At 50.6% G+C, this 142,526-nt stretch overlaps 3 protein-coding genes across 5 annotated transcripts; 1 reads left to right on the top strand and 2 right to left on the bottom strand.

Moving 5' to 3' along the window:
- Positions 1-20,455: 20,455 nt before the first annotated feature.
- CPZ (carboxypeptidase Z) lies at positions 20,456-34,525 on the bottom strand (the record flags this gene model as incomplete). The annotated part of the gene is made up of 9 exons (XM_080923472.1): positions 20,456-20,802; positions 21,734-21,833; positions 24,821-24,960; positions 26,261-26,396; positions 29,113-29,271; positions 29,768-29,929; positions 30,497-30,693; positions 32,194-32,406; positions 34,441-34,525. 9 exons carry the CDS (start codon positions 34,523-34,525, stop codon positions 20,456-20,458), a joined length of 1,539 nt encoding a protein of 512 aa, XP_080779598.1.
- Positions 34,526-63,841: 29,316 nt separating this feature from the next.
- Positions 63,842-81,415, bottom strand: TRMT44 (tRNA methyltransferase 44 homolog). 2 transcript variants are annotated; one of them, XM_080934121.1, is made up of 11 exons: positions 80,937-81,415; positions 80,464-80,578; positions 79,116-79,335; positions 77,212-77,280; positions 76,179-76,286; positions 75,494-75,565; positions 73,839-73,945; positions 72,706-72,889; positions 70,987-71,419; positions 69,098-69,214; positions 63,842-64,667 (listed from the first exon to the last, which is right to left on the bottom strand). In XM_080934121.1, the coding sequence occupies exons 1-11, from the start codon at positions 81,412-81,414 to the stop codon at positions 64,438-64,440; spliced, it is 2,133 nt and encodes a 710-aa protein (XP_080790247.1). In that variant the 5' UTR covers position 81,415; the 3' UTR covers positions 63,842-64,437. The 2 variants fall into 2 exon arrangements, with proteins under 2 accessions (XP_080790247.1, XP_080790248.1); XM_080934122.1 differs by lacking the exon at positions 69,098-69,214.
- A 10,267-nt stretch (positions 81,416-91,682) lies between these two features.
- Positions 91,683-120,534, top strand: ACOX3 (acyl-CoA oxidase 3, pristanoyl). 2 transcript variants are annotated; one of them, XM_080936192.1, is made up of 18 exons: positions 91,683-91,793; positions 96,872-97,026; positions 97,364-97,597; positions 97,929-98,003; positions 98,446-98,535; positions 99,086-99,229; positions 101,491-101,579; positions 104,877-104,973; positions 106,496-106,678; positions 107,981-108,103; positions 109,391-109,511; positions 111,639-111,761; positions 112,211-112,324; positions 114,032-114,147; positions 115,133-115,307; positions 115,899-115,966; positions 116,630-116,716; positions 118,783-120,534. In XM_080936192.1, the coding sequence occupies exons 2-18, from the start codon at positions 96,883-96,885 to the stop codon at positions 118,900-118,902; spliced, it is 2,103 nt and encodes a 700-aa protein (XP_080792318.1). In that variant the 5' UTR covers positions 91,683-91,793; positions 96,872-96,882; the 3' UTR covers positions 118,903-120,534. The 2 variants fall into 2 exon arrangements, with proteins under 2 accessions (XP_080792318.1, XP_080792319.1); XM_080936193.1 differs by having other exon boundaries at positions 91,751-91,851.
- Positions 120,535-142,526: the final 21,992 nt, after the last annotated feature.

Raw genomic sequence — 142,526 nt, 5'->3', positions numbered from 1 at the left:
TAATTGAGGAAGACATCTGACTTTAACCCCAGGTCTTCTATACACACACACACACACACACACACACACACACACGCCTGTGTGTACACGTGCACCTACGTACATTTAGACACTCATGCGTGTGTGCATGCACGCACACACAACATGCGCACACAACACGCACACACAGACACTAACAGACACATACACACACACACACACATACACACACACACACACACACACACGCACACTAGTAGCCAGACATGGTGGCACAATCTCAGCACTTGGGAATTTGAGGCAGAAAAATATTAAGTTGAAGGCCAACCTACCTATCTATATATAACCTCAAACAAATCCAGATATCAACCAGTAATGTCACCTTGCTCTCCAGTGGTCCAGTGGCAAAAGCTTCCTGAGACACAGTGGATATGTGGAAGAGGATGGAGGGAGGGTAGTCAGAAGACTGCCATGCCCGAGCTCTGAGCTCTGTCTCAGCAGACCCTGGTGACAGGAGTTCCTGGAAGGTAGGACAAATCTCATTCATTTCTACTCTTCACACTCCCCATGGACCACAGCAGTAGCTGTCGTGGGAAATGAGGATGGCAGCCTCTGTGAGGGGTGGAGCAGAGACCCAGCAAGACCAAGGACCAGAGAGGACAGGACCGTGCAGAAGGAGGAGCATGGCTGGCTCAGCACCCAGGACAGCTCCTGTCCCTCAGCAGGGACCCATGAAGGCCTGAGCTTGGTACAGTAGAAACTCTGTGAGGCAGAGAGCCTCCTGACACTGAGGTGACTCAGATCAGCATCAGTAAGACCAGTGGGGACCAGTCAGGGCTCTGGAAGTCACAGCACACCTCCACTTAACCCTGGCTCTCTGCAGCTGTGACCCAGTCATTTTTTTTTGCTTTCCTCCCCTGGCCAGCCACCTCCAAAAGCAGATGGAGACTCAGAACAAGAGAGAGAGAGAGAGAGAGAGAGAGAGAGAGAGAGAGAGAGAGAGAGAGAGAGAGAGAGAGAGAGAGAAGGTTTCAACTCTCTGAGTAGGCTTACTCAGCCACAAAGTGAGCCCAACCACACCCAAGTCACCCTGTCGCCATGAGGAGGCTTCAAGCTACTCTCTTCCCGTATTCCTCACCTCTGTCTCCTGGCTGTTACCCCGGAAGATCCCAACAGAAGGACAATACCTGCCTCCATCCTCCCTGTTCATCCTAGCATGGGCCTCAGCACTTGTCTCAGGGTCGACCATGTGGGAGGAGTCTGTGCCTGAATGTGTGCCCTTCTCAGGCCCCTGACTGTCATGCTGTCCTTTTCCCAGAAAAGCTTCTAGGTTTAAGCAACGCCTCTTCTCAATGACAAGCCAGGGACTGCCAGTAAGAGACGTTCAGTGCATGCAGTGAGCACTCAGGTAGGGGCCAAGTGTGGCTGCTCCAGCCCTCACAGTCAATTGATCGCTAGCAGGTTGTTCCTGGAATCGGGGGCACAAAGAGTTCTTTTAAACTAGCTCCTTGTCTGTCCCTGCTCACAGCCCACGCAGCTGCCTGTTGCACCTCTCTCTCTCTCTCTCTCTCTCTCTCTCTCTCTCTCTCTCTCTCTCTCTCTCTCTCTCTCTCTTTCTCTCTCTCCTCTCTCTCTTTGTCTCTGTCTGTCTCTGTCTCTCTGTCTCTCATGCATGCCCACACACACACACACACACACACACACACACAGAGAGAGAGAGAGAGAGAGAGAGAGAGAGATGTGAGAGAGAGAGAGAGATGTGTGTGTGAGAGAGAGATGTGTGTGTGTGTGAGAGAGAGAGAGAGAAGAGAGAGAGAGATGTGTGAGAGAGTGAGATGTGTGTGTGTGTGTGTGTGTGTGAGAGAGAGAGAGAGAGAGAGAGAGAGAGAGAGAGAGAGAGAGAGAGAGAGAAGGCCCAAGTCTTCCTCACAGCCCACCACCATCAGCAGAAACTTTGAAGTAGAAAGTTTATTTCTGGCCTAGCCACCCAAGATGCCCACTTTCTAATGGAATTGGGATTGTGTCATGTGACATTTATATCCTCATAAAGTGCTGAAAGACACCCAGTTACTGCTGATGCCACTGAGGCTCAGGTGGGCCACTGCAGAGCCAGGTAAATCCAGACCTCTTTAGCAAACACATGCTGGGTCACAGGCCTGCAGAGGCCTCAGGGATGCTGGGAGCCATCAGAAGGGCTCGAGCAGGGGAGGTATGGACCTGATGAGTCAATCATGGCTGTGTTTCTTCCTATGCAATCTTCACGTGTTATCTAATGGTTAGCATCTCTAGCTCCAAGTGAATGAGGTTGTGATGGGAGGCATCTGTCCTGACCCCATTTCAAAGAGATTTCTTTGACTGGCCAGCATTCTATGTGATGGTTGCCAGTTATAAATAGTTCATTTTTAGCCCTGGTTGACAATATGGTGGTATGAGGCTTAGCTTTGACTGTCAACTTGACACCCGGCTAGAGTCTCAGTGAGAGATGGTCTACACTGAGTTGTCCTGTGGGTTATATCTGTGTGTGGGGATGAGACTGTCTTAACTAAGTTAATTCATGTGGGAAGACCAGACCATTGTGGGTGGTACCATTCCCTAGGCAAAGGGGCCCTTTACTGTATAAGAATGAAGCAACTGAGCTGAGCATAAGCAAGCAAGCAAACACACGGGCATGCATTCACTTCACCCTTTCCTAGGCTATGGATGTATTGTGACCATGTCTCTCAAACAGCCACCACCTTGGTTTTTCCCATAATGATGGGCTATATTCTGGAATTGTGAGGTGAATTAAATCCTTTCTACCCCAAGTTGTTTGTCGCAGGAATATTTCATTACAACAGTAGAAATAAAGCCTGTCACCCTCCGCTTCCACTCCAGTGTCCCTGGGCGAGTTACCCGCATTGGCTGACTTTCACATTAAGGTCCTCCTTTTTCCTCTCAAAACACTTTCAGTGTTGTCAAACAATATTGGAGTAGTTTGTTCTCCGAGTGTTTGTGTTAGCGGTCAGGACACTGGCTCCTGTCTCTGGGTAGAGAGGAAGTCATGATTCCCTTTCTGTGACACAAGACCATCAAGGTTCCTACTGCATCCAACACAGTGGCACGGGGCCTTTCTCTGGAACCCCCCCCCCAGCCTGCCTCTCCTTTTCCGTTTTGAGCTATGGGAAGTTCACACACTCACACACTGCTTTCAGCCCCAGCCTGGTGACATACATTTTGGAGTCTGCTATCCCCTTCCTTCTAGCTTCCTGCGTGCCACACTCAGGTGAAGCCTTTCCCCATCTTTCTTTCCTAACATTCTCTAAGTTTGCTAATACCTCGTCTGACTTAGGAGCTAATTATCCGTGCACGTCTGATGTTTTATTGATGTTAATTTACTTGCACTGTGGCTAGAGAGTGTGTGGTCTTTCTGATAGCCGCCCTTGACATTTATTGAAGCTTATGTTATTTATGACCTGGTATGACTTTTAATACAGGCTCCGTGGGTGTTTGAAAACTGTGTGGGCCCTCCGGCCATTGAGGGCAGCTCTCTGTGCTTGCTTGTTAGGCAAAGCTTGTTAATTGTATCTAGAATGCTCTCTGTGCCAGTGGGGTAATTTGTTTTTTTGTCTCCTTCCTCCATCAGTCACTACAAAATGTGTTTTTAAATATGCCTGTATGATAAGAGGTGCCCAGATTCCTTTGCGGTTCTCTCTGTAGCCTGAGAAAGTTTGCTTTATGGATTTTGAAATTGTTATTGGGTGTGAACAGTACAGTAGACACTTCTGTTCCAATTTCTCTGCTCTCGGTCTGTCTCCAAGCTTTCCCTCAATCTCCATTAGTCACCTCAGCAACAGTGTTTGGTTTGGTTTTACGACAGTGTTTCCTGGGGTGTCTTCAGCATTGTCTCACGTCCTAGTTACTGTGCTACAAACCTCTTTCACAGACAATAGATGTTGGGTTTGTTGTTGTTGTTGTTGCTGTTGTTTTTAAAGATTTGTTTATTTCATGTATATGAATCTTGTATATAGCTGTCTTCAGACACACCAGAAGAGGGCATCAAATCTCATTGCAGATGGTTGTGAGCCACCATGTGGTTGCTGGGAATTGAACTCAGGACCTCTGGAAGAGCAGCTGGTGTTCTTAACCACTAAGCTATCTCTCCAGCCCTAGAATTTGCTCTTAATCCCATCTCCTCTTCACTTTCGAGTCCAATCATTTCTGCCACACCTGTCACCGTGGGTATGTTCCACCCCGACTCCTCTCCCTGTGTTCTGGATCACTGCTCTTGCTTGTGGTTCCCATGAGACTTCCTCATGTCTCTTCCCACTTCGTGCTGGTTCTCTATCTGCCTTTGCTCTACAGGCAAGCGTCCGAGTTTAGCTTTGACATTTTTCATGTCTGGTTCTCAGACCACATGGTGAAGGTGGGTAGCTCCTTCCTGAGATTGCTGTGTCACATTTCAAGTCTCCAAGGCCACAAGGCATATGTATTAATCATCGGATGATTCTACCAGTGCCGTCTTTGGCATCTAATCCCATGGTTTCCAGCAATAAGCCTGTAGCAAAGTTCTAAGGAGGATCACAAGTTGCTGTATGGGACATTTTAAGGCCACTGTTTGCTAGTGACTCAGACAGGGTTTTTTCTCCCTGTGATAAACGCTGTGACTAAAGGCAGCTTGTGAATAAAGGGTTTATTTCATCTTGCAGCTTCTAGTCCATCATCCAGGGAAGTCAGGGCAGGAACTCAAGGCAGGAACCTGGAGGCAAGAACTGAATTAGAGTCCATGGAAGAATGTTAGGTACTGGTTTGCTCCCCATGGCTTGCTCAGTCTGCTTTCTTAAATACCCCAGGACCACCAAAAGCCGATCCCCCCACCACCACATCAATCAAAACACTGCAGATTTGTCTACAAGCCAAAACTAGGGGTGCAGTCTCTTGGTTTTGATCCCTTCTTCCCAGGTGACCCTGGCTTGTGCCCAGTTGACATAAAAACCTACCCAGAACACCTGTGACCTGCAGTCCATTTAGCCTAGCCGAGGGTTCCTACCCACTAAAGATGTAGATTCACAAGCTTCATGTAGCTGTAGCTTCATGCCACCTCCACTTCAACCCCAGGCTAAGGGAACCAGGAGGCCCACACTACTCCAGCCTCACTTCAGGTAGCCAAAGCCACCGGCTCCCATGAGGCCCTTGGTGGGATGATGTCAACTTTCATCTTCACAGGTGAAGCAAGGCCCAGGCCCTGGCAGAGTTTGCCCATCTGTCCTGAGAGTGTTGCTGACTTTAAGGTCTTGAGTGGAAAGGCTTCTGTCTTTCTTAAAAGGAGAAAAGGACAGTGGCCCTGTAGCCCCTGGAAACTGAATTATTCTCCAGTTGCAGCCTCTTCTACTTAAAGTGATTTATTAAGAGTGTTAAGAGTGGCTATAACTCTTCTTGTTAAGAGTGGCTGGAACTGAACGGGCATAAAGTCATGGCCAACAGTGAAAGAGACAACTGTATCCCACTGAGCACGGGCCAATACTGAAGGTTAGGTTACTCAGCCAGGAACATCATTTGGACGCAAAGCATACAGGTGGGCCGAAAACAGGTCTCTGCTTCAGAAATTTGGACACCAACCCAATATCAACCTTGAATGGCTCCTCGGAGTTGACCTTGAGCCTGGGTTTTTGTCCTTGCTACAGAAATGAGGCTCTTGTCAGGGCTAGCCAGGGAGGCCGTGTGAGGTAATGTGTGTGCCCCAACCACAGAGACTACCTGTATACATCCTGCTGAAGCTGGCTGTGGTAAGGCTGCTACATCAGAGACCTGGTGGTTACCGGCCACGATTAGTACAACTGAGGCGGAAAGAGGAAAAGAACCACCGGGGCCTCCCTGCCTCCTGCCAGTAGCTGCTGCAGGAGGGAGAGAAAAGCCAATGGCCCTGTGGGCCGCCGGGGCCGGCTCCAGCTTAGTTAAACTGTTTTTATCTCCCATAAATCCTCTTGAGCAGCTCTGAGGCTCGGTAGAGCCCTGGATCGCCAGTTAAGTGTTTTCTCTGCACTGACTGCCTCTGTTAAATTGCCTGGCGTTTATGTGTCTAGACTCCGTAGTTTGGGTATCGATTCGGACAGCGCCCGAGGAGCAAGGCAGCTACCCTGGACAACAACGGGCATCTTTCTGATGCAGGCTGCTTTCTTGCTTCCCAGCGTTGTCATACAGGGTTCCGGTGTGAAGCCACTTGGGGCTCAGAAGAACTTACACCCCATCTTTCTCTTATGTGCAGCCTTTCATGTCCCTGCAGTTTGTCTGCGCTGGCACGGTGTCCTCTTGTTGCCATCTTGCAACTTCCCCAGCTTTCCGATGATGATGGAGAAATGAAGACACCCGGGGGCTCTCAGAAGCATCTGTCCTTGCCAGGATGTAGATGAAAAGGGTCATGTGACCTGCTCAAGATCACCAGCAAGCCTGAATTGTCATTGGGTGTACGAGGAGGCTGAAGAGTTCCCAGCCCAACCTTGTCTCTTCTGTGCCTTCTGTGCCCTGGCTTACACTAGGTGGTGGCAATTCAGTGACTCTTGCAACTATGAGCCATGGTGAGTCTTGGTCTGTGAGGGTGAGGGAAGCCCAGTGCCTCTTCGGCCCCCTTCTACCTTTGCTCTCAAGACTGTTGTTCCTTACCCTCTTGTGCTTCTTTGGGGAAAAGCACAAAGGAAAAATATCTTCCCAGGTTGCTAGCTCCTGGAGTCACACAGTCATGTCTTAGGATATTTGTGATGAAGGCAGGGTAGTCACAGGCTCTGCTGGTCTCCTGTTTGCCACGTGAAGACACACCCAGCCCACAGATGAGCTCCACAATGGTCACTCTTCCAACCTATACACACTGTGTTGTAAAGAACCTGCCAACATCCCAGGACACACATCTAAAATTCTATATAAAAATGAAGTAGCACCTCGCTGGTGTGCTGGTGTTACACTGTGTGAGTATCTTTCCTTGACTCTGCCTGGCAGAAATACTGGTTCTTCTTAATGTTTTGGCATACTCAGCACAGCTGAACAAGTCAGGGTCTCTCAGCGTGAGACTGTGTTGTCACCCCCACCAGACAGCTGATTTCTGGGCGTGACTTAAGCCAGTGGTGCAGGGCCACTCTACCTGTTCATTTAGTCCTCTGACCACACCCATTTCCTACTTCCCAACCTACAGCTTCAATCCTCGCTCCTCGGCAAGTCTTGGTTTTCCACAAAGAGTGCTTCTAATCAGTTGCTGGGTTTAACGCGCGAATTATTCATCTAAGATGTGTCTGTTGCAGGGTGGAAGGGCTCATCTGTAACCACAGCATCAATGAGGCAGGGACAGGAGGATATGAGTTCAAAGCCAGTGTGGGCTACAAAGTGAAACCAAAGCTCTGCATAGTACACACACCGCCTTTACCCTGATGCCACGCACGCTTCTAGGGGGCCCCTGAGAGTTCATGCTCTGCCCCTCACAGTGGCCACCCCTCTTGCTTCTAGGGCGGCAGCTCTGCCTATTGCGCAGACTCCTTTCATATGTGTATTATCTTCCAGGGCAGTGGGCTCTTCTATTCCTTCCTCAGAAGAGGGGCTAAGGCTGACTCAGCGTGGACTTTTTGTCAATATGCATAAGGCCCTGGGCTCAATCGCCCAGTACAGCGAACACATAGTCAATCTGATGACATGTTATTCCTAAAAGCAAACCAAGCTTTTTCTCCTCATTTTCCCAACAGTAACCTCATGGATCTGTGTGTGTTTTTTTTTCTTCCACTCTCTGAGTCACCAAGGCATCCAGTGTCCCCTCCCCTCCTTTGCCCTTGTGGCTGTGGTATCCAGCAGCCCCTCTCCTTTGTGGTATCATTTCTCCTCCACCTTCTCTCTCTTCTCAAGAATTCTGGGTGGAGCTTGACTATTTTCAAAGAATAAGGGCTGATTTAGATTTGGCTGATATCTTTCTTTTCTTTTATTGCTCTTTGTGGTCAGACAGAGCCAGACAGTAATGGCAGCTCCTGGATTATGAGGGTCTGGCTTAGACGGTTTTGATTTTACCAAATGCAAAAGTAGCAGGGTGTTCAGTAGAGACCACACTTCGAGTTTGGAGTCCGGATATCTTCCCATGCAGGAACACAAGGTACGATCTTTTCTTTCTTTCTAAGATTTGTTTGCTTTTGATTTATGCTTGTGAGGGTTTTGCCTGAAGTTATGTTCATGTCCCACATGTGTGCCTGTGGAGACCAGGAGAGGACATCAGATCCCTTGGCATTAGAGTTGCAGACAGTTGTGAGCTGTCATGTGTGCGCTGGGAATTGAACTCCGGTTGTCTACAAGAGCAGTTAGTGCTTTTAACTGCTGAGCTACCTTTCTTGTCTTGGGCAATCTTATCTTTTGCTGCTGAGCATCAGGATGGGAGAACTCCTGACAGCCGGCTGGTCACCTTCCAGGGTACCTGTAACTTGGAACAGGTTTATCAGGACCTAAACTAAACCTATGGGTAAAACCTGCTCAAGCTTTGTAACCTTTGGCAGACAGCTTAACCTCTCTGTGCGAATGAGAACGTTCCCACTCCACCGATCAGGTGAAGAGAAACATCAGTGTAGGTAGACTTGCCACAACTCCGAGCATGTAAACCAATGAGAAACAAGTCTAAGAGAGAATTTCCTTAGCTGATTGCAAGAATCCCCCAACCCTGGGCAAGTAGCATGCTAGAAGTTGATCTGCCTAACAACGTTTGTTCTTTGGCTCCAAGCACAGGCCAGGATGCCTCCTCTCCCCGCCTCCTAGGTGAGCTTGACAGGCCCAGTTTGCTGAGCATGAGAGAAGGAGTCTGTTAAGACCCAGAACAGGACTCCAAGTTGCCCTTGGTATCAAACTGTAGAGCCTGGTTAAGATATGTGGGAGATAAGCAAATTACAACACTCTTATCAGCAGGTTCTCAAAGGCAGAACCAGGGCAGGTGAGATAGCTCAGCAGGTAAAGGGGCTTGCTGCCAAGCCTCAGGACCAGAATTTGATCCCCAGAACCCACATGATTGAAGACTCAATTCCCATGAGTTTTTATCCTACCTCCACACACAATGGTGTTATACATGCATCCCCCCCCCAACATATACAATGAATAAATACATGTAATTTCTAAAGAAATAAAGGGCTGGAGAGATGGCTCAGTGGTTAAGAGCAATGACTGCTTTTCCGGAGGTCCTGAGTTCAAATCCCAGCAACCATATGGTGGCCCACAACCATCTGTAGTGAGATCTGATGCCCTCTTCTGGTGTGTCTGAAGACAGCTATAGTGTACTTATGTATAATAAATAAGTAAATTTTTAAAAAAACTTTTTAAAAAAGAAAGAAAAGCAGGTCAAACTCCACTAATCAGCACAATAGCAACAGCAAAGTCAAAGCAGCCAGAGATAAATCTCATGACAGTCTCCCATGGGCAGGGCCTTAGGAGCATGTCAGATACCAGGAGACCACAATAAATGTGGGAGGCAGGCTCCTGAGAACAAAGATGCCTGTCCTCTTCAGATTGATGGATGGCTCCCTCCACATGTAGTAGACAGCACATCCCTGCAGCTCCAACATCTAATATTCCTGGGACATGGCTCAGGGATGGAGAGCCTGCCCAGCCCACCAGACCCTCAGCTCAGCACCAGGACTGGAAAAGGTAAGGTTTAACAGTAAATTCGAAATGTCAGAGAGAAACAGACATCTGAATATCCTCGGCACCCTTGAAGGCACATTGGGATGGCTGGCAATGACAACTGTATCTCCTCTTCTGAGGCACTCAGGAGAGGGCAGGGGCTGAGTGATGTGGTCACAAGCCAATGGGCATAAGCAGTCTTGAGAAGCTGCAAGAGGAGTAGCTCCAGGCTGGCCTTGCAGTGCAGAGGGTATCGGGGAAGCCCTGGGATGCTGCTTCTCCAAGTGGCAGCCTTTTGACATCCTGTGCCTTAATTTCTTCATTCTTACCCAGCCCCTGATGCTGCCTCTGGCATCTGAGTATGGCCCTGCAGACAAGGACGTCATCTAGTAAGCACAGCCAACCCTCCCCCCCCCCCCGCCCGGCAGCCAGAATCCCGAGCCCCTGCTGTGATCTTCATGGGGTGGGAATGGTGGAGGGCTGACCCTGTGGGTGAAATTGACCCTGGACTAGTTCCCACTGATGCCAAGAAGAAGCCGGCACTGTTGGCTAGAACGTTGATCAGCTTGCCGGTTGATTCGTCACGTACTGCAGAGTGCAGGCTGTCACACAAGACTCAGCCTCCAAGACCCCAAGGACCTCAAGCCCAACCTCACAAGGAAGGAGGTGCAAGACACCACCACACCTGTCAAAATGCCTGGTCCTTGGGCAGCAGAGGACACCTTTGCCTGGTCTGCCGGCTCCAGAGCGTCCCTCTTCAGCCCTCCTTTAGGGGCTCAGAACATAGTCTACCCATCAGACTTGGGTCCTGCTGACACCACCTTCCAATAATCTTTCCCACGCCCATAAATCCCTCCCCATAAATGCTTATAATGAGAGAGCAGGGAGACTCCTGGGTGAACCTGTGTCTTCGGCCCATCGATCACTTTGGCTAGCGTTGGCTGTGCACTTATTCAGCAGAAGGCCTGACCCGAGTAGGAGGTGAGGATCCCCGTTAGAGTGAAGCATGCCCGTGTGCAAGTGTGAGTAAGAGCTGCTGCTCCCATATGCTATGGCTCCAGTGGAGAAGTGAACATCGATCAGTCTGCACAGAAAGCTCATGGAGCCTGGCTAGAAGTGTTGGCCCACTGGGCTTTGAAGGATGTATAGAAGTTCATTAAGTTACTGATTTAGGAAGGAAACAAATGAGCGAAGGTAGGAGATGGTATGACTTCTCCTACAAGCTCCCATGGCTGCTGCCACAAATAGGCTCAAAGGACACAGATGAGGCCTCTACAGTTCTGACCAGAGATCTGAAACGACTCTCACGGAGCTGATAGCGAGGAATCAGAAGAGCTGGCTCTTGATGGAGACTCCGGAGGCATCTATCTAATCCTGCTCTCTTGCAGCTAGCTCCTCGCGGCTGCTGATTTCTGTTGGCTTATGGCCACATCCCTCAGCACCCACCCTTTCCTGTGTGCCCCAGAAGCCACGTACGCAGAAAGAAGGCACAACTATCGCTGGCAGCCATGCCCCATGCCTTACTGGGGCCCACACCTCACCATGCTGTGTGTGAGTAACCAAGATGAAGACAGAGGAGGCTGACTGCAGAAGTGGGAAAGCTCAGCTCCTCCCCACCTCCAGGCTCTCCCAAAAGCCCTTGCAGGAAAGGAAGCAGGTGCTTCTCTGGCCCTGTCTTCTAGGGGCAGCCTCTTTCCCCCCAACTTCTTGGTTTGGAGTCCCCGATACGAGAAAGCAGAATCTGCTTCCCATTTGGGCCCTGTGAGAGGGGCCAGAAGTAGAGGGCCATTCTGGTCAGTGGGCAGGAGGTATTTGCTCAGCCCTACAGGCAGATGCTTTGATGTTTCTGGGTAGGCATGAGGGCAGGCTCCAGCAGGGCAGAGACCCCAGGCCAGGATTTTTAGAGTGGACATCCAGCTGTGAATCTTGCCTCTTGCCCTTACCGGCCTCACCAGGCCAAACTCCACAACTATCTTATACAGACAGAGCCTGGCCCGTCTCCTGAGCCCATTCTCTTACCCTGGCCTTGCTCACGGATCCTTATATACCTCCTTACTTCAGGGATCAGCTGGAGAAGCTGGGAGAAGTCAGTACCTGGGGCCCTGCCCTTGGCCAAGATAGGCTCATATGGGTTGACACTTATCTCTGCCTCTGCTTTAGCCTCTTCTTCGGAAGGGATCAGAAGGGGCTGGAGAGTGAGGAATACAGTCTGTGGTTCCCCTATGCCTGCTGCATCTGTGAGGGTGCCGAGCAGCCTGAGAAGGCACAAGGGGTACAGTTTCTTGGGTTCCTGCTCCAGGGGATGTGTTCTGCCTTCCCAGTAAGTGACACCAGACATTGACAAGATGGGCAAGGAGCCATGTGTCACAGAAACACGCTTCCCTGACCTCCTTCCTCACCTCCTGCCCTAGATTCCCTGCAGACCGAAGAAGGTTGGCATCAGATACCCTATGCCAGCCACATCAACGTGCTCCTGCCTCTTTCCTACTGCTTCCTAAGAAGAGCTTAAACAGAACAAAGCCGACTCAGGAAGATGGGGGCCAGTGCCATATGTTCATACAACTGAGGCTAAAGTAGTCCTGGGGGTCCAGCTGTATCCCAGGCCATGTAGCAAAGTTAGATCTTCCTATGGCTTTAGCATGCCTACCCTGCCCTTCTTCACTGGCTCCCTGGCTTCAAAACAGGACCCCAAGGCTTGGCCATGTCCCTGGACATAGAATGAGGACAGAGACCCAACCTGGGGCCGGCTCCTATCCTGGTACTTAACTATACTGTAGTAAGAACTAAAGCCCACCAAACCCTAACAGCTCATACACAGTTTGGGACCCCCAAAATACCCTGAAAAGGGCCCTGTTTAGGAGCGTATCCCTGGGGATCCTAGTCCTCCCTGCCTGCTGATCAATCCCTTACCAAAACCCCATCCCTTCCCTGAGGCCACAGCAGGTTGGAGGCTGGAGATGTAGGGCCAGGGCAGCTAGGGCCAGGGGGAGGGGTTTGCTGATGCTGATGGACTCAGGCAGCCGAGAGTGGCAGCTGTTTTCATGGCCTTTCCTGAGCAATCAGTCTACCCTGGCTGGTCCCTACCCCCACCCAGCCAGAGACCTGCTGGGAGAGGCTCAGCCAGCCCTCTGTGGGTCAGTCTAGGCTGCAGACAACTGACCTTATCCCTCTGAACCTTTTCTCACACCTCAAGAGCAGACCTCTGACCTGCTGGTGACTGTGACGCAGCCCTCCAGGCTCTGTTTATCTTGCACATTAATTCTGCAGCATGGGCTTGACCCTGAGACCCTGGCCTGGCTGGGGCGTTTATAACCGCAGGCTTTGTGTGCACAGACGCTGGGCTTCGGGCTTTCTCTGTGCATGCTATCTTCTCACATCTTCTTGGATCGGCAAGTACAATAATACACTTGTACTTATGCGCTGTGGGCAGTGTATGAGAATGAGCAACATGTGGACACAAAGCTCTGTCCCCAGCCACACCGGCCCACCCATGAGCCATGTCCCTTGTCCATAGCCTACACATTCCATCCACAGCCCACGACCCCTATTCTTACCCCATCCTCAGCCACCACCCAGCTGCCGGCACACATCCTGAGGCAAATACAGAGCAAATAGACACACACTAAAGATTTGCCAAAACAGTGCTGAAGCACTCCTTGCCCCTTCCACCTCTTCCCTGACCAAGATGAGGTCATCTTCTTCCTCTGTGTGATCAAGGCCCATGTCCTGCATGCAGTAACCGGGTTACATCGCCACCCCTTAGTGTGAAGCCTAGTCTTTACGCAGGCCTGTGTGGGGCTCTGACTAGTGCTTTTGTGTGTTTCCCTGACCCTGATTTTATATTTTTTTCTGACCAAATAACTATGAATTCTATCTGACCTTGCCATGGTGTCCCTATGAGCTGGCTCAAGCCACTTGAAATGCAGGCCCAGACATTCCTAAAACCTCATAAGTCCCTATATCCCATGATGATAAACCTGGGGTAAGCGATAAAGAAACATGAAACAAGGCTGTGGAATTGTCCCACTTTGGCCCCAAGATGCCCCTTTCTGCCAGTCGGTGACATCAGATTCCATCTGGCATAGCCAAGGATGCTTCTGCAGTCTCATGAATTATAAGCCAACCGCAGTTGCCAGGTTTGAGGAACCTAAGGTAATGGGGCCCTCAAGAAACCTCATCTAAGTACTGCTTCTCAGGCACACCTAAGGGTCAAAGGGCTCAGCCTGTAACGTGCAAGAAAGGAGAATGGGTTTAGGAAAACCTCTGAGCGCAGGGAGCATCCCCACCCCCAGTCTGTTCTGTGCAAGCTGTCTGCTCCAGTAGGTAGGAGGGCAGAGTGTCCCTCTAGCCTCAGAGTCCAAGTGCCAGCGGCTCAATGGTGTGAGCGTAATATGTTTGCTTTGCGATTCTCTCCACTCAGTGGAGACAAATTGACTTAACTGTGGAAATGGGCTGCCGCTGAGAGGCAGCTAGCTCCTCGGGAACAGCTTTGTGGGGGTTCACAACAGTGGTCCTAGCAGGCGGCACAGGCCACAGCCAGGCTGCTGAGACCCTCTCCTGCAGAGTTGGCACCGTCTTTGAGGCTCTCCCTAAGCATTTTCATTAGGAACTTGGTGATGCTGTCCTTGGGATGAGGAAGAGGGGCTACGGTCTTGAGCAGTGGCTTCCCTTCATTCCAATAAAGAAACAGGGTCACAGGGAGGACACATCAGTCACTAAACAATCAGAAAATAGCAGAACAAACAAACAAAATGATCCTCTCAATTTTGACTCCAAGGACAGCACAGAACAGCCATTGGCAACTGTGAATGTGTGGCTTTTATCTGGTGAACATTACGTTTAGAGGATAATATTTGTGGTGACAAATGAGTCCTGGAAAACAAAGGTTGCTGCCATTAAAAAGAAGTTGGCCAGGCTTGGTGGTGCACATATTTAATCCCAGAACCTGGGAGGCAGAGGCAAGTGGATCTCTGTGAGTTTGAGGCCAGCCTCTGACAGAGTGAGTTCCAGGACAACCAGGGCTACACAGAGAAACCCTGTGCTAAAGGAGGAGGAGGAGGAGGAGACTGAATGGTGAGTACTCAGGCAAGACGCAGGAGATCCCTGGTTTACTCTGTGGGACACACTGTAAGTCCTGGGGCTGGAGTTTCAGTCCATTTTTCTGAGGACAGATCCCACTCCATCAAGGTCCATGAACACGGTGGTCTGCAGGGGAGTCTCTCAGGAGCTCTGCCCATGTCCTGGTATGGGGTCCTCTGACCTTCACCTCCCTCTAGGAGTAAAGTGGTTGACAGAAGTTCACTGTCCCCGCAGAAGGCAGAACAGCACCCTGTGTTCACTTGCTATCACAGGTTTGCTCCTCAGCTACAGCCCAGGAGGACAAAGAAAGAAACACTCCCCCTTATGTGAGCAGAGAAGGGAGTGGTCTGCAAGGAACAGAAACAGAGGGACAGCAAGAGGGGGAGCCTTTGTTGGGCCACACAACACCTTCAGAATGTGCTGCTCAAAACCGTGTCACAGAGCTCCAAGAAGACCTTTCTCATCATGGTCCTGATGTCTACAGTCTGCACAGATGCCGAAGGCTGCAGTCCAGGTCTCAGCAGACAGGGCACTGTCTAAGGCAGGCCAGAGGAACTAGGACATGCACTCTCCTGCTGCCAGCTAATCACAGTCTCTGGGGGACACAGTGAAGAGGCTGGGGCAGCCATCAGGACATGGTGTTAAACAGGGGCCTCTTCTGGTATGGAGGCAAGTGTAGGTTCTGGAACTTGCCTTGCAGCCACCCTAGGGCCTCTGATGTGTTTACCTGTCTATTGTTGATGCCCCAGCCTGACCTGCCCATACTGCACGGAATTCTAGCATTAGATACCTCAGTCAGCGGGACACAGTCTCCAAGGGCTGCAGTCACCAAGGACCACAGAGGGCACCACAAAGGACACCTGTCCCTCATAGTGCACAAGGTCACATAGCTGACAGGCTCTGATGCCTACCTGAATCCATTTGTGATCTTTGTCCTCAAGGGGTGAGGACAGAAAGAGAAGGTCCTCAAGTGTATCTTTTTCTGAAACCCCAATCTCCTCATGAAGGCCCCCCTTGCCTCATCTGAACCTAATCGCCTTTGAAAGTTCTAGCATCACAAGATTGGTATAGAAGAATGTGAGTGGAGGTCCTGCCGAGCCAATGTTATCCAGGTCTTGCAACTTACCCATCCCATCCCTGACTCCATCAGGTGAATCTTTTAATAGCCACCGCCCCTCCCCCCTTTTTTTCATCTGCATGCAAGAGCTGCCACCTCCCTCTTTGGTGAGGGGCCTAGCTGAGATGGGTGTCTAGAAAAGGACTTAGAAAGCAGACCGGCCTTTTCACGCTCTGCCTGTTGGGAGGCCCAGGAGCCAGCGTCCTGCAGGCTGGCTTTATAGAAAAGGATGGTGGATGAGAAGCTTCGGGAGCCCTAGCTAAAGAGCGTCTGCCTTGCTCCATGAAGGAAGGGACGCTTCTGTTCCAAAATCCTCATCCTGCCGTACACTCCCATGATGCTGTTGGTAAGCCAGGAACCCCATTAAGTGGGATGACACTCCCCAGCCTACCACACTGCCCAGCCTACCACACTGCCCAGCCTACCACACTGCCCAGCCACCCTACTGCCCACCCACTATGGCATCCAACCACCACACTACCCAGATGCCACATGCCTAACCAGTTTGCAGGCACATCAGCATAGAGAGGGGTCCAGCCCAAGAGCTGGAGCCTGTGCAGAGAGGCCTCACTAGAAATATTCTTTGCATCACTGCCATCTTGGAGAAACATCTTGGGTTTGTTTCAGCCAAAGAGAAATGTAGTCTGGACGAAGCCAGCTCTGACTCTCGTTATTAAATTGGACGATACTGTATTTATGGAGCTCAACTTTCTGATGACAAAAAAAAATTATCTGCACAGGCAAATAAAGACAAACGGAGCTCAGAGGCAGCTCAGGAGGCAATTTCGGCCACTAATCCCCCCCGTCAAGGGTGGCTTATCGCACCCTGGGATGGTGTCATCAGTAGGGCTGGGACATAAAGTGCCCTTTTGGGTTTTTCTTAAGCTAACATTAGCAAATTGTATATAAATTCAATCTCAGCTAAAAAGCCGAGACAGTCCACAGCCAAGGGCAAGGCCACCCTCTGGGGGCAATTGCTGTGCTTTCTGTCCAATCAAACGCAGGCTAAGAGGGGAAATGTGGTTCTCTTAACTAATCAATTACATTTGAGTAATTGATCGTATATTATTATTGATGAAAGCCTGTAATATTGTGAGTTAGAATGAGTTAGAAGGGAGTGGGGCTCTCAAAAGATTAGATTTGTATACGAAAATGGAAGGGAAAAAAATGACCTTCATAAAGTCTTTGGAGAATGGTTCATGATCTAGTGTCGGGGCAGAGTGAGGCCGTGTGGTTACTGTCCTCTGCCTGCACATCGTCTGTTGAGGGGGCAGGGGTCATGGACCTCTGAAGAGAATGTGAGGTCACAGGATCAGCTCAGGGTGGCCGAAAGACAGCCAGAGGAAAGGGAGAGGGCAGGGTAGCCCACCTTAGAAGGAGGCACGCCACAGAAAGTCTAAAAGAGCAAAGAGGCCTTGAAGGACGTGTCTCTCACAAGAAGAGCATCACAGCAAGCAGCATGCCCAGCCTGTAGCTACACACGGACTGTATTCTGACGCTGGCTGTAGTGCAATAATCAGCCTCGAATTGCATTGGGGAACTTCCCAGCCACATCAAGAACTGTTTGTGGCAAATGTCAGTCATTTAATTTCTAAAAAAAAGTCAGTAAAACGTCATAAAACCATAGAGGAGGGAGGGAAAGTATTAGACAGCAACAACAGCTTCTCTTCTGGGGCATGACCCCCATTCCTGTCCTTAGGTCGTAAGCAGAGTTAGACCAGCTTGTACTGGGTAGGAGAGAAGACTGTAGTTGGTAGACATGTCTGTAAGTGGCCGTCTAGATTCCTCCAGAATCAATAATATTCCAAGGTTCTCTCCAGTCCCCAGGTCAGCACTAAGGCAGCTGCAAAGGTGGTAAATAATGGCAGCAGGTACACCTTACCATGGCCGTGGCCATCACCCCCCCATCATGTTGATGCGGCTCAGTCCCCACTCACTCCCAGGGGACCCTGAAGTCCCTTTCTCCATACTAGCAAAAGACAGTTACCGCTCCACAAGCAAACTGACTGAGTGTGGCCACCAGGGGGCTCCACATACTGTCCTCCTATAACTGGCACTCAGGGGGCTGCCCTCCCCAAGCCCCTGCAGGTCAGACCCCTTCCCCAGCCTTCTCCCCCTACCGCCTTGGAAAGCACTTGACTTCAAATCACTCTGCACCTGAGGATGACCTTGAAGTCCGGGATCTCCTGTGTGCAGGGGCGATCAGCGTGGCCCCACCCTGAGCTTTATTTCTGCTTTAAAATGCTTCCTTACCATGGCCATGAATCCCTTCACCATGGGCCTTGGTTTTCATGTGTTTGAGGCTTCTCAGTGAAAATCCAGCTATTCCTCAGGCTATAAAACCCACAGAAGCCCTTCCCCTCACACGGGCACTGTCAGGTGCCCTACTGAGACCTTGTTCTTTTTTGACTCTCTAGTTAACAGACTCCCGGGTCCCAGGATTGCCTAGGAGGTGCGTTTACATCAAAGAAAGTATTGATGGCCACACACCCCTCTTTTCCTGCTCACTGCCAGAGAGAATCAGCAAGCCTGGCTGCAGGGGTGTGCTGGGGAAAACCTTCCCTTTCTCAGAAGGATCTAATGAAGATACCCCACTTCAGCCACATGGGGCCTGAATGCCTCTCCTCAGAGCCTGCCCCATGTTTCTGTCTCTGGTCCTAGAACCTGAAGTCTCCTCAAAGCCTCACAATGGCTTATCTCTGTGGAGCTACAGTATTAATAACTTCTAATCACTGCTTGCTCCTCAGTAACTGGTCTCAGCGTCTCTCCTGAATGCCCAGCTGGAACCTTTCAGGATTTCCCTTTTCAGGCCATCCTCTGAATCCAGTCTTCTTTCCTTTGAACCTTGTTCACAAGGCCTGATTCACCCTGAACCTCTTTCTCTCCTGCGTTTGAAGTCTCAGGTTTTCTCAGACCGCCTCAGGCATTTTGCAGCTAAACCGGAAAGAAGCTTTTTGCTTCTTCACCTGTTGGGAACTCAATCTGGACATACACAAGCATCACTCTTCCGGTGTGCCACTGGGAGCTTTGTGTCCCTTGGATCTCAGCCTAGATACTCCAGTACCTCCCAGGTATCTCCCTATAACCTTCCTGCCAACAAGGCCCAGGGTGGGGAGCAGCTTGGAAGCAAGAAGCACACACAGAGTGCTGGGAGGGGGGGACAGGATTCTAGAGGATGTCATCAAGGATGGCCAGGACTCCATTGGCAGCCACCAAAGGACATAGTAGAGCATATGAACACTGGTAATAAAGCAGGGTTGGTCCGGATGTCACAGCCTCATCACCCCCGACTGGCCACTACCCACCCTGCATAGCTTTTCTGAGACTCTTTGTCCATCTCCCATCAGGCCTGTCATCAGGGCCCAACACTGGACTCGGGCATGACTGGGACTGTTAGTTCTCACTGAGCTCTGCTCTTCCAGGCTATGTGAACAGGTCAGGGGAAATTCTAGGGAAGCCCCACGTGTGTGTGTGTGTGTGTGTGTGTGTGTGTGTGTGTGTGTGTGTCCTGCCAAAGGGACCTAGCTGCCACTAGCACATACCAAGGACCTGGCAGTCTTGGCCAGTTCCCTCTGCTGCATTGACCAATATTGCTCTTCCTTTGGGGTCTCTGCTCCAGGGCATGCAGTGACTTCAGCATGGTGTCCTGGACACAGTGGAGCCAAATAAATGCTGGCCTGGAGACCATCAGACACCCAGAGAAACGCAGGTCACCAGGATTCCAAACTTGACAAGACTCTCAAACCAGATCATTCTTGGGGGCTCACACGCCTGGCTTGGCAGCTGCGAACTGCAGGGCCCTTGTGATGTTCTCATAGCTCAAGAAACAACCACACACCGCGAGCCGGTGAGGACAGCACGTAGGCCGTGGCCCTGAAAACTTGTGTTGGGGCCAGGCTGCCAAGAGGCCGTGGAACAAGTCAGTGCTGGTGATAGTCAAGTCATGCTCATGCTGTCATGACCCCATGCGACACAGAAAAAAGGGAGATACCTACCAGCCAAGCAGAGAAAATGCAGCCCTTCCAGGACTAGGCTATGAAGAAGAACTTGTACTGTTAAAAAAATATAAACCTGGTAAATCCCTTTAGAGTAAGAGAGCCCATGAAGACAGCCTATGGGGAATATGGGCTCATGGAAGGTCTCTGAACCTAAGCTGGTAGCAACATAAGAATGAAGAGGTCTGGGCCCCAGCATCAGACCCCATGGATCCTGTGATCACCCCAAAGGCAGATTTTAGTCAAGCTGCAGGGACCCCGGTGCTGACTCTTCTGCTTTCGAGACCTTGATCCTGCTTTGGAATCTCTCTGTTGTCTCCCTACTATTCCTATCAGGGGATTCCTGCCCACTTACCCTGCAGCAGCAGGATCCAGAGCTCAGCCTTCAAGGCCTCATGGTCTGGGGAAGGACAGCAGTCCTGTGGGCCTTGCTTAGATTGCTCCAGTACTACTCGGGGCAGGGAGAGCACCTCCTAGGGTATTTTTCACTATTACCAGTCTGAGTTGCCCTCAGTAGGTAAGGACCCAATGCCTCCCCTCTCTGCACAGAGCCTTTCGTCACAGTGGGTAAACACGCTTTAATAAGCTGCAGAGAGGCTGTGTGTGGTGTCTGTGGCTGGAAAACTCCAGACAGAAGCCCGGGCTGTGGAGGTGGACATCGAGGCCGGGCCTGAGAGGGGTTCTAGTACTTGAGCAGCCAGCGTGGCTTGTACGGGCTCAGTGATGTGAAGTAAGCCCACCACCATGGCTTGTTCCCACTAGCTGGCTGCCTACGCGCCCTGGGGGGCTCGAAATCCAGCTGTGTGGGCTCTCCCCGTGGATCCTGGGACCGGGGTAAAGCTCTGGAAGGTCCAGGAAGGACATTCTTGGCTCCTGTCCCCAGAGGCTGCAGGATGAAGTCCACCCGGCCAGCCCTCTTCATGCGCAGGGGAATGGTGACTCTCTTCATTACCTTGGAGTAGCCAGGGGCCTGAGCAATGACGATATGGGAACCTGGGGGAAGGAGTCTCCAATAGTCACCGTCAGGGGCTTCAAAGAAAATAGAAACAATTCTCAGAGGGCTTCAGGCTGAGGCAGAAGTATGGTAGTCAAGGTAAGGGGGCTGCATGGCAGATGGGGGTAAGAGGGCCTTAGCACAGGGTGGGATAAGTATTTGCCTCCACCTAGAATGTCCTCCACCTCTTCATCAGACTCCTATTCATTCCTCAAAGCCCTACTAAGGTGTCACCTCTTCCGGAAAGGCTTCACCCTGTCCCCAGGCATTTTAGTTTGCAAGTTTACCCTCTACCAGACAGTGGCCCTGCCAAGTCCCACATTATAGGCATCTATTTTTAAATTGCCTTTAAAGTGTTTTACTATATGCAGTTGAATCTTTCACCTACACGTGTCTGTACCGCATGCATGCATGGTGCCCTGAGGGGTCAGAAGAGGACTTTGGGTCCCCTGGAACTGGAATTACGGATGGCTATGAATCACCACTGTGCTGGGAATTTAACCTGGGTCCTCTGCAAGAGCCACCTCTCCAGCACCTGGGACAATATTCCAGCCGAGGAAGGCCTGAGGACAGCCAAAGCCCATGTGAGACAAAATCAACTTTCAGAGTGTTGTGGGCTCAATATGACGAGCTCCCCATATGCTCACGTGTTTGAACAATCGATGCGTAGTTAGTGGCACTGTTTTGGAAGGTTGTGGAACCTTTAGAGGGTAGAGCCTATCACCATTGTCTTCTCTACTAGGATGGGCTATGGGACTAAATGAACCCTTTTCCTCCTTAGGTTGCTTCTTGGCAGGGATTTTTGTCCCAGTAGCAAGCAAAGTAACTAAATATGCTACACACATGGTCCCAACTCCAGGGATCTGCCACCCTCCCAACCAAGCTGGTCGAGACTGGCCAGAGAACCTGGTGAGCTAGGAGCCCGGCACTGGCCTCACCCACAGATGGGTGCAGGCTGTCGCTCACCTGTGGTGACGTCATGGCGGATGCCTTTCACTAGAATCCGTGCGTTTTTGACTGGTTTTCCATATTTATCTGTCACCACGCCCTTGATGCCTCGGTGTACCTAAAGGCACCGGAGAGAAGGTACAGAGGTAATGTCTAACCCCAATGTCATCCTCACCGGTGCCCCCCAGGCTCCTCTGAGTTGGGATTCTGCTGTACAATCGAGTAAGTCGATCTGGGGACCTTGTTCCCAGTTTGAGGGGTTTCTGTCAATCTGTCTCAAACATTCTGGGTTGTTGGACTGACGCTGCAGCTCTGCCTAAGGGTCATAAGGGTCATGCTCACTTCCTTCCTGACCCACGACACTGAGGACAACCTTCGCTGTCCATTCTTAGGTGCTTCTGAGCGTCAGTACCTTCCTAACCCAGGCAGGCATTTGTGGTTCCTTCTGAGCAGAGGTTCTAGAAGGAAGGCTGGTGAGGACGCAGACCAGGGCCTCGAACCCCCAAACCACTATTTATATTTGCATGTGTCTTGTCTACACACCAGATACCCTCAGAGTAAAACCCAGGACCCAGGGAGGACACGGAGCTGGACGCACTCAGTCCTACTATGAACTGACCTGTCTGCTTCCCAGCCACACTCTGTGCCTTCCGCACTCAAGGGGGTCACCTGTCCCCAGAAAACCACTTGCTTCTTCACTTAGCTTCCTTGGCTACGGAATGGGTCCAAATGGGGCCAGAGCTGCCGATAACACCCAGGGCCCACAGTGCCTCTAAGATGAGCAAAGTCAGGAACCCAGTAATCCCAGAAGTCCCCACTGCTCAAAGCCAGTGGCTATCAGTGGCTGCCATCCTTCCTTCTGACCCCCAGTGGCACTGAGGCAGACATAACAATCTAGTCACTCGTCTCCTGCAGTTTAGAAACAAACGAAACAGTGTTGAGTGTTTGGGGAAAGAGGACGTGTTGAGCGTGGCTGGCACGGAATGGACAACTGAACTCTAATGACATGGGTACATAAGTGGCAGCTGGCCATCCCTGGACAGGTAACCACTGCCTGGATGCTCCTAAGTACCGATTGCTGTTCCGTGGAGCTGAAATCAGAAACACTATCCTGCGGAGCAAGAGGAGGGGTTGTTGTTTGAGGAAAACCTGACGGTGCAGAGGCCACGGTGCCAACCCAGATCCTCGCTTGCTCCTCCTCACTCACTGAACCCCACACACGGCACCAGCTCAGCTGACCTCGCTAAAGCTGCCCCTTGAGTCAGTGGTTATGGCTAACCTCCGGCTCCCCCACACGTGTATCCCTCTAGACCTCTGCCGACCCCCTTCCCCTGAACCTTTGCTATCTTAGGATGTTCTGGTTGTCAGTGATGACCTGTTTCTTCTCCCACCTCCCAGATACCCTCAGCCTCTAAGATGTCATTCCTGATGATCCCATAGTGCAGCTTCTCTCTCCCTACTGGGTTTTACTGGGTTTTACTGGGTGAGCATTTGTGTCTCCTCTGCTACTCAAGGAAACAGGGCCCCGTCCATGGGAGCCCCTCCTTCCAGTTGGCTAATCTCTAGTCTACACTTCAACCGAGGTTCTCTTCTGCCACCCTAGGGCCTGGAGCTGAGCAACAGGAAGAATAGGTTCTGTCTCTTCTACCCCCCACCCTCACCCTGGGCCTGCTCAGGATCACTGTGAAAGTGACCTCAATTGGCCATGACAGACCTGATCCTTATCAGGTTCCAAGCCCGTTTTCCTGGGGGTCATCTGTCTCGGAGTAAGCCAAGTGCTGCCCGACTGGCCACCAGTCAGCTTGCCATTAAATCTTCAGACACTGAGACTTCATGTGCAATATCCACCGAGCGATCCCAGTCCCACCGAAGCCCCTTCTAACCCATTTTCCCCAGGCGACCACACAACGACCTGAGCTTTCTGCCCCGAGCCCTGCCTATGGAGGGGACACACCCTGCCTGGATGACATGCCAGCTACCACAGAAAACATGGCCACATTCTGTGCCACCTGAGGGTGTCTTCTTCCCATTGCTGCTGCTCTAACAAGGCCCCGACCTGGTAGAAGGTTCCTGATCTCTCCAGGAAAAACAAAACAAAACAGGGCTCAAGAGCCAAACCTGGGGACACAAAATTTAGACTTAAGCTCCAGGCAGCTGCCATTTCACACACGTTGCATGGCCACTCCTTTTTCTCTGTCTCCCCCTCTGTCGTGGCCATGTGCCTCTGTGGTCACAGTGACCGTTCTCTCAAGCCCCATCATCTAAGGATGGGACTGCCTAGGACAGGGCCACCAACTGTGGAGCACTGTGCTCTTGCCATGGCCACCCTGCATCTGAATGCTGATTTCTCCAGGAGGCGTTAGCTCCCCATAGCTCTCCATGCTGGGTGAAGCATTGGGCTCAGGTACCTGTTTCCTCTGACCCAGCAGACCTTAGCTCAGGGATCCAATGGGGGATTCTGAGGATGTATTTTTCAGCCACCCCATCACTGCCTGCCCACCTATGTCCGCAGGACAGATGGCAGAGAGGCCGGTACGCTCAGACAGTCTACCCTTCAGCCTGGAGGCCTGTGATGTGTGAACAGGCTGTATCCCAGAATCACCTCTGAGACCCTCCCATACAAAATGGCCTCTTCAGTCCTGCAGCCACGCTCGCTGTGTCTCAGGAAGGGACCCTGTAGGTCTCCAGTGCACCACTGAGTTACCTGCAGCACTCCCTCTGCTCGGAGAGTACCTGCTCCAGCCTGGTTTTTCTTCCATAAGATTCAGCTTGATTCCCCTGCTGCTTCCTGATAACCTCCAGGGCTTGGAGGATGGCCAGCACCCTCCTCCAGGCTACCAGCCCCTCTGAAAGACTGCCAGCCCCCGAGCTCCCTTTGGCAATCACGCTTGACAGGTATAAGATTCTTACCCAATGGGCATCTACCTGACATTGCTCAGGGTGTGTGGGAAGACAGGGTTGGAAAGCCCCAGTCTTGGATGGATGGTCAGAGAAGTCACCAACAGATGCTTCCACTGAGCCCCAGATGGAGACAGGAAGATGGAGCCTAGGGGCAGAGCTGGACTCCATTCCCACCTTGGGATGCTTCTAGAGGGCAGGGCTCACCATCTCCAGGAAGTTCAGCAGGGGCTCCTTATTGTGTTGCCACAGGCCATAGAGCGCTTCTTCGGGCGGGAACTTCACACAGCCCAGCTCCACCATTATCTCAAAGCAGTTGGTGTGTAGGTAGTTGAAGTCAGACATCCCTGTGGGGTGGGCAGCTGGGTGTCAAGGGCAGAGAGCTGCAGGCGCAAGACTCCAGGCCCAGCACCACTTTGCATGTAGAGCTGATTTACTCAGCCACTGTTCTCCCGTGCACAACCCCAAGGTCAGGAGTAGAAGGATCAGGCCACAGAGGTAAACTTTGATTTCAGACAGGTAGATAGCAGAGTCCGTGGGATTAAAATTTTGTTCTCCCAGAGAAACTAACCAGGATACCAAATGGGTTTCTGTGTCCCAGCTGTCGGGCCTATGGCCCCCAAGGATTCTGACAATGACCACAGCACACAGTTGTCCAGACTTAACAGCAGCTCAGGGAGACCTGATCATTTCCCAGGAGAGTAAGTCGGGGGGGGGGGGGGGCTGTGACAACAACGGCCCCCCTCCCTTGGTTCTAAGGACTTTTGAGTTGTTGTAGGTATCACTGCCACGGTCCATCTGCCCTGCGGACCTACCAGCTGCTGGAAGGAAGCCTACTGGTCTCTCCAGTTCAGCCTTGACAGTAGGACCCTGCCTGGCATCTGGGGACCCAATGTACCTGAAGCCTGGGAAGAAGAGAATGTGCTAGAAGTGGCATGGGCTAGTTCCTGGTAGCTCAAAAGGGCCAAATAGTAGTGTTGGAACACATGAGAAAGGCAGCCATCGGCCACCTGAGCAGGATTGTTGGGAGACAGAGTTGCAAGGTGAGAAAGCCCCGGCCTTGCTAACAGGGGTCTTATGAATCTGTCTCTTGCCCGTTGCAGAATGGTCCAAGGGACACAGAAGGAACCAGATGAAGGGTGGTTGTTGCTGCGGGAGGGGGGACCTTCAGTAGTTGCTCCAAGGTGTACATAGCATGTGTCTCCCACAGTGCACCTGTGACACCTTTACCCAGCCAGCACACAGCAGCCAGTGAGGACTCAGAGGCCCGGTGAGTGCTGAGCTTGGGAAAACCCGGAAGCCTTAGAGAATAAGCACGCAGTATCTTACTCAGTAAATATATCCATATCTCAACCATTAGGATCTGTTACACAGAAGCAAAAAGTCCTCTGTGGTCCTGAAATGTCAGCTTCTCTGGGGCTCTGCCACTGCACGGAGCAGCCCTGTTCAACCCCTAACAAGCAGCCAGGGTTGGATCACCAGTGGAATCACCACATGGCTGATTATAAAATAAATTCAGCGGTAGCTGCCAAAGTCACAGGACCATCCCAGTTCCCCCTTCTCCAGGAAGAAGGTGACTAAAACTCAGACGGACTCTGCATAGATTGGCTGAGGGAGGCCCTGCCCACCCGCCTGCTCAGGCCGCACCTCCAGTGAAGCTGTACCAGTCTGCCCCGTTGATGATGCTCCCCCGCTTCAGGAAGTTGCCCCCACACCTGTTCTCCGACCTGTCCATCATCATGGGGTGGACATCAGCATAGGCTCTGGCCAGCAGCTTGAACATCTGAAGATGAAGTTGGAGAAGATGAGGTTGGTGTTCTGCAGACCTCTCCCAGCTATCTAAACAGGGGCTTGGCTCCAAGGTTAGGCCCAGCACCTAGACTGTCTAATCTCACTCTTCCTTCTAATCCCTGCCTTGGAGCTATCCTCACATGTTCCTCCATGGTTCTGTGGGTGGAGGCTGGAAGGAGGCTATAGCCATCGTCCCCAAAATCCTGGGCACATGAGCCTCATGTCTGGCTTGGAGCAGGGATGTACAGAGGCGCGGCCTATCTGCAGGATATGTGAGCAGGCGGGGTGCAGACATGAGGAGTGTAGATGACGTATTGCAGCAGAAGCCAGGCGTGGTGGCACACGATTTTAATCCTAACATTCAGGCGGCAGAGGCAGGTGGATCTCTGAGTTTGAGGCCAGCCTGGTCTACAGAGTGAGTTCAGGGCAGCCAGGGCTACACAGAGAAACTATGTGTCAAAAAAACAGAAAGGAATGAAGGAAAGAAAGAAGGCAGGAACAAAGGGAGGAAGGAAGTAAGGGAGGGAGGGAGGAAGAAAGGGAGGGAGGGAAGGAGGAAGGGAGGGAGGGAAGGAGGAAGGGAGGGAGGGAGGGAGGGAGGAAGAAAGGAAGGAAGAAAGGGAGGGAGGGAGGGAGGGAGGGAGGAAGAAAGGAAGTAAGGGAGGGAGGGAGGGAGGGAGGAAGAAAGGAAGGGAGGGAGGGAGAAAGAAAGGGAGGGAGGGAGGGAGGGAGGAAGGGAGGGAGGGAGGAATGGGGAAGGGGCAGCACCACTACAGAGACCTAGGAACAAGCTCACTGAGCACAGTACCCTGACAGCTGCAGCTGTTGACTCCTAGGGCTGTGGCAAGTAGGAAGTACTGAGAGCTATGAGTGTGGATCCCAGGACTCTCCCTGGCAGGATGGAACACTGGCAAAGATGTCTCCTGGGACACCCAGCCAGCTCCTTCCCTCACACACTCTCCCCACCTCTCCTGAGACTGTGGTTTCCACAGAGCCTGCCACTGGCTGCAGGCTGCACCGTTATTGATTGAGGATTGATGTCTGGGGAGCAGGTTCATTTCTTCTGACTCTAGTGGGACCCATTGAGGTGAACCTCCCCGCTACAGACATCCCCAGGCACTGAGGCTAAGAGGCTGGCCTGGAGGGGCTCCTGCTGCTCAGAGCATACCTGCCCGCCCAGGGGGTGCATTCACTCTAAGGAGGCACATGATCTGAGAACCCCCCCCCACACACACACACTGAAGGAGTGTGCACATGCGTGTAGCAATGAGTATAAATGAGTGAATGAATGAGTGAAGGTTTGAATGAATGAAGTGGGGAGAGAGTGGGTACATGAATGAGTGAATGGGTGAATGAGTGAATGAGCAAGTGTGTGAGCTGATGGACAGGCTCAATCGGGGCTGAGAAGCCGGGCGTTGCTGGCACAGCCCTTGCAGCTGACAAGGATGAGGCACTGATCCCGGTCTGGCTGCATAAATGTCTGACAGCCTGAAGTACCCTTCCATACTTGGGGGGGTCCACCTCATCCTCACCCTTGTTCTCCACTAAGTCTAGGCCAGCCTGGGGTTCCTCTACTGACACACATGGGAACACAGGCAGATACACACGCTCCCGATGATAAGGAAACACAAACATGAGTGCAAACTCACCCACATTCACACACGTCTGCATACACTGTAGCCCCAGCCTCTGGGGCTCCTCACGGAGGCTGGCTGTCTTGTCCTAGCTTGTTTTGTTGTTAGTGCTGTTGTTCTGTTTTTATTTGTTTGATTGATTGATTTGTCTTCCTCCCTGGACTAAGTAGGAGGGAGAAGTTCCCTCTTTGTTGTGACCCGGGAACCTGGAAGGTTCTAGGTAAGAGCAGTTTGATTTTTTTACAAGGGTCCAAAAGGGCTCAGGGGCAGCTGTTCCCCTGGACAGGTTACTGAGAGATCAGGGACCCTGGTGTCTGGCCCTTGTCCATCCTGATGGTCCCTACCTCCAGGTCCCTTCCCCTAGGTTTGAAATGAAAACTACCCTTGAAGGTACGCCAGGCTCTCCGCACCTATCTGACTCCCGCAGGAGATCTGACTGGAGACCGAGCCTAGCTCAGACCTGCACAGGCCCACCCGAAACAGGAGCTTGCAGCCTCCAGCAATACAAGAGGGAATGGAGGGTTAGCCCCAGACTTGGGAGACACCAGGAACTGCTGAGCCCTCCCCTCCCTCCACCAGCTTTCACATCCACAAGAGGGAAGATCAGCCAGGCTGGGAGGCAGAGCAAGGTAGCTTTAAGGGCGAGAATTCCTGGAAGGGTCCCAGTGTCATTTGGTCTCGTGATCTCACATACAGTGAAGAAAACAATCCTAAGAAGTCAGGGGCCTTACCCAAGGACCCCATGAGCAGCAGCACAGCCAGAGCCCCGCCCCTATCCTCTGAACCTAAGCTGGAGCCCAGTTCAGAGTCCACTGGACACCATGTATGTGGTAGCACTGCCCCCTGCTGGTCGCATTTGGAACAACATGAGAGACACAACACAGGACCAGAGTTCGTCCCTGAAGTTGAGGACACTGAGAAGGAAGACTGCTCTTGGCTTGACAGGGCATTTCCTGGATGTGAAGGAAGCAAGCAAAGAGGCTCCTGGTGGTTCAGCAATGCCTGTGAGCTAGAACAGAAATGACCGTGCCAGCAGAAGACCTGCTCAGCCTCTGCGTGGTGTCTGTCTCTCACCTTCTCATCAGGAGTGGGAGAAAACATCTTCTCCTCATGCGGGTGCTTGGAGAAGTCGAAGGGGTAAGATACCACCAGATCGCCTCCGTGCAGGCTGGCTGAGAGGACGAAGGGAATGGTCTGTATCCACTTCATGATGGCCTTGGTCTCGGGGGCCACCTGCCGGGGTTGGGGCACTGCTTTCAAGATTCTACCTTCCCGGCTAGCCGCCCAACATCTGCCTTTCCCACCCACCCCAGATCCAGTAGAACTCCTGTCCAGCCACTACAGTTCCCTCTGGTCACGGCAGAGTGTGTGCTGATCTTTCACCCTGGGGTGCACTTCACTCATCCCTCCCCTGCAGCTCCTGACCGTCCAGGGCCTGTGTTGAGTAAGCCCCACTGACTTCAGCAGTGGTCCAGACATGCAGCGGGTTGCACTAGCTACAGAGGAGAGGGCTCCAGTCAAGCCCATTCTTGAGGGAGAACACGGGGCTTCTGGGAAAGTGTCTGGGTCCTGAGCGCTCCAGCAGGGTGCAGACTCACATCATCTGTGCTGAACACTCAGGCTTTCAACACATTGCTGCTGCCCCAGCAAGGGACGGGGCCTACCTTACAGGCCAAACATTGAGGCTCCGAGGGGCCAGTGCCCTAGGGAGGGGCCACACAGCTCCTACCTTACCCCACCAGTAGTACTGCGAGATGGGAATGTGGTCTGTGCGCACACCACGCGTGGAGGCCAGCCGGTAGTACTCTGATGTGAGGTCAGGGAAGTTGCGGTTCAGATCCAGGTTCTGGGCATTCTGCCTCCCACTGGTCCAACCGTTGTAGCCAGCACCCTGGACACAAGGACCCAGTCAAGGGTCAGCATCTCCCAACCCCCACATCCTCCAGCTCAGGATTCAGCTGGACCGAGGTTTGAGCAGGACTGTGGCTTCTGTGCCTTTGCCCTTCCTCCCACCTTCTATGCCTCCACGTAGCCTTGGCCTTACCCCTAGCATCATGGCCCGGAAGTATTCTCCCATACATGGCACACCTGTCCCCTCCATAGCCTCTTGCCTCCATTGGCTCTTGCCCATGTCACTCTGTTCCTCCTAGTCAGCATTCCCAATCCTCCATCAGCACACTCTCCCCTTGGGACTCTTTTTCTTATCTTGCATGTTTGGCAAGTAAGTGACCTACCACTGAGCTACATCCTCAGCCCTGTTCTAAAAACAACACCCAACAGCTCTGCTCCTTCAGTACCCTGCCTGCCCCTCGGGCAGAATGCTGCAGGACCACTGCTTTTGCTCAGCCCTGGTCATCTGGAGAGATGGCTGCAAATAGACCCTCAACAATGAGGAGTAAGGTCAAAGGTTAAGAGTGCCAAGGGAAGCAGCCCTTCTGCAGGCAGCGGGAGCTCCCACCTCTGCAGCTGCCACCTCATAGCCATCAGGGTTCATGGACGGCAGCAGGTGGACGCGGGTGCTGTTCAGCAGGCGCTGGATGCGGGGGTTGCCCAGCAGGTACTCCGAGCACAGGTACTGGGCCAAGTAGATGAGCATTTCCCGTCCTGCCACCTCGTTGCCATGGATGTTTCCAATGAGCTTCACCTCAGGCTCCACTGCAGGGAGAAACTGTGATATAGGGTGTTGTCTCACCGACAGGGTTTAGCAAGGGCGTATTAGGTATACTGGGACCGATTCCTGCTTGCTTTGACTCAAAAGTCTCTGGGTGTGATGAGCTGTCTAGACTCTCACTTCTTGAGCTCATTTCTTCTGTTTGGCCACAGTTGTTAGCATAAGTAAAGGATGCTATGATAATACATGGTGCCGCTGATGTGTGTGACTTCTGTTGACATCTATTGCTTGGATTTGTGCAAAAAGTCAAATGCATCAGTGCTCAGTAGGTAAAACGGCTGTCGCTGGAAAGGAGGGATGAAAAGATGTATGAATGAGCTGATGAGTGAGTAGATGGGTGGATGGATAGACAGATAGATGAGTGGATGGATAGATGGATGAGCAGATGGATGGATGGATAGACAGATAGATGAGTGGATGGATAGATGGATGGATGGGTGCATAGATGAATAGATGATGAATGAGTAGATATATAAAGATAGATAGGTAGGTAGGTAGATAGGTAGGTAGATAGATGGATGAGTCGATGGATGGATGGATGGATGGATGGATGGATGGATGGATGGATAGGTAGATGGATGGATGGATGGATAGATAGATTGATGAATGGATAGATGGATGAATGGGTGGGTGGATGAGTGGATGGGTGGGTGGATGAATCTGAGCCATCTAGCATTTTCCAAAACTGAACGTAGGCCTCCACACCTAACATCACTGGACCTTGATATGAAAAACCCACTGTGTCCACACCACCAGCCTAGCAAACTGTGCTTCAGAAGAGGAGCAGAACAGAGAGAAAGGAACCAGGATCCAGACCTGCACAGGTCCAGGACTCATAAGACTTCAGGGCCACAGTGATGGTGATGGTGATGGTGACATATTCCACATTAAGGGTCTAGGACTGAAGCTCTGGCAGCTACCGCCCATTGACCCAGTGTCCCTTCCAAAACCTGCCCTAGTCCCTCTAGCCTTCAACCCCTCAGAAAATTTTTGCACTCTCCCTGAAAACAGAGTCTCTATACTGTCATCAGTTCAGGTAATATATTCCCTTGCTATATTACTCAGTCTCCTCAGAGAAGTATCTGTTAGGATGAAACCAACTCGTTCCCATGCACCCAAACTCAAGTGATACGGTTTTCCGGAGAAGTCTTCTTTTTTTTTCCTCCCCAAAACAGGGTCTCTATGTAGTCCTGGCTGTCCTAGAACTCACGTAGACAAGTCTGGCCTCGGACTCACACAGATCCTCCTGCCTTTGCCTCCCAAGTACAGAGATTAAAGGTGTATGCCACCATACCAGGCTTGAAGAAATCCTTTTCCATAATGCCCTTGTGGGCTGTGGTCACTCACCAGTCATGCCCAGGTGATCGTGGATGGGTAAGTAGAGGACACTAGACAGTCACTCCCAGCTTCCTCACCCCAAGGCTAATGGCCTGCATCCTTTTCCCAGGGGCAGAGTCATACCTGGGGATCACATGGTCACTTACTCAGTTCATGCTGGCCTGGGCGGCTTGAGAACTCGATGACTACCAGGTCTTTGCCTTCGAAGCTGCGCCCAATGCTGTATGTCTTGGCTACCTGAGAACAGCGGGCTGCTGTCCTCTTCAGCACCCGGACCATCTGAGCATAGGAGTGGTGGGCAAAGCGAATGAAGGTAGGTGGCAGGCCGGAGGGCAGAGCCTCCTCCACATCAGGCTCTCCTGGGGAAGGAATTGGAACTGTGGCTGGGGTGTGCACTGAATACTTGTTCATGGCACAGACAGCTCACCAACCTGACCTCACACCCTCACCCCAAATCCCACTTCACTGCTGTACAAATGGAGTGTGGGAGTAACACACAGGCCTCCTGGGGGACACTGCCACAAGCCAGCTAGTGACGGTGCCCGGGAGACGCATATGGACCATGTCTTCACTCCAGTATAAAGGTGACAGCATGCTGTGGGTGCCTACCTGGGGGTGGGGCTTTCAAATATGAGCAGAGGTCAAGAGAAGGTGCACCTAGGAATCCTTGAGCTACAGAAATCAACGAGAGGCTGCCTTCTGCCTCTAAGCCGTAGTTGTCCAACATAACCCTGACGTGGGGCCTAACTCAGCTCTGCATCCCCCTGTTCTTACTGGTACAGTGGCCTATGCTGTGTCAACACTCACGTGAGCCAGGCAGCATAGGTAGGAGTGGTTCCCCACAGTCTGTAGTCTGCTGAGATTGCTCCCAAATGTTTCTGTGACAGAAAGACCCCCACAAAGAAGAAGAGGGGGCTGGGACTTCCCCTCCCCCATTTCCCTGTTCCTCTCTAGAGAAGAAGCCCAGTGGCTAGCAACCTGGGGTTCCTCGTCAGCCCGGATGGCTGAAGAAACTTGAGGCAGGTCCCTGCAGGCTGTCCGGGGCCGCAAAGAGTTAATGTTGTCTCTACTTGTGGTTTTCTTTTTGCTCAAAATGGTCGCTGAGGAGAAAGAGCAGATGAACCCAGCAATTTGGTGGTTGCAAAATAATCCCTCTCCAGTGCCTGGGCTCTCTTGAGGCAGGAGGCTCAGCTAGAGCAGGTTGGCTTTCTTTCTCCTCGCCAGCCTTGCTTGCCACCTCCACACCTTAGCCCAGTGTGGACACAACTCCTGCTGCCCAGTACCCGCTGCGCCTGCCCTTGAGCCCAACCTGCTTTCTCCAGGCTCCAAGACCAGGCTCAGCATGGCACCTCCTAGCAGCCACTCACACATGCCTTGCTGGGCCTGCACCTTCCCCACAGCCTTTATGTCCCAGTACACAGAAGGTACTCAGAAGATGAGGCTGTACACACAAGCCCATACACCAACGGCTGGCCAGGGTGAGTCCAATGGAAGCCCTTGTTCTATCTGCTTCTCCAGGCCTCCATTTCTCAACGGCAACAGAAGGCTTGCAAAGCAGGATGAAAGCATTGCTGGTGACTCCCGCCCAGGACAGTATGGAAGACTTGTGTCTGTCCCACAGAAAGCTCCATGGCCCATGGTGGCACAGTGATCCCCTCTGTGTATGGTGGATCCATCCCCTCAGGTGAAGAGGTGCAGACAGGGACAGAAAGAGCCACGCTTACTAAGGCACTGAGTCAAGCAGCCCTCAGTCTCCACACATACACCTCCCGAGGTGAACGGCTCACTCTAGCATCCAGTGTAACCCACTCCTCCGTCACGGGCTAGCCCTAGAGAAGAACAAGCCCTTCTCCATGCAGCTTGCATCATATCCCCCCCCACCCCCGCCGCTGTCCAGCAGACTGTGCCTGAAGAGAGACTCGGATCACATAGCCTGTGTCACACGTCAGGCTCAGCTTTGTCCAGAAAGTCTGCTGAGAAGTTCCCTGTCACAGGATCATGGCCAGTGTGATGCCTGTTCTGAAGGCAGCTGTAGCTGGTCACGCTGTCTACCCTGCTCGAGTTCCATTTGTTTCCATCAATAGGATCCTTCCATGGATGGGACACTTTTCCCCTCTTGGTAAACTGCCCTTCACTCCAAGGCCCCCCTCTCTAAGTCCATAGACACGGAAGCCTTTGGTTTCTCAGCAATCCTTCCTAGGACCCTACTGGCACCCTTCTACAGGAAACAGGGTCAGCACCAGGATGTGGCTCCTCCCTCTTGCCTGTGCTATCCCAGATTCAATTCATCTGTTTGTCACATGTCCCTAGCAGGGCCCTGACACATGCCTGCCCAAACAGTAACTCCCAGAGCTAATGTGCAACCTGGAGTACCCCCCAAAGCCTTGCCTTACCCCGGAGCTGTTCCAGAGGGTCATAGCAGCCTTCCTCCTCTGATGTGAAGTATCGAGCACAGTCCAGGAAGTAGGGCCAGGCCATGTCAATGGAGTCAAAGGCCGGTTGGCATGCCTCCCTCAGGCCCTCACAGACATGCCGGCAGGGCCTTTGTATGTGGCCTCCTTCACATCTGGGGGCCAACACAGAGCACCCTAGCAACCTCAGGTCAGGGTTGCACTGACCCTCCAGGAGAAAGTGCAGCACACCCAACAGCATGTATTCAGGGCTGGACTCCACTGCCTCCCATGACCGGTGCTCCAGGGGTGTGGGGAACGATGTATGGTTATAGGCCACATCCGCACAGGTCCTGAGACGCAGGTCCACGCAGGTGGCTGGAGAAGGAGAGTCAGCAGGTTACATGATGACCCATGCCCAAGTAGATAACACCTAAGACCAGGGCCTGCAATGATGGAGCACCTAGTTTGTGGGAAGAGACAAAGGCAGGGCTGCTATGGAGACACAGCAAGGGGTTCTGAAGCTGGCACCCAGCTACCAACCAGGAAATGGGCCAGGATGGCAAAGGCACCAGCAGAATGAAAGCAGACAGCCTGACTGCCTGAGGTGTGTGATAAAGCCAGTGGGGTGGCAGAAGCAGGGCCCATCTCATACAGGCCCAAAGGAGAGATGTTCATGAGAGCCCTCCCTCGTGGAATATCCCGTCCTTGGGACAAGATTAAGTCCTCTCAGAATGCTCCTGGCAGGCCTGGCTATGTTTCTCCTCTTGTTAAAAGGACATTGTAGGCACAGGATAAAGGAGGCCAGCTCTTCTGATACTAGACACTTTGTGCTGGACCTACATGGGTGGTCCTACCTCCTGCAACCACCGTTTTCCAGGAAGGGCTTTCTAGACTTCTAAACACTTCTAAACAGGGAGCTGCTGTGCACAGAGTTATGGCCCTCACTCTAGTCTCTCCCTCTGCCGCCTGCCGCCTGCTCCCCCGATCAGAGACATTATGTGGTCCTGACTCAAGATCTCACCAGTTTCCCTTGCATGGGAAGAATATGGCTGCTCATGTTCACCTCTCTGCTCAAAGCATTTTAGATATGTTCATTTTGGTCTTATTTTCTGGCCTTTGGGGGGTTTGGTTTTTATTTTGGGTTTGTTCTTGTTCTTGTTGTCTGTTTGTTTGTTTCTTTGTTTGTTTGAGTTTCTCTATATAACAGCCCTGGCTGTTCTGGAACTTGCTTTGTAGACCAGGCTGGTCTTGAACTCTTAGAGATCTGCCCATCTCTGACTCTTGAGTGTTGGGATTAAAGGCATGCACCACTTGGCCTTGTTTTTTTGTTTGTTTGTTTAATTCATTTAGGTGGTTCACACCACAGCAGAAGCATAGACACCAAAGGACAACATACAGAAGTCAGTTCTTTTTCTCTATCTGAACCCCAGCGATTTAACTCAGATGGTAAACCATGGCAGCAGGTACCACTACCCACTGAGCCATCTTGTCAGCCAGCGTCTTGGTTTTTGTTTGTTTGTTTGTTTGCTTGTTTGTTTGTTTTGTGTTTTTGTTTTTCCTTTTTGGGGCAGCCCTCACTCTGTAGCCCAGGCTGGCCTAGAACTTCTACATAGCCCAAGTTGGCTCTAAACTCATGGTAATCCCTGCCTTAGCCTACTAAATGCTGAGATGACAAACATGAGCCACCAAGCTCAGCTATGGCACTGTTGTTGAGGAAATGCTCCCAGGTTTTATAAATCTCTCTATACCAGATGTGCACAGCTGGAGAGAGGTGTCTCCTCAGACTTGTCCTGAGAGCTTTGAATCATAGTTTTCAAGTCTCTAAGCAAAATGCCCTACCTCTCCTCATCTCAGGAAGGACATGTCCAAGTTTATAAACCCAATCGGGCCTTCAGGACCAGAAGCCAAGGATGGTTTCTCTGTCATGGGGTGTGGATTAGAAACACAGCCTATGAATATGATGCAGGAGGCCCTGGGCTCTATCCTAAGCATAGCATTCCCCACCAAGGAAAGGAAAAGAATCTTATAGCAAGAGACAAATGCAAGGCTGGCCTTGGAGAGACCCCTAGCATTGCCCCCGGGCGGAGCTGGGTAGGCAGGGCAGGCTACACTCTTGTTTAGTATCACTTCACAGGGTCTTCTGAGCCTGCCCTGCTGTCCACATCTGAAGCCAGCATCTCTGCTTTGACAGGACGTCAGGGGAATGTGGTGTTTCTAGGAGACAAAGCAAGGGTGGGGTGGTACCTACCACTGTGTGTGGAGGCCAGCCTCTGACATTTACCTGAGAAAAAAGACAACCCTGATTAACCACAGACACAGGTACACACCTTCCCCTCCACCGCCTCTGCTGGGTACTCACTGATGAGGAGCCCTGCTCGATCGTCTGTTAACCTTCATCCCCCTGGTTTGCACTGCTGACCTCTGAGCTCAAAGCCGCAGAGTCTGACAAATCATAGGACTGGATCTGAGAAAGTGGGTGCATCGGCACTGCTGCAGCCCAGCCTGGAACCAATCTGGTGGGCCCTGTGCCTGCATCCCCATAGCCAGCCAGGCATCAGCACCTACAGTGTCCTGAGCCATCAGCCTCAGACTGTACCCATGGCTCCCACCATCACTGTACTCAGGACTGAGCATCATTCAGAGTCATCCAAGCAGACTACCTAGTCCCAAGAACATTGAGAGAATATTGTGTCTCAGTGCTGAGTGAGTTTGGAATCCCCTTTTCAGCAATCAATCAATCAATCAATCAATCAATCAACGTAACACACAAAACGATCCTCGCAACTGTGGGGCTTCCCTGAGGGCCAGGCCTCATGGACAGTAAGATCCAGGAGGGGCCATAAAACCCCCATGAACATATTCAGTCAAGTACTGTGTCCGGTTTAAACTGGACTGGCCCTGGCGTAGGGTCGGAAAGCACTCTGATGGCTCTGCAGGGAAGAGCCAGAAGTATGGTAGAATGACCATGGCCAAAACAGGAGTCTCTGGGGAGCAGGTGCACATGCATGGGAAGAGAGATGGACCCCACTGTCAGAGGGACCATAGCAAACGCCTGTACTCCTGTGCAGATGAAACCTGGCAGTGACAGGAGCCTGGCGGGGGCACAGCACCCATAGGCTTTTCTCCAGATCTAAAGTCATGCAGCAGGTGGACACAGGAGTGAGCTATGTCTGCCGCCTATAGAGAAAACAACAAGGACTCAGCCCTACCTGGTTACCAAAACCCACTGTGCTCAGTACGCCCACTATGTGCCAGGCTTCCTCAATTTGGATCCAACTCTCTGGCTCTCCTGAGACGGGCAGCATTTGAGACACCACCTTCCCAACTACCATGGAAATATTCACATGGACTCTTACAGTGTAGGTCTGGGTGTGTACCAGCCCACAAGATACCTGCAGGACATCCTCATACTAACCATGTAGTACAGTGTAGTGTAGTCAGTGTAGTACAGAACAGAGGAGCCCAGCCTCTGGCCTGGGTTCACCTGCTCATGAAGTAGGAGCCTGGACAAGTCTCACTTTACTATTCTCATGGGTTTTTTTTTAATATGAGACTTATAATAATCACTTTTGGGATACATTATGAAAGTTCTAGAAGATGACCCACATCTAACAATGATGTGACCCAAGAACAATATTCCACAGTTAATAATATCTGTTGTCACTGTCTCTGCTCCAGGACAAACTAATACAATAGGTCAAGTCTTGTGAATGTCCTTAGCAGGTACCCCTGGGGATGTCCACAGCCTTTACCCTGATAGAAAAGACTGCAGGCACCTACACATAAAAACAAACCCACTACAACACATGTGGAATGGTCACAAGCAGGCAAAGGAGGGGTGGGTCTCGAGACCCCCTGCTGTACACGCAAGTGGCCTAAGGCTCTGATTTCCTCATGCAGGGCTCTCAAAGCACGCGGATGATCCTGCTCAGAAGACTGCTAAGCTCCGAGGTCCTAAGTGTCCCAGACATGTATCCTCACCATCCACACAGAGAGGGACAGCGAAGAGAAACTGGCCTGACCTCTGCCCAGAACGTGGTACCATCATCCACTGTCAGTGAAGCAAAGACAACCTGCAGTGTTGGGACAGGAGGCGGAATCCCAGGAGGGACCTGGTGTGACTTCCATACTGGGCAGGGTTCTGTGAACCACTGCATCCAGAGATTCTGTTCCCAGGACTCACGGTCTGGGTGTCATCTTGTTCTACACTGACTTTGGACCAAAGTGCATTCTAGAAGGAAGGCAGTCAGCTCAGGAGGATGGTTTCAGTCACCCCCCACCCCCCGCTCCTGCAGCCCCAGGCTCACACGGTACATAGCAAGGCCCACTCTGCAGGAACTTACTCCAGTGCTCAGTAAGACTGTGATGAGAAGTAAATAGAAAACTCGACTTGAACTTGGCCCTGGGTCCTCTGCCAGCCTCAGGGGAACACTTAAGGCAAGGCTACCCGGTACTGGCTGGACACAAGCTGTTCTGCAAAGCCACTGAGGACCCACTCCTGAGATCGGACCACTGTTCAGGGATCAGAAAAGGGAACCTGGTGGCTTCATATCCCTTCTATTCTCTCTGGCTCACAGATGAGGAAACGCATTCAGAGATTAACATGCCCCGTGCCCCTGTTTCCCTGTTGAACACTGAGGGAAAAACAGTAATGCTGCCTGGTAGGGCAGCTGAGGGGACGATGAGGTAACTCACGGGTGTGACAGCATGACACAGCTTGGGCACACAGTGTGTAGAGTGAGGTATACTGACCACAGTGACCTCTCAGGCAACAGCACTTGATTAGGGCTCAGAGGGATGGCCAGGGGCAAGCAACCACAAATTAATCTCCAACTGTTTCCAGTCCTCCACCACACCAAAGATGGCAGACCTGTCTGATAGAGCTGCCGTGGCGAAACACCACCAGCTAAGTGGGTTACAGCCGCACACATGTACCCCATCAAAGCTATGGATACAAAGTGCGACCAGTGAACACCTGCTAAAGGCCCACAGACTCCTGCTTGCCTCATCTAGCTCCTGAAGACGCCCAGGGTCCTTAACTTATGGCTGCCTCACTCCAATCTGTGCTTGGAGCCCTGCTTTAACCTCTATAAATGCTCATCAGCAGGTTTAGGTCACCTCCAAAAACCCTATTCCTAAGTGAGATCCATTCACAGCTCCTGGGCTTAGAACTTGAGATCTCTTCTGGTCATGCTAAAGTTGAAGCAAATGGGACAGAGGAGGGACCCAGAGTAAGGACATCTGCCTGGGGGGTCACACAGCTATCTTCCAGCTTGGTGAGTCTCTCTAGGCCTTTGATTTTCACGCACAAAGCAGAAGATGGACAGCTTACCCCGAGGCACTCCATCTTGCCATCCATTGCGTCACAGCCGTAGATGCTGTGGACCATCATTGCTGCTGGTTCACATCCTGCCCCCCACAGCCCATGCTGAGACTCTCCAGATGCCTGAACCTACAGCCCCTTAGGGCACAGAGCATCTGCTACAGGGCCTAAAGCCACCCCATCCTGATGTGGGCGTCTGGGGCCTGAGACCAGCAAGTCGAAAGATCCACGACAAAATTCAGACTTAGTGTTTTAAAAGGTGATGTGTTCTGTGCTGTTATCACTTGTTTGGTTGATCAAGTCTGCACAACCCGGAGTCACCTGGGAAGAGGGAGCCTCAACTGAGGGACTGGCTGTAGCCAAGGCTGAGGGGGCATTTTCTTGGTCAATGATTTGATGTGGAGGGTTTGGCAGTTGGGGTGGGGGTGTCACCCCTGGGCAGATGGACCTGGGGTGTATAAGAAATGATCTGAGCAAGCCATGGGAAGCAAGCCAGTAAGCAGCACACCTTTGTGGTCTCTGCATCAGTTCCTGCTTCCAGGTTCCTGCCCCGACTTTCCCTCAGGAGGTATAAGCCAAATAAATCCCAAGTTGCTTTTGGTGATGGTGTTTTATCACAGAAATAGAAAGCAACCTAGAACATACTCCAGCCATAATTTTATGCCAATGAGTCAATATTGAAGTAACATTCCAGATAATTGGATTTATTATTATTATTATTATTATTATTATTATTATTATTATCATCATCATCATCATCATTATTATTCTCTTTTCTCCTTAGCAGCCCACATGGCTGACCCACATCAACCACAAGGTGGCAGCATTTCTTCAAGGCAGGGATGGTAGCTGCCATCAGTCCGACCTTCCCTTCTCAACTGCCCTTCAAGCTCTTGGCTAGAGCCCCTCTAGCAGAGCAGTCAGAGTGCCCTGGGACAGCAGAGCAGGATGGCTGTCCCCAGTCACAGCAGAGTAAAGGAGTCAGGCCGCGAACCCAGACTCGGGCTCTGTGAAGAGCCAGAGCCCTCCATCAATGGCAAGACTGGGCAGAGAGGTGTATGCCAGGCTTGCTTGACGCCCCTGGGACGTAGAGATAGGGTGGGGGTGGGGGTGGCCACCCTTAGATGTGCAGCTTGGGTGAAAGCTACCAGACCAACCCAGAAGTTTCCAGATCTGAAAGCCTTCTAAACTTCCATGCATGTCACTATAGAGGAAGACTGGACCCGAAGAAATTACTCCCTTCCTCCAGAAATATCCCCTGATGTGGTGCCCTGCGTGTCCTGTCTTAATGAGGAAGTGGGTGTCTGTAAGGCAGCCTTGGTCTGAGGCTAGTATTCCTGGTGCAGAGAAGGCCAGGAAAGGCTTCCTGGGGCAGGTTTTGCTTCTATGCATTTCCTGGGATACCAAAAGCTCAGAGAAAGGCGCTCTACTGCAAGTTTTCACGGCGCTAGACAGGCATGGTCTGCACACAGGTCCACACATACTTGCACATGTACACGCTTGCCAACTGGCCTGTACTGTCTAATCTTCAGCAGGATGGATACAGGTCCAGGGGAGGCCAGGGGTAGGGCGAAGAAAAGAAGCATTGTGTTCCCAGCATCCACCTGGCTAGAGCAGGCAGGCTCTCAGGTGACCACAATCCTAGCTCTTAAAATTCTACATCTGATACCCTGAGCTCTGAAGACCCTGGGGGCTCCAGTTATACTCAGGTGGTTGCTATTGATAAAGACATTAAAGGATGTGAGCACATGTATCCCCACCCAAATAAGAGAAACTGGAGCATCAGAATGGAGTTCACGACTCCAGACCCATCCTCAGGACCCTCAATTGTGATCCCCGAGTATTCCTCCTTCTTCTCCCTGTCCCATCCCTGCCGAAACATTCCACCCTTCTCTGAGCCACCTGGAAATAAAAAGTTATCCACATTGCAGCCAGGAGTTTTGAAGGAAGGGTCAGGAGTCTGCTGTGGCCAGCACCTCCCCATTCCTGGAAGGACATGGGACTCAGACTGCCTCGTCCCGCGGTCCTGGCACTCTGACCCACTTTCCGATCCCACCAGTCCGGGTGCCTGCTAGGCAGTGGCTGGTGCTGGATGCCTTCCAGCTCTGCTCTCTCCCTGGGGTCTCTGGCTCGGATGCTGAGAAAGCCCAGTGCCCCGGCAAAGTTTTCTCTACTGGCTAAGGGTCACAATGTGGCACTCTTGGGACATTCTACCCAAGTGGTAGTTCTGCGACCCACAAGTAGAGAAAAATCCCCAGGTGGGTGAAGGAAGGGGTATCTAAATCTACCCAGAAGGGCAGCTGGGACCCTACCGGAGGAGGGCTCAGGTCCAGGCGAGCAGCTGGGGTGAGCGGCAACAGCCCCCGCAGCCAGAGCGGCCAGCGCAACCAGCAGCAGCAGCATGGTGGGCACAGATGCGATGCGGGAGGGCGCAGTGATGTGGCACTCCGGGGCGCGCGAGTGGCGCTGCTGGGCCCAGATGCTGGCGGGGGGGGGGGGGGGGGGGGGGGGGATGAGGAGCAGGAGTCGGGTTACAACCAGCAGCGCCAGACACTGGAGAAGGGATGCTGGCGGGAGGAGGAGGAAAGGCAGATAAAAGGCAACCTGCCCCCTAACCCTCGAGAAGCCCCTCCTCCTCAAGAAAAGGACTTGCCCTCTTGTGGGAGGCTCTGCGGAGCTCATCAATGCTTGCTGATTTGGACTAAAAAAAAAAAAAAAAAAAAAAAAAAAAAAAAAAAAAAAAAAAAAAAAAAAACAATCCTTGATTTCTGAGTGGGTAGAGACAGCACCAGAAGTGGAGGTGGGTCCTGGCCTAGAGCTGACCCCAGCTGGAATTGAGCCAGGCCTTGATCAGAGCCAGCTAAATGATGTTTGGCCAGGTCTCTAATGCCTGTGCCCTGAGTGGATTCTCTCCCACGGGGAGCCGCTTGTGGAGCAAAGGTGGTGGCTGCCTGGTGCTGACAATGCTCTGATCCTCCGTGCCGGGCTGTGTTCCAGACAAGTCCCCCGAACTTTGATCCCACCACTTGCAGGACCCAGCAGGGACCTAGCTCAGAGGATTGTGTATCTACCCGCAGAAGGTGGCCTGAAGGCAGTGTATTGAAGTGGGAGGCAACAGCAGACTGGTAAACAAACTCCAGGTTATACCTAGGGCAATGGGAGCACCTTCCTATGCAGCCAGTCCCCCTTCCCCCTCCTCCCCCTCGCCTTCCCCAATTAGAACTTCCAGGGTAGATCTCTAGGGCTGCCAGCAACCAAGAAAGGATGGAGCACTGTATGCTATCTTTTTGGGCCCCACCACTCATGCAGGACAGTCCCTGACACAGCTGTCTACCTATAGCACATGTCACAGCTTGGGGACAATACCTGCGGGACATCAAGGTGGCACATAGTAGTATTTGGCCCAGATGACTTTTAGGGGCCATATGCCTTCATAGGCATCCTTTATCAACTGTCCTGGATAGATGGAGACCATGGACAAGCCACTTAGCCTTGGGTGAGAGGCCGTAGTCTCTCTCTGGAGCAGACCCAACCCCAGGGAGCACAGGCCACTTCCATGAATTTCAAGTCAGAGCCCTTAAAGGCAGCCAGGCCATACCCATCTGGGCTCAGCCTTTCCCTTCCAGGGTCACTTGTGTCTGCCCACCAGCCTCTGGAGCCCCTACCTTTGGCCTTCCCTTTGGGGGTTCCCGGCTCAGCCCCTCATCTCTGAGTCCGACAGGCTAAATGCTGTGGAACTGCAGGTCTGCTGCTTTCCCCACCTGCCAGCAGGTCTGAGTCTCACACACAAAGCATGCAGCTATGAGACCTGTGCAGCCCTCAGTGGGGGCTAGACTTCATCCTCAACAGAACATAGGAACCCATGCAGCTTAGAGACCACAGCCCTTCAGACTTGATAAAAAATAAATAAATAAATAAATAAATAAATAAAAACAGGCTCTCTGGAGCTATCATCATCGACCTTCAGACCCCCAGACGTCCTGGGGCCAGGCTCTCCCCCTCTAATACAACCTTGGCTCATCATCTCACTAAGCTATTCCTCATGAGGAAGTCACAGACGGGGTTACACTTTCCCAATGGAGAAGGACTACATCCTTCTTTATCAACCATAAGCCCCAGACCAGAGAAGGCAGCCAGACACAACCGAGGCCTCAGGGTATGAAAGGCATCCTCTGCACCACCAAGATTGAGCTGAGTGACCAGCAGGGGCAGCTAGAACTTTCTACACAAGACTCAAATCCTAGAGCAGGAAGAGAGGCCCCACAGGCTCCTACAGAGAGCATACCCACTGTCCCCTCAGTGAAGGGACACATGTACCCCCAGCTTGGCCAGCCTGGGCACTCTCCTGACAATGACACCAACGTCCATGACATCAATGGCCTTCTCTGCCTTAAAGTGATAGGTACACCAGGTAGCAGGAGCACACAGGTGAGGGGTGTTACTCCCTAGCCCCTGGTGATGCTGGATATGTGGCTTCCAGAGTAGGTATATCAGGGTAGGTACCAAGCAAAGCACTGGGGGCAACAAGGCCTCAAATAACAGCCACCAGGTAGCAAAGAGAGTGTTGGGGCATAAGAGTCCATGACATTGCTGGCAATCTAGGCTCAGGGTTCTGAGTGGGGTTAGCTGAAGGTGTTGGGAGGGGCTTGCTAACACAGGAAGAAGGAGGTGGCTTCTTCAAAGGAGGCTAGAGCCAGAACCCCTGGGGAGGGCTGAGAAGCCCAAGCCCAGAGCTTTAGAGAAGAGCCAGGTTTGGAGTGGGCGACCGTCCATGCAGAACACAGCTCTCACTCCCCAAACAAGAAGATTACACTTGAGCCAAACTTGAGTGACTGCATCCCAGACAACACGCCTAACTAGAAACAGTTTTCATGATGTTTTTGCAATTACAGAGACCCGCCAATGAAGGTACTGGCCGAGTGCCTCCCCAGTAGGTGGGGAAGTCTCTGCTGTGGGTCTCAGCTGTTGTATGATGACATTATTAGCCCCATGGGTTGGTGAAAGCTAGTGGTCTGTCACAACATCCTAGAAGATTGCACTGCTAGCCCCAAGATTGGTAAATTGGAAACGAACAGCCATCAAGGGAGCCAAAGATAGCCCAAGATAATTTGGCTGTATATCTACAACAGTTCAACTCTGTAAAATCACTAAATTTTAATCAGCAAATCATCCTTTAAACCTTTAGCCTTTACCACAGATGTGTCCCTCACCCCCACTCCAGGAACTTCAGTTCACCAGGCAAAGTAGAAGGGCTTTCAGGCTTGGCAGCGGAGGGCACAGAGCTAAGAGCTCGAAGGTTTCCAGATCAGCTACATTAGCAGAGTATCCATGGAGGCCATCCACGTTCATCCATGAAAACCCCAGATGAGGCCCAAGGAGAGCTGGAGTGAGGCGCACAAGGAGACGGGGTGGGGTGTGCTTAATATGACCCGATAGCATGGGAGACTAGAGACAAGGAGTTACAATCATAAAAGGCTGAGACAGCTTGCACAGGAAGTGTCTGGCCCCTTAGTCCTGCTCCTGACAGGAAGACTCAGTGACAATGTCTAAACCCAGAACAACTGAGCAAGGAACCCTGTGACACCTTCCTCTTAAGCTGTATCAACCCAGCCTCTGTAGGCTGAGGCACATCAGCCTTTCCGAAAGCCACTTCTGCTGGGTACCATTCTGATGTGGCCAGATGTGAGGAAACAGAGGGACCTGGCTGCCGTACGGTCATAAGTGAGAACCCTAAGAGTCCTACATGGAGTCGTGAGACAACCACACAAGTGGCACTTCGCACAGGCTTGTCTTCAACACCTTTGGACTCTCAGACAGATCTGACCAAAGGCTCTAGGGAAAGAGGCCAGAGAGCAAAGATGGTGTCTCCCTAAACATGGATTGTCTCTGCCCTCCACCCACAGTACCCCAGTGAGTATTGAGAGATGGAGGCATGGCTTGGAGGCATGGCTAGCCCCACATTGCCTGGCTGACTCTAGAGGCATCCTGCTTTGCAAAGGACCAAGTGCTTATTCATACAGACTACACTGAGCTGTGCTCAGATCTACATCGCTAGACCGGGAGGTTTGTAATTTATGAGACTGGATATGGGGCTGGTGACAGTTCAGTCCTGTGACAAGTTACAAGACAAGTTACTTGGCCTCTCAAACATGGAGAGGAGCCTGTGGATGTCAACTTCCCTCCAGATCTTTGGATGGGAGACCCCTCGAGGCCTGTCGTCTGAGGCTGAGCCCTCTGCTGCCCTGAGGGACTCACTAAGTCACCTGTAGGGGCAAATCAGATGATGAAGGACCCCATAGAGGGGCTGTCTTCCTGTCGCTGGTTGGCGGTGTCTCTTCTACTCACTTCCAGCCACATCATGGCTGTACTGTGCATGGACGGGAGGCAGCGGTCCTTCTCTGTGGTCTGCCTCTAACTCCTAACTTCCGCTTCCACTTTGGCAGAGGGACATGCTGGGCTGCCATTCCCTGGGAAGGAGAAACTGCCCAAGATTTACGCTCCCCAAGCCCAGGCAACAAGCTGCACATACCCAAGGAGATAACAAAACAACAGTGACACCTGCTGGACAATCTGTAAAACAGGCCATGGCAGGTAGTGAGCAGATCTCCCTCACAGACCCTCCCACAGCTTGCAACCTCAAACTGGCAATGCCAGTGGGTGAACAATGGGCAGCAATGACAGGCGATCAGACCCACACCTACACATAGCAGGAAAGGAGTGGTTGACTGCCCGAGCCCTCTGGAGGACTCCTGCTGACAGAAGCCTCTGCTCCTGTCAGCTCCCCCACATATACTCCAAGAGGCCACATGGACACTGAGAAGCACTTGCCTGTCAGGTGCATGGCCACAAGCAGAGACCAGGAAAGGGTCGGCATGGAAATTCAGAGATGCTGAATGACTGGAAACACTAGAACAATGCCTACAAACTCTTGCAAGGGCCTACCAGGAGGGCTCAGTGCACAGGCACAGTCCCCAGAGTGACAGGCCACATGCAACCTTGGGTGCTGGCCCATGAGTAGTATCAGCAGTGGCTGCCCCTTCACGGTGACATTGATGTGCCTGGCAGTGACCATGCTCCCCACTCACCACACCTTGAGTGTCATGAAGCACAGCACAACCTGTGGTGACACAAATCAGGTGACAGTAAGCACAGCAGCGAGGGTGGAATAGCACAAGGCTCGGCTCCAACAGCAAGCAGGACAGGCATGGGAAAGTAGGGGACTGCAAAGGGCGGAGACTGTCCCTATGAATAGTACAGCAATAGACAACTATCAGCACAGTGACAAGTCCACAGTCAGCTCCCCAGTGCTCAGCACGGTGTTGGAGGCCAGTCAGGTGCCCAGAAAGCCAATGGTTGGGCATACAGGGCAGCCGGTGAACGCAGCCTGCCCATTACTGTGAAATGAATATCCATTCTGGACAGTAACAAGTGGCCCAGAAGTGGCAACAGGTGGCCAAGAGGCAGCCTTTCCAGAATCTAAGCTCCGTGGGCCCAGCAGAACAACCCTAGGGAACTGGACAGCAGCAACACCATCAGCACCAGCTTACCAGGAGCCGGGAGGTGGTCATGGGACTGTGCTCCTGGCTGACATCCAGGAGCTGTCCAGGGAGATCCTTGCTGTAGTGGAGACGCTGCAGTTTCCCATAGACCCAGAGTCTGGCAGCATCCAGCACAGCTTAAGCGAGGGAAAGATGGAGTCTAAGCACCCACACAGGGTATTACTTATGTCATGTGGTTGTGGGTAATTGGCACTGCAGGGAGCAGCCACAGGTAGCGGCGCTGTCCTCGGTGCTGAATGTGGTTGGTTGCCCATTTCTTTGCTCAAGGCACTGTCCCCAAAGCAAAAGCCAGTGGGTAGACAAAGGGAGACAGTTGCAGGAAAGCCTCTTTGCTTTCTGACCTTTTGACCACCTGTCTTTTTGACCCTCCTGAGACCCCTGGGAAAAGAACTCTGTGTCCCTCTGCTGTCCACCAGGCTGTCCCCCTGAATTAGTCACACCTTTTCCATCCTTGAGTTTGACGGGTTCTGAACCATATGCAGTTGAGGTGTAAGGTGATAGGAGTTGCCGTTGGAAACATCGTTCCTTCTCTCTCATTGCATACCTTGCCTTTCACCAGTTGACACCAAACTTCAGTGACCAAGTATTTAATGGCCTGGTGATGAGTTGTCTTGTGGTTAGTGCCCAGCGGTTGGAGAGAGAATAAAGGGGGGGATTTGGGAGGGACACTTTCAAAGTGATACCACATGGGGACAACCTAAGGTCACTGACTCCTTCAACTCACAGCTCATAATGCCCTTGAGTGTGGGAGAGTATGCCCCTCTCCACCCCACTGTGCTCTCTCCCTGTGTCTGAACATAGTCATGTGTGAGATTTTTCTTCAGCTCCTGGTGGCCAAGTGACAGGAACAGAATAAGATGAACACTTGGAAGCCATTGTTTGCCAAGACCTTCTTGATGCTTCTAGCATCTCCTTCCTCATGTAGCCCTTTCCACGTACCAAGTCTGGCCTGAAAGTTTTTGTCTGCCTTTCTCTTCCTTAGGGGAAGAGGAGATTAGCTTATTGGGGAGGGGAGCTCTCTGTGGCAATGCTTGAGGGCTGGACAGAAAAGCGGTGGCTCTGGAGAATGACAAGCTGATCTCCCCATCCCTAGTTGTGTGGCTTTGAGAAGATTGATATCCTGAAGATGGAGGTACAGTGAGTCCAAGGTGACATCAGATCATCCTAGTTTCTCAAGAGCAAGGCATTTTAGAAGGAAATGAGTTAGACCCAGAGGGGCCAGAAGAGGTGATTAAATAAGAAGGATGGGGGTGGGCGGAACAGATCTCCAGGCTGTGCTGCTCCTGGAGCAGACCCAAGCATACCCCAGCTATGAGACACCAGGAACTGGATCAAGTCCCAGGAGATCTCAAGTGTGTTATGCATCTGGCAGGGCTAGCAAGAGTGGTGTGGGCCCTAGCATGGTGCATCCTCTGTCTTCAGATGTAGCCCCAGCACAGGAAGCTCACACCCTTCTGGCCTCTGTAGTAGGGGACTGAGGGAAATCTAGCAGCCTCAGTTGGGTAGGAGATACTGGAGAGGAGACCCCTGGTATTGATTCTTCATTCAGGGGTTGCTGACAGGGCATATCAGGAGAGGGTGCTGGAAGCTTCTGATTCTTTATGGCTCACTGTGTAAGCTTTGCCTTCCTCAACCTCACTGTCGTCTGTTAAAATCCATGGTTCTAAACCTGGTGGTGGGCAGTGGGGGGTGGGTTACAACACCTTCACAGGGGCTGCCTGAGACCATCGGAAAACACAGACGTTTGCATTACAACTTATAACAAAATTTCAGTTACAAAAGAGCAACCGAAATACTTTCATGGTCGGGGGTCAACAAATAACCAGAAAATCCTCACGGGCCATGTTGGCCTGAGGACCCACTGAGAAAAGGTGGATGTCATGGTCCTGACTGAATAACTGATTATTGAGTCCCTGCAGCGGCAGTATCCATGGACATCATCGTGCTAGGTCTGCTGTCACTTGGCAGGCAGGAAGGGAGGCCGCACAGAAGCCCTGGAGTGAGGCCCTATTGGAATACGAGCTGCAAATGTCAGCGCCAACTGCGGCCTGGTCACGTGTCTTAAAGGGCTCTTCCAGGGTGGAACAGTGCAGTCTATCTCCTGAAGAGGCCAGGCTGGTAGAAAAAGTCACCATGTGTCACCCTTCGTCAGATCCTGCCAAGATGGCTGCCTTGATGTCAGCGTAGGATTACGAGGCAGAACCTGAGCACAGATGGAAATGGGTGTGAGCTGGAAGGTACCACAGTCTGTCCCCATGTTCCTGGTCGGTGTGTCGGAAAGCAAGTCTGTTCCCATGGAAACGAGTACATGGAGGGAGCAGAGGTGGAGTGGGCAGCCCCCTCCTGCCTCCTTCCACCCGGGCACAGCCCTTTGCAGAAAGACTCCACTAAGTATCACTGTGGAGGAAGAAAGATGGTGTCCAGATCGGTTGCCCTGGAAGGACAACATAAACACACAGCCCCTCTGCTGCCTCATGTAAGCCTGCATCCAGGGAACATGTGTAGCAGGACTGATGCCAGGAAGGAAAGTCAGCGAGCTCAGGGACACTCAGCCAAGCTGCACACAAGAACTATGCCCTGTGACCTAAAAGATCCTGCCTGGCGCCTGGGTCAGAAGCAGCAAGGCCAACTCAGGCCAAGTCCCTTCAGCAGAAAGTCCTCAGACACCCCCAGGAAATGACATCTCTTGCTTCTGACACAGACATTAGAAGTGAGGTGAGACTATAAACTCTCAAAACCCAGCCTCAGCAACATACTTCCTCCAGCAAGGCTCCATCTCCTAAGGGTTCCATAACCTCTCCAAACAGCACCACCTACTGGTGATGGGGTGTTAACACGTATGCATTTATGGGAGGTGGGGGTGGACATTTCTCATTCCAGCCACCACAGGGGTCCCCAGCTTCTGGTTTGTCCACACTTGTTCTAACAGCGGTCCCCTCAGCCAGCACCCTCCTCTGCTGCTTCTTGCCACACGTCATATTGTCCATCATCCAGAAGCCAGGCAGATGTGGACTCCACTTGCCCAGGCCTAGGGGATAGATGTTACTATCTGATGCCGGGGTCCTGGGAGGCTCCACAGAGGTACTCAGAGTTAATCTTAGCCTGGAAACAACACAGAGGCTCCTGTCTATTCTTCACCAATAACCTCTGGCTTTCCTATTCGTAGCCTGTCTCCTGAGGTACCAATGAAAGCCATGAACTCTGGTCTCCATTGAGTTCTGGGCCCTTTTAGAATCTGCACAGGATAAACACTCGGCCAAAACAATTATTTTTAAGGCATTTCCACCGAATTCTGACAATCATGGCTTTGCACCCTCACCAAAGGCGAGGAGTCTTCGAAGACCTTACCCATGGTTCAGCTAGAGACACAGAACTGAAGTTAACTGAGGGTGTCTACTGCCAGGTGGTCGCTTAGATGACGGGGTCACTGGTGTCTGGAGCTGCAGTTGACTGTGGAAAGCACCCTGAAGCTAATTTAAAAGAAGGATGTAACCTGGGTGGCTGAAGAAGCCAACCTCAGACTATTTAATCCACTCTTGAGGTCTCTCCAAAGGCCAGATGGTCTCCCCAGATAGTTCAGAGTGACCTTAACTTGAAGCTAGATATTTGTAGACCTTAATCACACCTGTGCATGGACATGTGTGATGGAACCTACAAGTGCACTGCTGGGTGTCCAGCACCTGCCCAAGGTGATACTGCAAGCCACCATCACAGCAACCACCGTGTGCAGCCAATGATACAGTGTTAGTGACATTTATAGGACAAGTGTGATATCCACCTGGCTGTCTGCCACATGTCCTTCCCATTTTCCTGGACACAGTGAAGTATCAGGGCATACAGCTGCCAGAGAACACACGGATTCCCTGTACCTGCAGCTAGCAGAGACTGAGGACTTTGGCTTAACTGACCCTAGCTCATCAGTCTGAGGTGGCCAGACTCACCTCTCCTCCTGACCTTCATCAAGGCAATCTGACCTTCAGGCCAGACCTGGCTCTGCCCGTTGCTTGAGAGCCACTGTGAGCTGCTCCCTGGTGACCTGTGCACCTTCACAGAGATACAGGACATGGACAAACAGAAGGTGCAGATGACTAGCTTCAGGCAGAGCTATATGACCAGGGTGACTCTCGGTGGCATTCTTTCTGAAAGAAAATGGCCCACAGACCACCCTACCTAGGTTTTGTCCAGCATGCCAGGAACCTGTCATATGCTGTCCTTGCTCAAAGAATTCTCATCCCTGCCCTTCAGCTTGGCAGTGGTTGGAGCCTGGACTACGGCAGTGTTCTCTAAGCTGAGAAGCTCATGACCAACCATAGCCAGTGCCCACGGGGTCAGCTCCATCCCCTCAGGTCAAAGTCTGGGTGGGAGACTCAGCCAGCTCCATGCTCAGGACTCCAGGTCAGGGAGAGCCAGTTGTAGTCTGGTTCTTTTCCGGGCTCCCAGGGCCATGAACAGGGTTTGGTTTCTCAAGTTTGTTGACTGGAACTTGCCCTCAGCAACAAAAGTCCTTTCCAGATCCTGGCCATGGGCCTCTCCATCCTCAGAGCTGAGTACAAAGAACACCACTCAGACACATCTCCTTTAGGTAGGAGCCTGGAATCTTGGGTGAATTCACTGATTAGGCCAGGCCCACTCAGGATGGACCCTCATTTTTCTTAGAGTCAGTGTACTACCAGACATGTCTGGCTGGAATGCCCCCAGATCCATGGGTCCCACCCACAGTCCAAGGGAGTTGGTAATCCCAGTTACACTCTAGGGATTGTAAAGTCGAGACCAGCTAGGAATTCTCTCTATTACAATCAATATCTTGCTAGCCCCACTCTGAATCCTTGTCGGGTGCCACCCAAAGCACTTAGCACGTTGGCTCTGGGACCTGTTTGGGTTTGTTGTCACATGGCCATGACTTGCAGGGCTATGGCAGAACTCTAGAGACTCCTTTGGCTGGTCCCAGGCCTCTGGTACCCAGCTGCTGCACATGAGGTTCCATCTTGCCAAGATACCAGCTGTTGCTGGTCTGAGTCTGCCCAAGCCTGCCAATGCCCCAGAGTGGGGTCCCAGGAAACCAGGGGGCCCACGGGAGTTCAAACAACTTCCAAGAGGACATTCCCCAACCCTTGCTTCCTACAATCTGCAGTTTGTGGCCATAATAACTACTGGGCCAGCCTGGAGCTCCCTCCCACCCCAGGAGCTGAATGTTGTCTCAGGGGAAGGAGGGTAGCAGTCAGCACAGGAAGCAGCTATTCTGGAGACTCAATCAGGCTGGGCACATGGGCATGCCACATAGGCAGCCTGGCCTGAACTCCAGACAGTGGTTCAACTTACTACCAAGTTCCACACCCCTGCTCTGCAGCCCAGAGTTAAACAACGCCCCCATCACTCAACTTACAGACAGAAAAACTGGGTCTTACATTTCTGATTTCATGTGCATTTTCTCATGTGGTCCTCGGGAGGTCCTGCTCCTCCCCCATGCTCACTTGCTTGCCTGCTTGGTGCATGTGACATGAATGAGTGCTTTATGCTTGTATGTATAGATGCACACGCATGTGTGTTACTAGTGGAGGCCAGAGATAATCTCAGGGCTCATTCCTCAGGAGCCATGGACCTTTTTCTTTTGAGACAGGGCTTGTTGATCTGGAATTTTCCAAGTGGACTGGGATAACTGAGCAAAAATCCTCAGAGGTCTGTCTGTCTCTGCTTCCCCACTGTTGGGGTAACAGACACAGGCTACATATAGTCTTTATATATAGTCTATATAGTCTTTTTAAAAAGATATTTATTTTATATATGTGAGTACACTGTTGCTGTCTTCAGACAAACCAAAAGAGGGCATCAGATCCCATTACAGACAATTGTGAGCCACCATGTGGTTGCTGGGAATTGAACTCAGGACCTCTGGAAGAGCAGTCAGTGCTCTTAACCACTGAGCCAACTCTCCAGCCCCCCCCCCCCCATATAGTCTATTCATAAGGTAGAAGGAAAGAACTAAATTCCTCAAGTTGTTCTCTGACCTCCACATGCATGTTAGACACACACACACACACACACACACACACACACACAATGGATGAATATGAATATATATATAAAGGATGGGGGCTAGAGAGATGGCTCAGCAGTTAAAAGCACCAGCTGTTCTCCTAAAGGACCTGGGTTCAATTCCCAGCACCCATAAGGCAATTCACAAGTGTCTGTAACTCCAGTTTCAGGGGTTCTGATGTCCTCACACAATACCAACATACATAAAATAAAAATAAGTAAATCACTATAAAAAGGCCCTTAAACCCAAGTTTTTGTTACCGGCGTTAATAAAAGGAACATGAATTGTGCGCCAGCCTCCCAGGCTGGTCCTGTTGAAGTGGCTCAGCATCACCGATGTATACTACTTTGGTGGCTCTCAAATTTTATCTCAAAGAGTTGCTGAGATATGTTTTTCTTTTCCTTTTTCCTCCTTCTTGCCAAGCAGCTCTGGGGGGTGTCTTAAAGGGAACTAGAATCTGATAAGATGACACCATGGGTCACCAGCGCCCAGAGGACTTCAGACTCATCTCTTTCTGTAAATCACTTACTGGTGTGAGTCCTGCAAGGGCAGCTGGGACAGAGAAAAGCCACGCGGCTCAGGCCGTAGGCCCCGTCAGCTGCTGTTTTACATTCTTAGAAAACAGACTTTGTTAGCAGCCCCCACGGCAGTTGATGTTGATTCTGCCTGTCTTGATGCTCAGCCGTTGATGGACTTCAGCCCAACTCAGGGGTGAGGGGTTCCCTTCTTTCTCTTAACCCCCTAATTTCCCATGTCTTTCTGTCTGCTCCATCCACCCTGCTTCTCATTAGCAGCCAAAGGAGAATGACTCCTGGCTTTTAGAACACCATTGGTGGGCTATTAAGACGGCTCAGTGGGTAAAGGAGCTTGCTGCCAAGCCTGACAACATGAGTTCCATCCCCGGGACTCTCATAGTAGAAGAGAATTATGAGAGTAGAAGAGAACTATTCTGCAAGTTGTCCTCTGACTTGTGCACACATCCTGAGGCATTTATGCACATGTCTGTAATGGGACTTGCACAAACTAACACATACATACATCATATATACATACATACATGCATACATACATGTTTAAATAAAATAAAATGTCTTTGGCAAGACTATGATGTGGCACATGGAGCAGGGAAACACACACACAAGGCCACAGTAACATCAGCAGCAGTTTCTCCGCTTCTGTGGTATAGAAACAAGGAAACATCTGAGAAGGACAGAGTCTAGAGTTCAGGGGTATTCATGAAGCCGAGAGCTTCCCCAAGATTGCTGGTCCTAAGGACAAAGATGAATCAGCTTGTCCCTGAGTGAATGTCCCCAACCACCTAAGAGACTGTGGTGGAACACCTAAGCCCAGCACACGGTTCTTGAGAGATGGAGGAGGTACGGGCCAGGAGGCGCCAAGGGCTTCAGCCACCCTCTGATGTTCTCCATGTGGTGCTCCACATCCCTGGCCCACCTGCTGATTTGCAGTGTCTGGATGCTACAGACTGCCCCACTGCCTTTGATCCCGAACCTTGTAGGAATTCAGTCAGACTTGCCATCTCAGAGGCTTCCGGCTGCTGGCTCAAAAGACCAAATCCGCATTCCTCACACTGGAATGTTTTGGATTTCTCCAGGCACCCTTGAACTTTGCAGAAAATAACTTCCTACCCAGCACATTTTTGAACCTCCTTGAACCTCTTTTGAAATGCATCTTTCCCACTGTCCTGAGTTCTCTCTGCACAGGGCCCCTGGGGTAATCTCTCCCTTGGCTCCAGGACCCTGGAAGTGGGGAAAGTCTCATGAGGAAGAGCCTTAAAGCGTGCCACCTAGGTGTATCCCTCCTTGGAATCTCCATCCCAGCTAGCTGGCCTGGGCCTATGCCTTCCTCACCCTTGATGCCTTCATTCCATCTCCACACCACCCTTTGCTCTCTCTGTTAGGACTAGCAAGTTTTCTCATAGTAAAGCAAGTGTAACTGTTTCTTAGCGCAGGGCTGCCCTGAAGTAAACAGAGGCTGGCAAGCTAAGGCCAGATGTGGCTTTGCAACTAAAGTTTCCTTAGAACAGGGGCATGCTGGTCTGTTTGGGGTTCTCCACGGGCAGGGATGTGTTCAGGAGCTGCAACAAGATTTCCAGTAACTGATGTGCAACAAAGTAAGCCCTGCAAGTGTTCCCATTGATTCTGCCTCTGTTGTGGTCCTGTACCAGACATTACACAAACAGACCCATCTATAAACTGTCTGTGAACTGGAGACACACTGAGGAGACCCTGCACTGTGGGGTGCCAGAGTCAAGCCTCCCTCCACCTTCTCCTCCCCAAGGGCACAGTTCCCAAGCAAGGAGATTACTGGGGAGCAGGGTGGGGGAGGGGATCTGCACAGTCTCTGGCTCTCTACAAGTGTACTGTGGCTCTTGCTTGAACTTGTCCCAAGCTGTGTGTGTGGCAGGCACTGTGCAATCCAGATATGGCTGTGTACTTGCTTCGGAGGAGTCACCACAGTAGGGAATGCTGGGAGACATCATTAAGGTACTGTATGGGAAACTGTGTTCTGAGCCAGTATTGCAAGAAATTTTTTCAATGGACCTTTCTAGATTTATTTTTATTTTATGTGTATGAGTATACATGTATATATGCACACCATGTGTATGCAGTGCCCAAGAAGGCCAGAGGAGGGTGTCAAGATACCCTGAAACTGGAGGTACAGATGGTTGTGAACACCATATTGATGCTGGGAACAGAATCTGGATCCACTACTAGAGCAGCAAGTGCTCTTAACAGCTGAGCTTTCTCCAGTTCCCAGTGTGCCTTTCCAAACATTTGCTTTCTGCTCTTACAGTTAAGGCTTTGATCCACCCAGAGTTTATTTTTCTGGGCTGATGTAAAAAGTGAATGTCCGGTGTGCACTGTCCATAGGACAGGAATGACTCCAGCCTGTGCATCCGAATGCAGACTGGATGGGAGAGGAGGCCAAGGCACTATCTAACTAATGATATATACAGGATAGTTATATAAATCAGGCTGGAGAGATGGCTCAGTGGTTAAGAACACTGACTGCTCTCCCCAAGGTCCAGAGTTCAAATCCCAGCAACCACATGGTGGCTCACAACCATCTGTAATGGGATCAGATACTCTCTTCTGGTGAGTCTGAAGACAGCTACAGTATACTTATTTATAAAAAGAATAAATATTTTTTTTAAAGTCTTAAGTCTTTTTTTCTTAATGGTCAGTCCAAGAGTGGGTTGCAACTCCCTAAAGTCTCTTGGTGCCTAAGTTCTGAGGTACAGTGTTTTCAAAGGTAAAACCACAGATATATCAGTGTTAGATGAGGGTTAAAGTAACTTTGAAATGTTTGTTTCTGGAAGAGCATAGTAGTTATTTTTGACATAACTTGATTATTTTTAGCTAATACCCCTGGACTATGCTCAAGGCCATGGAAATCTCCAGTCTGTTGGCTATGAGGATGTGACGGTTGTGGGTTGGGTAAAGAGAACTAAGTAAATACAAAACAGAGCCAGTACAAATGTTACCTTAGTCTTTCCGCTAGAAACCTGGAATGTCCTTCTCTCCCCCTCTCCATAACTAACTTGTATTCATCTCTTGAAACCTTGCTGTCTGCTGTCAGCTCCTAGGGAGGCCAGTGTCTGATCTCTTCTGGTCTCCCACTGACTCTATCCCCCTCTGACAAAGCGGGCCAGTCAGCAGAACTTGATTGCTACTTCTCCCGGAACTGTGAGAGACCATGGGCAACAAGCTCCTGACTCAAAGGTGAGAAGAGATAATCTATTCAAATGTGAATGACTGTAGCCCAGGGAGATGAACACAGGTTGCCCTAAAATATTGTATCCCAGTGTGGTAACAGTTTGATGACATTTTTTTATAGAAACAACAAACACTGTTATAGATCAAGGAAGACACTTCACATATGTTGCTGGGAGCACCAGGTTATGACAGAATGGGAAAACTTGGTGCAGGCCTCTTTAATCTGATCCAATCTATCTGTGTCACTAGGAGAGAGAAAATGCCTCTCCAATAACATTACTCCTCTCCCTCCTCCTCTTGGTTTTTCTTGTTTTGTCAAAGCTTTTTTCATAATTCTTAAGGCAATTTGGTGGATTCTCTCCTTTAATGTATTACTGTAGCAATTGCATTGATTTTTTTTTTAATTAAAAAGCATTACTGTGGAGCTGGAGAGATGGCTCAGTGGTTAAGAGCACTGACTCTTCCTGAGGTACTGAGTTCAAGTCCCAGCAACCACATGGTGGTTCACAACTATCTGTAATGACATCTGATGCCCTCTTCTGGTGTGTCTGAAGACAGCTACAGTGTATTTATATATCATAAAAAATCTTTTTTAAAAAAAGTATTATTGTGTATGGTGTGTGTGTGTGTATGTGTGTGTGTGTGTGTGTGTGTGTGTGTGTGTGTGTGTGTGAAGGGTGCATATGTGCATAGGTAGAGGTCCTAGGATCTAGTCTTGGCCTGACCCTTGTTTTCCTTGGGCTGAACTGCTTCATCTGAAAAACTCAGGGTCAGCAGTACTTTGTGGCAGATGTTTGCCTTGACAACTGAAGCAGTGTCCTAGGGTTACTATTCCTGGGAGGAAACACCAAGACCAAAAGAAAGTTGGGGAGGAAGTATTTATTTGGCTTACACTTCCATACCACTGTTCTTCATGGAAAGAAATTAGGACAGGAAATCAAACAGGGCAGGAACCTGGAGGCAAGAAATGAAGCAGAAGCCATGAAGGGCTGCTATTTATTGCCTTGCTTTCCATGGCTTGCTCAACTTGATTTCTTACAGAATACAGGACCACCAGGCAGGGATGGTGCTACCTACTGTGGGCTGGGCCCTTTCCCATCAACCACTCATTGGGTAAATGACTTAAAGCCAGATCTCATGGAGGCATTTTCTCAATTGAGGTTGCTCCTTTTAGATAACTCTAGTTTGTGTCATGCTGACATAAAGCTAGCCAGCACAATTGACCCCTTGTTAACCTGTCACACAAATACATCATTAAGCCATAGCCTTTCCTTTCTTGCTCTTCCCCAAATCACACATTACTATCAACATTACAATATAATTATTTCAAATTTTAAAAGTCCTACAGTCTTTATAAATTCAAACACTTAAAAATTCGGCCTCTGTAGACAGGAGTCTAGCAAGGCTAGTCACTGAGAAGTTCTGCCCAGCAGCAGACTCAGACAGATGCAGACATCCACAGTCAAACAGTGGACGGAGCTTGGGGACTCTTATGGAAGAGTTAGGGGAAGAACTGTGGGCTCCAAAGGGAACAGGAACTCCATAAGGAGACCAACAGAATTAATTAACCTGGACCCTTGGGGCTCTCAGAGACTGAACCACCAACCAAAGAACACATACAGGCTGGACCTAGGCACCCCACACATATGTAGCAGATGTGCAGCTTGGTTTTCAGGTGGGTCCCAAAGAACTGGAGCAGGGGTTATCCTAAAAGTTGTTTCCTGTGTGAGATATGGTCTTCTATCTGGGCTGCCTTGTCTGGCCTCAGTGGGAAAGGATGCACCTAGCACTGCAGAGACTTGATGTGCCAGGTCAGGGGGATACCCGGGGTGGGGAGCCTTCACCCTATCAGAGAAGGGGAGGGAGGAGGGGGGAGAATTGTGGGAGGAGGTGACTGGGAGGGAGCAGTGATGGGAATATAAGACAAATGAATAAAAATAAATATTTCAGTCTCTTTAAAATCCAAAGTCATTCAAAATGTAAAGTCTCTCACCTGTGAGTTCCTTTAGAATCAAATACTTTATTATTTCAAGAGGAAAGAACCTGGACACATCACAACTAAATCAAAGCAAAACCAAACTCCAAGAGTTATAAATAACTCAATGTCCAATGTCTGGGATTCACTCAAGATCTGGGTCCCCACAAAGGGCTTGAAAGGTCACCTCTCTGGATTTGCTACAAAGCTGTCTTTGGGGCTCTGGGCTCCGGCAGGTTCCACTTTGTGGCTGCTGCTGCTGTTCTTGGTGGTCATCCCATGGTACTGGCATCTCCAAAACTGCTGGGGTCTTCTGCTGCCAACTGGCTAGGGCTCCCTTCAGGGACTCCAACCCTACCACACACTGCCAAGCCTCAGCTGCTCTCCATGACTCCTGCATGTCTTCAAAACTATTATCATCTGGGCAACTCTTACACTGCCAAGTTGAGCTGCCAGTGTGAGGTAGAGCGGTGGCTGCCCCTGGATCACAGCTTCTGTGTACTGACTAAAGAGACTTTCCAGATCATTTCACCTCAATGATCCCAGCCTCTCCTTAACCTCGGAGCCATCTCTCCATCCCTCCAAGTCTCCTCTTAATCACTAATTTCTTAGCTCCAAATAACCACTGTCAACTGTCCCAGTAGCACAAAGGCTTCATTTCATCAGCGCCAGTCTCTGGCTGAACACCACAGGTTCTTCACACAAACAGCCTGGAAGAGTCTTTATTTCCCTGTGAAACATCACAAGCCAGGTCTCCATTGTCTGTACTGCCTTCAACATTCTTCTCTCCCAAGCTCCTCCAGAACACCCCACTGAGCTCTCAACACTCAAAGGCCTTTCACAACCCCCCCCCTCCCAAAACAACCGTCAGGACTGTCACAGCGACACTACACTATTTCCTGGTACCAGCCTGTCTCTCAGTTTCTATTGCAATGATGAAACGTCATAACAAAGGCAAAGAGGAAGGAAAGGGTTTATTTCAGTCTATATTTTCAGGTGACAGTCCATCACTGAGAAGTCAAGGCAGGAACTCAAGCAGGGCAGAAATGTGGAGGCAGGTGCTGCTTACTGGCTTGCTCAGTCTGCGTTCGTATGGAACCCAGGACCGCCAGCCCAGCGCTGCCCACAGTGGTCTGCCCCCCCCCATTCCCCCAATCAGGAAAACTGCCAGATCTTAGGAAAGCATTTTCTCAATTGAGGTTCCCTTGTTACTAGCTTGTATTGACATAGAATTACCCAGCAGTCAGGAATACTGAAAACCTTGTAGGTGGCAGCAAGAAGGAATACTGTGAGGTCTCAGACAATTCAGAGAGGCAGCCAGCCTGTCTCCCTTTTCTGCAGCTGGAGATTTGCTTCAACCTGGGGCACAGCCTGAATCCTCCCCACCCGAGAATGGAAAAACTAGGCTGGCATCTGAGCTCAGATTCTTCGAGGTCCCTGCCAGTCAAGTCTGCTCCATGTCCTGCCTAGCCTGCAGTTTACCAACTAGGAGGAGCTGCACTTCCTCCTAGTTATGCTGAGTTATGAAGCCATAACTCAGTCATCAGTTAAGCCAGATCCCAGCCCTGTTCCTAGAGAACAGTCTTTGGGCTGTGATTGGGTTGATTCTAGTGCCCTTTCAATTCTACATGTAGGACAGAGGGAGGGAATGGAAAAGGGGGGAGGAAATGGCTTCATAACTCAGTAGAAGGCTCTGGGTGGCTCTCTGGAGACTCCACCCCACACCCCTCCTTGGGCTTTTCCTTGTTTGCTCTGGAGCAGCCCATAGCAGAACAAATCACTGCCACATGACCCTGGATTTCTGGAGAGCCAAGGAGACATCTTAATTGTTCTCTGCTCAATGGAGATGCTGCCTGGCTGATGGTTAGGGATTCTGAAGGGCTCAGGTAGGGAGGCCACAGTGTGCCAGCCTCACTCATGCATGGAAAGTAGTTTGGCCCCTTACAGGCTCAGTGCTGCAAGTGTCACCAGAGTGACTGCTAATCCTGAAGGCCAGGCAACGAGAAACTAGCGTGTTGCAGGTCTATGGTTCTGCTGGGTCACAGGCTGATTTCTTGACTGGTTGCCATATGGGCCATGCTGTGAAAGCTCCATCCCAGGCCAGCAAAAGTTACAGTTCTTCCCAGTTACTCTCTACAGGGGAGCCTCAGTGAGCTGGGCCAGTAAACAGGCCCCATCCAAAGGGGCTAGCAGACTCCCCATTTGGAGCTCCAACTGCTTCACTTATCCAAAAACTGGCTTGAGGTCTGCAGACGTGGGCTCTCTGTTCGAGGCCAGGAGCCAGGCCTACAGCCCTCCCCCCAGCCCCTACCCCGCCTCTCAGATCACGTGGCAGAAGTGCACACTCAGCACTTTGGCAGAACTGCTCTGGCTGAGGGAGTAGAAGGAACTGGCCAGGGCCCTGGGATCTGACAGAGCCCAGAATTCAAGTTGGCTTCGAGTGTGCTCTGAACACGCCTTGCTTCTGCCTGGTGAAGCAGTGGCTCTGGCTGGCACTTTGGTTTCAGCTGACCTAGCCAGGATACTAGCTAATGGGAACAGTCAGAACGTTCTGAGGAACTGCTGTTTCATGCCTGCTGCTGAGGCCCTCTCCACACCCAGTGTTGGGGATGCTCCGAGGGCTTTAGAACCCCCTGCACAGGCAGGTTCTCATTCACTTGAGCATCAGAGCATATTGGCTCTGGTGACATAGGTTACTGTGTGGCCTTGAACAAAGGACTTGCCTTCTGTGTCTCCCAACTTGTCATCAGGTAGAAGAGTAACTGAGGATACCATCTTTTGGGCCATCCAGGTGGCTCAGGATTAAGCCTGGAATGGCAAGATCAGGTTTCCCACTTTCCCCTAGGCTCAGAGTCCGAGCCTAAAACCCAGGTCCACTGCTATCGACCCAGGGCCTTTATGTTGGGTATCTCCAAGGCCATAGTCCTGGATGCTAGAATGACCTCTGGCCTCCTACTCAGTCTCAGCAGATGGTGTCCTGCTCCATAAAACCTAGCAGTGCCAGTTTAAAGCCAGCCAGTGTCCAAAACAGTGATTTCTGGGGCTGTCTCAGGCTCTAGGATAGCCTCCCTGCCGCTCTCTCATCCTTAATGGGCGCTCAGGATACCTGGCCTGTGGCCATCATTCATCGCTGCCTCTGTTCTGGCGGCTTCTTCCTGTGTCTGTATTCCTCCCCAGGGACACGGCCACTGCATTAGGCTGTGCCCCTTATCCCCACACCGCCCATACTTGTGAAGGCTCTATTTCCAAACCAGGCTGACTGAAGTTCTGGCCTGTCAGCTTTGGGAGTAAGGTAGAGTTTAAAAGGTAAGGAGACTGTGAATGTGTAATGTCCCCCAAAGCTTGTGTCTGACATTTGGTCAAGCCACTTGGGAGGCAACAAGGGGCCACAGTCCTTAACTCATTGGTGCTTGTGAGTTTGACCAGCCTTTTCCGAGTGTGGGTAGGGCCCATGCCTGCTTCCCATCAGGAGAAATCACCAAAGTGACAGGTCATTGCTTGTGTGATGTGACACAGGTGGGAACTGGCCTGCTGCTGTTGCCAGCTGGCCCGGCCTGTGGACAGACACAAGAGTACAGACACACAAGTGGACAGACACAGCACAGCTCCTTCTCCAGTCTAGTCTCTAAGACCCTATGCTATACCTTGGAGCAGCCAGGAGAGACCTGGGCATAAAGGTCTAGCAAAATTATGCCTGTTCTACCACAGTGCTCTAAGCCTCTAGGTCCATTGCTACTTGCTGCATAGCAAAAGGAAAAAAAAGAAAATACCACCCAGAGCAGAGAAGCTGCCCAGGGCCCTTACCTTTAAACACTCTGGAACTCAGGAGCTCTGATCCAACACTGAGCTTGTAGGTGACAACCATTTAGGATCAGAAACCAAATGGACCAAGATGGCCATGCTCTAGACAAACCCCATGTTTATGAACAAGGGTGTTTGCAAGTGGAGCAGGCCTGGGATGGGTGTTCACCAGCCAGCCATCATGGCCGTGTGAGTGAGCACGCCCCTTCAGCTCTGCGCTCACTTGCTCCTCTGGTCCTGTCACTGACACGTATCACACTGGTTTAACAGAAAAGCAATGCAGCAGACCGACATGGTATAGCCCACCTCCTCCATGAGTACTTCCCTAAGCCTGCCCATATTCACGGAAGGGCTTCTGGAAGCTGTCCTCACTGAACGCAGGCCCTGGAGAGGGCGTGAGCCAATGAAGGAGCAAGCCCACAGCTCATCCTGAATGTGTTTCTGTGGTGTCTTCTCCCAGAGCAACCATGCTTCGTCATGAAGCTTTGTGAACTAGAAAAGGTGGGAATCTAAGACTTACCTTTCAGTCTAGCTGTCTTAAGACGGGGCTCCAGAAAAATCTGAAGGCCAGACCCAATACCTCTCGGAACCATTAGATTTCCAGGCACCCACAGGGCCTGACACCAAATGCTGCCTCCCAGACAGGCCAGCCTGGGAAAGGGCTCTACAGCTTCTAGGCCCCCATGGTCATGAAGGAAAAGGCAATTACAGGCTGGGCCGATGAGAACAGAAACTGCTCTTTGAGTTCCTGAGGACACACAACCTAGTCCATCCACGAGAATGGAGGTGGTACGACCTGGGGGCAGACTGCCATCACAGCTCTGGGAGCTGGCACTACTAAAGTGTCAAGAAGGGGTGGGGGCAAGCTCTGTGGGCTCTCTCCAGCTGGGCTGGAGACCCCATGGTGGCTACCCTGCTACAAAATACTGTACAGCCCTTGGCTCTTCAGAATAAATGACTTTATTCCCACCACTCAGATGACACCAGGTTGGTCACCAGAAATACTTCTACCACGTGGGGTTTCGGAGACTGGTCCCTAGGACGTTCGCTGAGATGTAGTGAGTGTTCCTTTTTGTGTAAGGCTAAAAACAAATTTAAACAGAAATTATTTTTCCTGAAAGGAAAAACCATCCAATACCTCTGGGGAGATGGAGAAGGTTCTAAAAAGAAGGATAAGGCAGAAGCAATGTTCGCTCTGCTCTGGAGGAGGTAAGGCCATACTTGAACACAGGGTGGCAGGGTGTGACTCTGGAAGCTGTTCTCTGTAGGACTCCAATAATGACCTCAGACATGAATCCCTGCCCCTGCTTGTAGGAGATCCCGTGACCAGCCTGCAGAGAGCTCTGCAGAGACCTGGAGCACACAGCCCTGAGAAGGTCATTGTCTGCAGAGGCTACACGGTGGCTCTGGCATCTGGCAGTGCAGAACGGGCCGTACCAGTGACTGACAGTGGCTATGCATACCAACGGGTCATAATGAAGCCAGCCCAGCCCCAACGTGTCATCAGGACAAGGGAAACAGGCAGGAGAGCCACAGAACCAACAGCTAGAAAACTCCTAAGAGGTAACTCAGGGAGCCTGCCTCTGCTTCTTCAATGTCTGAGACAGGCACAGCTCTTCAGGCCCATGGGCAAAGGGGCAATGGGCAGCAGGCAGTACACAGCCATCAGGATGGTGAGCGAAGAACCAGCAGAGTCGAGTCTTGAACACCTCTGCAGACAGGCTCCGCTTGGCTTCTGGAGGCTTTTCCCTCTGCAGCTCCTGCCGCCAGTCACGGATGTGAACTCGCCCATTCCGAACTGAGGTTTAGAACAAAATGATAAAGCCTAAGACTTTAGCTTGAATGTCATTAGTATACAAGGATTGACAAATGCCACCTTGTGAAGTCCTGCCAGGGGTTATAGGGTCAAGGTGAGGGCCTCCAGCCATAAGTCCTGCCTCAGGGGACCTGGATAGTAGTCAGGAAATGGCCAGAGTGGCCTGCTGTCCTTTGCCACTTCATTTTGAGGAGCCAACAGCTCTGTGTGAAACTCAGTCAAAGCAAACAAACCTTCCAGTGCCCCCAGTACTATAAAATTACCTGTAGCCAGGGTGGCGGGAGGAATAAAAGTGCCTCATTGAGGAAGTCTGGCTCACTGACTTCCAGAACTGAACCAAGTGCATATGAGTGAATGCAGCTTCCTGTCGGCTCTGGGAGCCCCTGTGCTATGGCCCCAGTGAGCCTGGCTGCTACTAGAAGTTAAATATTTCCTTTGGAAACCTGAGCGGTGAGTCCTGAGAGGACCCTATGCACATAAGGCACAGGGAGAGTTTCGTCTTCAGGGACGGCTTGAAGCCCCCAGAGTCAAGTGACACCACACGCAACCACCTCCCTTGGGCTAAGGTCTGTCTTTCCTGAACCAAAGCCCAGGTTAGGGTCACTTCAGGACACTGAGAGAAGTTTTCCAGAGCAGAGCCTCCCACCACAACAAAGAGCAGAATTCAGTGACTGTGGGCCCAGAACTCTCTGAACTGTGCTCAGAGGAGCCTTGAGGGCATCTCCCAGAAGCACCAGGACACTTGTCTGTAAGTGGCCAGAAGGCCCCGTCCCTGCTGGAAGTTCTGACATGTTTAAACAATCTGAGGTCAACAGTGGACTTGAAGCCTGCCCTCAATGCTGCCTTGGGCCTTCCCTATGGACATGGTGGCTGGCAGGAGAACCTCCATGATGCTTATGAACTAGGAGCATGCCTAGCCACACGGTGGGAAACTATTTGCAAGGGTCAGGCCTAGTCAGTAAGTGTACAGACCAAAAGGGAGAACTAATAACAGAAGCCTGGAGAGGGAGTGGCTAGGAATCTAGTATGTACAGCGTGCTAATATAAATGTTTCCAGTTTATACCAGGGTGCCAGGCAGCTCCCTGTTGGCCCCGCAGCCCTCACTCTGGAAAGATGGTGCCAGGGACCAAGAGGGGTGGCCTCCAGGGCACATGACACCATTCAAGTCAGACCACCAACACGTTTCTCCTCTGGGAAATGTGCTAGTAATTTAAAATGGAATCACGGGAACAAATTTGTTGCCTTCCCAACCCCCAACTCATGCCTCCTGCTGGATTGCAAAGAAGCAAAGGCTCCACTCAGCAGCTTGCTCCACAACAGTAGCCTCTCACATGCTGAGAACCAGAGAACAGAAAGAGCACCAAGATGCTCTGTCTTCAGGAGTACCAGCGCCAGGTCTCTCCTGGCCTGGCCTGTCAAACTCACCGGTGACCATGAGTAAATCACTAATTCCTCTGAGATATATCCAAGTCCTCTAGATGAGGAGGCCACTTAACCAGCAGACAAAAACAGCCATGAAGACCCCTAGAAGGGGCAGAACCAAGGTAGGGTCAGTTCTGATATGGCCTGGACATAGGGTGCATGTGAGCCGACCTTAAGCCATCTGAAAGCTAGCTTCCTCAGGAGCATGCATGCCTCCAGATCAGCCAGAGCTACATTAGTTTAAAACAAAACACTTTCCAGAGATAAGCCCCAGCTTCAGCACATATTTTCTGCATGACTACAAAGAGAATGTTCACGTGGTGCTGGATCCCTAGCCTTCTACTCAGAAATGATTTAAAAAATAACTGCCCCCCACAGTGAAGTGCACAGAAAAGAGGTTAACCCCATACATGCTTATTTACACTGGACAGGAGAGACCGTCCTTCATAAAGTCAAGGAAAACATGAGGCCCCTCCGGCTGTAGTACTTTAACTGATTAAAGCTTTCTAAGTAAGCACAGATCATGGGCACTGGGCAGTTCATCTGGACATCTGGGTGTGGGGCTCTTGACTTCAGCAATGTTTCCAGGGGGATGTCAGGCCATTCCTGCACCTACCCACAAGCAGCATTCACCCAAGTGAGGGCCAGTTAGCTGGACAGAACCACATTCAACTTCTCAAGGACAATTGGACCACCCAAGGGCAGCTGTGGAGACTCATACAGCCATGGCCTCACGAGAGCGCCAGACATCCATGTTCCCATGTGTACACACACAGACAGCGAGTACGTGTTCAAATGTATCGTTCAGGAGCACCTGGAACCCATATCCTCACATACATGGAACAGCACACACCTGTGCTCAAATATTTGTGCAGCACATACCTTGTCTTTCACAATGACATGAAAAAGGAACATGAGATCCTCTCATCCTTAGGTCTAAGGTCTGTGAGGTGAGATTGGGACAACTTTTCCAACACCTGTGCCCCCTTCCCCCCATCAAGGCCCTATTTCCTATCATTTTCAGTCAGTGGCCCTTCCTGGATTAAGGCTGACCCCAACCTGTCTCCAAGTCCCGGGGCTGTTAGGATGAGGTGCACTATGCTGGCCTCTTGGCTGCAAGTGGTACACCACAGAGGAACCAGTGCTGAGCTGAGAGCAGCTCATAGCATCACCTAGATCCACAGAGCTCAACACTGCAGCCTGAGACTTGACAGGGACCTTGGACTGGTGTGCCACAGGTCCCAGAAGCAGAGACACAGAGGCCAGGCTGCTCCTTCCCAGGTCACTTGGGTATCAACCATCTGTGCCAGTCACAGAAGCCACAGTTCTCTGGGCACTGCAGCAGCAGCCTGGTACCCAACCCACTGACTAAAACTCTCCTGGACCTCCTCACTTCCAGGTTCCTCTCACCCTGGACCTCCTCAGTTCCCAACTACTCTCCTCTTGGACCTCCTCATTTCCTAGACTTCCCCCCTTCTGGTCCTGACTGGAGCACCACCTCCTAAGAAAAGCATTTCTGAGTACCTGTGCCTGAGTGGAACCTGTAGTGAAGGCAAAGCAAGACAATGCCCATCATGTTTAATGATGTAGGTGGAAGTACCTGGGTGGATGCTCTCCAGGTGGGGTGTGCTGGCTACTTTTACATCAACCTGACATAAGCTATAGTCATCTGAATGGAAGCAACCTCAACTGAGAAAATGCCTCTAGAAGACTGGTTTGATGGCAAACCTGTAGGGCATTTTCTTAACTAGTGATTGATGTGGGTAGAACCACCTCTGGTCTGGTGGTCCTGGGTTCTACAAGAAAGCAGGCTGAGCAAGCCATGGAGAGAGCAAGTCAGTAAGCAGCATCCCTTCCACAGACTTTACATTAACTACTGCCTTCAGTTTCTTATTGGTTTGAGTTCCTTTGTGATATGTAAGCCTGTGGTGGTCCAGGTATGGCCTTGTTGGAGGAAGTGTGTCATTGTGGGTATGGGCTTTAAGATCCTCATGCTAGCTCCCTGGAAGCCAGTCTTCTCCTAGCAGCCTTCAGATGAAGATGTAGAACTCTCAGCTCCTCCTGCACTATGCCTGCCTGGATGCTGCCATGCTCCTACCTTGATGATACTGGACTGAACCTCTGAACCTGTAAGCCAGCCCCAGTTAAACACTGACCTTCTAAGAGTTTCCTTGGTCATGGTGTCTGTTTACAGCAGTAAAACTCACCAAGTTGTTTTTGGTTATGGTGTTTATCACACCAATAGTAACCATAACCATAGACACACACACCCCATGAAGTAGGAGTGGCCTGTGGAGAGAGCTGGTAAGAGGACATGGCTCCTGCAGCTCCTCTCTCCTTGGGCTATTCCTACTTATGAATTTATAGCTGTCTCTATACTTCAGGCCTCTGGGTAGACACTGTCATACTCCACTCCCCATCCTTAGATCAAACACTCCTGCAGGTCAGGGACTGAGCCACAACCCATGAAGAGAGAGTGGGCCCTTTTATCTCTGGAGGTATGGAATCCAGTGTTGAAGGTATCAAGCAGAGACTAGAAGGCTCATGTCCCCAACTTGATGTGCTCTACAGCTCCACATGCTTCTTGTTGCAAGTGGCAGAGGTGAACCAATGTTCTGCGGTGGCAGGCAATGTAGCCAGCCGGCTTTGCAACTAACCACCTACCCTGTGTGAGGAACAGGCACCACAGAGGCAATGGGAGTTCAAGGGCATATCCTAGACAGGAACTGTCTGAACCAAGGCACAGGGAGTCTGAGTAGAGGCTGCAGTGTGTCTAGAAAGAAGAAAGACCTCACCCTACGATACAAGCTGGTGGCGACCTGGATAGGCTTATGGATGTCTTACCTGGTTCTTCTGAATATCTAGGCTTACCCAGAGGATCACAACCCCGTCCTTGGTGACAGAAAGCAAGTGCTATGGAGTGCACAGGGAGGAACCTGCTCTGGGGACAAGCAGGAAGGATGGTGTATGGCAGCCTCAGAGATGTTACCTTCAAACACCTGATGGCTATTCCTGAGCAGGGTCTGTAGGCCTCCACATTCCCGCTTCAGCCCCTGCAGCGTCTCTGAGTTTAGTTCTGCAGCCACTTCTGCCAAGGAAAGGCTCCCTGTAGGAAAGCAGGTTTCTACAAATAGCCTAGAATACAAGCCTATAACCAACATGCATCCTCATGTCAAAGCCAATCCTGAAGCTTCATGTATGCTTCAGCTGCAGGACCCTGTGAGTGCAATTTAATGAATCCATATCATGCAACCACAGGACATGTGGGTGGCAGTCACCCCAGCCAGTGACAGTGTGTAAACATGCAGGACCACAAGCTTCCACTATTCAGGCTGAGCATCAAGTAAGTCTATCAACACCTGGTGGATGTCCTAGCTCCCACAAGCTCTGGCTCGAAGCTGAGGGGGCAGGACCAACAGCCAAGCTTCTAGCTGTGCCTCTTGGCCAAGCTGTTAGAACTTAGCGGGGCACTGCCCACGTGAGCCAGGCACACAGGTGGGGCTGGATGGGAGGTGTGATATTGCAGATACCACAGTGAAGTCTCTCCCATTCACAATGCTGACCAAAACCATGCTCAGACATGAAAACACCCTGACCAGACACCCAGTGACAATGATGTCTATTCCAACGAAGATGGCAATGGGTCTCCCTGGGTGCATTTGCCAAGAGTCTCATCTTGCAGTGCACCAGTGTCTCCTAGAGTTGGAGGCTAAAGACAGCCCAGCTCCACACCTTTATTACTTAAACAGTAACAGCACTGCCACCACACCGGAGGGCCTCCTTCTCAGTGTCCAGCAATGGCTTACCCAGGCCTCCATCAGGCAGAAAGGGGAGAGGCCATGGGTAGTCTCAAGGGCCCAGGTACTCCTTCCTCACACTCCAAGGGATACCTGAGGGTCTCTAACAAACCCAGGCCCCCAGATACCTATCAGGGAAGGTATTGTACCCAACACTCCACCTGGAAGCAGGTGGGGTGAGACCCAGCCCCTAGAGTCATCTCTGGACCTAGGTTTGAGGAGGGCCCATCTTGCTCATAGCTTTCCATCCAAGGCATAGCCCAACAGCCCCCAGTTCCCATCACTTCCTCTGGTGAAGCAGGAATCCTGCCGTACAGCATACACAGGAACTTCCAGAGCCTGCTGCCATCCCAGCACCGCCCTTTGTTCTTCCAGCCTTGGTAGGAAACCTTGCCTGCCTCCCTCTGCAAAGACCCCATATTCGCATCTACAGAGTGCTGAATCTTTAAGTTACATGACCACCTGAGCCAAGACCACTCTGGCCTGTGGAAGCTCCTAGGATTGGTTAGCTCTGAAGGGGAACACACAAGGTCTGCCATGTCATATGTGGATGAGAGGGTAAAGGGAAGAAACCTGGGCCCAGCAGTCACAGATGAGGCTGTGGCAATGACAAGTGTTGCCACTCTGCTTTAAGTTATCCCGGGGGCCACCTGCAATAGGCAATGTTCTCAGCTTCACCGGTAACCTTGGTTCCGGTCAGCAGATGACCCCACACTGCCTCCTGGTGGTCACAGGTGGAGGTAAGGGGTGCAGCTGAAAGCTCTTAACAGCCTTGGCATGTAACAGCAACCCTACTTTCTCTCCCATGTGCAGGTTCCAGCCAATGAGCAACCAGATGCTACTGGCTCTCCCATGACAATAGTCTTGTATTTAGGGATTGCAGAGAATAAAGGTAATGCATCTGCATTCAAGGGAGTGAGATTGTTTATACTCAGTGACCTGTCTCTGTTATTTCTAAGAATTGAGCATGACACCACCGGACTCTCCTGAATGACAACTGTGGATAGCTGTTCACTCCCACCCTCTAGTGTCCCACCCAGAGTCCACAATGGCCAGTGAGCCTGCCTCAGGGGGCGCCTACCTCCTCCATTCCAGGTCTTCAGATTCCCATCTTCAGAGTTTCCCGTGTTGAACTTCTTTCTATCTAACAACAAGTTTGCCACCTGTAAAACCACTTGGTCAATGAAGTCTCGAGGGAGGGCAGCACAATTCCTCACACGCTCCACCTTTTCTCTAGGGCAGAATCCGGGCACCCAGAGTCCAGTGGCTGGGGCTCCTGCTCCTCGCTCAGCAGCCAGGCCCTCCAGCATGCACTCGGGCCCAGCATCGAAGGTCCTGTGACTGTCCTGGTGAGCAGCATTGTGAGCAGCAGTCTGGGGCGTAGAAGGTGCATGTCCCCCACCAGGCAGACTCTGTAGATGGCCCTGTCTACTGTGCAGGTATCGTGTTCTTTGCTCATCCATCCAGACCTCTGCAGAAGGCAGGTATGTTCTGGATTTCCCAATGAGGCAGACCTGTGTTTAAAGAGACACACTCCTGGAGCACTCTTGTGCTGAAGTACAAATTATACCAAAGTTTAAAAATCTGTTGCTGTTAATTAGATTTCTCGGCCCATGCCCAGACAGACCACACCAAACAAACACGGTTCCACGTGGAGAGGTTTTAATAGAACAGGATGGGGCAAGGGTCAAGGCCGGGTGAAGAGAAGAAGAGAAAGAGGGAAGTAGAGGAGTAGAGGCCAGCCATCAGCACGTGGGAGAGACGGGGGAAGGGAAGGGAAAGAGGAGGGGTAGGAGTGGGAGAGCAAGGCTGCAAGAGCACAAGAGCAAGAGAGAGAGGAGGGGGCAAGCAGCTCCTTTTATAGTGTCAGGTCACTGGGGCAGAGCATACCTGGCTACTGCTGGATAATTGAGGGGTGGGGTACACCTGGCTGTTGCTAGGTAACTGAGGGGTAGGGTTTACAGAATCCCAACATCTGTCATGAGAACAAAGAAATCCTTATTTTAAGCCTTTTGCTTGTATTAGGGATGGAATCCAAGGCCTAGTGAATGCTGGGAAGCACTCACCTCTGAAGAATACTCTTAGCCCCCAACCCTTATTCTTTTGAACAGCTACCAACAGAAATGATTTAATAATAACAACAATAAAAAGTTAGTGAGAAACATGGGTACAGTTATAAGGAAGGTTCAAAAGCTCAGGGTTCTAAATGTTGAGGTGGTCCTTTCTAGAGCTGCCCTGATCCAGATATGACACAGCTTACCTTCTAAGGTTTCTGGGGGTCTGTGAGTGGGCTGTGTGTTAACCTGTTAGCATGACATTCAGTACAATGTAGGGCCCAGCGCATCTAGGGAACTTTCCCCACACTTTCCCCTGATCATTAACTCCAAAGTTAGAGTGCACACCAGTGAAGGGAGCCAACGGAGTCTGTTAAGACCACCCAGCCCTACCATGAGCTCTGGGTTTGGAGCTGAGCAGCATCTGACGAGTTTGGTCCCCACCAGCTGGGTATCTGCCCAGCACTTACTGGGCACCATGCACAGGATCCAACTGTAACACTGGGCCAGAGGCTGCATGCGCTTCCTTGGTTATAGGTGACAAGCAGTGGAACTGCAGCTGTAAAACACGTCTCTGCTACCCCAGACTGAACCTTAGCCTGCTCAGAGGAGCAAGACTTGCCAACACAGACATCATTGGGGGGGGGGGGGCTGCTAGCCTGGGGGATGGGTCCTGAAGGACTTCTGAAGGAGCTCCAGGCAGCGCACACAGAGCTCCCTGGCCCTGGACCTGCCCTGGCACATACCCGCTTGGTTGAAGGAATCCTGAGGCAGTCCTCCTGCACGTGGAAGCCACAGGAGAGCCCCACCTCCAGCATGAAGTCCAGATACTCCCGGTACTGTGTCTTGCTGCTCTGACGCCGCTGGTATCGCCCTATGAAGTCAAAAAAACAGCAGGGCAGGACGAAGAACCGACAGATGTAGGAAGACCTGGAGAAAAAAGAAACCCAGAAAATCTTCAGGAGCCCAGCAAAGATCCGGGAAGACCCAAGGAGGCCAGCCCGACCCAGGTAGACAGTCTTACCATAGCATGCACAAGCTGCACAAGGCTGAGTCTTAGGCTGCTCCTGGCAATTCTTACAGACAGACAGGCAGGCAGGCAGGCAGACACACACACACACACGCTTCTGAGACAAGGCTTCATGTGCCAAGTCTGTCCATGCACTATTTATTCCTGATTCCCTTGCCTCCACCTTCACTGTGCTGGGGTAAAAGGCATAGCCATCACACTGGGATTCTTTCCTATGGAAATCTAAACACTATGTAGCACATCATATTTTTTTTTAATAAAATAGATATTGAATTAGTAAAAGATAATTTTCCTGTGCAGTTATTCTAGCCCACTGTGACTTTAGCTCTCTAGAGCTGGAACTTCAGATAGGAATCAGAAACCAGGACAGATGCAGCTAAGGTAAGTTCAGACTAGACGTGGAGTGGAGCTAGAAGCATGATGAACTCAAGAGTTCTGGTGCTGGGAGAGGCTCAATATAAGACTAAGGGAAGCGGGCTAAAGGCACAGGCAGTGTCTCAGACTCCCCAGAGTGGTCTGTAAGGTGCAGATTGTGACAAAGGGTCTGTCTAAGGAAAGAGTTTCCCTCCAAAATCAGAAGAACATTTTTTAAGAAGCACACATCTTTCAACATGGGTTAGAAACGCCATAGAGATGATACAGATGGGATCAATGCTGGCCAATAGAACACGGGAGGCGTCACGCGTGGCTCAGGTTTTCTAATAGGCACAGTTGCTACAGAAGCAGGAAGATTTAGATGTACCCAGTGTCCATGCTGCCGTCACCTCAACACGCCTGAGTTACCAGGCCAGTGCCACAGCAGCTCTGGTGCTATCAAGGAAGACACAGCCACCCGCCTCTCCTGCTCACCTGGCTGCAATGACAGGGATCCAGGGGGTGAGCTCATCAGAATGATTACCAATCAGCCAATCAACACCAGGGAACAGCGTCTTGTCACTTGGAGTAATGGAACCTTCCTTAAGAATGTCACACAAGTTGAAACAGTCAGTCCATGCACCAGAAGCTCTGGGCCATGACCCATGGCTACAGTCCACCTACCACATGACAATCCCAGGCCTCCTCTGTGCCCAGCTCACTAAGAGAAGGTGACTATTCTGCCCATAGTTGATTCCCCAGGACACAAATCACTGGCAACTTTTTGAGTCCCTCAAAACAGCACTTTTCTGATGACTAAACCTGTTTCCCTGCATAAACACAGAAAGTATTCAACAGAGAGACAGCTGGTGCCTAGGAGTGAGCCCACGCAGTTCTAAGCTATTCTGTCACTATGGTCAGGGGACTCTGAGCAATGACGCTTCACCCACACCACCCTTCCTGGTGGTCAGCAGCCAGTCTGGAATTAATGATCCCTCCCAGAAGAAGCGTCCTAGCTCCCGAGGTGCTGGTGGTACAGTTCACATTGATGCGAAGACACTGAACGTACACAGTCCAACTGCCAAGTACATAACCACACAGGGAAAAACAAACCTTCAGCACTCTGCATTTGTTTCTTCATGAATCAAGAACTTACACTTTGGACTGCTATTACCAGGCTAGAGGGTCCTGGACACCAGACCTGCTTTCTAAAAGGCCTCCTGAATATAGCCCATTGCAACCATCCCGTGTCTCTTCACAGCAGTAAAACCCTAAGACACACTGGGACGGTTTAAAGTTCCTACCAAGCAGAGGGCAAGGCCCAGGGACACAGTAATGCTTTTATCTGCCAAATAATTCCTGTTGATTGTCAGTCTCACACCCAGCACATCCACCTGCAGGCTCACTATACACCTACCAGATTACCAACAGGCCTCAAATCAGAGACTAAGATTTCTTTCTTTCTGGAGACCAGGTTTCACTATTTAGCATCAGCTGGACTGGAACTTGCTCATGTAGACCAGGCTAGCCTAGAACTGAGATCTGTCTTTGCCTCCTAAGAGCTGATATTAAAGGCATATGCCACCATGCCCAGCCCTAAAACTTTTCTCAAGTTTCTTCCCTGTTTTAAGGTAAAGGTCTCATTAAACCCAGGCTGGCCTTGAACTAAGCTGATCCTTCTGCCTCCACCTCCCCAGTATGAGAATTACAGGAGTTCACCAGGTTGCTTGGCTAAATTTCCTGTAACGTGAATATAGAAGCAATTATGAATCCCTGGGAAAACAACCATGAGTACAGAAGGAAAAGTAAGCGCTAAGGGGCTGGCAATGAGTTCCCTGCCCCTCGAGTTGTCATATTATCCCAACTTGAAATAGAGATGACAGAAAAATGCAACCGTCTCTAAAGCTGTCCTTTCTGCTACAGACAGTGCAATAATGGCTGTGGGCATCATGGGAGACAGTGGGGCAGTGGGGGTGGGAGTGGGGGTTGTGGGGCAGACAGGTATGGTGGCATCTAGAGCAGTGTGTGGAGCAGACAAGTCCAGTAGCAGCTGTGGGCAGTGTGTGGGACACTGGGAGCTGAATTAGCATTCCTGCCAACAGCTGACTCCAGGGGACAATTCTTGCTAGATTGGGGGGGGATGTCAGTACCTCCAGCTGAGTTTGGGGTCCATACATGTCCCAGATTTTTCTTCTTCGGACATCAATCCCTCTGCCTGGATGCTAAAATGAGAAGTTTTGAAATTATGAGTTAAGGTTGGACCACTACAGTAAGTTTGCAAAAATAGCAAATCTGCAGGCACTGCCATTACCACATAGAAGGGCAAGTGTGCCTGGCATCTGTGGGAGGCACAGCTCTCAACTCTTGGCAACACTGCACACCTGCATGGTTGGTCATGGTAGGGAAGGCAAGCTTGTGATCGGCCCTATCACACAGTCCCTGCACCTTGACTGCAGCCTTATTATTCACCAACTTAGGCAGAGAGCTATGGAACCTTCCTACCACCCCTACCCTCAGCTTCCAGGTCCTCTCAGGGATGCTACTGCAAACACTCTTGTAGACACACAGGAAAGCTCCAGCTTGCCAGACTCTGACCTAGGCTGCAGCATCAAGAAATGTTGTAGGAGCTGGGTAGCTGAATATGGTGGAGTCAGAGACAGATAGGTCTCTGTGAGTTTGAGGCTAACCTGGACTATATATATTCCAAGTTCGAGGCTAGTCAAGTTACACACTAAGACACTGCCTCAAAAGAATTAAGAACAGACATAAGCAACATGGGGGCCCCTTTGCCCAACCTAGAGAAACCTTGAGAAAAGGCAACAGAGATATGCTCACCCCCTCGTTGCTCAAGATGTGGACCAGAAGGCCATTCCCACACCCCAAGTCCACAAAAGACTGCTTGGTGGTGATTCCCTTCTCAGCCCTTTCTTCTTCCCATAGAATCTGAGGAAAGACAGAGTAAAACCAACTCACATACATGTTGACTCATTCTATTCCGGAACAATCCTAACAGGGTAAAGGACCTGCGATCCCAGCTCCTTGGGAAGATAAGGCAGAAGGACCATAAGCTCAAGACTGCCCGAAAAACAAGATGGAATCTTATCTCAAATTTTAGAAAAGGAGTTGATGACACGTGGCTCAGTGGCAGAGCACCTGCCTGGCTGTGTAAGGCCCTGGGTTCCAGCTCAAGAATTGTAAAGAAAAAGTAAAGGACCCAAACACTAATGCCACTGGGGGATGGGAACTGGGTGGGGGTGGACTAACCTCTTCCAAGACCCGAGGGCTCCCAGGAAGGTGACATAAATGAACAGCACACATGGGATCTTTGGCCCCAAGGACATTAGTACCCCCTCCCCAACACACACACACTATTCTCCTCTGACGTTGTATTCATTTAGGACTGACATACAGCTTAGTGGTACCAATGGTAGAGTGAGCCCAGCACATAAAAGGCCCTGGTTTCCATCCACCAGGAAAAGGGCATCTATATCCAGTGGTCATCTCTAGGTACCCGCACGCCAAGACAACTCAAGGTTTCTCCACTAACTATGGGTTAAAGGGATATGGAGAAGCGATAGCCAGCCAGCAAGCTAAGGACGGACTGGGGGGGAGAGTCCCAGCCCACAGCCGGATAGCACTAGATTGTTGGTGCCTCCACAGTGACAACTGTCCCTCCTGCCCTCCAGCTTCCTGATTCACAAGTGCTCTGTGCTCTTAGAGGAGTCATGCAGGATGAGAAATCACTTCATAGCAGGGCAAAACACAAGTCCTGACTTGGTGAATGTTCCAGCCCCAATTGGTGGCATCTTCCAGAGGCAAGCTTCGCACGCTCGGTGTTAGTGTGAACACTGAGAGCGAGTATTCTTACCAGCAGGTATGTAGCGATGGCTACGTCTTCATAGACAAACTTTTCAGGATCTGTTACTTCAGGCCAAACCTAAAATGTTTCCAGAGGATATGTAAATATGTGAAATCAAAAACTTAAAGTATCTCTAGTGCTGGAGAGATGGCTCAGTGCTTAAGAGCACTGACTGCTCTTCCAAAGGTCCTGAGTTCAAACCCCAGCAACCACATGGTGGCTCACAACCATCTGCATTGGGATCAGATGCTCTCTTCTGGCGTGTCTGAAGATAGCTACAGTATGGTTATATATAACAAATAATACATCTTTTTTTTAAAAAGTATCTCTAAACAGCCTAGGTCAAGACAAACTAATCACATGGTAAATAAGGACACTTTCATTTCAAAGGCAAGTTCACAGTTGACTTCTCACTGTAAGTGCTTTATACAAAAACGGTTACTACACTGCTTGAAAAGGACTCTGTTCTGCACAAGGTGATCCAAAGCATCAACAATATAGATTAAGACGTTACAGAAAAAAGTCAACTTATCTGGAATAGAGACAATGTCTAATGAAATGAGGAAAAGGGCAGGGCTAGGGAGGTGCCTCAGTGGGTAAAGTGCTTGCTTTGCAAGTTTGGGATCAGAGTTCAAATCCTCAGTACCCACATAAAAAGCAACATATGGTCACGAGGAGCCCTGTATTCTCATCCCTGGGTCAGTGGGAACAGGAGGCTCACTGGAGCTTGCTGCCTGCCAGCCTAGCTCCAGGTTCAGTGTAAAACATTCCCGATGGAGGGCCCCAACTCCAAATGTGCATGCATAGGTACGTGTGCATGCATAGACACATGTACCCTCTCACATACTCATGCAAGCACTCAGATGAAGAAATATGAGAGTGGTACAGATGGCCACAGACCGAGACTCATGAGCCTGGGCTAACTGCTCAGGGCCAGGCTCTGATGGTACATAGTCAGAACAGTCAAAGACACCTGGAGAATCAGCCATCTACACAATGGACAGGGACAGTAATAAACCACGTCCTGGGAACAATTTAAAAGCTGAAAACCAGGAGTACCTCCTTAAAGGTATTTAGTGTTCTGGGGAGTACCCTCCCAGAGCCAGGGTCTTCAGGGGTAGGGAGCTCAGCTGCTGTACAGATCTGAACTATATCTCTACAGTGAATCACTGAGGTTCCAGGCCTGTGGCTTTGGCTACTTTGCCTTATAATGGAAGGACTAACTCCAAGTTCACGTAGTATATGGCTTTTTTAGAGTGGTTGTCTTAGAAACCTTTAAGTTAGTGAGGCCAGGGCTGAAGAGACAGCTCGGTGGTTGAGAGCTTACTGCTCTTGCAAAGAACCCAAGTTTGGTTCTCAGCACGCAAGTCAGGCAGCTTACCACCACTACCTGTAAGCCCAGCCCCAGGGGAATCTGCCACCCTACTATGTGTCTATGGGCAACTGCATGCACACACACATCCTCTCTCTCACACACACACACACACACACACACACACACACACATATACACAGACCCACATGGTGGCACATGCACGCATCCCTAGCACTTGGAGGATGAGGCAGAAGGACCATGAGTTTCAGGCTAACCTGGGCTACAAAGAAACCCTGTCTCAAAATACAAAAATGAAATTTAAACAAAATGTAAACTTTATAATATACTAACGAACACAATGTTTATTGGTTTTTTTAGATTAAAATTTCCTTTTTGAATTCTTGGAAAATGTGAAAAAGTCTACTTGTGGTTTTAAAAATGTAGCCAAACATCTGCTTGGTTTACACTGTGCCCATAGTTGGATTTCAGTGTGGTACCTGAAATGGATAGGAAGCTCACAGCCAACAGAGTCTTCCTACCAAGCACTGGTCATGTTACTTGTTAAATGAGGGGACCGTGGACATGCCTCTAGCATTACCTTTACCATGTCTCTGTACTTCTCTTTGAGTTCCTGGTACACCCTGCTATAGCGCAGGATGGATACCAAGGAAAGTGTGCTTTTAAACTCGCTCTTCCTGTTCTCCACCGCCCACCTGGCCAGCTTGGACAGCAGTTCTTCTCCAAGCCAGGCAGGCTTGGGATAGACGACACCGTCTGAATGCCACCTCTCTGGACAGAAAATTAAAACAGATATGAACCTTCAAAAATAAGAGAAATACCAATGAGAAGGGCTGGCCTCAATTCTTATTCCTAAGTCGCTTATTTCCCAGAAGGGAGCAGTGACTACAATACCCCTTCTCTCAGTGTGTGTGTGTGTGCACGTGCATGCTGCTGTTGCTGGTATCAAACCCAGGATCTAGCTAGGCACAAAATGAGCAGGTGCTTCCCTACCAAATGACAAACCTGTACTTTATAAGAGGGACTCTAAACTACGACAGGATATGCCACCCACTACTCTGGAGCACGATATACTAATAGCTGCATAATAATGGGATTAGACTTCATGTGAATTTGGTCTGGATTTGAAATGTCCCCCACAGGCTCCTGTGTTGAAGGCTCAGTCCCCAATTCAGCTAAGTTCAAAGGTGGGGCCTTTGGGAGGCCACTGCACCATGACAGGACCAACCTCATCAGCAGGCTAGCTCATAGACACACTCAGCTTACAGGATATTGGGGTTGGTGTGAGCTTAGAGGGTGAGTGAGGTTTTGTTGGAGAAAGTAGGGAGCTGGGTTGGGGGCAGAATTTGTTTATGGCCCCCCTCTTGATTTCTGGCTGCCTTGAGTGAGAACTGATTCATGCTCCTAGTTCCTCACTACAACCCCCAAAACCAAACAGGGGAGTGATTACAAACTAAAACCTGACACCCTTTTAAAATTATATACATACCTACCTCTCCCTCTCTCACTCTATATGTGTGTGTCTGTGTCTGTGTAAAAGACAAAGGACAGCTCACAGAACAAGTGGGTTCTAGGGGATCAAACTCAGCTTATAAGACTTGAAGCAAGCATCTTTAAGCACAGAGTTGTCTTACTGGTCCCCAAACATCCTTAAGTTGACTTCCTTGTGTATTATGCAGTAGAAAACTGACTAGAAGAGTATCCCAGCTAACTACTGTAGACCCTTAAAGGCATGTAGAATGTAAAAACTGAGGACTCTGGCTACACTGTATCCCCAACCCATGACCAGCACAGTGGTGATTATATATACATCCGAGATCAGCCTGCCAACAGGAGACCTTGGCTTTTCTGTACTCCAGCTGTCTAAGGACAGGACATGTGTGATGGGCATCACATAGTGGTGCAACAGAGCAGTATCCAGCTCTTACCATTCTCCTTCACAGCGATGGAGACGGAGCTGATATATGTTGCTCATTTTAACCTCTAAATTCCCCTCAGTATCTTCTTCCAAGGGCAAAAAGGTGACGTTCCCACTGGAAACATCTGAGGGAAAAAGACAAGGCCATCAGTCATAGCTCCTCTAAACAGATCCCTTGGAAGTAGAACTGAGCAGCAATGGACACAAAAGCAATGCTTTCCAATCCTTAGTGGCCGTCTGTCGCTGGGGAGAAGGTGTCTACACTTTGAAAACAACACTATAGCCAGCACTTAGAAAATACAAGGCCGGAGATTAACAGTGGAGGTGCGCTCCTTTAATCCAGCACTTGGGAAGATGATGCAGGTGTATCTCTGTGGTTCGAGGCCAGCATGTTCTACATAGCGAATTCCAGGCCATATAAGACCCTGTCTCAAAAAGCGAACGCTTTTCAGTCGGTTTGCGCTCTTCCCGCTATTCTCCTACCTTGCACCACCAGTTCTTTCTTCGGCTCAGTAACGGCGGAGTGCGGGCTCGCTTTCGGGATGACGGTTCTGAGAACCAGGTCGAGCTCCTGCGCGGCTGCAGGCTGAGAACCCAATGAGGGGCCATAGAGGAAGGCCAGCATTTCCGGATTGGCGTGGACGAGGCTTTGGGACACTCGTTCCCACAGCAAGTCCAGATCAGCCGCGGGAGCGGTGCCTTCGAGGCCCGCCCTAAGTGCCAACTCTGGCTCTCTAGGAGAAGCCTGTCCAGGTTCCCTCTCCAGCTCGTGTCCCTGCCGTGGTCCACACTCCGCCTGGGCGCGGGGCTGCCAAGTTCTCCCGCGGGCTTCCATGCGGGCGCCGCACAGCCTCTTGTTGGCCACCTGTGGCCTCTCCAGCCACACAGTCACGGCGGCCCAGAAGCCTGCAGGTAGCAGAGCATCGGGGTCGCTAAGCGGCACTCTACGGAGCTCCTCCATGTCAGTGCTCTTGGCTCATTGGGATGACGCGAGCCGGAAGCGCATTGACACTCGGAAGTCAAGGCCGGAAGACCCGCCTTCTATTCTGATCGCTGGGCGGTATCCTCCGGCGAGGGGGTGGCGGAGACAGAGACAAGGACGGGGCAGTGTGTGTGCTGCTGTGGATACAGTCTCCCCGAATCCTCAAAGGCTGAACGCACAGCCTCTTCTCCGCTTGCTTTCTTGCGTGGAAATAAGGGTTCCCAAGCAGTACATCCATCTCATCCCCAAAAATGAAGTTTTGCCCCGTAGGTTCTATCTCTCCCACAGCAAAGCTAATAAATAATACGGGAAAGATAGATATTTGCATTTTCCTTGAGCAAATAAGACGTAACTGATGCTCTCAGCAGAAGGCAACACTTATGAGGAGGATTCTACAAAGGTGGTTCACGACAACTTTGTGATTATGAAGAATTGGAAATCGGACCCAAAGCTAGCATTACCTTGAACGATTGTTCCTTCATAAGCCACTCATTGCCCACCTCTATCTGACTCCAAATTCTTTGGAATATATCTTTGATGGGAACATATTAACTTGGCAGAACATTACCTCTTACCAACCCAAATGATAAGGCTGCCATCAGAAAACATAAGAAGCCTATAGCAGAGACATTCTTATTTTGTTACCTGAGATCTCCAACAAAGTATTTGTTAAATACTTTGGAACATACTAACTATTAGCTTCAATGAACATAAAGGCTAAGAATGTCACCAGCAATTTCCCCTCATTGTTTTAACCCACCTACCTGAGGGCACCCATCAGTGTATTTTTAAGATACTTTATGGGTTTTGTTACCATTAAGAAAAACATGAAACTGTCACCACGTATGAAGATAGTATTTAAACCTTAATTATATCTGCCTCCAGACCATCCCCTCCCTTTAAGGTAAAAGCTGTGCTTTTGTATGAGCATATTCAACAGCATGCCTCTGCTCTGTGGTCCAAATAGCCAAACCCTCATCCCTTGACCTCACCTCCCAACCTGTTGACAACACCCACGTAGGGCAAAGTTTCACCTTGTTGCTGTTCCTAGGTTTCACTATGGCCTTTAGGGAGCCAGTCGGATCTAGGAACACTTAGCAGCTAAGCAACCATGGCTGCTTGCTGTTGAAGTAACAGGAACTGGAGGAGCAGCAGAGAAGCAATAGAGGGGTGGCAGGGGCTGGTGGTGTGTGGTAACAGAGGGTGATGGCAGCGGGTACAACATCGATGGGGACAGCGGGAGAAGCAGCAAAACGGAGCAGTGGCAACAGCCATGACCGTGGTCATAGCAAGAGAGGCAGCCAAAAAGCCAGAAGTCGGCCAGAGCAGAAACTATGTCAGCAGGGATAAAAGACAGTGTGTGCAGAAAGCTGAGACAGGATGCTGGCTGTGCAGAGCTGGAAGAATTCCAAAGAGCTGTCAGAACTAGAGAGCCAAGGGACTCAGGCACCCGGCATCCAGGAAGACTGTGGAATTCTAGACTGTAACACTTGCCATTGAAAGACTTCGGATCCCATAACCTTAAACTTACACAGATGTAACACTAGAGGGCGCAAATCATCGCCGCTGCTCATGCTGTGGGGCCATGAACTCAAGGTTAGCTAAGGTCAGCGAAGGGATACAAAAACCATCAAAACCAGAAAGCTCCTGAAGAGCTTTCATTTGCCTCTATCCAGTCAGAGCAAAGGAGCTCAGCATACCTGCTGAATGGTAATACTAACCGATTCAAGGTGTTTAGTGGTGCTACAGCAGGCAAAGATAAATGTTAGAGGTAGATGTTTGTGGGGATTGAGGGTACAGGGCTGAACATTCCCAGCATCCATTTGGTTTACCTCCCACCTTTACCTGTGAGTGGTTATGTCACAGACTAAATAAAAGGCAGACCCTGCCTGACCTTTGCCCCTTCTTCTCCCCCCCCATTTGTCTCCACCACCCCCTTTAGTCCCCTTCACCCCACAATAAACCTCTCCCATGTGGAACTGCATTGGCTTGGTGCGGTCTTTCCAGACACGAGCTGCGATTCTTCACAACATTGGTGCTGAAACCCGGAATTGAACCAGGGATCAGTAACTAATGCAAACCAAATTATGACTATGCTAAAGGCCTCCCACGTCCCCATGGCTATTGGGATTGCCCACTGCAGATCCCACCAGATAGATGACTCTATTGTCTCCAAGGGAAACAACTGAGCCTACGAGGTAGCTACAGCTGCAGCCCTTAGGGGCTTAGGCTTGTCTCACCCTCCCCAGGACATTCGTACACTGCAACCCACACCTCCACTGTCACCCCCTGACACTCATCAAACTCTGCCCTATCTTCACCAACTCTTCCATCCTAACAGCCGGGCGTTGTCTTATTGTTAAGATCCACCTACAGCCTGCTCCTGAGGACTTACCTTTCTTAAATCTATCACTGTCTCTTGCAAAACCTGTCAGATGTCAGACTCTAATTCCAGGTATCATAGCACCCCTTTTCCTACCCATCAGGCTAGAGGTTCCCTCCCTGGAACTGACTGGCAACCTGACTTTACCCACATGCCCACTGTCAAACATGCCAAGTACCTCCTGGTCTTGGTGGACACCTTCTCGGGGTGGGTAGAGGCATTTCCCACAACTAACAAATGGGCTCAGACAGTCTCTAACCTCCTCCTCTGAGAGATCGTCCCCAAGTTGGTGTCCCAGCCTCCCTCCAGTCAGACAATGGTCCTGTTCCCAAATGTCTCAAATGCTGAGGCCCTAGACATTCTCTGGCATTTTCATATTCCCTGCCAACCCCAGTCTTCAGGTAAGAGAGAAAGAACCAACCATTCTATAAAAACCACTCTGGTCCAGCTCTCCCGGGAACTCGATTGGGTGAAATACCCACCTCTGGCTCTTTTCAGGATACGAGCTCTCCCAAGTGACCCCTCCTCATCTCACCCTTTGAACTCATTTATGGACGTCCGGTCCTAACTCCTGGTCTTTCATCTAAATGCTCTCCCCTCCAGACCATCTCCTCACCCCATTACTTTGCCACCTTCTCTATCCTATGGAACTTTGCTGACCATCATCTACCCTGGCCACACACTGTCCTCTGTCCACTGCCTGTCAACACTGGAGACGAAGTTCTTCTATCCCCTCCAGACCACTGGCCTTCCTCCCTCTCTCCTAAATGGCAGGGCCCTTTTATGTTAATTCTCGTAACCCCTACAGCTGCTAAACTCAAGACTGTCTCTCACTGGGTCCATCTGTCTCACCTCCCACCTTCACCTGCGAGCAGTTACGTCACAACCTAAATAAAAGGCAGACCCTTCCTGACCTTCACCCCTTCTTCCTCTTCTCTCTCTCCTCCCCCTTTGTCTCCATTGCCCCTCTTGTCCCCTTCCTCCACAATAAACCTCTTGTGTGGAACTGCATCAGCCTGGTGTTGTCTGTTCAGACATGAGCTGCCATTCTATCACAACAAAAGGTGTGGTGAAAGCTCAGTGACGCGTGTGACTTATTAAAGAGAGTTGATTTGTACCTTTTCCCAAAAGTGGGCTCCAGAAGACCTGACTGTTCAAATAAAAGTCTCAGAACCCCACACAATAGTTCCTGGGCCACTGATGTTTTCACAGTGGGGAAAACAAGCAAACACACATATCTGCTGTTACTGTCAGAAGTAAAGGGCAATGTTTTCCACAGGGAATGAATGTTTACAGGAAAGACTTCGTTGGCTTGGGGCTGCTGGCATAAAGCTGGACGTCACTCCTCATTTTACTTGCTATTAGGATATAAAGTGCTTATTTGTTATTTGGGGGATGGGTTTGTTTGTCTATTTGTCGTTAAGGCAGGATCTTTCTGTTCCAAAGGTTCCTGGGCCCTGGTAGCCATAACAGGCTATGTTACCAAGACCTTCTACATCTACCAAAAAAAAATAAAAAATAAAAAAATAAAAAATTAGGAGACCAAGATTGGTGGATGCTCAAGTCAGGGCTTGGGAAAATGGGGTAGAGACTATATAATTTATTCCTTACCGCACAGCAAAGCGTGGTGCTGGCACTGAGACCCATGGGCAGAGTAAACAGAGATCTAGCGCAGTAGGATAGTTTCCCACAAGAAACCTGCATGATCTTTTGCTAGGACACCAGCCCACATCAGAGACTGGAGGTGCCACAGCGAGTCACTAGTTTCTCTGTCTCTGCATCCCCTACACACACACACACACACACACACACACACACACACACACACACACTTTTCCATGGATACTGACTTGTTGGATGTATTTTTTCCTCCCCCAGGCAATGGCTTCTGGCTTTCCAAACTTTGTTCCAAGCCTAAGCTTACAGGATTGTCGGGTCTCTTTCATACCCTTGTAACAGCATCAGCAAAATATAAAGTAAAAGGTGGTGTGGTAGGCTGGAGAGATTGCTTTTCCAGAGGTCCTGAGTTCAATTCCCAGCAACCACATGGTGGCCCACAACCATCTGTAATGGGATCTGATGCCGTCTTCTGGTGTGTCTCAAGATAGCAACAGTGTACTCATATACATAAAAATAAATCTTAATAAAAAAAGATGGTGTGGTGAAACACCTAAAATCCCCAGTTCATGCTCCCCCCTTTTTGAGACAGGATCTACCTATGTAGCTCCAACTGGCTTGAAACTCACTCCATAGACCAGGCTGGCTTCAAACTCAGAGATCAGCCTGCTCCTGTCTCCTGAATGCTGGACTTAAAGGCACAGATGGGCACCATTTTTTTTCTATTGTCTGATAAACAAATTAGAGGGCACAATGTCTCTTTTGAATATCTTCACTCCTAGGGGAGGTGGATGGTGAAATGTCTTAGCTGTTAAGGATACATGCTGCTTTCCTGGGTGCTCATGGTGTACACTTTTAATGCTAGCCCTGGGGAAACAGAGGCAGGCAGATCTCCAAGTTTACGAGCCTGGTTAATAGAGTGAGTTGCAGAACAACTAGGGCTACACAGAGAAAGCATGTTCCGAAAAAGAAAACAAACAAAACACCCTACAGAATAAAAGGGCATTTGGTGCTCAGTCATAAAAACTGGGTCTCAGAGCCCAACGTCAATACCTAGCAGCTTCAAAACACTGGCTCCGAGGGATTGGATGGCCCCTCCTGTCTTCAATGAACACTTGCACTAATGTACACGTGCATGTTCATAGACACACACACACACACACACACACACACAGAAAAAGAAAGCGCACATATTTGGACTCCTGCCAGGTTAATTGGGTTTCTACATATGTAGAAGGCAGTGATCCTTTACCCTCTTCCTTCTGAGTGCTGGGATTATCCTTGTGATACCCCACCATCTTTTAGTTCCCATTTTATTGAAACATGTTACGAGGGTATGAAAGAGACCTAAGAAACCTGTAGGCTTAGGTTTGGAGCAAAGCTGGGGGAGTCCAGAAGCCACTGTCTGAAAGAGGAAGAGTCGTTTTTCTTGTGGGCTGGTGTCCTGGCGGATGATACAGGTTTCTTATGGGAAAATATCCCACTGAACTAGGTGTCTGTTTACTCGGCTCTCCCCCGCAGCACCACACACAGTCCTACTCTCTTTTCAACCCCAACTCCTTGGCCTTCTTCTGCTACCCACTGAATCCTGCCACATGGTCTTTGGTTCTCCAAACCAAAGGGCCACTCCAGCCTTAAGGCCTTCCTCCTGGGTTACACATTTTTAGCTCTTCTCTCCCATTTGGAGTTAAACTGTTCCTCCCCAGGCAGGGCTCCCTGCACCAACTAGATAATCTCCCAGGCACTTCTCCCACTGTGGTGTATGTCTTTTTATACCCAATTTTGTTTGTTTTCAGTCCCCTTCTTCACGAAGGGACACCATGAACTTGCATCATGATGGCACTAGGATCCTTTGTGGCACATAGGAGCTCACCAAGGTTAGGAAACAGAACTGAAGAGCACAAAGATGCCCTGCAATAACTCCTGGGAGAAGCAGGTCCTAGCCTTCAGGGGAAAACAACCCCCAGTAAGATCCAGGATAGGCAGAGGTCTGAGTTACTTCCTGACTAGAACCCATGGTGGTAGTGGTGGTGAGGATTTTTTTCCTGTCCACCCTCTGATACCACCACTGGGCAAGCCAGCAACACATTCTTCCCTGGATCTCATTATTTCTGGGCATTATTACTTACCAGAAAATGTCCAGAAATAAGAGACCCACTTAACTGCTGAACCATCTCTCCAGCTCCTTTCCCTTTTTAAATAAATGCACTGAATTTATGACCATGAGTTTCTGGACCTCTGAACTGACATTGGTGGTTTGGTGCTAAGCATTTGTTTTCTTTTCCTTCTTTTTAATCTCTCCAACACTCTGGGCTTTCTCATGGTTTCCATGGCTTCCCACTTCCCCACCTGTTTTCCTGGGACAGAGACTATAGAGAGAAGATTGCCCTCAATTGCAGCAATCCAGGTAAGGAGCCTGAACAAACTCATCAGTATGTCTTCACCAATGAGCTGATGCCAAGCCCTGCAGCAAGCCCTTGTAACAGATGATTTATGTGAAGTTCCCTGGGGTTCCCCAGCTTATCAGATAAGCTGTAATCAGCCAGGGCATGCATGGCCAGGTTACAATGCTTTCCTATTCCCACAGAAGCTCTTTTGACTACTGAGGGCTTTTCTTTTCAGCTTAAATGATTAGGTTTACACTTGGGTTTCCCCCTCCACTGGTTCACACCAGGAACATTCACCATGGCTAAAAGGTTTCAACCTTTTGTATCTTACAACCCAGCACTTTCTTTTGGCTGTCCACTGAGGAGGTTGGTGTAGATGGTTCTGACAGAGCTGTCACCAGCCATGGTTGCTGCTAAAATCCTCACCCCATGTTCTGAGTGATGTGGTGACTGTTCCCCATCACTTTTCCTGGAATCTTGAACTAATTATGGAGGTGTGGTGGTGACAGAGAAGGTATGTTGAGAAACAAGTGACTAGAGTGTGGGAATAAACTGTGACAATGTACAGTCAAGGGTGTTGTCACATACCCGTATACTAAGTCGAAGGATCAGGAGTTCAAAGCTATCCTGAGCTACATGGCAAGTTTGATCCCAGCCCAGGCTACATGAGACCATCTCAAACACCGCCACCAACAAACAGAAATGTGAAAATACTTGCAGCTGTCAGTGACAGCCAACAGGACAAATGACTAAAAAGCCAGCAGGGGATGGCTGGGCATTGGGATGATGTGGAGACAAAGGTAAGCACAGAGCTGGAGTGGGGTCTGCTGGCAGGGCTCCTGCAGACACTGCCAGGTCGCTGTTTGAGGAGCCCTGCTCTCATCCCAGCTCCTGGGGAGCTGTGTGCCGCTGCACTGCCGCACTTGGAGTTTCTTTTTGGTGGTCATAACAGGAAGTAGCTAGGCAAGGGCAAATGCCTTTCTTTCCTGTAACATGAAAGAAACCCTTCCGGATTTTAGCAGCCTGCCCCTGAGGACAGCAAGGTTCAGTTCCTCTCCTCAACACCATCCTGAAGCCATATTGTCCCCTGGGTTTAATGAAGAGATGTTCAATGGATAATCTGTCACACGCAGGCTCCTGGCTGCCCTAGGACCCAGGAAGTGGGCGCGAGGACATAGGCAAATGCCACCAAGAGATCTTGAGCCAGAGCTGAGAAAGATCGATTGATTTGATAAGATCTTGTTACGTCAGCCGGCCTGCCTTGAAACCTGGGATCCAAGAAAAGTTGTCATCATACTGGATTGGGGCAAGTCTTTAACCCAGTTACCATAGAACTCAAAAAAGAGTGGAGCGATGGGATCCAAACTCGCTGAGCCTGCCCTGAGAGGAAGGTATGGACAGAGGCAAAGAATTGGAGAGAGAGAGAGAGAGAGAGAGAGAGAGAGAGAGAGAGAGAGAGGGAGAGAGAGAGAGAGAGAGAGAATGCATGCATACTGGGTATCCTCCATGGAACTGGCAGTCAACAGTTCTCTTCCACTGCCACAGACAGCCATTGTCTTAGGGTCCCCTGTCACCAGTAACTCTGACCCTTCCTCCTGCTCCTAAAACTGCTTGAAAAGGTCTCCTCTCACCCTTATCCGGGAGGGAGGCTGGATAAGAATCAAATGGGGTTAATTTATGTCAATAAACTCCTAACAAAACAGAGTCCAGAGACCTGGAGATGATTCTAGATAATGTTTGCCTCTTAACAAATTCACAGCTCTGCACAAAAATCCTTCCCTCAGGCTGCTGCTGGTCCAGTGACTGCCACCAGCTTCAGAGGGACGCCACCCTTTTTATCCGTCCTCAGGGGCGAGAACCCACTTTCCCAAAGAATCCATATAACAACCCTGTTACTCCTGATCTGGTCATATGCCTATGACCCATCACGGCTCAGATATCCCATCATTCCCAAGGAAAACCTTAACTTTGTGTAGTCAGTCTCCCCACTGTTCATCTGAACTGATCATTCCCAAGAAAGCAATGTTTTCCTCATGTTAACCCATGAATCTGAATTCTTAGCTGTGTTTGGACAAAATTTATGAACTCCACATTAATTCTGTAATGAGAGAGTACCCTGTTATTCTCTAACTTTGGAAAAACAACGGCGTGTGTTCTCAAAGGCCATTCTGGATGGCCCTCTGAACTCAAGGGCTCTTTGCAGTGACCGAGTTCAAGTTGTAAATGCCACTGGAGACTGAATGTCCCTTCAGACTGCTTAGCGAGGTGGAAGACATTCTTATGAACTTGTTCAGACTACTATGAAGCTGACTGGGTAGGAGTAATTCTCTGATTCTGGAAACTTCTAGGCTAGACTAGAGCAGGACATCCAGGGGTGGTAGCTGCTGTCTTCTGCCCAATGCTGCCAGGTTCCCCTGCTTGGTGATGGGGATTTGATAAGATCTTGTTACGTCAGCCTGCCTGCGGTGATGACTGCACACCAGGTGGGAGGGGAGGATGTATTTTTTGTTGGTTTATCTGAGAATATTTGCTGTGTGTTTATGGTGGGAACAATTACATTCTTTTTTTTTTTTAAAGAAAGGATTTATTTATTTATTTATTTATTTTTATGTGAGTACACTAGCTGTTTTCAGACACACCAGAAGAGAGCATCGGATCCCATTACAGATGGTTGTGAGCCACCACATAGTTGCTGGGATTTGAACTCGGGACCTTTGGAAGAGCAGTCGGTGCTCTTAACCACTGAGCCATCTCTCCAGCCCAACAATTAAATTCTTTAGGCTGCCCTCCCTTCAGTCATTTCCTTTTGCTATTATTATTACTATTATTATTATTATTATTGTGTAATGTGTGAAGGCACAAATGTACCAGGGAATGCACCTGGAGGCTGAAGGACCTCTTTCTGGGACCAGTCCTCTCTAATATGAGTGCATAAGGCATTTGCAGGATGCCCTACTTTCCGATAGGAAAGCCCCACCGACACCAGAGACTGAAAGTGTGTTCTGAGTCAGAGCCATAAATGCGAATAATTGCTGTGGACAAAGTAGTTACGCAATCAGGCAAGCAGCTTCCAGCCTCAGCTAACAGTCGACATTGTGTTCCAATGACTTAAACCTGTCTCTGAAACAGAATTCAGCATTTCTCTTCCCCTAACTCCATTATCCACCATTTTCAAAGGAAAAGCAGCTTCCTCTAGCAAATAACCAAGTCCCATTTGGTTCTTTCCTGGGTTGGCTTCGATCCCAACCCCACCCGGCGCCCAGCCGACCCTGAGACAAGATTCTGGTGTAGAGCTGACAGAAAGAAGCGGTAGAGAGGACCTGTGAGACAGAAAAAAGAAAGCGAGTATAGTAAGGCTGGAGTTGTGAGCTGGTTACTGCTGTGGCAACCAGGTCCCGCGGCTGGACCACAATGATGAAAATCCGCCAGCAGCTGCTTGCTTAGGAACGCCCAGCCAGGGGTGCGCTGAGCAGTTCTGCAGTGACTTCGGGAATCTGCCAATCAGATTTAGGAGTTCCTGGCAAGGAGGTCACTTGGGAAAACAGGAGGAATTCTGAGTAAAGTGCACCTTAAAGGAGCCGCGGCCCAACTCTCCCGGAAGTGCTCCCAGAGCCATGAGAGGCCTGGATCAAAACATCACAGCTCTGACCGAAGGCAGTTTCTGAATAAGCCCTAGACCTCTAACCACGCAGAAGGCAACTGGCCTGAAATCCTTTAACTCCAAACCCGGAACCGCTTTTGAGCTGAGCTCTCCGAAGCATCCGCATTTCCCTGGCGACGAGGCGGCTCGGAATGATGACGCAAGGCTTCAGTCAGCCGCAACCCGAATCAGGGGAGGGATGACGTCACGTTCCGGAATGGGGGGGGTCGGGGTGGCGCCACCAGCCTGCTCCGCCCTCAGAGGTCAGAATATTCCTGATCAACAGTGTCCGGTTATACTAGGACCAAGGACCCCAAGCTGAATCCGGGCGGTGAGGACGGGCCGGGGAAATTCCAGACAGGACAGGGTTTGTGGGAGCTCAGGCTGGGGTGAGTGCTAGAGTTTGCACTCTGACCGACGTCATACTCGCTAGTGGGAAAAACAAAAACAAAAAACGAGCTGACCGCAGCTTTTTAGAATCTGCCCAGTGGCGGGGAGGTATCCCAGGACAGACAGAACAAAGTTAGCTGTAGGCTGAATTTGTTTGTAGCCTCGGAGGACTGCTCCCCACTGTGCCCGGGCAGGACACTTTTGTACTTCTCAAATGCGTGGAACTCTGGACCTAGCACTTCTTAGGAAGTCCTCTACCGCTGCTCTACACCTGAGACCTTAGTTCTCTGGGTCTCAGTTGCCCGGGCTGGCCTTGAACGCTATCCTGGCTCAGTCTGTCAGGACCGGTAAGCCAGTCGATTATGCCCAGCAGAACACTGACTTTTAAAAATGGGAACAAGAAGAGGAACAGAGACAAGAAACAGGGCTGGTGAAGGTCCGGTCTTCTGCTACTCTGTTGTAAGACTGAAGCAGAGAGGAAATCATGTGGTATCAATCTCCCAGGCGACCTGAAAGTTTCAGTCTGATAATGCAAAGTGCCATGTTAATGACTCTGTGTTGGTTGGTCTGGTCTGTTGGGGACATCCTTATAGGACTTCAGACCAAAACTAGGGCCTCATAATTTTTTTTAATAGATTAAAAGACTGGAGGAGAGTTGTCTCAGAACAATGATGGCGAAGCTGTCATTTACCCCAGGAAGCATCACAAGCGCCTGATTTGAGTCCCAGGACTGTTTGTGGCAGACACTGCCCCGTGTACCCAATAATCCTTGCTCCTGAGAAACAGGATCCAGTAGTTGCTCAGTCCTTGAGGTTGAATGTCACAGCAGTCCCAGTTGGGGGCTGTGGTCCTGGAGAGCTCCTGTAGTCCACATTGGAATTCTGGAGACGCGGTTCCGATACTGGGGAGGAGTGCTGCAGCAACAGAGTAGATGAGCTTGCCGACAAGAGTGAGGGCAAGCAGGCAAACAAAGCTTCCTTTTATCTAGGAGGCACCACCAGAGGGGGTTTTCCGCTTCAGGTTATCTGAACAAGAAAACCTTTCACGGGGATGACCAGAGGCAATGGAGTTTAGCATTAGCATCCCTCTCAAAAATGATTTTGCAAATCTAAGATCACAGAGATTGGCTTCTTCATTGTCTTTTAAGAGTTCGATTGGTCTGGTTTGTACACGTAGATCTGTGCCTCAGGTGATTTTTGTGTCTGCGAGAACCTTGTTCTGTCTGAAGCTGTGTGTGTGTGGGGAATGGTTTCTTCTCATTGAATTTTTGTGGCATGCAATTAAGAAGCAAGTGGCATGTACAAAGGTTCCTTTTTTTCTCAAGGTCTCATGGCCTTGGACTTGCCGGTCCTCCTGCCTCTTTCTCAGAAGTGTTTTGATTATGGTGTAGAGCCCATGCCTGTTATGGAAGATATGGAGATCTCCCATATATGATATATAGCCATTTATTTTATATATGATATATATCTCTGTAGATATATATATCATATATATGCTTATTTTATGAGTGTGTTCACCTGCACATATGTATATATGATCCTGTGGGTACAGTACCTACAGAGGTCAGGAAAGGGTGGCATCATCTGAAACTGGAGTTGTGAGCTGTGATGTGGGGGCTGGAAATCCAACTTAGGTCCTCTCCTAGAGCCTCTGAGCCATCTCTCCAGCCCCATAGATTTATTTTTTTAAAAAGAAATATGGATGCACTAGTTCCTATTCTTGTTGTTGTGACAAAATACTTGACAGAAATGACTGAAGGAAGTTTTGTTTTAGCTCACACACACTCTCTGTGTGTGTGTGTGTGTGTGTGTGTGTGTGTGTGTGTGTGTGGTGTGTACAGCCAGAGGATATCTTGTCAGAGTTAGCTCTCTCCTACGATGCATGTAGATCAAATTCCATACATCAGCTTTGATGGCTAGCATTTTTCCTACTGGGCCATGTTGCACCCACACTCCCTTAAACTTTTAAAAAATTCTATTTTATTCATTTATCCTTTGGGGCAGAGGCTCACTCATGTCATAGCAAGCATGTAGTGGGGCGGGTCGTAGAACAAATTGGGAGAGTTGATTCTCTCCCTCTACTATGTGGGCTGCTGGAACTGAGCTCAGGTCTCCAGGCAAATACCTTTATGGCTAAGCCATCTTGCCAGCTCCCCACCCCCACCGCCACCCCCTTTTTATAATTTAGTCTGGAACTTCAGCCCATGAAATGATGATGGTCTCATGTTTAGTTTGGGTCTTTCCTCAGTTAAATTGTTTTGGAAATAACCTCACTGCATACAGAGATAAGGTTTTTATTTTTTTTCCCCAAGATTCCAGATGCAGTCAAGTTGTAAGGCTTGACCATCCCAGAAGGTGAAGGCTTCTGTGTTGATGGGCTTGCCTGAGGTGGTTCATGTGCTTCTTACCACTTTAGATGGTCACAGCCCCCATTGCTCACATCTGAGAATCACATTGTTAGTTGTTGATCTTATCTGCCTGCCACCAGTTACTGGCTGGTTTTGCCAGAAGGCTGATTAAGTCAGGTAACTCATTTTGGCCTCGATGGTGCTCCAAGTACTATGAATTTTTCTTCTCACAGGTGCCAACATCTTGGCTATCTATCTAGAGCAGTGGTTTTCAACCTTCCTAATGCTGCGGCCCTTTAATACAGTTCTTCAGGTTGTGGTGAACCCCAACCAGAACATTATCTTCATAACTGTAGTTTCGCTACTCTTAGGAATCATAATGTAAATATTAGTTCTTTTTGGTTATCTTAGGAGACCCTTGTGAAAGGGTTGTTTGATTCCCAAAGGGTGTGAGATCCACAGGTTGAGAACCATTGGTCTGTAGATAGTCTTGAATATCTTTCTTAAACTGGGGAAGGATTATGTGATGGTTTGTATATGCTTGGCCCAGGGAGGGACACTATAAGGAGGTGTGGACTTGTTAGAGTAGGTATGTCACTGTGGATGTGAGCTTAAAACCCTCATCCTGGCTGCCTGCAAACCAGTCTTTCACCAGCAGCCTTCAGATGAAGATGTAGAACTCTCAGCTCCTCCTGCACCATGCCTGCCTGGACAATGCCATGCTCCCACCTTGATGATACTGGACTGAACCGCTGAACCTTTAAGTCAGCCCCAATTAAATGTTGTCATTTATAAGACTTACCTTGGTCATGGTGTCTGTTCACAACAGTAAAACCCTAAGACAGATTGTTAGACGCCATCCCTACTCCCAGTATAGTCAGTTATAGATGTCTGTATTAGAAGCAATGCATTAGAAGCAAGTATTTGTAGCAAGCAGCAGTACTTGGTCCTGTTTCCCAAGGGAAAAAGTCTTGTGAAAGCTAGCTACTGGTCTCTGTCACTGGCCTTGCTTCTTAAAGCCTTCTGGCCTCTCACAAGTCATGTGGTTGTCTCAAACCCAGTGCAAGGCATTTGTGTCTCTGTCCTCCATGGTACTAGCTTCATTGTTTGTTTAAATGTTTGATTTTATGTGTGGTTGCATGTATGCCCATGTGCTACATGTGTGCAGGAGCCCAAGGAGGTCCAAAGTTTTAGACCACCTGGAACTGGAGGCAGTTGTAAGGCACTATGTGGGTGCTGGAAACCAAATCTGTGTCCTCTGCTAGAGCAGTAAGCACTTTTGAATACCAGGCCGTGGCTTCAGCTCTGGCTTCATTCTTCTAACCCTTACATTTCCTTTGACCTGGTGCCCTTTGCCACGGTAGCCTATGTAGGTAACTGGTAGTTTTCTGCACGACCTTTTCTGCTTACTGCCTGTGTGGGCTAACTCTCACTTATGTATTCCTTTAGTCCCTTTGGCATGTGATGGGCACTGGTGTCCCCTCTGCCTCCTGATCAGAGTCTGGTCTTTCTCTTTTCTGGGACGTTTTCCAGTCCTGTCAGTCCTTAGGTTTTGTTCCTGGAGTTTCTGTCTGTGTCCTTCTGTTGCTTTGGACCCTTGCTTTCGGCTTTGACTATTTTCCTTCCTCTGGCCTTGGATTTAGTGGCTCATGTTTCTGTGGGGACAACCTGTTCGGCTTAGAGATGGGAGGACCTTGTAGGACTTGGTTGTCAGAGGGTGGGTGCTCAGCCCCACTGTGTACCTGCTGTCCCTGTCGTCCCTGTCATATAGGAAAATGTGGCTCAGCGGTTAAGAGCACTGGCTGCTCTTCCAGAGAACTCAAGATTTAGTTCCCCCCACCCACTCACAATGGCAGCTCACAGCTCCCTGCAACTCCACTTCCAAAGGATCTGGCACCCTCATAGACATACATGCAGGCAAAACAACTAAAAACCAAACCACCAGTACTGTAACTATGGCAGTCTAGCCCTAGACTGTCTGAATAGTTACCTCAGTGGATTCCAAAGGTCTTAGAGCCCCCTTGCCTGGGTTTGGCTTTCAGACTACTATTGGTTAGATCATAAGCCCTTTGCCCCCATTGCATGATGAATCAGATTTCTGAAGAGGACCAAGGTTATTCGGAGAATTCCAGAACAATCCTTTAGTGAAAAGGGCTTACCTGCTCTGTGAGGGGGGAATGCCTGAGTGTTGATACAGACCAGCACAGTAACCTATAGTCACAGCTTCTGTGTCAGGTGGCCTGTGTCCAGGTGAACAAGGACATTGAGTATTGTGAGTGGCCTGATGCCAGAGGGACAGTTCCCTGCCTCTGAGCCTAGTGACCCATGAGGGACTTGAACTTCCTGCTCATGCAGGATCACAATATCCTCAGGCAGGCATTTGTAACAAGAGAGTGAACCCCCAGGCTGGCCTGTCATAGCTACCAAGTTCAGTATAGCCCGTTTCCCTGGCCCTCTTTCCTACTTTATCAGAAGATGGCTCAGCTCTACCCTTTGTTCTCACTGCCTGTTCAGGAGTGTAGTCCAGGAGAGGGTGGCTGCCTCACATTTTGGACACTGGTGCCTCCAGGCTGATGTTTCGCCATCCCTGCTGCTGTTGCTTTGCAGTCCCTGGGTTTGCTCTTGTTCTGATGCTGTATAGCTGTTCACAGCAGGTTTGGTTCTCTGTGCAGGTGACAGTACCATGGAATCCCCACCAGAAGGAAGAGACAGTGCTTTATGGTCAGACATCCCCAAGGGCCCCCTGAGTGCCTACCGAGCAAGAGCCTCCTTCAACTCTAAGGAGCTGCTACTCTTCTGGGACGGCCAGGACATAATCCACTTCAAGGTGAAGTCTGCATGGAGCCTGGTTGTGTCTCTGCTTCCTGACATAGCCCAGTGGCTTTCTTGGTCCTGATGGTTCTGTAGGATGGGTGTGTCTTGGGACATTGTGGGTCTGTCTCCCCTTACCCCAGAATGGTCCCCAAGATGTCAGGGGGAAGGAATGGGTAAGATTCTGAAATTCCCATGTCTTTCTCTCAGCTGGGATGGATGTTTTCATCTGGAGATTTCTGGGTCAGGCTAGGTTTTAGGCAGTCATGACCCTGAGAGAAACCAAATGCAATGAAGCATGTGAAATCCCACCTTTAGCTTTCAGGTTAGCACCTTGTGCTCTGTGCTTACAGAAAATCATCTTCTCAACTTTGGAGAATGACCCTCTCTTTGCTCGCTCCTTTGGGGATGATCTGCCTCTAGAGAAGCAACGAGAACTGAACTTCCTTCGCTGCAAGCGGGTCTTTGAGTATGGCTTCTTCAACGTAAAGGACCTGCTTAAGAACCCCCTGAAGATTGTAGTATTGATTAACTGCCTGGGCATGTATGATTGGTCCCTGGCCACTAAATGTGTCCTCCACATGATGGTGAGTGTGTGGCAGAGGGCAGGGAACCTATGTTCATACAGGGTCACATGCATCAGACACAAACCACAGGCTCTTAAAATATATAGTGTTTAAGATTTGGTGATAAGATTAGATTTTTCACTTTTGGTGTAAATTTGTACCCATGCATTCTTGGATAAAACATGTACATGAAGAATGTACAGTCCAGAAGGAAGATATGTGCATGGGGTAGGTGGGGTAGGTGTGGGGTAGATGTGATGTAGGTATGGGATAGGTGTGGGGTATGCTTGTCCTGAGGCAGGAGCAGCCACACCCGTCTCCATCCCCATCCCCAACCTGTGTTACACTTCAGGTTTTTGGAGCCGCCATTTTCAGTTCTGGTTCTGAGCAGCAGTTCAAGTACCTTGAGAAGGTGTATAACTTGGAGGTAAGTTGGCCATGTGAGCCATGAGCCCCAGTGTCCTAATCATACTTAGCTGTGGACAGGGCAGGCCACAGGAGAGACCAGGGGGGCCAGGCCCTGCTCACCTGAATGCTCTCCAGCTGGTGTTTTTCTTTGCCCACCCTGCCTGCCTGTGGACTTAGCTTTTCCGTTTGACTGAATACCCCTGTGGCCTCTTCTGACTGTCAAGAATTTTGCAGCCTATGCTCAACATTATGGCTGCCAGCAGGTGGGCATGGTATCCAGTGCAATGGGATGTCTCAGTCCTATGCCATATGACTATGTGCCATATGGTGTGGTTATATAGGGAGAGGTGTGGCTGGGCTCCCGGCTTTAGACCTCTAGGGCTCATGGAGACAAGGTCACTGTAGGACTACACACAGAAACACACCTCTTACGTGGCGTCACTGTGTGCTCTGACATTTAGATTTTTGGCTGTTTTGCTCTCACCGAACTGAGTCATGGGAGTAATACCAAGGCCATGCGAACGACAGCTCACTATGATCCTGTTACCCAGGTAGGTTCTGGATTCTCCTGGGCCCTGGGTGGAACACAGGAAATATAAACGAACAATAGTTAATCAAGAATGTTGTCCCCTTACACACTCTCATTAGAAAGGCCACTGAAAGCATGCCTTGTACTGTGGCATGAAGGTTTTACCTTCCACACTGAGCAAACGGGTATGGGAACCCCTTGAAGGTCAGATATTCTGTGGGTCTCCCTGCTGTTGTGGATCATGGGCCGATTCAGTCCGTGAGAGCTGAAGGAACAGAGATGGCCGAGCGGGGGTTCAGAAGCCCTGTGAGTACGCTCAGCGAAAGACCACACTAGGACCAGCTATTATGAGGCAGGTCAACTTTTATTAGGGTGATTCAAGGCTTATAAAGTTTAGGGGGACTGAAGGTGGGTATCAATGTCCAGCCTCAGCTTCCTGATAGAAGAGATGTTTGAGAGTGGTGAAAAAAAATGTGAAGTTGGTCGTGGGGTGCAAGCTGGTAGCCTGTGGAGGGAAAGGCATCCTCCAGTCTCAGCCGCTGATTACAAGGCTGCCTCTCTCCTATTCACAGGAATTCATCTTACATTCTCCGGATTTCGAGGCTGCCAAATTTTGGGTGGGCAACCTGGGTAAGACGGCAACTCATGCGGTGGTATTTGCCCAGTTGTACATGCCAGATGGCCAGTGCCACGGACTACATTCCTTCCTGGTGCAGGTAAGACCTGGGTAGGGCTGGCACAGGTGGACAGTTAACCTGTAGAGACACACACAGTGTCTTTGGGCCGGTCTGTACTGTCATGGAAAACGCTCACGCTGACTCTTAGCTTCCCGAAGGCTTCCATTTCAGCCCACAGGGACCCAGTACTGCCAGAGTCTCTGAGAGTGACTCCCAGAGCACCCAGCAGGCATGTCATTATGCCATACATCTTTACTCAGGACACCTCAGTGACACCGCACCATCCCCCCTCCAACTGAGCCCGTTTGTAGAGATGCCCATGTTGCCCTGCAGACTGGGTAGTCTTGTATATATATCAGAGGAATGGACAGGTAAATTTGCATGATGAATATTTCTGAGTTAAGTATGGCCTGAGCTATATTTACTTTTCCACTTTGGAATTCTTTCAAGATGAGCTGGAAGCTGCCACTAGTAATTTATTTTTCAAAGATGTATTTATTTTTATTGTGTGTGTGTGTGTTACTTGAATACACATCTGTGCACCACATACAGACAGTCCCTGTGGAGGCCAGAAGAGGGTGTAAGATGCTCTAGAGCTGGAAGCATAGCCCATTGAGAGCTGGGAACCAGACCCGTGTCCTCTGCAAGAACTACCTAGCCATCTCTCCAGCCACTGCTGTGGGCTTTTGAAAAAAAAAAAAACAAAAACAAAAAAAAACAAACAAAAACAAAAAAAAAAAAAAAACATGCTGAACTGCTTTTCCCCTGCTGGTTGTTCCTCCTGGGTTCGCTTTCTGCCGCTGACAGAATCCCAAACCCGATAGCCTCAAAAGCAGACAGGTCTGTGCTAGCCTAGTTTCTGAAGTCTCAGGCCACAGAGCCCTGACACTGGTGTTACTGTGGGCCTGTGGCAGCCCAGGTACCCAGGCAGGAGAATGTGGCTGAGCAAGCTGTGTCTAGGGACAAAGTGAGAAATAACAGGAATTGACCAGGGCCTCAATAGCCCCTTAAAGGACACACTCTCAATGGCCCGATTTCTTCCCACCCGTGTCCCATCTCCCCATTGGCTGAGGACCAGGATCCAAACCTTGACACTCCCTGGTCATCACCACCATCTCTCCAACTGGCTGGTTTTTATGACATTTATTTAAAAAGGTTTAAGAGAAGTTTGTGTCTAAATTTTACCTAGCTTTACTGCAAGATTACAGAAACTTAAAAGATACTTTATGGCCAAGTGTTAACGTGTGTATGTGTGTGTGTGTTCAGTAAAAAGCAGATACACAAAACAAAAGCTAGTGGATCTTACAAATAACTAAGTTCCAAATGCCTAGGTTCAACCAACCCACCCTTCCTCTCTCCCTGTTATTTTCCCTTGGTTCTGGAGTTTGGACCCAAGGTCTCCCATGTGCTAAGTACATACTGTACCTTGGGCTGTATTCTCAGCCTCCAGATTCCCCATCTCAGTGACTCTGTCCTTCTGACTGGAGGTGTCCTGTGTTTTCTGGGTGGGTTCGAGGCAGCTGTGGTCCTTGCTGTGGTCTGTCACCTAGAACAACAGTATCTCTAGACACTGTCCTTATCCCCTTGATAGGAAGGGAGGCAGTAGGGCCTCTCCTTTAAGGCTGGCATTCCTGCTTTCTGTGGGACGAAGCCTGCTTTTTCACAGTGTTTCATCCTAGATCCGGAGCCTGTAGCAAGCCATGCCTGCCTTCCTGTAGGGAATGTTTAGTGGACACCCATTGGGGAAGACGAGATGCCATAGTTTGCCTCGGCTGTCTTTCCCACAGCACATATGTGCTCAGCCAGTACGTCGTGATGCTGGAAGCCCACTGCAGGTTCTCGGTCTGAGGTGTGAACAGTGTCACACCCTAGCCAGAGCGAAGACAGGAGAGCCACTGGCCATTCAAGCTGCAGTCATGCATCAGGGTGCTCTCTGATAGCTCAGGAACCTCTCTCCTACCTGCCCCAGCTCTGGCTTCCCTCACTGGTAACCATGTCATGCCAACTTCTGCTTCTCCTCCACACCGCCTTTCTACGAAACTTCTCTTTTGTAAGGACTCTTACCATGGACTTATGCCCGCCCAGGAATTCAGACAATCTTGTATTGAGGTCTCTGCCTCATTACAGCTGCAGAGGTCTGTTTTCCACAGAAGGCCCCGTCCCTAGACCTGGACATATCACTTCAGGGGACCCAGTATGACCCAGAGCTATTCAGAGTCATTACAGTCAGTGGTCAGCTTGTCTAGACATGCTTTCTTGTCTGCTGACAGGCTTAACTAGCCATTATTCCTTCTGTGCAGATCCGGGACACAAAGACCCTGCTTCCCATGCCGGGGGTGATGGTCGGTGACATGGGGAAGAAGCTGGGACAGAATGGCCTGGATAATGGGTGAGTGTCATTGGCCTCACCAGGCAAATGCTACTTCTTTGGGGGCTCCAGGATTGTTCCCAAGGCATAGGCTGGAGCAGGCTACCAGTGCCATATTCGCTCTGGAGTGCAGGCTTGGATGTGGGAGGTACCAATATGGCATTTATTTGAGCAACAGCCATGGCCTGCATAGCTGCAGTTCCCACCTTGCCCTTTGACTCCACGGGTCAGCTTCTCAGAGTATTGCTCTCCCAGCTCTCAGGTCAGACTAGGGGTGCCCTCTGCTTCCTGGAGAGACCTCAGGCTGTGGGGCGCCCAACTATGTAGGACTTTCCTTTCTCTGTGAGGTTTCTTAGTGATCAGCCTTAACTGTGCACCGTGGAACCAGCTTGATATTTGCTTAGAGTCCTCAAGGTAGTAACTGGCAAAGCGCTGGGCATAGGATGGTCAGCGGGGTGCTTCTGACTCATCCTAGTGCTGATCAGAAACAGGGTTGACCGGCAGCACTGTGCACTGAGTACTCAGATGGGAGTGAAGACCTTGGGCCGGATGGAGCCCAGAAGGACCTTAGCTAACTCCTTAACCAGGCTGAGGCTCCATTGTCAGCAGGACATCTGGGTGGCCCGAGGTTTAATGTGTTCCAGGTGAAGGAGCTTTATTGGTCAGCTCCTGGGGGGTGGGGGGTCCTGGCTTTCTGAGCATCCGTCTTTGACACCCAGGTTGATGGCAGCCGGCATGGCACCCAGCAGGGTAGGGCTCACTCTCTCATCTCTATTATTTCCTAATCCAGCTTTCATGCTTAGCCCTCAAGGAACTTGCTGAGGGAGAGGAGGCCTTCCTGCCTTCCCCTGAGGCAGTGTGTACAGGCTCCACCCAGCTCCAAGATGCCTGGCCCACTGCACTTAGGCCCCTCTCTTCCCACAAGGTAACTCACGACTGTGGAAGTGGCCAAAATAGGGTGTCCCAAAGCTGTGTCCTGTGCTCTGTCTAGTGCGTTTGCCCACCTCAGTTCTGTGTGTATTTGGGCTCTTAGAGTCACCTTGAGCAACTGTTGTGACTAGCTTCTAAGACCAGCCACCTCCAGAGAGAGAGAGAATCCTGACCTGGGCCAGGGACTTCCCAGGCTCTGATGGACACTCATGTCTAGCTATTACCAGAATGCTGGGGCAGGACCAAGAGAGGTCTCAAGCTCTGCAATCAAGTAATAGGCAGTATGGAGGGGGTTAGAAGCACCAATACCTAGCAGTCCAAGCTTAAGAAGAAGGATCAGGGCTCAGAAACCACAGAGATGTCATTCCCTCTGTTAAGGGCTCTGTGTGCAGCCTGCAGGTACCCGTGGCTTGTGCTGGTTGCTCATTAAAGCCATCTGAATAACGTTGCAACATCACAGAGAGCTTGTATTTGGCCCCGTCACAGCAGCTCCTGACTTTTAAAGAATGGGTCGTCCCCTGGGTTACATCTCACAGGCATCAAATTCTACTTACAGGAGTAGGGAGAGAGGTGTGGCAAAGGCCTGGCTGAGAGTCACCATGAACACGCCGTGGTGGGGCCACCTGAACAGCTGTTCCAGCAAAGCAGAGGCCAGGCTGATCCTGAGTGTCTTGGACCTAAGTCCTTAGCTGATTAAACTAAGCTTCCTGCTGTCACTGACCGTAGGCCACCAGCAGAGGACGCCAGAGCTCCAGAGCTGAGTGGCTGCTCTGCCTCAACTCCAGGAGCAGCAGCATAAGTTAGTGAGCTTTTGGACTGGGGACCGGTTCTGAGTTAGCTTTTGTTGTTTTGAAACCTGTTGTGAGTGTTTAGGAATCCCGTGGAGTCAGCTGCATGGATAACTTTCGACTAAGCGTTCTAATGATGAGGTTCTTTCCCGGGGACTCTTTGAACCCAAATCTCAATGTACCCATAGTTCTTTTCATGATGGGGCCGGGCCTCTGGCCTGGGGAATCCTCCTGGACAAGGCTGAGAGGGAGCCCCAGAATGAGGATCTGCACCAGGTGGGGGTTGGCTGGTGGTTGCTGGAGGGGGCCTCCAGGGAAGGAAGTTGCAGCAGGAGACAGGGGTAGAATTTATTGCAACACGCACCCCCTCTATACCCTTCCAACATACCTGTCACATTCATACCACATGCCTCAAGTTGTATACATGCCTTGTGTCATCCACACATGCTTACAGCACTCTCCATAACCCCCTACTCTATCCTTCTCCACACCACATGCCTCATGCCATACAGATATCCCATATCACTGTCCTGTAATTCACACGCACAAGCACATACACACACACACCCACACACACCAAAGCCTCCTCAACACCCTCCCCACCAATTCGTATTCCCCCCCATACACTTGAAGCTCTGCATGCCCCATGTTACACACATATATCCCATGTTACAGATATGTGCATATGCCTTGTGCTGGATACCCCTTGTGTCACAATTTGCTGTACACACATCCCCTGGCCTTTGGAGACCATAATTCGAGTGTGCCAAATAGCTCGCCGGCTGGACCCAGCTGACTTTTCTGTGGATATAAAAGTGACCCAAAGACAATCTGTGAGGCTTAAACTAGAGCAGAAACGAGAAACACAAGAATATGTTCAGACTTGTTCTACCTCGGTGGCAAAAAAAAGGTGAAGATTTTCCACTCCTTAAAAAGCCTGCTTTCCGTTGACAAAATTGTACTTGAAAAGCATTCCTTGGCTTTCAAGTAAACAGTTGGCACCAAGGCTGGGTTTCCTTAAAAATAGGGCATTGCGTGCAGCCTGACTTTTCCTAGCTGTTCAGGGGAAGAGACTGGACTACAGGTTCTTCTATTTCACTTAGCATTTGCTTGTTTGTTTCTGTTTTGTTTTTGAGACGGTTTTACCGTGCAGCCCTGGCTGTTCTGGAACTCACACTGTAGACCAGGCTGGCCTCGAATTTGCAGAGATCTACTGCCTCTGCCTCCCGAGTGCTGGGATTAAAGGTGCACACCACCACTGCCAGCTTGACTTAGCGTTCGAAACCGCCATCAGCTGGCTGTGTCCCTCTGTCCTGGGGATCAGTGGTGTCAAGTTTTAGAAGCAGTCCCTGCCCTCCTGTCAGTGGTGTGCAACCCTTGCTGTGCACAGGCAGTTGGTGGGTGTGGAGCTTCTTTTTGTCAGGGGCACGAGAGCCCCCAGCCATGATGGTCTGCAAATGGCCCCATCATACTCATGCTCCTTGTTTTGGGGGGTGATGCTACCTTCAGCTGCTCTTGGGGAGAAGAGGAAAGCTCAGGAACCATGTGACAGGCTCCTAGAGGACTTGCTTGGTGGAAACCTACCTTTTCTCCTGCACAGATTCGCCATGTTCCACAAAGTTCGAATTCCTCGACAGAACCTGCTGGACCGGACCGGGAGCGTCACCGCTGAGGGCACTTACAACAGTCCCTTCAAGGTACCAGTGGGCTGTGGGTCTCTGCAGACAGAACTTCAAATGTGTCTGTTCCTGTGGTGTTTAAGGCCACCCCAGGAACAGCTAGCTGGTCCTGGGACTATCACACAACTCTCTTGGTTGGGTTTGGTGTCCTCAGCAGAGAAGGGACCTAGCCAGTGTTGGGGGGAACAAGGGTGGCCTGGATCTGGCAGCATTTTCTAGCTATGCCTGGATATCCATGACTGCTTGGGTAGGGGGCTGCTCTCCCACAGCATACAGAAGAAACCTATCTTGGCTACTATTCCTGTGATATGACACCATAATCAAGGCAACTTAGAAAAGAGAGTGTTTAAGTTGGAACATGCAGTTTCAAAAGGTTAGAGTCTGTGGCTGCAGAGAAAAGGCGTGGCAGCAGGAAGAGCTGGGGGCTCACATCTTGATTCACAAGGCAGGAACGGCGAGTCTTTTGGAACCCCAAAAGCCTACCCTCCTTTGACACTTCACCTAGCAAGGCCATCCTTCCCAAACAGTTCCACTTACAGTATTCAACCGTGAGCCTATGGGGGCCATTTTCATTCATAATGCCACAGAAGGGTCATGTACAAAGCTGTATATGGTAACAATTGAGAGCGTTAAGGGATGAACCGTGGGGCGGCCCGCAGCTCTAGGGAGTGGTGAGCACACAGACAGTTGGCTGACCCTGAGAACGGGGCTCCGGGAAGGACACTCCCCAGACAACCCTCACCCTTTGCCTGGTGGGAAAACAAGAATGAATTCTGCAGAGTTACTTGAGAGAAATTAGCCCTGTGAGTGAAGAAGCCACTCAGGACACACAGTAATAAGACAGCCGGTTAAAATTTACCATGAAGTGAAAGGCTTGATGGGGGGATAAGATCATTAGAGGATTCAGAAATCCTGCTTCTGATACGGGTGAATAACCACCATCATTACCTTGATGACTCGGGTGCGCCAATGAGTTTGAACATTTTTAATACCAACACAGCTGTCCTCTCTACATGAGAGTGTGACAGATGTCCCCTGTCTGGAAGAGTGACATGCACATGACATCTTATTTTGGAGGAAGGACCCAAACAGTATCCGCAGAGCAGCAGCAGGGGGAGGGGAGCAAGGACACCTGGCTGTCCCAAAGCACCACTGAGGCCCCTCCCCACCCCGAGCACAGCTTCTGTCAAACATAGTAAAGGGCAGGATAGATGTGGCGTTGACACCAGTGGCTGGAACACTGTCCCCAGGGGCTCTGCAGCTGGGGTCCAAGGAGCCAGTGCACCAGCAGGGTGCCTGGTGGATGCAGAGCCCCATGCTGGACCACCCTTGCATCTGGAAGGTGATCATCTAGGAAAAGGCAGGGCACAGCGCCCTCAGGTGGCCAAGGAAGAAGAGCCCACTCAGTTGAGCCACAGTACCTACCCAAAGTTCCCTCCTTGGGTAGCTGGGAGCCCTCTCTTCTCAGTACATCTGAGTGTACACCTTCTTCTTTGGGACATTCTCTGACTGACGCATGACAGCTGTTTTTCTTCCCCAGGATGTCCGACAGCGTTTGGGAGCATCGTTGGGCAGCCTGTCCTCAGGGCGCATCACCATCATTAGCATGTGTGTGGTCAACCTGAAGCTGGCCGTGTCCATAGCTATCCGATTCTCGGCCACGCGGTGTCAGTTTGGACCCACGGAGAAGGAAGAGATTCCTGTTCTTGAATATCCTCTGCAGGTACTGGCTGTCGCATCATTTTCTGTTTTCTGCTCTTCTTGGCCCTGGGGAATTAGTGAGAGTTCTCGGGGACTGCCCTGAGAACAGGACAGTGGGCAGGCATGCACCTGCTGGGCATCGAGGCCTTGGGGTAGCTTTTAATTTCAAAAGCTCATGTATGCTCAAAAGGAGGCACACGGGAGGAGGAGAGCCGGGACTCGGGTGGCAGGTACAAACCTGCTGAATGTGCAGATGGGTCACCCTGCTTTGGAAGGGGATGCTGTTCTGGATCAGGCTACAGTCTTTAGCTCATCCGTCCCATCCCCAAGAAATGGCCCCGAGGAAGCCATTTAAACACTGTGGCATTTAAAGCAGTAGAAGGGACATCCAGCCTCGTCATCCTCAGAGCACAGAGGCCATGAGTAGAAAGAGGCGGGTCACAGCCACCTCCTGAGCCCCAGCCGGAGTCTCACTGCTTGTCCTGCTCAAGTGCCCTTTGCAGCCAGAGGGGGCAGACACGGCCCCTCTTTATGGGCACAAGGGACAGATTGGTGACCTGGTTGCTATATCTGTCTTAGGCCTTGTGCCAAGTGCTACATAAGCAGGTGTTTGAGTGACAGGCAGAGGGAATGAGACAGAATCGCCCTTTCTCTTTACTTCCGCCTTATGTTGGCAGTGAGCTTTTCCTGTCCAGGAAGTGAATATTGAAATAGTGTCTCACCATGCCCGGATAGCCCATGTGCCTGGCTATCATCCCTGTTCCTCACTGTGACAACATATTGACTACTCCAGGTGCCCGGGGAAGTCCAGTGGTTAAGGAGCTCCAACCTGGGTCGTCACTGGGTGCTGGCACTTCCTAAGGGGCTGTGGTGGGCTGACAGAGGTGGCACGTGGAAAGATGTGGTGTCTGACACTCTGGACATTTGGAGCAGTCATGGTGGTGGCTCCACCTGTATCCTCCAATCCAGCCATCTCTCTTCATCCGTTTGTCTACCCAGCAGTGGGTGCATGCTGTGTGTCAGGCGCTGGTGTGTGAGTTCCCCCCCCACCCCAGGGTGATTGATAACCTTTTATGGGTTCAAGACATATGGCTTGGTGGTTTAAAGCACTCGCTGCTCTTCCAGAGGACCTGGGTTTGATTCTCAGCACCCATGTGGCACCTCACAACCATCTGTCACTTCAGCTTCTGGAGAATTGTGACCGCCTTGAGTCCCAGGCACACATGAAATGCATATATGTAATACATGCAGGCAAAACGTTCATACACATTGAATAAAAGTCAGCCACTCTGGGTGCCTGTTGTGCGTCTTGTTTTTCCCTCAGCAATGGCGCCTACTTCCGTATCTGGCAGCTGCCTATGCCTTGGACCACTTCTCTAAGACAATCTTCTTGGACCTGATGGAGCTACAGCGTGGCCGGTACAGTGGGGCCAACAGCGACAGGCAGGTGAGACATCTGTTTTACTGTTGCCAAGGTTGAGCAGCCCTATTTCAGCTCCGAGGCCAGACAAAAGCAGCTCGCTGTCGGAACAGTCTGTATGAATTCTTTCAGCTGTCCCACCAGCTTGGGGTTCAGCTTGCCCAATGACTTGCAGTTCGGGCTGTGTCCATCGCCCCATATCTGGGGGATAGATGTGCTGGCAGAACAGAACTCACAGCTTCTTTTGAGAGCATGATGGCGTTCACATTCTACATTGCCACCCTCGGAGGATGTCTCAGCTCTTCTTGCCTTTTCATAAACAGCCCCACAGAGGTCTGGATCTGTACCCCGAGTTGACAGCTCAGGTTTTGTGCCGGCAATGAGCATGCATCTCCCCTGAGCCATCTGCTCTGTATGAGGATGTCCATTGCTGGTTTCTCTGTAGATATGGGGTTGGTATGTGTCCCCTCCTTGTGCTACCCCTGACAGATGTCAATCAAAAGACAGGGGTCTAGAAGCAGGTTAGTGTTGCAGTCTGGGGCTGCATACTCGGTCTTAAACCACCTGTCAGATGAGCCTTATTGGGATGCCAGTGCAGATCTGGGATGAGAGCTGGAATGTCGAATGTAATGGCACAGTTTCCTTAGAGGAACAGGCTATTGAGGGGTACTGCTGAGATGAAGGGGCCAAGTGTGCTTCCTGACCTGTTGATGACATAGTTCTCCCGTTCCTCTTCTTTCTGAAACCCTGTGATGAAACCCAGCCAGGCACCATGGCAGCTGAAACTCTCCTTAGCTGAGACAGATGCTAAATGGATCATTTTATGTAGCAGGCATTGCACCCAGTGAAGTAGAGAAGAGGGTGTATATGAAACAGATGTGAGTTTCAGGAAAGAAGGCCCCAGGAGTGTCTTGGTGCCAAGCCATCACCAAACACCTGCATGACCATGGTCCTCAGAGGGCAGCACTGTCTCCAGCGCTGTGCCAGTCTGTGCCCCTGCTGACCTTGCGGCAGATGGTCATGTGCACTACATGTCCATGAACTTGGTAGGAGCCAAGTCTAATAGGCCTTCTCCAGCAGTTGGTGCCCACGGCGGTTACGCTGCCCTCAGAGGCGTTTCCACACAGAGTCGGGGTCACTTATTTTCATGGTGCAAACCTTGCAATGAAGCACATCCATCTCGTCTGTTTTCCTGTGCTTCCTAACCCCCTTTCACCATAGCTGGGCTTCCTTTCTTTGAACACTAGTGCTGAGGCTGGGGCCTGACTTGCAGTGCCAGTCAGTCTTAGCTTCTTACTGGGTTCTCCCCCACAGGCAGAACTCGGACGTGAGATCCACGTGCTGGCATCAGCTGGCAAGCCCCTGGCCTCGTGGACAGCCCAACGTGGAATTCAGGAGTGCCGTGAGGCGTGTGGGGGACACGGCTATCTGGCCAGTAAGTTTGGGTTAGTTTGGGGGAGTTTCTCATCCTCAGTCCTCCCATGGGCTACCAGCCCAGGGTCCCACAAAGTGCAGCCTATTTTTTCTGATAAGGTTTTACTGGGACACAGCTGTACCCATTCATGTGCACACTTCCTCTCAGCCACACCCACTCAGACTCACACTTCCTCTCAGCCACACCCACTCAGGCTCACACTTCCTCTCAGCCACACCCACTCAGGCTCACACTCCCTCTCAGCCACACCCACTCAGACTCACACTTCCTCTCAGCCACACCCACTCAGGCTCACACTTCCTCTCAGCCACACCCACTCAGGCTCACACTTCCTCTCAGCCACACCCACTCAGACCCACACTTCCTCTCAGCCACACCCACTCAGACCCACACTTCCTCTCAGCCACAGCCACTCAGACTCACACTTCCTCTCAGCCACACCCACTCAGACCCACACTTCCTCTCAGCCACAGCCACTCAGACTCACACTTCCTCTCAGCCACACCCACTCAGACTCACACTTCCTCTCAGCCACACCCACTCAGACTCACACTTCCTCTCAGCCACACCCACTCAGACTCACACTTCCTCTCAGCCACAGCCATTCAGGCTCACACTTCCTCTCAGCTATGCTCACTCAGGCTCACACTTCCTCTCAGCTGTGCTCACTCAGACTCACACTTCCTCTCAGCCATGCTCACTTAGACTCACACTTCCTCTCAGCTATGCTCACTCAGGCTCACACTTCCTCTCAGCCACACCCACTCAGACCCACACTTTCTCTCAGCCATACCCACTCAGACTCACACTTCCTCTCAGCCACACCCACTCAGGCTCACACTTCCTCTCAGCCACAGCCACTCAGGCTCACACTTCCTCTCAGCCACACCCACTCAGACTCACACTTCCTCTCAGCCACAGCCACTCAGACTCACACTTCCTCTCAGCCACAGCCACTCAGGCTCACACTTCCTCTCAGCCACACCCACTCAGGTTCACACTTCCTCTGGCTGTTTCCACTCTCCCCTAGCAGTGCTAGGTCCTTGTGTCAGAGAACTGAAATGTTTGCAGTCTGACCTGGCACAGGGCAAGTTCACCAACCCTGCCCTAGCCGGATCCCAGCATTTTCTGATGCCCCATGCTTCCTGGCCAAAATTTGGAATAATGAGGAAGTATGAAATGTGTGTGATCACAGCATGAATTTGAGTGGAATTAGCAAGTTATTTCAGTGTGACATTTAGCAGATGCTTTGTAGGAAACTAGCAGTAGTTTTAATGTAGAACTGAAACTTGGATAAGAAGAGCCTTTCTTATACTGAGCATTGCATCCCGAATATACCTGGTACATGACTTTGAGTACATGGTCAAGTCAGCGCCTGGTGTGGTCTCCATGGTAACTGTGCAGGTTTCCCTCACTAGACCCTCAGCTTTCTTATTAGAAGAAGGTAGAACTATATGCACAACATATAGGTTCTTCCAAGGAGTCAGTGCATATAAATGGTTAGAGGACCTGGCCTATAGCACAGTAGGCTCTCTGGTTTGACGTCAGATCTTTCCCAGGTCTTTATCTAGTGGGTTAGCTAGAGCACAGAGAGGCTTGACTGGCTCCTCTCTATCCACCTCAAAGAGAATGTTTTCGGTCAGACAAGGAAGGCTAAGAGACTGGTTTTGGACGTCACATTTGGTGACGTGAATGCAGACCCCAGGACAGTGGTGTCAACATGGGAGCCATGTCAGAGTTAGAAATCGCCTCTTAAAGGGTTCATTTAGTCTCATGTCCTGTCCCTGGAGTGGTCTCCGCACTTGGCAGGTTGACTCTGTGTGTGTGTGTGTGTGTGTGTGTGTGTGTGTGTGTGTGAGAGAGAGAGAGAGAGAGAGAGAGAGAGAGAATAAATACACTGCTGTTAGTTAATACCAACAGGCAGGAAGGTGACAATTCTTTACTGCCCCCAACTCTGCTGAATGTTCATGTGACATCCCACAGCTTTCCCGGGAGGTACCTTTTCTTCCTAAGGATGTGGGCCAAGGGAGCAGGGAAGCAAGAGAACACTTCCTGCCCCTGCTGGGCGGGGCTATGGGAGGGACACCTCTCAGAGCATCTTGAGTGACACCATGGCGGTTTTTACAGTGAACCGGCTTGGTGACCTCAGAAATGACAACGATCCAAACTGTACCTATGAAGGTGACAACAGTGTCCTGCTGCAGCAGACTAGCAACTACCTGCTCAGCCTCCTGGAACATCCTCTCCAAGGTAGGCACCTCTGTGGGAGGCTGAGCTTAGTGGGGAGCGGGATGCTCTCAGGCTCTGGGGCTTCCAAGCTTGTGGTCAGATGTGTCCTCAAGCCAGGCATGGTAGTGTAGTCCCATAAGTAGCCCAGGAGCCAAGGTGAGAGCATCTCAAGTTAGAGGGCTACTGAACAAGACACTCAGGCAGTGGTGACAAATACCTTTAATCCCAGCACTTGGCAGAGACAGGAAGGCCTGTCTTGAAGCCCCCCCCCCCCAAAAAAGGCACTGCCTCAAAATAAAAATGTGGGTATCTGCAGGGTGGATGAAGATCAGCATTTGGTGGCAGAGGAGCTTCCTAGTTCAGGCCAGCCAAGTAGGGGTGCCTAGCCAGAGATGGATGAGCTAGCAGGCCAGGCTCTGTGGGTGGGGACTTCTTGTCTTTCTCCAAAGTCATAAGAGTGTGTGCCCTAGACGGAGTTCACTTCACAAGCCCTCTCAAGACGCTGAACTTTCTGAAGGCCTATCCTGGAATCTTGGGCCAGAAGTTCATGGGTTCCAGCAAGGCCGACTGGTTGGATTCAGCAGGTACTAACCTTCTCCCCTCCATTTCCCTGTGCCTATCCCCAGGCTGCGGGACTGAAGCACATAGGCCGGGGTGACAGTTCGCAGGGACTGGTGCTTTCCTGGCTTGCAGTATTTCCTTGATTTTGTTGCCATACGTAATTCTTGGGAAGGTCCATGGGACACCCACTTTTCCTGTCGCCCATGACTTGATTCTCGGGGAGGACCTGGCAAGCTATGAGCCACATGACCTAAGAATGAGTGGGCGTCACTCCAGCCTCGCCTGCAGTCTCCAGAAGTCGATGAGGGTTTTTGACATGCTGAGGATGACGTTTAAGGCTCATGGATGAGCATCAGGCAGCCCTGGATCCTGTCCTGGGCTGTCTTAGTTCTGAGAGTACCAGAACACCACTGTTTCACAGTGCAGAAGACATCCAGCAACAAGTTATCCTTGCTTCTTCCTGATCCTGGGGCTTCCAGGCACCCACCCTGTATGACTGTAACACTCCACCCTCTGCTTGTGTTGTCTCAAGATATCCTCTTTGTCTTTGAATAAGGACCCTTGTCACAGGAGTTGAGGCCTGCTCCATCCCAGGGTGATCTCACTTTGTTACCTACAACTTCTTCCCACCCGATAGGCCCTCTTAAAAAGGAAAGTCATAAATTCCAGGGCTCTGAACCTGGTAGAGATTTGGGATGCACCTGCCTGCACCATACCTGGAAAGACCCTGAGGAGGGTATACCACCCCATCCCCATCCCTGGCTCACCTGCTTCTTGGAACACCTATGGCTGAAGTCACAGTAACCTGCCTTCCCACTCAGCTCTCTATGCACAGTTGCATGGTCATGTCCTGTGTGTCCATGGATGAGCCACTAGACCTCTCTGAGCCTGTGAGGTGGATTTGCCTGTCTTTTTAATGGGCTTCTCAGTTGAGCCGTGAGGATATCACAGCCTGATAGTTCATGGCATTATTTCCCTGGGAATAGGCTATGTGAAACCAGAGGCCCAAACTAGTTGTGACCAGACCCCTATTTTCTCCCCAGGGGCTGAGCCATGGCCAGCTGCCTAGCAGAGGTCCCCTTGCTCCTTGTCCCTGAAACCTGCAAGTCCTTTGGACTTAGGTCTTTTCCCCTGAATGTGGGGTGTGGAGGGCCTGGACTTCGACATATATCTGGTCGGAACCCAGTTCCCATCCAAGGCTGTGTGTCTCTCGTTAGTGTCCTGTGTCCTGAGCAGTGTGGGAAGTCTGCTCAGCTGTAGCAGGGAGGATGAGCAGGCAAGGTGCCAGCAACCCATCCCTGGCCCTCCTCCTCCCTGTAGCCGGCTGTCTGCAGCCAGTGAGAGCTGCAGGGAGCATTGTGCCAGAGTGAGGCCTTGGCAGGGCAAGTGCCAACCTACAGCCCCCAGGCTGAGGATGGAATGCAGGTGCCTGCTCTTTCAGCCCCCAAAAGAGTAGCCACTGTGTCTTAGCTGGTTCCAAGCGGCTCTGTGATCTGCTATTTCAAAGCTGTGATGACTGTATGGGAATTACACGGACCCTGTCAACTCCACATGGTAAAGGGCCTCAGACAGCTACTCTCTGACTGGGATCCCTGTCTGCAAAAACAACCCCTCCTCTGCCATCCTCATGAAGACCAGCAGGGTACACATGGCCTGTGGTGCTGTCTGCCCAGGGTTACATATGTGGCAGTAGATGCTCTCAGCTGTTTCTTGTCTCCCCCCCCCCCAAGCCCCCCTGGCAGCCTACCGTTGGCTTGTTTGCTACCTGCTCCGAGAGAGTCATCAGAGATACTGTCAAGAGAAAAAGTCCAGAGGCAGTGACTTTGAAGCAAGGAACAACAGCCAGGTAGGTCTGTTTCAGAGTCTACATCTGTCCTGTGTGGGACAGTGTCTGTTTGGGAAAGTCAGCACCTTGGCAGCCCCCACCCTTGCACCACAGAGTGTTGGTACTAGCCTTGGTGCCTGTGGGAGAGATGAAGGATGCTATAAACACACTTGGCTGTGCCAAGTGGTGGCTGCTGGAAAAAAATAAACAAACCAGCAATAGCCAGCCGGAGTAGGGTGTTTGTTGTAAGGACATGGACGACGCCATCTTTATTGTACCTTGGTTGGAACGGGCTGTAGTACTTCATACTCTCAGCCCTCCTGGCTTGGTATCTTCTCTCAGAAGCAGCACATACGCTCGGACTCACAGTCGAGCAACACGGACGTGGATCTCAAATCCTCTGGGTTTAAAAGTTCTATTGAGGCAGTGCGTTGGGGGCAGGGAGAGATGTGCTGGCAGTCACCAGCAGCCGGTTTGGGTATCAGAGAAGGCCACCGAAAGGGTCTTGGGTGACTAACCTCCCTAGGGAGGTGATCTGTCTATGGCTAGAGGGAAACTTGCAGGGCTTGCAGCTACTCAACAGTCTCACACATGGTGCAGGAATAGGGGGGAGTTTGTATTTCAGAAACCCTCAAGAACAGTGAAGCATTAGCCCTGTCCACTAGGACCTGTGTTCCGTCATCCCCAGCTACAGAAGAGGACAGGCCCTGTGCACTGGAACCACTCACAGAGCATGGGCTGGGCATGGGGCCAAGGGGAAGTGGGCCTCCTTGGAGCGTGTGTATGCCATAGCTTCTTTTCACAGGGCTTAGCCTCACTCAGAGATCCTTTTCGTGGGTGCCACCCCGTGTCCCCATGTTGCTTAGCCTCACGGTACTGACCTAGAATTAGTGTTCCCAGATGGACCTCAGTCTCCAGTCCCCTGAAGTCCCTCCTCGCAGGAGACCTAGTTATAGAGTTGTTTGATTGGCTGCCTCCAGCACACCAGGCCTCTGTCCTGTTGCAGGTATATGGCTGCCGGCCCCTGGCCCTGGCCTTCATGGAGCTCACGGTGGTGCAGCGGTTCCACGAGCACACACGCAGCTCCAGCGTGCCTCCGTCTCTGCGGACTGTGCTTGGGCGGCTCAGCACACTCTATGGCCTGTGGTGCCTGAGCCAGCACATGGCTCTGCTCTACCGAGGTGAGGCTGCTACTTGGACCACTGTCTGAGAAGGTACCTTTCTCTTTGGCGAAAAACCATCCTAAAGGTGGTTCCTGCCATCAGCACATTCCCAGCTGCACAGACCACTGTTGAGATTCTACAGGAAGGCTGCTGTGAGCTTGGTCCCTTACTCTGTCCCCTGGTAACTTCAGAGGCCTACATGCCCCATGCCCCATACACTATAGCCCTATAACCCTCTAGGCCACCAGCCCCCCTCACATCCATCTGGAGTGTATCTGGGCACCCATGTGGTCTGATGGTAGCACCTACCTACCTGTGTATCCCTTGGTCCCTGTGGTGGGACCCCACTCAGCTCCAAGTCTTAGGGCCTTGCCTCTCTCATGGCTCTTTAGCCAGGCCTGACACATGTCCCGGGAGGTGGGGGTAGGGGACAGGGAACCTCAGATCTGGAACTAGCATGCTTCTTCCCAGACATTACAGTAGACTGGTTAGTGCTGTGATCCCCAGATAATCTCTGTCTAAGAGGCTTAATGGGGCTAAGTGGAAAAGCCATTTCTGATGTATTGTGGCCACAGGGCTGAGGAGTATGTGACAAGGCTGTGCTTGCAGGTGGCTACATTTCTGGGGAACAAACAGGAAGAGCAATGGAGGACGCTATCCTGACGCTGTGTGTGCAGGTGAGGCATGCCGTCTTCGTTGGGAATCCTCTCTGTTCGTACTGTGCAGCCCCTACCATCACCTTGAGGCTCTCCACTTAAGCTCTGCCACCACCCAGTCGTTATTAAACTTCAGTGTGCTTGGCAGGAGTTTTCTGAAGGGGAAAAAAAAAATTGTATGCATTTCAAGAAAGTCCTTGGGCGTCTCCACAACAGATTACCCTGTGGGGCTTAATAATAGTCTGTGTGAGGAAGCAGGGGTCATGGAACCACCACCTCAGCTGCAAGTGTGATAGATTTTGCAGGAGCTCAGGGGCACTTTCTGCCCCTGTGGCTTCTGGATTTCCTTTCCAGCTTCAGAAAAGCAGTTCCGCAGTTTGGCCATGGGCTGAGGAAGAGCCTCAGGGGATGCGCTAACAGGCTGCACTCATCACAGCCGCCAGCTTCCCAGCCGGCCACAACAACAAATGCTGGCTGTCCAGAGCCAATGGCGACATGGCAGAAGTATGCAAACACACACCCAGGGAATCCATAACCCAGACCGGGGAGGCCTCAGAGCGCTCGTGCCTGCCTGCTCAGGTTTCCAGTGCACTGTAGCAACCAGTCCCAGGCCTCTGTTACTCCACGGTGTTGCCCTGGAGACTGGAGGGCGTCGCCAAGTGGACGGACTTTGTTTCCCAACAGCTGAAAGACGACGCGGTGGCCTTGGTGGACGTGCTTGCCCCTTCGGACTTTGTTCTGGGCTCCCCAATTGGCAGAGCTGACGGTGAGGTAAGGGGAAAGCCTCCTGTGGCCACTGAGGCTTGGCTGGAGTCTATGTGGGTCCTAAGGTAATGAGCAGTCTTGGGTGCCTTCCTGGAAATTGTCACACTTGGGGAGCTTTCTGGGGGACAAGAGAAATCAGTTGGTATGGAAACTCTTTGCCACTGCAGCTCTGTGTCTTGACATAACAGCTGCCATTAGCCACCCTGGCCTGGTCTTTCTGGTTAGACGTTACCTCAGCTGCTTGGTCTATTTTTAAAATCTTTGCATCTTCAAGTTCTCCTCTGCCCTGCCCTCCAACTCCAGTCGACTACCCCTTGACCATCCCAACTGTGGGGCCATTGCCTCTCAGTGCCTACCTGTACGGACTCACAGCCCTTGTTTAACTTCCAGTGTCCCCTTGCTTCCAAATTCTAGAGTGGTTTATTCAACAGCAGGACACCCTAGAAGCTTCTTACTTCTTCTACCCCTGCTGCACTTCCCTGTCCTGTGTGACACCCCACCACAAGGTGCTGGCCATGTAGGGAGATGCTCACAGCTTGGTGTTCTTGCTACCTTTGGGGCTATACCCCCATTATTCTGGCAACATGACATCACAAGGTGTTTCTTTCAGCTTTTGTGCTTCAGGTCTGATAGTTGTACAATGTGGGACAGGTTTAATCTACCCACCCCAGGGCCATGGTGGCCTCAGACAACACGCTGGACTCAGTGCTTCACAAGCCTGTGAGGGTCTGTCTGAACCCTGAGATTGGCACACTCAGACTGATGTGCATTGTGGTGGGCACGCAGGGAGCAGAGCCAGAGCTGGGCGGAGAGTTCCCAGATGCATCAGGAGCATGCACAGGAAGGGCGGATAGCCCATGGGGCATGTACCATACAGCTTTTTTGATCAGAGCCTAAGGTGCAGAGAAACCTGCTATGTGGTCCATGCACACAGAGCCAGCTGTGGACGGAGACCTGGGTCCTGTTAGAACTGAGTGACAAGGAACTTGAGTGTGAAGAGAGCACTGAGGAGGATGGCTTGCCTCACTTGGGTCTCCCCAAGCAGATTGGCCTCTCAGGCATTTGCAAGTAGGACCTTCATTGTAGGACCTCCACATACAGGGGCCTATTGCCTGCAGAAGGAACTGGAGCACATGTTCTCTGGTCAAGCAATGCTAGAGGTGGAGAGGAGCTGTCCCTGGATGGACAGGGACTTGCGTTTCTGATTGCTGCAGCTCAGTCCCTGTCAGTGAGGACTGCCGGGTGGGATGACTGCATGCACCCTCTCCTCAGCCTACGGAGGAGATGTGCTTCCCAGGCTCTCGCAGCAGACGTTGCTTCAGGAGTGCAAATTCAGCTGGGGATCTGTGTACTAGTCCGGAGGCAGTGCAGCGCTCAGTACCGTGGAACGTGGGCAAGCAGTCCAGGTCTGCTGGGCAGGAGGGCAGCTTCATGGCATGGGGCCATCTGAGCCATCTGTTCTGTTGTGGCTCTGCCCTAGCTAACTCTGCCCAAGGTGTCCATGTCTGTGGCAGGTGTAGGCACCATGTCTGGCCAGGTGTGATCTGGGCCTGCCTCTTGGATAGCATCCATTCTGTCTTCCCCCGAGGAACTGAGACTAAGAACTCCTACGACTCCAGGGGGACCATCAGGGACCCAAGCCCCCAACCCTGCCCCAGCCTCCTGCTCTTCAGCCACACCTGGCTTGTGCATCCTGAGCTGTAGGGTAGATGGGGACAGGGCTCAGGGAAAACAGAACATGGCCTGGCAAATGTGGGGGGGTGGGAATGGGGGAAGGGTGCAAATGTAGGGCTGCCGTGGGCAGTGAGTTCCCAGGGAGGAAATATCCCAGAAGGGGATGGTTCCCATCACAAATGCTTTTATGGCACTTCATAATCAAATTTGCTTAATTACTTCCTACTGGAAAAATAAAAGGCGTGTATAAATTAAACATACATCATCATAACATTTTCTAAAAAGTGACAGTGGAGAATTTCCTGTCCTCAAGACAAGAGGGCATCTCACTGGCCACTTGTCCTCCGAGGACTCTGCTGTTCCCTGCCCTTCACCTCTACCTGGTGTGTCTCCCGCAGCTCTATAAAAACCTGTGGGCAGCTGTCCTGCAGCAGAGGGGTGTGCTGGAGCGTGCCGCCTGGTGGCCCGAGTTCACGGCCAACAGAGCTGTGGCCGACAGGCTGAAGTCCCAGCTGTAGATGCAGTTGGAGGGGCGGTTACAGCAGAAGTGGCTGATCCAGAGGCCTGCACCCAGACACGGAGCTCCAGCAGACACCCGGATGGATGCCCACACTGAAAAACACACTGAGCCTTCTCCTTGACCCTGGTCAGCCTGTCCTACCCACCCTCAAATGGGCTATTCGCAAGGGGTTTGCACAGTGTGTCTCTCTGAGGGCCTTGGGGTCTAACAAAGCATTTTGTAAGTGCTATCTCAGGGCTCAGAAAGGAAAGTCAAGTCAGGGCTCGGAACGAAAGCCTTCTGCTCAGGTGAACATTGGGATCTGTGGAAGATTTTCCGGATGCTCTCTTCTCTGCTGCTGTCTGATTCTTTAACCCTGCTGTGGGGCAGCCATAAGTTTACCCTCCACTTACCGCTCTGTACCGTGGACTGTCAGAGTGACGTCATTTGAAGATTTTTTTTGTGGGAAAATTTTGTTTTATTAACTCTCTTGTTGGCATCAGAAGTTTCCACTGAGGAAAGTGTTCCCACAAAGACATGCACCAGTCTGCTTACCACAGACACCCCACTGTGTCAGTAACTGCTTGGCAGTGGCTTTAGTCCTTTTGTTTCTAAATGCCTAGTGCCATCTGTTCCCACCAAGTGTCCCTCAGCAAATTTGCACACGGCATGACCCTGCTACACTGGCCATAGCCAGACCCTTGTGATTCTAAAAGGCACTTGTTACCATCCCTTCCTGCTGTAGGGAAGACCCACATCGTTAGCATTACTGATACCCCGGATGCCCCGATGCGTGCTGTGTCTGAGAGCCTCTCCACTACCTGTTCTTGGTCAGCCACCACAGCTGGCCAGCCCCCTCCCAGGGCCCCACCCCAGCCGAATGGCAGCCTGTCATCTGGAGTCTCTGTGGAACCTGAGGGTCATGTGCTCACAGATGATGCCCTCCACCTGGATCTATGGCTTTTCCCAACAATGAGGACTAGGTCTTAGGACCCCCTTGTGGGTCTGTGCCCTTCAATCCTGCTGTGCTATGGTCACCTCAGCTACCTGTTCACCTGAACATACTTTTGTGTGGGAGCTTGAGTATTGTCCTGTCTGATTGGAGACGGACTAGCATGTCACAGAAGTGTCCATGGTCAAAAGAGTGCTGCATTAAGATAAGTCCTATGATTCTCAGGGTCAGGCAGTCTGGCTGCAGAGCGCCCCCTGGTGGCCAAGGTGCCAACAGATTCAAATTATAGAAAAATGGACCATTATTGCCTCTGAGGGGAGAGTCAGTTTTCTTTTAAGAGTAAGTTAATCATGCTCCATTGCTTGCCCACACACTCAAGAGCATATGTGTGGCACAGAGTGAACTTGATGGCTCTTTTTTGTTTTGTATCGTGTACACATATATGTTTTCATATCTACTAGTTGGGTATGTCTTTGTCTCTGGACAACTAGATTTGGATGGGTCCTGTTAGCTTGCAGACATCACATGACTCCCAAGAATGAATCCTGGTCCCTGCTCCTGTGCATGCACACTCCCCCCCTTTGTCCTGAGGCTGAGGCAGGTGGCATGTGGAGGACGGGCAGAGGCCACATTATGAAAACAAACTTGTAAAGGTCCTGTAAAAATGAAACATTTGTAAACAGCAGGAAAGACTTGAATAATTGCAATAAAGTGTTAAAATTGAAGCCCTGTGTTCTCTTCTCCAGTCTCTGCCTGTAAAACCAGCGCCCACTCCTGGGTGCTGTTGGGCAATGGCAGAGTTCAAGGAAGGAAAACATGTTTCTGGTGACCTCACACCTCTGGGAGTAACTGCCACCTTAGACACAGAGCCTGCCCACTGTCCTTTGTTTGTGAAACTGTCAAGTTCCTTCCACCCAGGAGAGGTTGGAGCAGAGGGAGTGGCGTGTGCTGTGTGGTCCTCCCTGCACTCCCAAGGTTCTCCATCACCCAGCTCTGCATCACACTAGCTGCTGCCATGTTAGCATGCATCCCTTTGGATGCCTTTCTTCCTGCGTGTATGGTGTGTGTGATGTGTGAATGGTGTGCATATGCATGTATGTGTGGTGTGTATATGGAGTGTGTGTGATGTGTGTGTGTATGCTTGTGTGCATGTGAGTGGTGTATGTATGTGCATGCATGTGTGTGTGGTGTGTGCATATGGTATGTATGTGCCTATGTGTGTTAGCTTGGTGTTAGCTTGGTGTTAGCATGGTGTGGTTGTTTCTCCTACCAAGCCACGGGACCTCCAAGGTTATATGTTTCCTCCCAAGAGACATGAATCTAGAAGCTCGTGCTCCAGTCTCACTATGCCTGGCACAGAAGCACCTTATGTCCTTGCAGGTGGCTAGCTCTCAGAAGGAGCTGGCAGGGACTCACTCTGTACCCTCGGCTGTAGCTGGATACCAAGTTGCTGTAGAGGAGCAGAGGCAGGATGAGCAGTAGCTGTTTCAGCACTAGCTGAGCAACATTCTCACTTAAGGAAAGGCCCTTTGTTGCATTGTGTAAGCACAGACACCGGCAGATCCGTGAGAGAACATAAGTCCAAGGCTGGCAAATGATGCACTTGGTAAGTCTCCTACATAGCTGCTTCCCCAGGAAGGCGGGAGACTTCCTGTTTGAGCGTGAAAGCATTTCACACAGCAGGCTTGCCTCCCCAGCCACATTTGTTCTTGCTGTCCTGTGGTGGCACCTGTCATTAGCTTCTTATTTAAAATGTTTGTGTGCATGTTTGCGTGTGTGTGAGTGCAGTATATGTGTGCCCCAGTGCACATGTGGGGGTCAGAGTCGGTCCTGGCTTCCCATCCTGTTGAGCCCCCGTGCACAGTGTGTGGGTGTCTGTCTCTCCCTCCTACTGTGCTGTTGGGGCATTTGTGACTAAAGACACACACTGCCACACACGGCTTGATGTAGACTCTGGGGGATCTGAACTCAGATCTCCATGCTTGTGTGGCAAGCCCTCTCCCCAATGAACCCTCCCCTCAGCCCCATTTTTGTTCGTCACCCAACGAAGCAGTTAAGTGGTTATCTGTAAAACATTTTTGTTTCTTAGTTTGGTTTGAGTTTGAGACGGGGTCTGTCTACATAGCCCTGGCTATTCTGGAACTTTTCGTATAGGCTGCTGGCTTTAGACTCACAGAGATCCGCCTTGCTTCTGCCTTCCAAGGGCTGAGATTAAAGGTGCGTGTCACCATGCCTGGCTGTCTGTAAACGTTCTTTCCTTGGGAAATAGAAAACCTTAGTCACCCTTTGTAAATTATTTCTCCTCGCTAGTCATTTGCCTGGTAATGCACTAGCCTTCTTGTTTTGGATTAGGATGGCTTAAGTGTTAAAATCAGAACTATTTCTAACTTTATAACCCGAGAAGCACGTGTCTTCTAGGTCACAGTTGGAACTTCTTCTCAGGCAAGGATCAAGTTTGTTTTCACGAGCTTGTCCTTGGGTACATTTCAGTTGTTATTAAAAGGCTGCATATTTTCTAGGTGTGGTGTGAGGTAGGGATCGGATAGTAGCCAGTTGGCCTGTTGAATCATGCACAGGCCTGAATTCTCCCATTGTAGAAGGCGAGACTCGGGCTCCTGCTTCTGCACCTCCGTGTCGGATTGTCCCATGCACAGCATCTGTTTCCAGGACCCACCCTGCTTCTCAACTTTCTGTTATTGGTGCAGCTAGGAAAGGCTCATCTCTCATCTCTCTCAGAAATCTCTAAAGCAATTAAACTCGACTTTGTCTCCATCCTGCAGATCCAAATGGTTCTTTTGAAGGCTCTGCTTAGTTGACAGGCCAACTCTGGGAGAATCTCTGTCTCTATAGGAAGGTTGTCTTTATAGGAAGACAGCAAGGCTGTCTGGTCAGGCCATTTTATTTTATGTATGTGGGAGTTTTGCCTGCCTGCATGTCTGTGCACCACAAGCCTGTCTGGAACCCACCAAAGTCAAAAGAAGGTGGCAGAGGCCCTGGAACCGAAATTGCAGACAGTTGTGAGCTGCCATGTTGGTACTGGGAATCAAACCAAGGTCCTTTACAATAGCATCCAGTGATCTCAACTGGAGCCACGTCTCAAGCCCTACAGTAGATTTTTCTAGCATTCCAACTGTGTTATGAGTTGAAGCATTTCTCTGTGTTTATGCTCAGGAAATGCAATGCCGTCATGCAACACTGAATGCTCTTTGATGTTTGCTAGGGGCAGGTGCACAGGCTAACTTCATCTAGTGGTGAAAAGCCTCTTCTTGCTTCACTGTGTGGTAAGTTTGCGTGACATTGTGAGAAACAAGATAAGACTTTCAAGGGACTCTGGTCACTGTCTCAGAGGTAGGCGTAAGCCCAGGACTTCTGGGTAAGCCCTAATGGCAGATTTGGAAGCGGCATGGACGTGGATTCTTCCACTGGACATGGGGGTTTCTTCTGAGGGGTTCTTTGCTGCCTCAGCTGTATCAACTCTACGAATCCAAGACCTGAGCCAGTCTGTGGGATGTCACAGAACAGAGACTGACTCCAGCCTGGGAGTGTCACCAAACAAAGGAATAGGACATGCAGGCTCGAGGATCTTGAGTAATAATTGGTCCTGGAAGGCCTTGCTCTCCTAGCTGTTCCCTTTGCCTTCAAGTCTCAGTCGGAAGCTAGAAAGCATACAGCACGCTATGATGAGATGACTGGAGCCCCCTGGCTACATAGCCCTGAACCTAAAATCAGATATTATTCTACAAGTCATAAGCTCAGTGGGCTAACAGGACATAAAACCTGGAGTAGGGTATCCTCAGAGCCTCTGTAATGCACAGTGGCTATGTCTGAGAGAGAGCCTTTCTACCCTGACTGCCTTACTGAGCCTCGGGTGCCAGTCCCCTTTGGTTTGTGCCTTCTGTCAATGCTTGCTGCCTTTACTGAGTAGCAAAACTTCTCCGCCTGCTCGTGTTATGTCTCACTAGGCCCAGTTCCTCTGCAGCAACCTTCTGGATAACAGCAACGTCACAGCGGGTAAGCTCAGCACAGGTGCCCACAGAGGTGAGGGTTAGTCTTACTCTTAGCCACCCCAGCTGCCCAGTGACCCTGGGGCAGTCTCTGCTTTGTCTAGTTCCTAACTCTAGCCACTTGACACTCGAGGCATTTCCCTCAGGCTCAGGGCTTAGAGCTTAAATCCAAAAGGTCAGGGTGGCTCTGTAGGAGAACCCCATGAGTTGCCATGGCTTCCCAAGAATGCTCAGCTGCCCCGTTCCCAGGCAAATGCAAGGGCTGACTTCAGCAAGTCTCTATACCACCCCCTCCTCCACCACCCCTCACCCTCATCCTAGCAGCTGCCAGGAAAGTGACTCAGTTTGCCGTATGATACGCAGAGAAGTTTCCAGCACAGTGGGCAAGAAAAGGTCAGCAGGAAAGGCACACATGCGTGAAGGGGAATCGAAGCATGAGACTACCTCTCTGCTTATGCTCACGACACTGAAGGCTGTGCTCCTCCCTGGCGGCTTGGTCCTGAGCCACTGGTGCTGCGCTCAGAGTGGGGCCTGCCTGCCCTTTTGTTGAGGTTCACCAGGGTGTTTTAATACACTCAAGCAGGGACCAGTGTGCTGTTTGCTTTGCAGGAGGAGACCATGGATAGGCTTACAGGGCCGGGTGCTTTAGGGCATGAAAACAAAGCCCTAGAGCTAGCCCTGCTCACCACCTCCTCCCTGGGCTCTTTCCTCTGCAGCACTTTAACTCAAAGCTGTGGACACATTAACTGCCCTGCACTAACAGTCACTGGCTTGTGTGAATTGATTGAGACAGTATGTGTCAACATTCCCAACACAATCAAGACCACAGGGAAGACCTATGGCCCACTGAACTGAACTTGGGCCAGTGGAATGCACATTCTTTCCATATCCTAAAGCAGTTCTGGCTTGCAGGCCTGAATTGGTGGAGGAAGTCAGCAGTTAATGGTCCTAGGGCAGGGAAGGCCTGTCCCTGGATCTAATGGAGACCAAAGGAGAGGGAGGTGGATGGTCTACCCTGTGCTATTTCTCTTTTTGCCTAGCATACACAGCTCTGTCCTCAGCTTCCCCTGTGTCCACCATAGGGCAGAGCCTCTTCCGGGGCCAGAATAACCATTGGCTATGTTCTGTATGGTTCCCACTAAGAAGGCCGTGTCCTGAGCCTGCCCTGAGCAGTAGCCCTGGTCCCCGGCTTTGTCTCTGGTTGTCTGTCCCCTCTATACTGACATTTAGGTAAAAATCTATTAGAGTCTAGGCTATCTGGAAGCCTGGCACTTCCCCTCCCTGATCTTCACACGCATCTCCATTTGTCCACTCCCCGCTCAGCAGCCTTGGATGGATGTGGCTACAGGGTTCTTACCAGGAACGTCTGGCATCAGAGCCATGGCAGCCCATCACTTGCTCTGCCTACCCGTGACCCATTTACCAGAAGCAGCTGTTGACACACCTTCCACAACAACGTGGGACACAGGAGCCCATCCTCTGGTTGCTTTGGGATTTGATCTCACTGGGTGGAAGTCCATCAAGGTCAGGGTCTCAGTCATCTGTGTCCAGCAAAGGCTACAGGAATGGGCAGTGCATGTAGTTAAGGAAAAGCTGGGTGGGTGGGTGGGTGAGTGATGAACTGAGGAAGGGTAGGTGGGTGGATGGGATGGACAGATGAGTCAATGGTGCACGGATTGGTAGACGAGAAGACAAAGGTGGATGGGTGAATGGATGGATGAAGGATTTGTGAGAGGGCAGCTAGGTGACGAGCAGTGAATGGCTCAGTAAATTAATGAACGACTAAGTGATTTAATGCACAAAAGAATGAGCAAGTAATTAGTAGAGGGTGACGTGGGTCCTGATGCTGGAGAGAAAGGCAGAGCACTTTGGCACTGTGTCCCAGGTACGCTGTCTCGTCATGGAATGTGCAGGGGATACACATTCCCCTTCCACGTGGGAGACCTGAGCTGCCATCACTTCCGTAGTGTGTATGAGGCGGGGAGGAAAGAACAGAGAGCTTGGCCGTACCTTCCTTCTCCCTAATTGGCTCTTTTGCAGCAGAGACAGGACCATATGTGGTCTCTCCCCATGGGTAGGGCTTCCTGGCTGGGGTGGGTAGTGGTGAGCAGAAGGATGGAGCCGGATCTGCAGTGGGCAGAAGGTGTAGGCAGCCACAGAGTAATGCTGCAATTGGATATGACCCGATGGAGTGTTTGGCCAGGGGAAGGCGCATTTTTCATCCTGTTATTGTTGGAGTTAGAATTCTTTTTAAAAAAAAATCACAAGAATTGAGAAGCCAAAAGCTGCTCCTCCTTTCTAGACCTATTAAATGAACAATGTCATTTCCAGAGGGCTTCGGTGGCATCTCCGTTCCGTAGAATCTGTGCAGCATGACAGCACCGGAGAGGACTGGGGATGGAGAGCCTGAGAGGCTGCGGGAGCCTCTGCTCAGTGTCCTTACCTCTGTCACCAAGGACAGAGATGCTAGCTAGCCGTTGGGGACATGTAGAGAGGCATGGTATTACTGTAGGAATATGAGTTGTATCCTAAAAGCTACTGTGTTGAAGGATTGGTTCCCTGACCGCCGGTTTCCGAGGGATGTGGCCAAGCAATTGACACTCAAGCGCTCTCCCCTCTGAAGGATCCACTGACGTCATAAGCCGACAGCCTTATGGGAGCTCAGGGAAGAATTAGGAGGTGGGGCCTAGTTGGAAGAAACAGATCACCAAGGCATGCTTTTGAAGGACTGATCCTGGCTCTGTCCCCTTCCTCTCCTCACTGTCTGCTTCCTGGTTACCACAGAATGAGCAGCTGGATGACGCCACGCCCTTCCTCCATGACACTCTGCGTTACCACTGGAACAACAACCAGCCAAGCATGGCCTAGACCCTCTGAGAGTCTGAGCTGAGAGAAACCCTCCCACTTCCTGTCTCTCAGCTGTCTGTCACAGTGACAGGTGACTGACATACATCGGAGGCAGGAGACTGACATCTGGGGGAAGATCGATTCCTGATCTATCAGAGAGTGGTTCAGCATGGACAGACTGTCCTGAAAGATGGAGGACAAAAGTCCCAAGAGTCCTTGGTCCTCTGTGTACATAGTACTATGGAGCCCTGACCCATGTCCTTACCATATCAACCACCATGAAGGGTGTTGGAGAGGCCGAGTTATGTCTGCAGTTACACTTAGAAGTCCTAAACCAGGACTCCCAGCATAGGCCATGTGTGGCCACAGGGCTTGCTGGGTCTGAATGAGGCCACTAAATTAACCCATCTAGCCCCACTGGACTCCTCATAAAAAGAGGAGGTTCAGGACAAACACAGAGAGAAGGCCCTGTGGGAACACTTGAGAAGGTGTCTCTGCAAGTCAAGGAGAGAGGACTCAGCAGAAACCAGCTCACCTACCCATGACTCTTGGACTTCTGGTCTCCAGGCTGTAAGCTGGTAATTCTTGAAGTTTATGCTCCAGGCCTGCGGCTCTTTACCACAACAGAGACAGGCAAGTCTAGAAATACCTTAGCAGCCTGGAAATCCACTTGGTTTGGGCTATGCACCCACCTCTTCTAATTACACAGCTTAGCTCATACCACCTGCACACACTGTACATGCAGCACATACAGCCTTCTCCATGCAATGGACTTAGAACCTCAGATCCCAACCACATCAGGCTCTGTGTATCCCCCACTGGACAGTTAGATAAATATCTCTGCCCCTAACAACCGTAAGTACGCTGGGTTTTATCCAAGATTCTCAATGTATCTGTGTACAGAATGGAAAGGTCCATCCAGTCTGAACTGGTTTGAGGTACATGTGCAGTAAGGCAAACTGCATCCTCAGGTGAACTTGTAGAGAGAATCTTCTTTGCATGACCACAGGAACAACAGAACCAGCCTGTGCCTGTGCATGACTGGGCATACCCATGATTAAGATCAGATGCATTATGGGAAGGGGTATGAACAGTGGGAAAAATGAATATATGACCCAATCTTTGTATCAAAGCAGAGGACCATCCATGCCCCTTGGTAAACACATTCTCTTCATTAAGGTCATAGATGGAACCCCTCCCCAGAGTGATGCACCCTTGAGTGGTCTCATATGACCTGCTTGTTACTCTTTGGTGTGTCCTTCTCACTGTTAGCGCTTTTCCTGAATAGTCAGCTGGCTGCTTCTGCAGTCTGTGAGCCTTCTCTTCAATACCCAACCTCCTGCCCATGGATAACACAACCACCCTGGCAGACTGACACCCAGGAGCCCTCAACATCTATCTGTAGTCCCAATGATGACAGTAATGGCCACCCATACCTTTATAAGTAAACACACACACACACATACACACACACACACACACACACACACACACAGGCAGCCTCCCAGCTTGTCTGGTTGGCCTACCAGGCATGAGCAGATGGCTAAGAAGGCACACACACGGCTCACAAAGCTGTGACACCAAGTTCAGGCCTGGGAACAAGGGTCCTTTGTCCATAGCAGGAACACAGCAGCCTCCTGCCAGCTGCTGGCTTCTGATGTGTCTGGTCTGTATTTACCTTCTTTCTGTTGTGTAGACCCCCTACTGTGAGGAGAGGTTTCCTCCTCTGTCTTGCTCCAAATTCTGGTATTCTCCACAGATCCCAGCCAGACTCCTACCCCTGGTCAGCTTGCCACTCTCCCTGAGTGACCCCTTGAGAGGATTGTGGAAGCTTAAACTCTAGTGTCCCCTCCCTCAGCCCCTGCAACTCAGCTCCTACCCCTCAGCCTCCTCTCTCACTCTGTTGAATTCATGACACCTACACAGAGGATACAGAGAGTCACCCAGCTCATGGTCTTGAGAGTTGAGCGTACCCTGTAGTGAAAGATTCTGTCCTCTTGGGCCCTCTAGATAGTGCTTAGCCCTAGGAAACGGTGTACACCGATTGGCATTGCTGTCCTGTCTTGTGTTGATGTAGTGTGTGGTCTTCTCTTGTTCCTTCCTCCTGGATGTCATGTGATACCAGCTGGCAGAACTCCTGATCTATGGCTGTGCTATCTCACAGTATACTCATAGGGCCTTGGGTTTTCCCTTGTGCTGGTAGGTGCCAGGCCTAGTTCCCTTTGGGGCCCACTTCTCATACAATGCCGTATGAGCCTATCGGGTCAGCCAGCACTTGGTGTCCCTGTAGGTGTTGGCCAGGCTTCAGTGTCCCATACATCAAGGAAATCATTCCACACCAGTCAGCTTCCTTCCGGCACCTCTGTATCCCAAGTGCCATCTAGAATTACACCAAAGCCTGAGTGCCTATCCCCCCACCCTTCATCCTCTCCTTGGCAGCTCAGACCTTCACTGAGTTTCAGGTGGTATTTCCCCCAAGGGTGGCCCAAGGGAGCATCTTCTCTTGTTGATTAGCCATTGGGTGGCATCTTTCATCTTTTGCTGTCTGCTCCGCTGGCTGATTTCCTGTTTACACCCAAAGCCCTTCCAGAGAGGGATTCCACTTCATTTCTGTCCTGTGCACCCCAGGGTAGGGATGAGGAAGCCAACCACTGTGGCTGGAACAATAGATTCATCATAATGAGATCCTCACATCCTGCTCAAGAAGGGCCATCCCTTCTTTAGTCACTCCCTAGGTGATAGGATGTGAGGTGACCTCAGGCAACCTTCTCTCCAGCCCCCAGTGACCCAGTTTCCCCACCTACTAAATAAGGCGCTTTTGTCACCGAGATAGGACCAGCCACCTAGCTGCAGCCATTACAGCAAAAGGCTTCATTTTTCAAACCTTAAAATAAATGCTTCACATTAAATGCCGGAGTTGGGGCAAACAGTCCTGGACAGCTGTTCACTCCAGATAGAAAAGCTTGTCTTGGTGGACATTTTACTCTAGGATTTTTCCCAGGTGACTTTTCCTGATCTTGTAGGAAAAAAAAGGTCTTGGTGTGGCAGGGAATTGTGCCATCCCTTTTCTTTGTGATACAAAGAACTTCTCCAAGGTTAGGTGTCTTTCTTAGTTAGGGTTTCTATTGCTGTGAAGAGACAGGACCACAGCGACTCTTATAAAGGAAAACATTTCATTGGGGCTGGCTTACAGTTCAGAGTTCAGTCTGTTATCACCATTGCGGGAAGTATGGCAGTGTGCAGGCCGACATAGAGCTGAGACTTCTACAGCTTGATCTGCAGGATGAGTCACTAGGCCTGGCTTGACCATTTGAGACCTCAAAGCCCACCCCCAGTGACACACTTCCTCCAGCAAGGCTACACACCTATGAGAGCCATGTTTGTTTAGACCACCATCATCTTCTACACACTACTGCATACAATCCCATACTACCTCTAACCCTTGTCTCCCAAGACCAGATTTAAATAACCCTTCCCCTCCACCCACCTCTGTCTCAGGGTTTGCTTCAGTTAGAATCTGAGAGTAATAGGACTGTATTAGGACTGTTAACAGGACCCATGAGACAATGTGAAGCCCATACTCTAGGCTCAGAGACTGTAGCTGCTGCAATTGTCATGTGGAACTAAGTAGAGACATAAAAGTACAGGGAGGGGACCCAAGAGCTGGAGAGGCAGACCCCACTCTTGGCACAACCTCAGGGTGGCAAAAATCCTAGTGGGGACAGTTGGATCTCTGGGCCTAGTAGGGGCGGCTCTGTCTGCTTCATGTGACTCTGGATAAGGATTCATTAAGGCCTGATGTGGCTCCATAGCATGAACAGGTGAGCTAAATACAGCTGGGTCTGCAGGCCAGCTATTGCTGGGTCTTCCTCCCCAATACGGCTGTTCAGTCTTCCTGCCTAATATGGCCCAGTATAGCTGTATGTGCCTCCCAGTATGGACAAATCTTTCTACCTCCTGTGGTTGAGTCTATAGGCCCTGAAAAGTCAGGTCAGCCACTCTAGCACAACTGTGTATACTAGCCTAACATAGCCAGGTCTACAAGCCCAGTATGGTAAGATCTGAGGGGCCATCATATCCAAGTATGTCTAGTAGTCCCTTGACCCTGTCTGTGGACCTTGTAAAGCTATGTCCAGCTGCATAGCATGACCTGGTCTACTCTCCAGTACCTTAGGTTTGCCTATCTGATAGGGCTGAGTGTGTGGGTCTAGCAAGGCTGTTTGGCTCTAAATATGGCTGGGTCTGCCTCTCCAGTTCTACTAGGTCTTCCTGCCTAGCACAGTGAGGGCTAGCTCTGCAGGTCCAGTATGGCCAAGTCTGTTTGCTTAGTGAGGTTGAGCCTACAGACCCAGTAAGATTGACTAGTACAGCTCTGTTCGCAGGGCTGGTGTGGCTTAATGTTCCTTCCAGTCCAGCTTCAGCTCAAGCTTCCCGCCTAGTACTGCTGGGGTTGTGGATCTAGTACACTGGGGCCCCTGCACAGCCATGTTTTCTTGCTCAGTGTGGCTTAGTATATAGGTTCTGAACAATTGTCATCTCTGCCTTCCCAGTACAATGAAGCCTGTTTGCCAATTACTGTTATGTCTGTGGGCACAGTACAGCCAGGCCTTACAGGCCCTGCTTAGCCAGCTTGGGGGCTTGGTACCTGCAGGCATCAAGGCTTCCTGGATTACCTGGGTCTGTAAAGGCTACTGGCATTGTGCAGGTTGAGGTTCTGTGTCTGAATCATGTAGAGAGCCCTGTGGTTGGCTCTGCTTGTGGAGGAACTTAGAGGCTCCATCCCAAGTTTGTAAGCTAGACTGTGATGTTGAAAGTTTCTTGAAACATCCCTTCTCTCAGCCTCCCAGCTGTTTTTCCTTAATGCACTTATGTGGGTGTACACACACACACACACACACACACACACACCAAACCAAAACAAGGGACCAGGACTTAACTGCCTCCAGTTGCCCCGCCCCTCACATACTTGCCAACAGCTGCTCTGGGGCACCTCAGAGAGCCCTACCTCCCCTTGGCTCAACTTCACTGTGCAAAGGGTCAGGCCATGTCTGCCCTGAATCTCATCAGGTCCTTCCCAAACAGCCACAGCTGGGCCTGTTCAGAACCTCTCTGCACAGGGTGTTCCTTCCTTCTAGTAGGCTGCTTCCTCTGTTTGCTAACTTCCTCCTCATCCTCGGCTGTTCCCTGGCCAACCTCCACTCTCAGCCCCCACCGCCTCTGCCTCTTGGGAGGCCCATTTTCCTACCGAGGACAGCTGTTGCTGTAGATGTGCCTGGACCACATTTCTTTCACATCTCTTTAACCAGAGTCTGTTGTGGTTCTTGAGGCTTAATAATGAGTTGGCAGATCCTGTCCTCTTCCTCCAGGGAGCCCTCCAGAGACACTTAGTAATGGAGCCTCCCTATGTTCTGATCAGAGGGCCCCTGGGGTATCTGCCCGTTCTCTGGCATTCTCTATGTAGCCGCCAGCTCAAGACTCTCCCAGATCTGTCAGCTTGGATGTCCATCACTAGTTACCCCCCCCCCCCCCACACACACACATCATGATGGTTAATATTGATTGCCGTCCTGACAAGATCTAGAATCTTCTATGAGACATAGGGCACATCTTTGAGGGATTTTCTTGATTAAGTTATTTGAAATAGGAAGACACACCCTCAGACGAGGTTGGCACCTTCTTCCAGTGACGAAGAATGAGATCAGATGGGCAAAGCTTCTACTCTTCGCACTAACTTTTTTACCTCTCTGGACTGTTTATCCACCCTGCTGCTACTGCTCCTGCATCCTTTGCTGACACCAAAGCCCAGTTCCTTCAGCTGTTTGACTTTCCACTGTGTACAAACAACCAGTTCTCTAGGAATCTCCTAGGCCTTCGGCACCAGATTTGGACAACCGAGGCATGCGGCTGGTGGAGCGAGAAAATGCTGGGTTCTCAGCCCCTCCACTGTGCAGCCATTGTTGGACTACCCGTCCCATCCCATGTATGCCAATCCAATAAATCCCCCTGTGATATGCATCTATTCTGTGGGTTCCATTCCCCTGGAGAATCCTGACTACAGCTCACATATTCTTTAGGCCCATTCGTGCCTGGTCTAATATCAATGCCACAAGTCAGACTGAAGAACAGTCCGACTTTCATGGAGGCTTTAGCCCAGTGGGCAACAATGAGATTTAAGATAAAAACCAGTGAGTGGACCAGGCAGCTGATACAGCCCGTGGGGTGGTCCACCGACCTGCATGTTGTCTTAGAGCTGTCATCTGAAGGTCCAGCCCTCAAGGCTTTGGGACCACGGAAGAAAAGAGACACCCAATTCTGGAGCAATTGAAGTGGCTGTGTTTAGACGAGACCACGCCCAGGCTGCTCTCTCTACTGTGGTGGATCCATCAGGCACTGGGAGCACCTTTCAGGTCCTTCAGCACAGGAATAGGTGACTTCTCACACCAGGGTTCTGGATGATGGGATGAAACCCTTCTCTCAGCCCTTCCTGCCCCGAGACCTCTGGGACACCTTCAGATATCTGCCTGTAGACTTTGGACTGCAACCTCCCACCCCACCCTCCCCAAGCCCAAGTCTGTTTTTTATTCCTTGTCAACACCCCCTACCTCCTGCTGTGTCTAAAGGGTAAACAGTGTTGCAGTTGGTGACTCACTAAAACAACCCAATAAGTCGGTCTGTGAAGGCCTGGTATATACCCTGTCCACCAGCCACAACAGGGCAGCAGGCTCTGCCTTACCGAACTATTCATCATCAGAGGGGGCCAAGACAGGAACTCAAACAGGACAGGAACCTGAAGGCAGGAGCTGATACAGAGGCCATAAAGGAGTACTGCTTACCCGCCTGCTGTCCATCGTTTGCTCAGCCTTTCATGTAGAGCCCAGAACCACCAACCCAGGGATGGCATGACCCATAATTGGCTGAGCTCTTCTCTGTCAACCACTAATTAAGAAAATGTCCTACAGGTTTACCTGCAGCCCAATCTTATGGAGACATTTTCTTAATTGAGGTTCCCTCCTCTCAGATGACCTTAACTTGTGTCAAGTTGACATAAGACTATTGAGCACAGCATCCAAGATTTTGTTTTCTTTCTCCTCATCCAGACTCCTATCTCCCTATTCCTTCTCCAGGCGATTCCAACCTAGGTGCCTGTTCCACTAGGGAGGTTCCCTTGAATATCCCCCACAGCCTCTATGCTACGATCTTTCTTTCAAGCTGGCTTCGGCCCACATATCTTTTCTGTAATATTCAGTTTAGCAAGTGTCTTGAGCACACAGTCCTGCCCAGGCTCCACTGTGAGTTCCACTGAGGGGGACCTGTCCTTACTCAGGGACTTTCTCACTGCCACCAGACATTCAGAGAGGACAGAGACTTTCCTGCTCTGGGTCAATACCCCAGCTGCTTGGAGTCAGCTCAAACAGATAACCTGGCTCCTGAACCTCATAACCTCATGATGGCAGCCCTTGCCTGCCATGCCTGTCTCTATGGGGTTCTGTCTGCCTGGCCCAGAGGAGAATGATGTGTGAACTGCACTTCCTCCCTGAAGAGCTTTCTTGACAGGGGAGGAAATTGAGGCATAGGCAGTGTGCATGGGTCTTGCCTGCCACTGGAGGCAGTGGTACACACCAAATCCAGCCCTGGTTGCAGCTGTCACTTGGCTGCTGGCTCAGGTGAGGCTACTCACCAAGCCCCTTAAAAGCAGCGAGCCCAGACTATAACATCCCTATGCATTGGTTCCAGTGAACTTGGTCTATCTGAGCTTTCAGCCCGAGAGACTCTTTCCAAGAAGGTCTCAGGTGACACAAAGCTGCCAGATCTTGGCCTCTACCCTGGAGAGCAAGGGTGGTCCAAGAAATTCTCAGCATAGGCCCAAGGATTTATGAGCTGTAACCCTGACCCTTCAGCCACCAAGACAGTCTGATGGAGACCAAGTCTGCCTCCAGTTGGGTTTTTTCCCCCATCCTCTTCCAAGAAAGGATCAGGCAGACAGAGAACAGTGCAAATGAGAGGTGCTTGATTGTCAGTTCAGGCTTAGGAACCTTAACCGGGACAAACCAATCAGAACAGACTGAGGTTAAGTGAGGATGGTTTGAACTCTTGGCAGCGGTGGGATGCTCCCTCTGAGAAGTGTTGAGGGCCTTGGGTGCCGAACAAGGGAAGTCTGTTGCAGAACAAGCCTGCAGTGAGTGGGTGATCTCCAGGTCTCGAGACTGAAACAAATTCCCCGCCACAGCGCAAGTATGTATAGTCACAGAGGCGGTGACAGGCACCAGTCCCCTCAGCTTGAAGTAAACTCCAGTCCTGCAGGCTCACAGAAGCCTCGGGTGCTGGCGGGGGCTTGGGTTCATCTCTGGCAATTCACATTTCTTCCTCTGTTGAATTCTAATGTCCCCTGTGCTTCCAAGCCCACCCAGCTTTATAGAGTACTAGCTGGACCCTGATTCGCTGACTGTAGGTGTACAAACGTGGTGAAGAATAGGACCAGCTAGGGAAGCTCTGAGATCCCCCAAATTTGCTAAAAGTTAGTTCACAATCGGTTCTGGATTCTGTCCTTACAGATACGTGCTACAGTGTTTCCTACCTGCCATGTCCTCTGCCTTGTCCCCCTTCCTTCAGTTCCTGCTTCCTTCGGATTTGGATTTTGGTGTCTTTCGAGCTGTTGCAGCAATAGTTACCATTCAGGGCTTGAGCCTGCTTCCTGTCAGAAAACTCTGTATGGGAGGCAAGGAAGGGTCATCTCCTAATGCCACCAGGGTGTTAGGGAGCAGGGCTGTGAGGGTTCACTGGAGAAGTGGGGCTTAGCAAGAAACTGCGTCTGCCTGGGACTCGAGAAGAAAGCAAAGCTGTCAGCTGCTGTCGGAACTGGGGAATCTGCCAAAAATATGAAGGCAAGTGAAGATGGGCTTAGAGACAGGGCTCTGTCCCTCCCCCACACCCGGGGATGTTTGTTCCCACCAGGGGACAGGGGGACCAGAATGTTATCTTGTTCTCATACTACCATCGTGTCTTGGCCCTCATTTCTGCAGGCTTCAAGTAGAAAAACATCAGTTCTGGCTTCACATCTGGTTGAAGGCAGAACCAAGTCTCCTGCAGAAGGCTGGATGGCCAGTGTATCCAGTTAGCGCAGCTGTGCAGGGCTGTGTGCAAAAGAAACACATGGCCCCATCCTGGGGGATCCCTTAGGATCCATTGGTGGAGGCCAGGCCAAGAAGCTGGAATCAGGTCATGCACCCTGTGTAGAGAGAAAGGTCCCCATCCCTTACCCAGGACTACCGCCCCTAAACACTCAGGCCTCTCCCTTGGCTCTGGCATTATCCCATGCCTCCCAACACACACATGTTTTCTTTTTGCTTGTTTTAAACTCCTAGTTTCTGTGCACGAGTTCTGAGTCCTAATTCTTTTGTCTTTCAGATTTTTAAATTGAGTGTGTGTGTGTGTGTGTGTGTGTGTGTGTCTGTGTGTCTGTGTGTACACACTATGAGTGTTTTGTCTACCTATGTGTATACCACATGAGTGCCCAGTGTCCAAGGGGGCCAGTAGTGGGCATCAGATATTCTAGAATGGCTGTGAGGTACCATGGGGGTGATGGGGATTAAAGCTGGGTCCCCTGCAAGAGCAGCGGGTACTCGGCACTGTTGAGCCATCCCTCCCACCCCTGAGTTCTAATTTTCTTTTTGCATGTCATCTCTTCAACCTAAGGAGTTACACAATTCACTGGCCAAACTGTCCCCTGTCCACCCAATCTAATTATCCATCATGGGACATCTCTCCCCTTTGAAATTGAGTTATTTGGGAATTTACTTTCATATTCCTGATAGCATCCTGAAATATCTGTCCATCGGGCTTACAGCTTAGAATGTCATTGACTTCCGTGATGGAGACCATGGCATCTTGTCCTTCCACACATGCCCCTTACCACCTTACCCCACACGCCAGGACGGGCTGACCCTGTCATCTGCAGCAAAGAACAATGCACTGTGGCTTATTCTTCTTTCTTAAATTTTAACTCCATGAAGATTTTTACTTTACTTAATTATGAATGAATTTAATCCTTAAAATTATTTTGTAGTTCTGGTACTGGGGAATGAGCCTAGGGCCTTGTGCATGCTAGGCAAGTGCTTTCCCAGTGAGCTAGACTCCAACCCCTCTGTACAGATACCTGTTCCATGTGCGTGTTTAATGCCAATTTCACTCCAGACTCTCCGTTGCCTGAACCCCCGAGGACACAGAGCATGCTCTGCTTTTTTCCTTGGTCTTGGTGACTCTCCTGTTTTGTTGGAGCTCGTCTGATTCCAGTAAAGGCTGGGGAAGGCGAGACAGCTGTAATCTGGCCGTATCTGCACCCTAACCTTACGCTCAAGGAACAGTTGGGCCGGGTTCAAAACTTTAGAAACCACTGTGTGCAGGAAATGGTAGGATAGTCCAGTTGTGCAGGGGTTTATCTGCCACCTTCTCATGACTGTAACTCGTGTAGCAGCTGAAAAGTCCCCCTAGTTCCCAAATCTTTATACGCGACCCCTCCTTCTCCTGTTACTGTTCTAGGGCCAGCGAGTTGGCTCAGTGGGTAAAGCTTGTGGCATGCCAGCCTGAAAACCTGTTTGATTTCTAGAACCCACAGTGGGCGCCTGAAAGTTGTCCTTTGGTTTCCACATGCATGCTGTGGCACCCATGTACACACACACACACACACACATAATTAATGATGAATACATTTTTAAAAATATTTTAAAATTATATGTGTTGATGTCAAGCTTTTTCTGCCAGCCCCAAACTCCTGAAATAATGACTCTGAAACTCGATTATATTTACAAACACCTTGACCATGAGTTGGCTGTTTCCTGACTAGCTCATTGTTTATTATTCTATTCATTCTAATCTAAGTTCTGCCACGTGGCTGATTACTTCTCCTCCCATGCTTCCATGCTTCTCCGTGTTCCCGAACCAATCTCCAGCACCCAGTTCTCTCCCAGAATCCTTTCTGCCTACAGGATGTCCCACCTTCTATTCTACTCTTTCTAGGAGGCCATTTTTTTTAATTGACAGGTAATGTGTCCATATAGAACAATGAGCTATTCCTCTCTCTCTCTCTCTCTCTCTCTCTCTCTCCCCCCCCCCCCGTGTGTGTGTGTGTGTGTGTGTGTGTGTGTGTGTGTGTGTGCACATGAGTGCAGCTTTTGTAGAGATCAGAGGAAGGCCTTCGATTCCACTGGAGCTGGAGTTGCGTAGATGGTTGTAACTGAACAGGACTACAGAGTCCTCAGAAGAATCCAAGTACTAAGTAGAGGTAGCTTTGCTTACCTTAAAAAAAGAAATCATTTAGAGAAGACCTGACAGTGTGTCACTGTGGAAAGGGGTTGGATACACAGGGTTTTGTTTTGTTTTGTTTTCCTGTCATTTACTATGTTCACTGTGAGACTTGGATGAGCCCAGCCAAATACCTGGCACACAGTAGGACCCCAAGCTGGTTCTGCTTCAGGTCTGACTTCTGTAGCACAGCTCCTTATCCTGTCCACCAACCTGTAGCAGGTGGTCTTCTAAGTACACCCGCCCTCAGCCCTCCCTGCACCAGCCCCTCAGTTTCCAAGCCTTTGGCTATCGGTGTGATGAACCAGCTCCTGATCCACACAGTAAGATCCGACTGGCAGCATCCCTTCTCAGGCCCTCTCCGTCCCCATCCAGAGTGCTTGCTAGATATTTCTCAGGGCTCCTGAAACAACGGTGAAGGAGAACCAATCGATCAGGGCTGGTGACTGACAAGAAAGCTATGGGGGATGGTGGTCTCCTGTGCAGCCCTGACCGTGGCATCAAAACTGGCAGGGCGGGGCAGAGAGGAGAGGGAGAGAACTCATCCTGCAGTACCCAGGGGCCTCTTTAAACTGAGAGCTGGGAACAGTACTTCCCTTCCTCAGGGAGGCTGAGCTCACAGTGGGGTGGGGAGCTCTGATTTGAGTACTCAGCTGATTGGCTGGTTTTTCTGAGGTTTGGAAACACCTGCTTTGTACATCAGGGTTAAAATGTGGTGAAGAGGAGGAGAAGGAGGAAGAAGAGGAAAAGTAGCAGCAGCAGCTGGGCCACTGTACCTTTGGGACAGGAGCCAAGTCTCTTTGCTTCTCACAATCTCTAGTGACGAAAGAGATCTGTCCCAGGCAGAGTCCTCTCTTGTCTTGGAGTGTGGATGAGAGAAGTCCAAAGCAACAGAGGTGTGGCTTCAGCCTAGTGAAATCTTGCCAAATAAATGCACCCTCAGAATCTTCTGTGCCTTGCTCTGAGAGACCAGGGGTGCAGGAATAAGCTACCAGCTCAGAGGCATGGATACTGCAGGCCACCCTCTGAGGGGACACAGACTCCTTCCCTCCCATCTACTTTGGGTTTGAAGTGGGATAGTTCAGGTTGAGGGCTCAGGTGAGAATGTTAAGATCAGCACGATGGATGCTTCTGCTGGGGGCTTTGTCACCTAGGGCCTTGGTCTCCTCCTCTGTAAGGGAGGAAGAGAATGTGACAACTAAGATGAAATATGACTTGATGAACACTTAGTAGTCTCAGGAAGTCCTTATATCTGTTATCAACCATATTATTAGCTGTCAAGTTGTCGGCAAAAAGAACCAAGGACCATGGTGACCCAGACACAACACACAAGCTTCTTGAGTCTCTAAGAAGCCAGAGTCATCTCTGCAGACTGCAGGTCCTGTGATTCCAGTCTGGCAATTATACAACTATGGGATGCAGGAGAGAGCCTGCCAGCTACCTCTGGTTCTCATTAGGACAATCACATCCCCTGCCATGGCCCTGTCGGGAAGTGTCTCACTTCTCCCTGTTCCCTGGGGACCTCACAGCCAGCCCAGTGTGCTTGCCAGAGTCAATTGAAGGAGCCCATGTCTTCCAGAAAGGAGGTGGCGAGAAGCCCAGTTTGTCCATTCTGGCTCTTGGACTCCAGGCAGGAACATGGATGCTTTATGCAGGGGAGCTAGGTAGCATGGACCACACATACACAGGTGGGATAGGGGGATCTGGAATTCTCTCTCCTGTGGACCTCTGTACACGGCTGGGAGGCAACCGAAGAGCCAGGATTCCTGGGCGAGGAGGCAGCTCTTGTTCGAGAGCCAGTGCTGGGTGGTGATGATTTACAAGATGGGTGGTGGGGGAGCCAAGGAATCCTGATAATTTCTGGGTGGCTAGAATGGGGTTAGTGGATGGCAGGTCACTGGGTACCTACTGAAGTTTTAGATAATGTCTCCCCCCCACACACACACACCTGTACCCAAAGGCTGCCTGGGACAGCTCCCTTCACCTCTCCCCTTGGTCTCACCCCAACTTTCCCTTCCTGGATGTGCTCCAGCGCTGTGTCACCACTTCCAGGACTCCTATACCATGTGCCCATTGGGCATCCTGGTCCTGTATTTTTGGGGTGCTTCTGGGGTCTGTGTGAGCTGTGGTGAGAAGTCAGAGATCAGGTGACTCTGCATCTGTTCATACAGGTCTGGAGAACAAAAGAGACAACAGCATGCAGCCACATGCAGCCACATGCAGCCACAGGGGCCTTTCTTCCTGTCCTGCAGGTGGCTGACTGCATTCTAGTCTTGGCCTCATGGCTGGAATCCAGGCAAGAACACACTGGAGTCTTCTTCCATAGTCCTCAGCGGGACTAATATGATGGCTCCATGGGTAAGAGTAAGTCACAGTGGGTAAAAGTGAGCCCGATGACCAGAATTTGGTTCCCTGGACCCACATAAAAAGCTAGGTGTGATGGCATATGTCTGCAACCCCAGCACTCCCACTGTAAAATGACAAATGGAGGCAGGAGAACCACCTGGAGCTCTCAGGCCTGGTAGGCAGGAGAACACAGTGTGACAGATACAAAAAAGACCCCGAGTCTACAAGGTAGAAGGAGAGAACTGACTCCCAAAAGTTGGCTTTGACTTCTATACATGTTGTATGTCATGTATGTACCTACACACATCAATTAATAATAGTCATAGTAATAAATGTGATAGGAATTGGATAGGACATAAGAGTGAAGCCTCATGGTTTTATCTTGGTGGTTTTGTAAGAAACACACACACACACACACACACACACACACACATACATGTACGCAAACAAAGCTATAATATCTTAAGCTACTTCAAGACTTTCCCAACAAGAAGGCCATAACCAGATGTTGCCTTTGACCTTGGGCCAGAACTGAGAATCAGAAAACCAAAATAAATCTCTTTTGTAAGTAAGTCTTCAGTCTTGCGTATTTCACTATAACGAGGGAAAACAGACTAATCCAAGTGTTTTTCCCATCATATGGATCCACCCTCATGACCTCATCACCTCCTGTTTTTATTGTCAACTTGACATAACCTAGTGTCGGGTAGGAAGAGACAGGTTCAATTTAAGATTGGCCTGTTACTGTGTGTATGAAATATTGACTGATTGATATCCGAGGGCCTAGCTCACCGTGGGCAGGACCACCCCTGGACAGGCGGTCCTGGGTTGTATACGAAAGCTTGCTAAGCATGAGCCAATGAGAACGCCTGTAAGCATCATTCTTCCACAGTTCCTACTTCCAGGTCCTGTCTTGAATTCCTGACTTGGCTTCTCTCCTCAGTGATGGATTGCAACCCAGAAGTCTAGGCCAAACAAACCCTTTCCTTTCCAAGTCACTTTAGACAGAATGTTCTTTTATCACAGCAACTGAAAAGAAACTGGGGTACTTCCCCCTACACATCCCACCTCCTAGCACCATCCCATGCAGCATAGAGTTCTAGAGGGACATAGACACTTTATCCACAGTTACACAGAGTCAGGACACTGTGGTTGCCCCACAGCAGCCTAACTGCAGGTATAGCAGATACAACTGGAAGGCACATCATGCAAAAGATGCCTATGGAAATGTTGGTATCCCCTCAACCATGAGAAGAAAAGTTGTCTATAATGGTAGTATCTATATGCAATAGAGAGCCATGATCTCCTTGGTGCCAACACATCTGAAAATCACAATTAAATTTATTTCAATACAAGCAGAAAGCGACCCACTGAAACACAAGCAACTGTTCCCATGAGGACCCTCGTGGCCCTGGGCTTGCAGGGAAGGGAGGAGGGTAGACTACAGAGGGTTCCCGGTCACAAGGCCATTTCCCGGCAACTATTTCCACAATGCAGAAACTTCTACCACCCTGTGGTCCTCAGATGCAGGTCCTTGCATGGTACCTCTGATGAGAACACTGTGACACCTCCTGGGTTCTTTTGGATTCTTGATCACATGGTGCAGAAACTCAGAGGAGCTGAAGCCAAAAGGACAATGAATGGACTCCATAACCTAGTGTCTGAGGGTATGCTGATCTGGATCCAGTAGCCCCTTCCCACCCCCAGTGACTCCCCAACCCCAGCACCAGCCCAGCTGCAAAAATAGCAAGCACCACCCCAGCTACAAAAACTGGCAAACACCAGCCCTCCCCAGCTCCAGACGAGCCTGGTCGGCACTGGGAAAGAGATTTGGTCCCCAGGGCCCTCACAGTAGTCATCATTAGGACGACACCCTGGGGGATGCAGCCCTTGACCCTGCCATGCATGAGCTGGCCCACTATGTCCTGATGGCACTCTGCCACCCACAGGCCAGGCCTTGGAGACCTCTGCAGAAAGCCTCTGTAGCTCTGGCAGCTTTTGAATGGGAGGCGGCTTTGAAAGTTCAGAACCACTAGGGCCTACCTCAAAGTCCCTCGGAAAGGGACACCGTGTTCTCATTCCTTATTCTGGACATCAGCAGCTCAGAAACAGGGAAGAGGAAACATGTAGTCAGTTGGCAACTGGACAGGGCCTCGTGTAGCTGCTGGAGAGGTGAGCAATGTGGCTGTGTACACG

The sequence above is a fragment of the Micromys minutus genome, assembly GCF_963924665.1.
Source record: "Micromys minutus genome assembly, chromosome: 1".
Lineage (NCBI taxonomy): Eukaryota > Metazoa > Chordata > Mammalia > Rodentia > Muridae > Micromys > Micromys minutus.
The sequence above is the reverse complement of the archived record's forward strand: the minus strand, read 5'-3'. Positions and strand labels throughout refer to the sequence as shown.

Coding starts and splice junctions, on each gene's coding strand:
- TRMT44 (XM_080934121.1), bottom strand. CDS start 81,414: ATGGAGGAGCTCCGTAGAGTGCCGCTTAGCGACCCCGATGCTCTGCTA. Junction 80,579..80,936: donor GAAAGAACTGGTGGTGCAAG/GTAGGAGAATAG, acceptor TTTTTCCCTCAG/ATGTTTCCAGTGGGAACGTC. Junction 79,336..80,463: donor CATCGCTGTGAAGGAGAATG/GTAAGAGCTGGA, acceptor TTATTTTTGAAG/GTTCATATCTGTTTTAATTT.
- ACOX3 (XM_080936192.1), top strand. CDS start 96,883: ATGGAATCCCCACCAGAAGGAAGAGACAGTGCTTTATGGTCAGACATC. Junction 115,308..115,898: donor CATGGCTCTGCTCTACCGAG/GTGAGGCTGCTA, acceptor CTGTGCTTGCAG/GTGGCTACATTTCTGGGGAA. Junction 115,967..116,629: donor TCCTGACGCTGTGTGTGCAG/GTGAGGCATGCC, acceptor GTTTCCCAACAG/CTGAAAGACGACGCGGTGGC.